Here is a 144179-nt window from a genome sequence, read left to right on the forward strand (position 1 = left end):
AGGGATGCACGTAGATCACGCATATCTCCAGCATCCATTGGTACTCACCATCACTTCTCTCCTCTTCCAGCTTTCTCCTCCTGTCCTTTCTCACCAATGTTGCTCAGGTAACCCCCTCATTACCCTTTACCCATGTGACAGCCTCCTTTCCCATCCTAAACTCTGCTTGAACCAATTCAGCCCACCCCAAGGAAGACATTCCTGGGTGCTGAGAGATGGCACCCCCTAGCCAGAGACACAGATAGCCCAGATTGTTCCACCTGGATGCCTTCTTGTGCTGGAAATGAAAGCTGTTGGTGGAACCCTACAATTATGAAGCTGGGAATCCTAAAGGAGCAGGGAGGCTTGGCAAGCTGTCTCTACAGCAAAGTGTGGGGCAGAGGCCCAAATGGGCTACCGCGACTGTCTAGAAGCGAGGCGGGATTGCAGGGATCAGCAGAAAACTCATCAGGCCTGAAAAGGCCTATAGGAAATGAGGAGACTGGGGAGACCATGTCCCTCTCCAAGCCAACCTGGGGGGACTGAGCCCCAGGGAGAGAATGACAAGGCACAGGGTTGAGGAGGGGAGGAAGCAAGGCTCCGGGCCTGTGGCAGGGAGGAGAGGAAGGAGGGAGCCCCAGGACTCCCTGAACATGCAGATGGCAGCTCTGGGATGAGCCTGTGTTCAGGAACATTCCTTCCCTGATGCCCCGTGCACTTACCTATAAAACACATCTCACCAACAGGTGAGGGCCTCCAGGGAGTTAGGGCTCCAGCCCACTCTGAAACTCAGCAAGCCTTGCTGCAGCACCCAACAGCCCCAGTCCCCTCTTGCTGCTAATGCTGAGTCCCCTTCTCCCACCAGTGCTGCAAGGGTCCTTCCAGATCCAACTTGCCTGTCCCTAACCATGAAGACTTCTCTGCTTGCCCCCCTGGAGATGCCCACTCCTTCCCCAAGGTCATTATGTCCCAATGCCCAGTGCAGTGAGGTCGACAGAGCTGCTCTCAGGTCCACCCTCCTTGCTCATTGTATGCCATGTCACCATGCCCTGCTTGTTTCTGTGTTCTGTCCAGTCCTCTCTCAGTGCCCTGGTGTCCGGGGCACAGAGGGTGCTTCCTCCCTGCTCATTGAATCAGACTAAAGGCAGCAGGGGTTTTTGGATTAAGGTAATGTAAGGAACAGAGGGTAGCAACCAGGTGGGGCTGAGGTCAGGCAGGGAGACTGTGGATGGTTGGATCTAGTGGACCCAGACAGGCAGACCTAACACTATCTTAACTTGATGGCATCATCTAGCAGCGATAATGCTTATTTCTGGGTCATTGTAAGAATTAAATCTGATATCCTGCCAGTCAGAAGGCAAAGCAGTTAATAAGCACTCAACACATTTGTTTCTTGTAGCTCCTCCTAAATCAAAGGAATGCTTTTCTGGCAATAAGGCATAGACAGCCCATCCTTTGGGAGCCTTCTGACAAGGAGGCTCTTGGAAGCTTCTGCCCATTTTCCTTTGCCAGTGCACTCAGGAAAGGAAAGGGAGACTGTCCTTCAGTGCCTTGGTGTGGGCTGAGACACTGAGACCCCCTGGGAAACACCTATGGGTCAGGTCAGTTATAGGGAAAGGGCCAGCCCCACTAGCTGCTCATGCCTGCTCTACCCAGAGCCTGGGTCAGGTCTGTGGCGTCAGCTCTGGGAGGAAACCAACAATGACAGTTGTCTCCTATAGGACAGTGTCCTGCCTCTCTTGCCCCTCCCATGCTTTCCCCTGCCCTGGACGCAGCACAGAGCCTGGCCCCCAAATGTGTCTCCCCACAACTTACACACTCCTAGGGGCAACAGGACAGCATGTACGAAGTTGGACCTGATGAGGAAAATTCAGGTGTGGACGGCCCAGCTCTGTCTCTGCACAGTCCCCAGCTCCAGGCCCTTCCCCTCCCATTCCTGGAATTGCACCACCTCCCCACTTTCTGACAGCCATCCTTCACTTCCTGGGCAGCTTTGACTCCCCCTGTGTGCCAGGGAGGTGGCCCCCTCTCTCTGGCCTCACACGCAGCTCTGGGGCTCAGAAGCCAGGTGTGAATATGGGAGAAAGCCACATGCAAGTGTAGTGGTCACACAGCACTTCCTATGAACTTGGGGTTGTCCCTGGCTCCAGCTGGTAGTGAAAGGTGCCCAACTGCCCTCCTTGGGCATGTCCATGTGCCCTCCTTGCCATTCCCTCTCCTGGCACCTTTTTGGGTCTCTGCTCCAGTGAGGCCTTATTTGCCAGGTAGCAGAACTGTGATGGGAGAGGAAGCAGGAAGCTATTTCTACCAGGTACCCCCTTCCCACTTCCCCTCTAACCCCACAAAGCGAGGGTAGGTCTCTCCACTCCAAAGATGGTCTGTTCTCCCCGCACCAGCTTCCTGCTTCCCTGTACCCCTACAACCTAGTGTAGCAGAGCCAGGGTCACCTGGTTGGCAGGAGAGGACCCTACAGCACACAGATGCCCAGACTGGCCCTCTCACTCCCGAAGCCCCACTAAATAACTGCACCCCCTGCTCTTCCCCCACTACGCACCCACTTGCTTGCTGGAGCAGCCTAAGTTCTGTTTACATGCACCCCAGGCTGTGACCCTACAGATCCAGTCCCAAACAGGAATTCTTTCTCTTAAAAAAAAAAAAAAAAAAAAAAAACTTATGATCATCCTAGCCTCTTTCAACTGCACTCAGACTGGTCAGGAGGCTGGGCTGGAATGGACAATCTAAGATATAGAGTCAGAAGATCTAGCCTGAAAGGCAGGCCACCCTTTCTATATGAGAGGCTTCTTTTCTGTAAGTGGAGATGATAAGAATGCCCCTCACTCTGGGGGGGTTAGGAGAAGAACATGCCATCACGGAGGGCAAAGCTTGCAGAGAGGGCCCTGCGCAGATGGGAACTAAAGTTGCAGACTCAGCCCAGGTCCTGGGGGTCCAGGAGGGCAGTGAGCCAGTGGGGCACAGAGAGGACTGGGCCACCAGGTAAAAGGAGCTATGCAGTCCCTGAGGACAGGGATGTTTTGGGAAGAGATTCCAGATGGGAGGGGATGCTGGAAATACCCGCAAGGCAGGCCAGGCTTCAGTGTTTCTAGTTGCAGGAAATTGGCTGTGCCTGTGCTGAGACCACCTGGAGAGCGGGATCTGCAGCTGTTTCTTTCAGGTCTCCTGCCCCAGCCACGCAGGAAGGAGTGGTCCATGCTCTCAGTCTTCCTGTCCCCACTGGTGCCCTACCTAATTGTTCAAGGCCACAGCACACCAGGGCTGCCGCGTCACACGTCATCTAGGAGAACGGTGTCTGGAGGTGCGCAGTGCTTGCCTGTGCTGTGTCTGCCCTCCCTGGGCTCTGCTTTGGGGGAAAATTGTCGATCACAACACTCAGATTGTTGTGATCGGACTAGACGGAACTCACGAAGGCAGGGCTCATGACCATTCTTGACTGTTTTAATCCCAGCACCTCACCCAGGGCCTGGAGCACAAGAGTTGCTCAATAACTATTCCCCGAGGAGGACAGCAGATAGGTGGATGAAACAGTGCAATTTCTTAGTCTGCTGGACAACTCACCTTCTCATTCCCAGGAAATTTCCCCAGCCCAGGGCCACCCGAGAGTCCTCCAGGACCCAGAAGGAAGAACGAGGGCCTGAAGCCTCAAAGACTTGCAGTCACCTCTGGGTCTACTCCTTTGTGACTCTGTGATTTTGGTCCCCATCTAAGATGACATATGCAAAGTGCCCGGCTATGCCTGGCCCTTAGGTGGTAATCCTGGGCTGTGCTCTAGGAGGGAGGGGCAAGGGGCCGGGGTGCAGACTCTACCTGCTGTAAAGGCAAATGAATGATCCTTTGATTAAAAGGCAGTCTACAGAGCGACACAGGCACAGACAGAAACCCAGGGAAAGGCAGAGAGGAGCGAAAACTGGAGGCTTCCTTTCCGCCCTGCCGTCAAGAGCAAGGGACCATCGTCAGGGCTTCTCTGGAGAGAGTCAGAGCCTGGGCCACCCCCTTCCACCTTGTGTTCCCGTGTCGTGTCAGGTCCTACTCCTCCCATTTCTTTGCCCCTGAAGTGCTGACGGGGGGAGAGGGTGGATCCCAACCCTCCCCCTGCCCACTCTAGCTGTCAATCTGCTGTCTGGTAGAAAGACGTGAAGCCTTGTGACAACTGTGGGCAACTTTCCCCTGCCCCGCCTCCCGCCCCTGCCCTGCCCTCTTCCCCTCTGCTCCCTGTCAATGCTCTTCTCACTCTGCTCTGGGTCTTGCTCCCTCCCTCTCTCCCTCCCTCCCTTCCTTCTTCTTTCCTCTGTTTCCCTGTGTCATCTCTTCCAATCCTCACAGCTGATAAGCCTGTATACCCTGATAAGATTCCTAATCATGGGTTATGCTTTTAAGCGTCCACCCAGGTCAAGATCTTTCACAGACTTTGAGCATGGTATGTGTGCAATGGGGATGGGTTGGGTTCCTGGGGCTTCTATCCCCCTTGGGGACCTGACGCCTTCCCCAGAAGGTAGTCACTGGGCCATTGGTCCCCCTAAGTTAGACTAGGGGTCTGTTTTGCCTACCTTCCAGAATCAGGGTGCTCTTGGAAACAGGAGCCTCTCCCAGGGTTCAGCGCTACTTTTAGGTTCGGGAGAAGATCAAAGTCCATAATTAACTGTTCAGGGCAAGTTAAGTGCTCCAAACTTTGGTGCTAAAAATACTGTATTTAGCATGCAAATTATGCCCTGACAGCTCCCCAGAGCCTGAGCCCGTGGGTGCCAGCCCCTTGTTTGTCATCACCACGGTTATTCTCAAGGTGGTAAGAATATTCCTCCCTCTATGGGTGGATTTACGCTTCATTTGTAGAAAGCAAAGTTTCTGTTGTCAGGGCAGTGCCAAGCTGTGGCCCAGAAGGCTTGGAGCTAGGGACCGGCCTGGAGGCTGAGAGGAGGGAGAACTGTCCAGGCCGCGGTGGTCAGGGCCTTCCCTGCTTCCCCCAGCCTGACCCAGAGGAAGGCGATCCTGACATGCGACAGAAGACAGGGCTAGGGACACAGGCAGACACAGGCAATGCCAGCGCTTCCAAGGCCACCTTTTCCACAGAGCCTTCTCCACCCTGGTGGGTGAGAGGGCAAAGGATGGATCATTCAGTGGAAGCAGGAGCTGCCACAGGGGAGGTGAGCAGTGGCAGTGACCTGGCTTCCTTGGGTTAGACCCTGCAGACACAGGGGTCTCACTACCCCAGAACGCCAAGAACGGAGGTGGCGCTGCTCCTTTCTACCCAGGGGTCCTGGAAGGTGACTCTTGTCAAAGTTTTATTAGTTTGGTGCATGGATAGTGATGTTACAGAGTCTGGGGCCCGGGACTCTCCCAAGCTGCAGCTTCCCCTCCTCCCTCAGGGCAGGGCCAGGCAAGGCCAAATGGTTTTCAGCAGCCTCTTAGCCATGGGCTCCTCTAAGGCAGAGGCAGTGGAAGGGAAGGGAAACAGGAGAGAGAAAAGGCCAGAAGGAATAGAAAAGGAAAGTGGTTTTGCATCAGACTGTGGCCAAAGCAGTCCCTCAAAGAACCTTTGATGTCTCCCAGCCCAGGCCCAGATAGAGTTCCAAGGCCTGACCTCCCCGCCAGACCCCAGGCTGGCCAGCATGTGCTGTGAGAAGGAATGCATTGCAGGGCCATCTGAAGGTGGCAGGGTGAGCTAGGGCAAGGAGTTCCTCTCCCCACAGACCCTCCTGGGCCCTTCAAGATGAGGGTTCCTCTTCTCAGATCAGGTGGAAACTACCTGGGGAGCTGTAACAGGGTGAGGTGGGTCAGGACCCACCTGGGAAGTAGAGGTCCCCATCAGGGTGCGGGAGGGAGCTGAGGATTTTGGCTTGGGAATCTCTGGGGACCATCCTGCAGTCTGGTATTTACATGGGTCTCCCAGCACTGAAGTTGCCTGGCTCCTCAGCAAGAGAGGTTGCTTCCCTCCTGTGGGCCTTGCAGGATGTGAACTGTCCATCTCTCCCCACCGCCTGCTCCAGGTCAAGCCCCACAAACAGAAAACTCAGCCTCTGGGCCCTGACTCTGGCCCCAGCAACCCCAGAGCCCCAGAAGAAGGTCAAGGAAGGCGGCTGCATCTTTGGTGCCAAGGATAGGGGGCCTGGAGGTGAGAGGGTGGACTCTGTGAGCTGCCCCTGAGCTGGGGGGTCCAGCCCCAGGGCTGGTACCATGCCCAGCTCACTAGCACTGCCCTGGCAGAGTGAGGGTGTGTGGGCAGTGAGGGGCACGGAGCCAAGCGAACACTGCAGGACCTGCCAAAGTGAAGAGGAGGCTGATCCACCTGGGCCTTCCTGCCCGCGGTTCACAGGGGTGAGGCCGGCCGGCCTGGGCAGGGAGGCGGGAAGCAGGCTGCTGTGCGGGCAGGCAGCAGAGTCAGCAGTGGAGGATCTTCAGGAAGGCCTTGCGGAACTCAATATTGAAGGTGGTGTAGATGATGGGGTTCACGGCGCTGTTGACGTAGCCCAGCCACGTGAAGGCGCTGTACAGGACAGGCGGGATGTTGCAGTCACAGTGTATGTTCAGGATGTGTGTGATGAAGAAGGGCAGCCAGCAGATGATGAACACGCCTGGGGGAGAGGGCACAGTCAGGCTGGGACCCAGGACCGGGGAGCATGACTGAGAACACCCACACTCAGTGTGCCCGGGCTCGTGTGCCAAGACAGCAGGCTGTAGCCACGGGAGCACTGCAGGAGGAGTCCAGGTCTTGGATCCTAGACCTGTTTCTCACACCCATTTGCAGTGAAGGATCCCTTCAGCTCCCTCAGCCTCACTTTCCTCATTCATCCCTTTCCCACCTCTTAGGAAAGTGTTCCTGGTTTAAAAATAAATCCAAAAGGTGACCATTCTGACCCAGGTCAGCCAGTAGAAATGGAAATATCTACTCCACTGCCAGGTCATCTTGGAGGGCTATAGATCCATGCCACTTAGTTGTCACAGCATCCTCAGGAGTTACGGAAGATAAAGGCTCATAGCGGCTCTGCAATATGGCCCAAGGCCACTGACTCTTGAGCAGCAAAGCTGAAAGCTGAACTCTAGTCTATCCAGGTCCCCAAATGGCCAGGCTCTTGCTCCAGCTTTCCCTCAATTTCCTCAGCCTTGGCGGGTACACCCTTGCTAGTCCCTGCCTTGAACCATGCCTTCTCACCCAGGCTGGCACCTACCTGCTCTGCTCACCTAACTCAGGTACGCTTTTTCCAGGACCTCTTGTGTAGGCGTGACATTCAGCCTGGAAGCAGTGTGTACATGGAATGCCCTGCATCTTGGAGACTGAGTGGTGTCTGGGAAGAGTAGGGCCACAGAGCCAAGCCCCTATGGACTGCCTGGCTCCAATCCCAGGCTACCACATCCCAGTCCCATGATGATGAGTGGTCCCATGGGACCAAGTGCTCTCATTCATAAAGGAAGGGAGGTAACAGCTGCCCCACTCATGCTCCAGGATCATCAGGCAGTCAAAGGGGATTCAAGTGCTACCTGGAAGACAGAGTTACAGGTGTCCCTCCTTCTCCCAGCCACCCATATTAGTCTGCCCTTTTTACTATGTGGACCTCTATTGTGGACAGGGCCGCTTTTCACTTAGATTGGGGACCACCCCTCAATATCCCTTTTATTTTTCACAGCCCAGTCCCACGGAGTCTTACTTGAGTGCCAGTGGGCTGAATTTCTCAGTTCCTCAACAAGATCAATAGTAATAAAAACATAATAATGACACTTACATGTGCATAGCGCTTCGCAGTTTAGAAAATGCTTTCACCAACTGATTGTCACAACAACCCTGAGAAGTAAGCTACTCTACAGATGGGGAGACTGGAGAGAGAAAGTGACTTTCCTGGACACACAGGCACATGAGGTTCTGGTGGCAGCATGATAGACTGGTCAAGTTCCCAGACTCTGGAGTCAGACTGTCTGAGTTCAAACCATAGGTCCTCTTGGTCAGGTTATATGACCACTCTAAACCTCCGTTTGCCATCTGTAAAGTGAGCACAGTTACAGAATCTACCTAATAGAGCTGTCTGTAGGTCAATGGGCTGGGCCTGCACCTGAGGAAATGCTAGCCCCGTGACCCTGCAGCCACGGTTAGGAAGGACGTGGTAAGGAATGGGATCTTTCGCAGACTGAGCTGTGGCCAGCAGCCAGGGCCGACTCACCGAGAACAATGGCGAGCATCTGAGTGGCTTTCTTCTCCTTCTGCTGGGAGAGCTTCCTACGGCTTATGGTCTTGAGGGAGGTCCGGGTTTTGCCATTGGGCATGGTCTGGATCTCAAAGAACTTGGCAATCCTGGGGTGGTTTCTGGCATGCCCATTCTTCTCTGGTTTGGCGGGGCTGTCAGTAGTGCTGTGGAGACCGTGGTGGGACGGGTCGGGGAGAGTCAGCTGGTGGTGGCTGGGCGGGATGGGGCTGTACCGGGTCCTCTCGGGTGGGCTGGTGCTAGAGAGCATCTCCATCTCCAGCTCCTGGGCTCGCCGGGCAGCCTCCTGCACCAGAGGCAGAGGGCTCTGGGTAAAGCCAGGCCAGTTCCCAGGCATCAGCCACCCATCTCACTGGCCCCTCCCTTCCCCCTCTGAAGACTCCTGCAAACACCACAGGGTCACCCTGCCAGGGAGGCAAGAGTGTCACTGAGACATGGGACCCAAGACCCATGGCAGGCCCTGCAGAATTGCCCCTGTCCTTTTCCCCATGGCAATCCTCATGCAGCCTCAATACCCCACCTGTGTTCTGCTGGGACTGAGGACCAGGGACTTGTCTCTCATGGCCTGAGCAACACTTACTGTCAGCAAAGTGCCAGGTGCCACAGTGACTGCTGGGGTAAAGAGCTGATGATGTTCGGCCCTGCCTCCAGAAACTCATGTTCGGACTGCAAAGAGGACACCCACCCCCATTCTCCCTACCAGGATCGAACAAGTGCTCCTGCTTCATGGATATCTGCACCTGCATACACACATGGCCTCCATATTCTCCTGGATAGACTGATCTAGATCCCAAAGGGCTGACCCCTGAGGCCCCACTTCTTCCCCGTTGGGGTGACCTAGAGGTCCCTGGCATGGATCCACTCATGGCTTCCTGGGTTCTTCCGTAGGTTCTCCTGTTTGAGGCCTTGGAGGTGTTGGTCTGAACTTCTGAAGTGCAGCCTCGCTATGTCCCCAGGTGGCATAACTGGGTTGCTGCCTTGGCCCTGACCCTGAGTCTCTGTTTTGGCACCTGCAGCATAAACAGTTTCGTAGAGTCCTGCCCTTGCAGTGCAGATGAAGGCAGGATGCCTGACCTGGATTTTGTAAGTGGCCCTCTGTGGGTTCCCTGGCTCTGTTCTCCATCACCCCGGGGGATGGAATGCCTGCTACTTGCATCCTGGTATAGCTACCACTTGGCAGAGGCTGGGGTCTGCTGGGCTTCTGCACCTGAAGACTCTATGGACACAGAGTGCTCCACCATCAGGCCCCACAGCTGCTCTGCTCCGTCCTTCACCCGAACCTGCCTGTCCATAAAGCACCTCATGTCAGTGGAAAGAACACAGGTGTGGAGTTCAAAGTCTAAAGTCTGGGCTGAGTGTCACCAACTCTTGAGACTTGGGTGAGTCGCCTAATCTCTCTGAGCCTGTCTCCTCTTCTGTAAACTGAAGATCGATTCGATCAAAAAGACTTACCTCCCAGGGTCGTGGTGAGGATTTGATGAGATAATAGGGATATGGCAGATGTTTGAGAAATGGGAATAGCCATTATTATCATTTTTATTTTGTTGGTACGGCCAACCATTTTCTTTTACACATCCATGCCTTGCAGAATCGAGGTGTCTCACTCCATGCCTGCTTAGAGGTGTGCATCGTGAGTCTGCCCTCAGCTGAGGCAATGTGGGGGTTTCTGGGGGTGCTTCTCCCATTGGCCAGCTTCTGAGGTCTCAGAACCATGGCCAGTGGGCAGAAAGACCTGGTTGTGCGTCCCTGGCCTGAGCACTTACCACTCTCCGCCTGTTCACTGGGAAACTCCCATTAGACTTCATGATAACGGTGCAGAGTTTCATGTCCTCGGGGTGAGTGCAGTTGCCCTGTGGAGTGAGCCAGCACATGGGTCACACAAGGTGGTGGGGATGGAGGCAGACACCCAAAGTGCAGCAGTCCATGGAACTCAGACTGGGCAGAAGGGCTCAGAGATCAGGAGGGTGGGGGCCAGAGGAGGCAGCTGGGGTAAGGGGGAAGGCTGGAATGAGACAAGAAGTGGTGGGTAGGATGAGGGACACAGGACCCTGATTTTTAAGGGGCACCTGCTAAGGGTCTGGCACTGTTTTAGGCACACTCACATCCCTTCTCACATGGAATCCTCAAGACCACCCTGTGAGGCTGGTATTTTGATTCCCATTTAACAGATGAGAAGACAGGCTCAGAGAAGTTAAGCAACTTGCCTAAGGTCACTCAGCGAAAAAAGTGGCAGTGGCAGGATCTGAACCTGATGTGTCTAACCCAAGAGCTCTTGTTCCTTCCGTGCCCACACACTGTCTTCCCTGGGAAGGATTGAGTGAAGGGGAGGATTCACAAGATCGGGGGAAAACGAAAGAGGAGCAAAGGAGAGACGTAGTCAGGAGAGGAAGTCAGGAGGAGGGATGTGTGCCTGGAAGGGAGGACCGAGCGTACGGAAGGTAAACAAAAGAGGATGGAGGAGTCAGAGGGAGCTAAAGGGAGACAGGGAAACCAGAAGAGCGGAAGAGAGGAGCCCAGGCGGGTACCAAGCAAGAGTTGCCACCTTCAGTCGCAAAGATCTCCAAGCAAAGACTTCTCCCTGTTGTTGAGCGCCATGGACCCCGCCTCCCTCTCCTGCAGAATCAAGTCGCTCCACTGAGGTCATGCCTTTGCAATCTGCCTTTGCCCAGCTACTGGGAGCTCTTTTAGCCTGGACCTAACCCTTGCTGAGGCATCCCAAGTTCCCACCCGAGCATAGGATGAGCCCTCTTGGTAATGGTTAGGCGGGGACACTTGGAGTAGTGGGGAGGGGTCTTGAGACCTTTAGTGGGGCCCTCAGGTGGGCCCTGAAAGCTCGGCTGCTGCGCTTGGTGTTGACTCGCTTGCGGCGTCTGCGGAGGACAATGTAGATCTTGATGTAGACCAGCAGGGTGACGATGAAGGGCACGTAGAAGGAGACGATGGAGGAGTAGACCACGAAGGCCGGGTTGGCGATGATGCACTCATTCTGGTCTGCGGGAGGGAGAGCCCGGGTGGGCAGGAAGTCAGCGGACCCACTGGACCACAATTCCACGAGAGCACATTTATGCCCTTCCAGGAACGAGTAGTGATTTTACAGAGAATATGAATGCAAGTAGATGTTTAAGGCTTCCTGGTCATCTTTTTTTTTGAGATGGAGTGTCACTCTTGTGGCCCAGGCTGGAGTGCAATGGCATGATCTCGGCTCACCACAAACTCCGCCTCCCGTGTTCAAGTGATTCTCCTGCCTCAGCCTCCCAAGTAGCTGGGATTACAGGTGGGCGCCACTATGCCCGGCTAATTTTGTATTTTTAGAAGAAACGGAGTGTCTCCATGTTGGCCAGGCTGGTCTTGAACTCCTAACCTCAGGGGACCCACCCGCCTCAGCCTCCCGAAGTGCTGGGATTACAGGCGTGAACCACCATGCCCGGTCCTGGTCATCTTAGATATACATAAACGCAGAGCAGAAACCAGAGTATTAAAAACATGATTATGAGCAAAAAGCTAAGCTATGATTGTGGACTACTCCCAGGTCTTTTCATTACTATTCCCTCATTACTTGGTCATTAGTTTTGCCATGTCTAGGCATAACAATTGAAGCTGGAGTATCCAGAAGGAATGACACAAGAAAACTTTCAAAAGAGTAAACCATCATTTTAATCTGACCTGTGTACTGGGAGAGGTCTGCCACCTTTTAATTTTTGCAGCAAGATAACTTGACTCTGTTTGTTGAACTCACTTTGTTCCTATGTGTTTCATATGTTTGCATGCCCTTCCAGGTCTACCAGATGCCCGTCCTCCATCTCAGGGCCTTCTCACATTAATCTGAGTGGGAATCTAAGCGCTATTCCCACTTAGAATTCCTGTGATGCTTACAATAGATATTGTACCACACGTTTTCAAGGCTTCACTGTATCCTGCGTTGTTACGATCTCTAGAGGTGCATACTTGCAATTGCTCTTGTCTCTCTGATCAGCACAAGTTCCACGCTGGTGGAGGCTTTGTGTTCCCTCTGGCTGAGACACTCCTGACTCTGCCTCCCACAGAAATGGGCATGTGGTCAGCTCGCCTTCTACTCGTTTCTAGCTTTCCTGCTCCAGGTGGCTCAGGCCTGGCCTGGGTTTAGCGGGCCCCTAAGGCTGCAGCTTCATTATGAAAATACCATCGTCACAGGCAGAGAGAAGCGCAGGAGCCTCCCCCATCCCATGTGCGTGTGCACATACACACACACACACAGTTTGTGAAGCATGTCTTGCCTCTTCAACTTAATAACCAAAGTTGAAAATTGCCAGACATCTCCGTGAACCATTATCCCCAATCCTCACCCAACTCCATCATCTCCCAGGCCACCGTTTCCTCTCTGTCAACCTAGAACAACTCTTGAGTTGGGCTTGGCCCAGGACACACAGCCTGGTCTCAGTCCAGGATGGCGATAGGTCCCTATTGGGCCTCCACCCGGCTCTGTGCCAGGGACGCAGCTCCCTCAGGGACCCTCAAGGGAGCGGGGGCCCAGGGCCAGCTGAGTCTCAGACAAACAAAAGCAGGATGTACCTGTGTTGTTGAGTCCGAAGAGGAGTGGGCAGGAGATGGTGAAGGACAGGACCCAGACGATGGCAATCATGACGGTGACCCGGCGCTTGGAGCTGTAGCGTGTATTGTACAACATGGGCATGGCCACAGCTGTGTACCTGCAAGGGCGAGGGACCCTGAATCTGGGGACCCTGAATCCCCTGAGGTCAGGCATAGGGACCCTCACTCCATAATATGCACACACCAGAGGCAACCTCACTCCTTGGGGCTAAACAGTTGACCCATGTCTATGAAGCTTGCCTGAGATGCTAACTCACCCCTCCCTCCTGTTCCCACACTCTCACAGTGAGACAGTTGGCAAAGCCCAAACACTTCAGGACTAACCAGCCCCACTTGGATTTCAGGCTCTTTGAAGGACCATGGCCTGGATCTCTGCAGCTTTGAAACTGCACCCACTGCACTGTGCTGAGCCCATGGAAGGCGGAAGTGTTTGTTGATAAATTGGTAGCCCGGCCCCTCAGAGCAAGGTTTAAGCCCCAGTTAGCAGGAAATAACAATGGCATTGTTTACAATCCTTTATCATATTTCTTTACCCAGCACTTCTCATTCGTTAAATTATTTCATCTTCCAAGAATGCTGTGAGGGAGGTAGGGCCATATCTTTGCAAATTATCGAAAGGTTCCAAGGATGCAGCTTAGCAAGGTGTACGTGGCCTGGGACCCTTGGCCATGTGCCCCATTCTGGACATAAAATGCATAACCAGATACTTCAGCTCCAGGGGGCAGTTGTCATCATTGTAGGTTTCTAGAAAATGAAACTGGGAGCTCTGAGACTGCCCATAATCTGCCCAAGGTCACATGAGTAAGATGTGATAGAGCTAGGGCTTCCATCAGAATCACAAACTTTCCCTTTTGTACCAGTCACTGTCTGAGTGTGCTGGCAGCATCACTGTCCATAGATGGTTTCTCTTAGGGAGCATATACTCTCCTAGCTAAACATACACACGTGCACACTCATACACACAAACACATGGACCCATATGCACACAACCAGCTGCACAGCATCACAGACACCAGACACAGCCTGACTTTGAGAAGAACTGGGGCAGCTGGAATGGTGAGTGGCCAGGGCCACCTCTCCCACCCTGGCTGGGCTCACCTGTCGATGCTGATGGCACACAAGTTCAGGATGCTCGCCGTGCACATCATGACGTCCAGAGTGACGAAGATGTCACAGTGAATCCTGCTGAATTTCCACTCGCCCACCACCTGGGGACAAGGCAACATAATGGGTGGATAGCAGGAAGGGGAGATTAGCTTAGGTCCTATAGTCTGGTCCTCCGGGAGCCGATGAGGCTGTGGGCTCAGGAGGCAGCTGCAAGTCTTGCAGGCATCCAGCTGGGGTATGGGGGTGGGGGGTGATGCCCATGGGTATCTGAGGCCCTTGCCCCTGGGTTATCTTCTCCCAGATACATAAGGACACTTAATGCTAATTACTGTGCTAGAAGAAAGACAGCCAGCTTATACGGAGGGCCTCAACTTTGAACCTTAATCTGTGTAACCTTTTTTATCCCTATGTGTTTTTTTAGATTCTGTATTGTGTATCTGGCATCCATTCATCACGGAGACAATTGTATTGACTATATTTTTCTATGTACACTGTTCCTGATATTCTGGCACTTTGGAGCCTCACAGACCCAGAGAGAGACTTCCCGTCCCAGAGCTAGTTAATTCCTGAAGACAGAAAATGACTGACTTGGAAGGATGCCTCTGAAATGCAAGCCAGCCACCCCGTTTCTCTAATTCACACACACCGAGTCAATATTTCCTCTGTCTCAAATTATCCCAGGTACCAGAGAGACAACGAGAGATCACCTACAGCCCAAAGCCTGCCAGGATGATTGAGGCTTGCTGACCCTAGGTTGCTTAGTCTGCCCTGCCTTGCATTTCCTGTCGGAGCCTCAACAGGGCTGTAGCCTGGGCTTTCCCTCGCCCCGGCTTCTGCCTCCTGACCCAAGCCTGCTGCTTCCCCCTGCACCCCACATGACAGGCCAAGTCTCTGGTTTCTAGGGATATTGTACATCACTATAAACTCTTCCCAATGGCACTGGCCTCCTTGTGTTATCACTCAGCTCTACCTTTGTAAATTAGATTCCAGATAACCTTTTAGAATGCCTGTGAGGAAACTGATAATGAGGAAACCAAGCCTCTGAAAAGTGCAGTGATTTCCCCAAGGCCTGTGGGCTCAGTTCCTGGTCCTGCTCTGGCCCAGGCTCTCAGTGAGCCAGGCAAGCCCTTCAGTGGTTAGCCCAGTGCTTGGCAGAGTCAGGGCCCCAAAATTATCTGTTAAGAATAATGGTGAAGAGGAAGACTCCCCATGAAACAGAGAAGAAATTTCTGCTCCGTATACCCAAAGAATGAAAGAAGACAGATCGCGCTCCAGGAACGCCCCAGTGGGCTGGGGAGGGGTTGTTGTGATGAGCTGTCCTTGGTAGGAAGGGAAATGAGTGGTCTAGCTCCTGGCAGGAGCATGTTTCTCATACACACATGCACACAGGAGCACACACACACGCACACACACTAACACACATACACACATTACCCCATACCACCCATTCACACAAAGGCACACATTCACACTACACTTCAGGCTGTCCCTAGCACTCTGGAAGCTTGGAGCAGCCCCAATTCCCTGAGGATGGAGTCAGGACAGGGAGAGGCACCTTTGGCTTCTACCAATAGGAGCAGAGAGGAGCGGGAAAGCCCCCTCCCACCACCTGGAGTAGGGCAGACTACGTGTCACTGTGCAGCTCAGCGGCAGGGCTAATTATAACCTTGCTCATTCTGATCACTGCCCTCTCTTCTGCTCCTAGGCATCCAACCAAACACTGGCATTTAAGCTCAATGATGGGCAATGCAGCTGCTGTCATCTTGTGTGGCAGAAACAGCAGCTGGCCCCAGAACTCAGGAAGCCTCTCATGTGGCGCTGTCTTCCCAGAGCCTCTCCTGGCTCCCTATGCTGCTGTACTGACCAGGTGGGCAGGAGCTGACAGCTGGATGTCCAGTTTGGGGGTGGAGGCAGAAGGGCACGTAAAGGGCTTTCCTGGCATAAACAGAGTATACCTTTAGGGTACCACTGGGCAGGGAATGCCACTTGGTTTACATCCCATCTTGTAGCCACTCCTAGGACTGATACTTGGGAACTACTTTCATGTCCCTGGGGATCTAGGTTGAGATATCAGGGCCTTCCTCCTTTCTTTCCCTCCTCTCTGCCCTCCTTCTTTCCTACAAACACTTATTGAGCAACTTACTGTGTGCCAGGCTCAATCCTAGACTCCTGGACACAGTTGTAAGCAATTCAGACACAGAACCTGCCTTCATGGACATTTTAAACCTCTTCTTGCACTGGACTGTCTGGAGCCCAGAAGAACAAAGAGATTTCCTCTGTGGTCCCAGGGGCAGCTGCTCTGGAGAGTAGTTAGGGCTGCTGACTCAAAGACTCAAGAAAATGCATTGGCGGCCACTGTCCATAGACATTTACTGTGGGCATTGCACTTTACCTCATGTATTGGTCTTAGAACTCTTACGAGAAGGGCTTGCTCATCCCCATTCATAGGTGAGGGAACAGAAGCCCAGAGAGGCCGTATAACCCAGCCATCCTCATCCACCAAGTGTGCAGCAAAGCTGGAATCCGAAGCATCACATCCCATGCTCTCTACTAAGCTGTCCTGGAAGGCACCATCTAGCTTATCAAAAGAGGAGATAATTATGTGACAAGCGCTTGGTAAGCATGAAGTGTGAAAAGGAAAGATGATTATTTTAAGGGTAGACAAAACTAGGAAGGGTCAGAGAAGAAAACAGAACAAGATCACTTGGTGATTTAGTAGCAGAGGAAGGAGTGACCCCAGGTTCCCGAGTAGAATCCAAGGCTCTTTTCTTCACACCCCCAGGCATCATTCATTAACACTCTTGCTCACAGAAAGCTGAGACCTGCAGTACAGGCCCTGAGTTGGCTCAGCTAAGCCCTAATAGCTATAGTACTACTAAGGAATTACCATGTGTCAGGCACTGTTCCAAACACTTGATGCTCATGTCTTAGGATGCAGACAGTAAGCCTCAGAGGCAATGACATGACCACCTCTCTTCCATACCTCCAGCCAGCTACTCCCTCTCCCTGCTGGGTGGCTTTGCTGAGAATGCAAGTGTGTCCCCCTTCTCCTGGATAATTTTTCCTAAAGCATCACTTCTCCCTGAAAGTCTTCCCTGACACCCCCACGCTGGGCTGCATGCCCCACACCTCCTCCTGTGGGGACTGCTCTACTGTCACCTGCAGCAGACTGCCCTGTAGGGGCCTTGTCAGCCTCTGCAGCCCCCGCAGGTCAGTGCCTCAGCCTGTTGCACAAGGATTGGGGTAAGACATCAAAGTGCTCAGTCAATGCTGACTGAGTGAATGAATAACTCTGAGATCTTTGTTCACCTTCTCAATCTCCTCTTCTCATCTAGAAAATAAACTCACGCAGGAAGCCTCTCCTTAAAGGGTTGTGAGGCCTACATGGAATGGCACATGTGGACATCAGGATCAAAAGGAGTGGAGCTGGGAGTTGAACCTGGTCCTCTCACTCCAAAACCAGCGTGCTTTTTGTACACTGAGCAAAATTATAATGCACACCTAGTCCTAAGCCAGACAGGTGCTGGCATGGCAGGTTATTGGGGGCCTTTTGGCATTGCTGGAAATGGAACAGGAGGGAAACACCTGGCGGACAAAAGCCCGTCTTAGAGAGGGGACAGTGTGTGGTTGTGAGGACGTCAGGGCAGGGTGAGGCACCACCTGGGACGTTCTCTAGGGACAACCAATAGCTGAGATAACATCCATTAAACAGGGCTCGGTGTCCAGCTCAGTTTGATGAGATGCTGTGGGAGAGTCTGAGCTCTGCCCTGTGAGAATGGCTTCTGAACCCTCCTCCCCTGACACACTCAGCTTCACCTTTAAAATAAGGTGAACAAGCATGTTTAAAGAATTTGTTTGAAAGACTTACAGATTCCTGGGAACCCACTATAGCCCGTGTATGGATTTGTCCCTACTCTAGTGTCTGGGTAGGGACAGGGGGTCTGGAAGCCAACAGAAGTCATGCACAGAGCCGTGGGCAGAACACACCTCCCTCTGGGAAGAGGGTACCTATTTGCCTGGGGTGAAAAGAGGGACTCTCTCCTTTATCTTTATTTCATGGGGAGGGGTGAAGAGGAAGGAGAGAGTCCTCTCTATGTGGAGCAGTGCTGGATGTCTATTGCCATCTTTATCTTCATCATCATCGCCATGGCTGACATTTACACAGTGCTCACTGTGAGTCACGCAGCATGCTAATCACTTTTCATACATTAACTCATTTGACCCTCAACAATGCTATGAGGTACAATACTATTATTATCTGCATTTTATAGATAAGGAAACTGAGGTGCAGAGTGGTTGTTTGCTCTACCATTTTTCCCTATGGTGTGAGATCTAACACCCTCCTTTGGAAGAGGGAAGAAGAAGGGCATCAAGCATAGGAATTAGGAGGCATGGACAGAGTCTAGGAGCCCTCATAATCAGGGATCCAGGGGGAACTGGACTCCTGGCCTGTGTCGCCTGAATATTTTTATATCATTTTATATTTGCGTTTCCTTTTGATTCTTCCTTAATATCCAATCAGGTCGTTTTGGCAGTTGCAGCCTGCGTTGGCTGTAGTAAAGGAAGCCAAGGGGTGAGGGATCAGAACTCCCCTGGGGCCAGGTGATGGTAACAACAGTAAGCACAGGAGGTCCTTGGGGGTCCCAGGGCAGGGAGGTGCTTCACTTTCCACCAGCCGCGCCTCCTCGCCTGAGCTTCCTCCTCTAGATGTTGCCTCTGTTTAAACCTACAAAGCTTTTGCATTTTCTTTCAACAACCCCTTCCCTCTCAGGCAGGGATGGCCTCAGAGGCACTGGTCAACCAGCTCAGGGTAGGAAGGTAATTGTTCAGTGGGCAGAGCACTGGCACTTTCCTAAATGCCTGGTCAGCTCCCCATGCACCCAGACTCCCAGGCTGCTTCAGCCCTGGACAAGCCACCCCAGAAACCCAGACAGAGAAAGAGGCAGGATCGGCTTGTGTCCACTGATGTCCCCTAGATGCTCCTACATCTGCTTGCTGGCTCTGAAGGTGTCTCCCTGGAGAAGAATCCCTGTTTTGGGATTTCTCCATCAGCATTTCTCCCTGTGACCTGGGTAAAGAAAGGCAACTTCTTCTCCAAAGCCTCTGTTTTTCCTTTTCTTTCTTTTTTTTTTTTTTTTTTCCTGAGATAGAGTCTTGTTCCGTCCCCAGGCTGGAGTGCAGTGGTGCCATCTTGGCTCACTTCAACCTCTGTCTCCTAGAGTCAAGCAATTCTCCTGCTTCAGCCTCCCGAGTAGCTGGGATTACAGACACGTGCCACTACACGCAGCTAATTTTTGTATTTTTAGTAGAGACGAGGTTTCACTATGTTGGCCAGGCTGGTCTCAAACTCCTGACCTCATGATCCGCCCTCCTCGGCTTCCCAAAGTGCTGGGATTACAGGAGTGAGCCACCACACCTGGCCTGTTCCCTATTTTGTAAAGTGAGAAGAGTAGCATGGACTCCAAGGGTTACCAAGAGTATTCACTGGGTATGGGTCAGCAATGCACGAGGCACAGTGGTTAGACTATGCTGCCTACTCTCCATTTTGAGGTACAGAGCTGGGCAAGCAAGGAGTGACTACACAGTTCTTCCTAACGAGAGGGCTACAGCACAGTCCTCGGCCGCCTCTACCTGGAGGTCCTGGACAGGGCCCCAGGATAAGCTGCAGGCAGGAGAGGGGATATGGAGAGCATAGAGCAGCGGCCCCATTTCTGAAGTAGGGAGATGGAAATGAAGATTTCAGGGGTCTGGGAGCATAAACATGACCCTCCTCGGGGATCCTCATCAGTTATTCCTATTTCCAATATGATCTAAGGAACTAACTCTGAGGCCAGGGTTCCAGCTCGGACTTGCCAGCCTGTGATGCTTCAGCAGTCACTTACGTTCTCTGATCACCTGGTTTATCATCTGCAAAATGGTGGCAATAATGAGCTGCTGTGAGGATTATGTAGGGAAATGCTATATTTAAAGTTCTTAGCATGAGGCCCAGCACTTAGTAAGCACTTCACAAATGGTAGTCGTGATTATTAAGGAGACAGTCTACCCATTTCGTAAGGAGAAAAGGTAAGCCCAGAGTGAAGGAAGAAACCACCTGGGGAAGCACCAGGCAACTTATTGGCAAAAGCCAATGTGGGGCTAGAGTTTAAGCTCCAGTGCTGGAGAAAGCGCTGGAGAAAGCGGAGGGCCCACCTACCTCCAGGTAGACAACCCAGGGCATGACCAGTGTGGCCACGAGGAGGTCGGCCACCGCGAGGCTGACGATCAGGTAGTTGGTGGTGGTCTGCAGCGCCTTCTCGCGGGACACGGCCATGCACACCAGCACGTTGCCGAAGACGATGACGATGATGAGCAGGGTGAGCAGAGTGGCGTAGTAATTGTAGTGGGGTCTGTCCGCCTTCCCGTCCGACCCGTTGAAGGGTCGGCTCCAGTTCTGCCGCTCCAGATCGTCATCATACCAGGACAGATTCAATGGATCCATCAGGGCAGCGGAGCCACTGGGCGGCCAGGCTCTGGCCAGGAAAAATGGACACAGGGCGTCAGTGGGAGGGCCTCTTGCAGAGGTCTCCAGGGAGAAGACCAACTCCTGGCACTTAATAATAAGAATTCTCCAACTCGGGATTTTAAAGTTTACAGCTAAGAATTCTCTTAAAATGTTGGGCTTTCTGCCACTCTTGGCTAGCAAGTTTTTACAGCTGGTAGGACAAATGAGCAAATAACAATTTTCTTAAAAATATAATAAGATGCGCTTGAACAGAGCTGATCCATCATTCATTTGTTCATTCAACAAACACTTCTTAAGCACGACACATGCACCACACACTTCAGTTAACTAGGCTTTCCACCTTCCAGTCATTGAAATGGAAATGGGCATTCATTCATTCTTGATTCCATAAATATTTATTAAGCATTGTTCTATATAGTTCTAGAAGTACAGACAGGAACAAAATACACATGGTTCTGCAGCTCACATTCTAGAAGAAACAACAGCCAGTTAATCAAGCAACTACATCTACAGGTAATAGGGAGTGGGAAATGGAACAGGGAGAGAAATACATAACCTAGTTCAGGTATTCAGGGAAGGCTTTCTAAAGGAAGTGATGTTCAACAGACAGACACCTAAAGGATGTGTAGGAATTAGCCAGATAAAGAATCGGGAGCCCAGGGAACGTCTAGACATTGGAAACGGTGTATGCAAAGCACAGAGGTAGAGAGCAGGTGGAGGACCTGAAAGAGAGTCAGGATAGCTGGCGCAGAGGGACTTGGCAAGGGTTGAGTCTGGGGAGGGTGCAATAGGCAAGATCATAGAGGGCCTTAAAAGTCAGGCTAGGAGTTTATACTTGATCCTAGGGGCAGCAGGAACCACATGATCAGATTTGCCTTTCAAATAGATGATTCTGACAGCATTGTGGAGAATGGAGAGGAGGGCCCAGAGTGGAAGTGGGACACCAGCTGAGAGGCTGTAGCAGGAGTCCAGGTAAGAGATGACGAGGTTTGGCAGGATGCATGCAGTGACAGCCCTGTGGAATGGGTGTCTCCTCCCATGGAAAGGAAAAGATTTCCTGAAGTAGGTATCAACTGGGATGAGGTAGAAGGAGGACTTAGCCTGGTAAATGAGAGGGTTGGGGGGGATGTTCCAGACATACAATATGACATGATCCCAGATCATCAAACAATTCTGTTTGGCCAAAAATGTGGGGAATGACAGTGACATTGAGGAAAACTAAACTGCAGGGACATATATAGGCCAGATTGGGCCTTGTCAGCTGGAGAGTTTCTGAGAGGTTGAGCCCAGAGGCATGACCCTACTGGACTGGTGTTCTAGAAAGATGTATGGTATAGAAGAGAGCTCAGAAGGGAGTGAGTTGTGGCTGTAATTCAGGTAAGAGATTGTGGTTGTCTGAATGAAGATAAGTGGGAATGAGGATGGAGAGACCTGTTCAGAATCAGGAGCTAAACTGGAAGTCAATTTCATGATCTTTGGTCCTTGGATAGGTGTGGGGCAAAAGTGGGTATGGGACAAGCAGGGAGATAAGGAGTCGAGGATAACGCTAGGATTTCTGCCTGGGGCTCTGGGAGGCTGGCGTGGCATATTCACAGAGGAAAGGGACCAGAGGGGCTCAGGAGCAGACTTGGGAGGCATCAGGAGTTGATGAACTTGACTGAAACATAATGCACAGATAATATAGTTGGCTTTTCAGCTAATAAATGTCTTTCGATTTTACACAATAGAATTAAACTTATCAGCATTCCAAGGCATTCTTTACAAAAGACCATGACTTCCAGGTATTTTTCTACCCCAAATTAAAAACCAATTGATGCCATTTGGGATTAATGTGGTGCCATGTCCAATCAATGAACAGGGCGCACCTCCTGCAGTGGGTCAGAGGGGATGTGGAAAAGGGTCTGCCCAACCTCTACACTCTCAACCCTGTCTGACACACCCACTCTTCCAGCTCTAGCAGAAGAGTATGGATCCTGTCCTACCCACCATCATCTCTCTGGAGCCTCAGGGGAAAGCAAAGTGCCTAATTCCATGTGGGGTGGCATGGAATGCCACCATACAGCAAATCTTCCAGTTCTAAGGTAATGTCGTATTGATGGTGTATTCTGCAAAGCCAACTGGGCTGTCTTCCCATTTGGAGCCCACAGCAGGAGGCCTGCATGTATGCATTGATCAGAGGCCTGGGGCTGCTTCTGACATTCAGTTACTCAATCAGCATCTATTGAACCTGCTGGGCATAAAGCACTGTGCAAAGCAGTGTCAGGGGCCTGAGGGGTGTGAGGCACACTCACAGCCCCCATCTTGATCATCGCTCTCTGCTCCTCCCCCAACTCCCTGCTGCTAATGATAACATCATATACTTGTAAAGGGTTTGATGGTTTGCTAAGGTTTTTGAATATACTGTCTCATTTATCCTCAAAACAACCCTCGGAGGTTGTTTTTGTTTTTTTTTTTGTTTTTTTTTTTGAGATGAAGTCGTGCTCTGTCACCAGGGCTGGAGTGCAGTGGTGCAATCTTGGCTCACTGAAATCACTACCTCCTGGGTTCAAGCGATTCTCCTGCCTCGGCCTCTGGAGTAGCTGGGATTACAGGAGCCTACCACTATGCCTAGCTAATTTTTGTATTTTTAGTAGAGACAGGGTTTCACCATGTTGACCAGAATGGTCTCCATCTCTTGACCTCGTGGTCCACCCATCTCAGCCTCCCAAAGTGCTGGGATTACAGGCGTGAGCCACTGCGCCCGGCCCTCGGTGGCTTTAAATTATTATCCGTCTATGGCCATACCACCTGAAACATGCCTGATCTTGTCTAATTATTACCCCCACTTTACAAATGAGAAAGGGATTTGGAAAACTCTTCCCTTCACTTCCCTTCTCCCTGCTTTCCCAGTCCCTATACATCCTTCAAAGCAAGACTTGCCTAGAATCCTCCTGCCCTAGAATCTGCCCATGTCCTCCTGCCTGAGCCATTGCCCATCCTCCTCAAGGTCCTGCAGCTGTAACACACCCCAGTGCTGCAGGAGACACCCACTTAAGTGTCTCTTTTTTTTCACTGAGGTGTAGACATTGCAAGAGTTACAATCTGTCTGGCTCATTCCTCCTCTCATTCTTGGAATGAACAAATAAAAACCATACTATCTTATTATTTTCCACCTCCTGACTGGTTTACAGGCAGTACATATTCAACAGATGTTTGCTGAACTGAATCAAAGGCTCTGTTAGTGCAACTGGTAAGAAAACTCCTTAGCACTTGAAAGATACCTGCTAACATAAGCTACCAGATTAACAAGTGATGAAAAAGTAGGCACCCCGAGGGTGCCATGGGTGTTGCACATTAGGTGCTGTTACGGTCTCCACTATGCTCTTCCCCCAACCCACAAAATGTATATGTTGACAACCTAACCCCCAGTACCTCAGAATACAGCTGTATTAGGATACAGGGCCTTTAAAGAGGTGATTATGTTAAAATGAGACCCTTAGGGTGGGCCCTAACCCAGTCTGACTGGAGTCCTTATAAGAGAAGCTTTGGACATAAAAGGAGACATCAGGGATGCATGCACAGAAGAGAGACCACGTGGGGATGCAGCGAGAAGGCGGCCATCTGCTAGCCACGGAGAGGGGCCTTAAGCGAAATCAGCCCTGCTGACACCTTGATCTGGGACTTCCCAGCCTCCAGAACTATAAGAAAATCAATTTCTGTTGTTTAATCCACCCAGCCTGTGGGATTTTGTTACAGGTCTCTTGAAGCAGACTTTGAAGAGGAAACCAGCCTGCAGGAAATGTACTAGGGAATGCTCTCAGGATCAAGATGTGCAAAGAAGTGAGGAAGCAGGACAGGCCAGAAAGAGAAGTCACAACAAAGGCCTCAGGCAACCCCACAGGGCACCCTGCAAGTTTCCTAAATGAGAGTAACAGGGTAGGGTCTTTAATCCCCTCTCATAGATGTCATAACTTGTGGCTGTCCCAGGGAGAACAGTGTGGCTTTGAAAAAGGCATCTCTCCTCAGCAGCGGGCAATTGCCGAGAACTGTCAATTGCCAGTAACTGTCAATTGCCAACACTCCCAGTAGTTGGGGATGAGGGCTGTGGTCCTGCAGAGGGATCTGGGTGGCAATACACAGTGTCCACTACAGTGATGTTCAGGAGCATACAAACATGTCTATGGCTGGGGTGTTTGTGAAGAACTTCCTGGAGAAGGGAGGATGTAAAGTGGGATTTAATTTTTTTTTTTTTTGAGACAGTCTCACTCTGTCGCCCAGGCTGGAGTGCAGTGGCACGATCTTGGCTCACTGCAATCTCCACCTCTTGGGTTCAAGTTATCGTCCTGCCTCAGCCTCCTGAGAAGCTGGGACTACAGGCACGTGCCACCACATCCAGCTAATTTTTTTGTATTTTTAGTAAAGATGGAGTTTCACCATGTTGGCCAGGATGATCTTGAACTTTTGACCTTGTGATCCATCTGCCTCAGTCTCCCAAAGTGCTGGGATTTCAGGTGTGAGCCACCATGCCTGGTCGGGATTTAATTTAAAAAATAAAATACAGACAGAGTGTCACTTTGCCACCTAGGCTGGAGGGCAGTGGCACAATCATAGCTCACTGCAGCCTCAGGCTCAACTCCTGGTCTCAAGTGATCCTGCCACCTCAGCCTCCTGAGTAGCTGAACTACAGGCATGTGCCACCATGCCTGGCTAATTTTTTTAAATGTTTTGTAGAGATGGGGTCTCGCTATGTTGCCCAGGCTGGCCTCACACTCCCGGCCTCAAGCAATCCTCCTGCCCTGGCCTCCCAAAGTGCTGGGATTACAGGCATCAGCCAGACCTAGTCTAGGATTTAAAATTATGAGCACAATTTAGATGGCAAATGTGAGCACTGCAGGTCAGGGTTGAGGGTGAGCACTCATTCTCTGGAGTGCTGCAGGGTGAGGGAGAGTCCCTGTACCCAAGTTCTGAGAAAGGCCTCATGCATTTGATTTTCCAATCTATTATTTATTATTGGTTGTTCTTGTTGCCTTTTGTTGGTAATACAAGTGTAGTACATTTACATCGTAGAAAAAAAGGGGAAACATGGCAAATGCATAAGTGCCTGTAAACCCTATAAGTACCTTGGTACAGGGCTATCTTTTATGCCTGGTGTCAGCCCTGCTTTCTATAGTGTCTTCCGTATCCTGTCTACTTGGGCCTGGCATCTCTCACAGGCAGGGGCTGCCTGGCTGGCTCTCACCACATAAATATCAAGCTGAGCAGGAATTTAGACATCAGCAAATCCACTGCCTAGCATGAGAGGTACTCTAGCATGAGAGGTGCTAGTATAACATTTGAGCTGAGGACTAAAAACCTTGGGTTCAAGTCCCAACTCTATCACTTACTAACTTTGGGGCCTCAGCCAGATTATTTGGCTTTCTTGAGCCCAGTTTTCCCACCAGCAAAATAGAGGTAACGATTGTGAGTATTAAGTAAGATGATGTATGGCCGTGCGCCAGACAGGTAAGCCCTCGAGAATGGCAACTTTAAAAATCAAACCAAGCAAAAGAATCAAACAAGCAGTCCTACCACAAGCCAATGGCCCAGCGAGATGAAGTGACTGGTGCTGTTCAAATGCCTCCCACTAGGGTCTGAGGTCCTCCTGGGCTCCTCCCATGACAGCACACTGCCTTTTATGGCCCATCCCGAAAAGTAGGCGTCTGGATGAAGGGAGACAGATTTCAAGATGCAATCACCAACTCCTTGAGAGGAAGTAAAGGAAGAAAAAGACAAAGCCTGTCCCTGGGCCCTGGCTGCAGGACAAACCCAAGTGACCCTTGGGTTGGGGTAGCAGCTGGCCTCGAAGATCCAGCTCTCCCAGACCAGCTGCTAGAGCCAATGACTGTCATACTAATCACCACATATCATAGGCTCTAAGGCAAAATGGAATGAAGATGCACCACTATTTTATGTACTGCTAGGAAAGAAAAAAATGCCACCATACCTCAGTACAGCTCCAAGATGTTGTCCGTTGTAAAATGCATTCTGATTTCAGAGACATTAAATGATGGGGGCAGGGAGATGTGCATCATAGAATGGATAAAATACAGGGCCTTCCCAGCATTCCTCTGCTGGCATTTTCTCAAGGGGCCTGAGAAAACCTGCTGGTCCCCAGGCTTTCCTGCCGTAGCTCCAGCCCATTCCTGCCTTTTGTCCTCTGCCTCTGGGCTGCACAGGTTGTTGGGTTCCAAGGGGCATCCCATGAGAATACACAAGTGAGGAGCTTCTCCATCCTGGCTGGAGCTCATGTTCATGGCAGGGGAGTGAAGAAAGGTTCCCATGCTGCTCCAGGTATGCTGGGCTGGTTATTGCTCCAAAGAACCCAGGTGAGTTCTTTGTCCACTCTGGAACTTGTGGAGGGAAAATGCAAAGCCACACAGCACATGGCACCCTGTATTTGCCACGATGGTCCCAATTTCTTGTTCTTTTTTAAAAAGAGATTGGCTAAATATGTAACCCAAGGTGTGTTATTCTTACATGTGAAATTTTTTTCAGACCAAGAAAGTCATGCATTATATTTAAAAATCTGTCATCAAAACAAGCATTTTGATTTGGGGTTATGAAAAGATGATCAACTTGCTCACCACCCTCCAAATGACATCTCCATCTTTCTCTCAGGTGGCCCCTGTGGCACGCATACAAGCTTACAAAAGCCCCAGATCACAGTCACAAAGAATTTAGTGAACACCAAATACATGTTTGGCACTGTTGTTTCCCAGCTCTTACAGGCTGAGCTACTTGACTCTCTCCTGGGTGGAGGATGAATGATCTAACCCTGCAGATGCCAGGTCTCACTGAAGGGGTGGCTGCCTCTCCTCTAAGGCACCTTTCTGTGTAAGAAAGTGGGGGCAATTGCTGCTTCTCATCCCACCCTCACCAGGCAGATGCTTGCAGACAAGGTTCCATGGATCCTCTGGGGCCTCCTAGGTTTTTCTTTCTCAGCTGACCTGGTGGAAGCCAGAAGTAAGATAAGACTGCATTTGTGTGGTGGCCTGCAAGCTCCCGGTCATCAAAGAGCCAAAGAACATCTGCTCCTCATCTGTCTCCAGGACTCATTGCTCTCCCCTAACTCAGAAGGGCAAAGATCTACAGAAATATCTTTCAAGAGGCATCCATTCTAGTGCTCAGTACCCCTGCCTATCAGTTAGGTTAGATGTTAGTTCTCTGTAACATCTAGCCCAACTCCAGCCTTCTGTAATAGTGGCTCTCTTTAGCAGCTTCAGAGCAGAATGTCCCAACAAGATGTCTAGAACACGTCAAGGTGCATAGAAATATCAGGTCAAGTGGATCGTAGAGCCAGGCATTTCCAACCTCCACAGCCTCTGCCATTCACCCTATGTGCCTTATGAATGCTACTATTTTCTGTGCGCCCTAATTTGGAAATTAGCTAGCTCTCAAGTTGAGAAGTGCTGGAAAAGCCCAGATACCTGGGACTAAGCTGGCCCACCCAGGCTGCCCCAGGCAGGCCACCGTGCTCAGGCCACCCAATTCACTGCTCCCCAGAAGAAGAAGGGACAAGGAGTGGGCAGGCCTTCTGGGGTGTAGATGTGGTATGGAGGGGGCTGCTTTCGCAGTCACACCCAGAAACTGGCAAGCGCCCCAACCTATAAACAGAAACAGCTGCTTTCAAGTGTATTGGAAGAGAATTGTTTAAAGCTCAACAATTTGAGGCTGACACCCAAACCCGACATTTTTCTCTCAATACCCTTGGAGTTCTTAGAAGATGTGGCCACCCTTAGTCCCCAGGCTGATGGAGTGAGATGAAAAGAGTCAATCTGGCTGGACATGGTGACTCATGCCTGTAATCCCAGCACTTTGGGAGGCCAAGGCAGACAAATCAGGAGGTCAAGAGATTGAGACCATCCTGGCCAACACGGTGAAACCCCGTCTCCACTAAAAATACAAAAAAATTAGCTGGGCATGGTGGCATACACCTGTAGTCCCAGCTACTTGGGAAGCAGGAGGATTGCTTGAACCTGGGAGGCAAAGATTGCAGTGAGCTGAGATAGTGTCACTGCACTCCAGCCTGGAGACAGAGCAAGACTCTGTCTCAAAAAAAAAAAAAAAAAAAAAGTTGCTCTGTTAGGACAGTCTGGGATCCAGGAAGAAAGCTGGCAGGTCCAGGGAGAACAGAGAGGATTTTCTCTGATTCTCTTTCTCTCTCTCTCTCCCTCCCTCCCTCTCCCCTACCACACCTCATTTCTATTTCTTCTGGGGGCACAGAGATGGAAAGGTGGGGGACAGAAGCCCCGGATGCAGCATAAACCCAGCAACATGTTTCCTGTGCTTCAGTCTCAGCTTAAAAGTCTTGGTGCTGCCTTCCCTGAAAGTTTGGCACTTGAAGGAATCAAATTGTCTAATTAAAATTTAACAATTCCTTATCAGGCTTGATGGCGGGTGAGACACTGCTGTCTTAAACACATCATTTTTTCCTCTTTTCTGAGATTTGAAGCATTTCAATGAAAAAGTAGAGGGGGAGAAGAAAGCATTTTGCATTTGCATCTCAAAAGCAGCCTATCGGAGTGACTTGAGTTGGATAGGAATTGGGAGTGAGTGGGTAAGAGGCTCCTTTCCAGGACCCTGGTGACGTACGCCACCTGCCCCTGCCCCTGCTCCTCCAGGTGAAGGCCAGACCGTGACTTGGGGTTGGGCCTTCTTTTAGCATCTCTTGCAACTTCAAAAAGGCAGAGTGTAACGGAAGAGGGAGGAAAGGAGGTGCGCCCATTCCTTCCTACACCCAAGAGAAAAGGAGAGAGTTACTGAATAACATCTCATGTACTCTGGCCTAGGAGGCAACCTCAGCAGAGGGCAGAGGAAATGGAGATCTCATTCCCAAAGCCCTAGGCCAGGTGATGCAGATCTTGGGCTGAAGAGGGTGGGAGTGGGTAGATGGACAGGCACAGTCGCTGTCTGGGAGTGCTGGGGCTGGGGTGCTGAGGGTCTGTGGGGAGGAGGAAAAGGAGTGGGAGGAGAAATGGAGAGGACTGTGGGGACAAAGAAGAGCCTGGAGCAATGAAGGATGGCAACCTCCTGTATTCACTGGGAATGACTTTTCCTGCATCCCAGGCCCAGGTGCACAGGGAGGCGGGGTGTGAGGCTGTGAGCCTGGCCCCGGGGCGTGAGGCTGTGGGCCTGGCCCCGGGGCGTGAGGCTGTGGGTCTGGCCTGTGCCAGCAGTCACTCCTGTGGGAAGACATGCGGATTGTTCTCTCCCAGTTAGGGGGAGAAGGTCCTCCCTCCTGAGCCCCTGGACTCCCTCCCCACCCACAGCTCAGCACTGCTGTTAGGGAACAGGTCTGGACTAGAGACCCAGGCTGGGGGGATAACTGTTCATGGTGGCCCAAGGAGTGGCCTGGACTTCCATTTGGGGGTGGCAGAGGTTGCTGTGGAAGACGCTGGGGGAAGCCATACATGAACACCCCCATTTGCCATCCCTTCTCCCCTGGCAGGCGGAGCCTCCCTGGAACCTGGAGTTCTCCAGAGACAGTGAGGGAGCAGAGCCCAGGGCCACGTGGCAGCTCTTGGCTATGTTATCTGCAGGGAACATTGTCTGGGTTTCTTTAGATGGCATGGAACAGCCTGGATAAATCTCTCCACGGGTGCTCTCTGGCTGTGTCTGGCCCTATGCAGCTGGAGCCAGAGAGTGGGTACAATCTCCAGGGCCTTCCGTGGCCCAGCCTGCAGTTGGCCACCCGGGGTCACCTGCTCCAAGCCTCATCCCCTGCTCCCTGGAGTTAAAACTGGCCGGCAGTCCCTGGCCTTACCTCCTACCTCACAGCAAAAATAGAAGCTCTCTTTGGACACTTGCTCAACTTCCTGTCACCAAATCCATAAACTTACTGGCACAGGCAGCCGCATGTACCCTCCTTCAGTCCCAATTCCTTACCCTAAGCTCCTTCCCGCCACCTGGACTCAGCATAGCACACCCTGGCTGGCCTCCTCCTCCTTCTCATCCTTCAGGACTATCTTTCCAGCCCCTTCTCCAAGGAAGCCTTCCTGCCACTCCAGCTCAGGGCCCATCCTCTCACTTAATGCTTTCATAACGCATGTGCTCCTCCGTGACACCCAGCGCAGGTGCAATGAAGTCAGTATTTGTCTAGTGATTTGTTTGGTGTCTGTTCTTCTTACCAAATTGTGTGCAAGGCTCACATGTGTCTTGTCTCTCCTGGTCTTCCCCCTCCCCAGCACAGGTCTGGCAATAGCACATGCTCCACACATTTTTGAGAGACGTCCATGGAGATAGTATCTCACCCAAGTGTGAAGGGGCCAGTTCCTATGTCTTTTTCTGCCCTGCAGTCATTTCTCCTTCCAGATCCTTTCCTTTGTGAGGGGAACAATACCCTCCTCTAAGCTCTCCCCTTGACCCTCTGGGTCCCAGTCACAGTGGTAGCTGGGGTTGGCTGCACAGCTGGTTGGGGCCCATGCAGGGTGTTTCCCAGGTGGGCATCACTGCAGTGCAAAGGCATTATAAGGCATTGGAGAAAGAAGAGGAGGTGCACAGATGAAAGTGAGTGTGGGGATGCGGAGAGGTGTAGAGGGGCCACAGACAACATGCAGTCTGGGGAAAGAAAAGCACAGAGCTGCTGGAGATGGTTTCTGGGCTCCTGGAAGGCCTGGGGTCCCAGGGCTTCAGAGTGTCCAGGTTGGCACCACCCCGTGGGAGGGAAGTCACAGCAGGCCAAGGGAGCCATCCTCCCCGTCAGCACCCGCCAGACTACCAAGCATCCACAGTGAGTGAGCTGAGTGCAGCCAAGACTCAGCTGTTTATGGAGCATGAGGTTGGGGCAGGGGTGTCCCCAGGGAGAGGCTGAAGCATGCACAATTCCTTGCCCAGCTATGGAAAGGGCCCCAGGGTGAGACTCTGTCTAGGGGCAGAGGAGACCACAGCTGAGCATGACCAGGGCCTCCTCTCCTCCAGGGCTCTCATCCCAGGCAACCCCACTCTCTGCTTCTTCCCAAGGTGGCCAGGTGGCCCTGGGTCTGCCCAGGTTTCCCTGGCAGTGTGGAGTCTCTGAGAGGCCCAAGCAGCAGCAGAATTCGAGTCTTCCCAGCCTCACCTCATTGCAGGCCTCCAGGGTCTGCAGTGAGGTGAGGCAGGGTCTGGGAGATGCAGCGAAGGGGTGTCTGCCTGACAACCCCACCCCTGTGGATTTTGATGGCTCCGTAAAAATGTCTCCTCACAAACTGTCAAAGTGTCACAAATTAATTAACTGTTAGCTGGAGTGACTCAGTGTGGGGAGAGGGTTGGGGAGAACGGCTGAGTGATGCTGAGCAGGGTGGTGGTGGTGCTGTTCTCTGCATGTGCTGCCTTTTGATTAAAAATCCTCACTGCTCCAACACTGTGCGAGGGAAGGGGCAGATCACTGGGGCAGCTCACGTGCGTGGCAGAAGACTGGCGAGTGGGAAGCAGGTGGAGGGGTGGGGCCCGGGGCCCCCTCCCTGAGAAGGGAACACAGTGGGGAGAATGAAGCCTCTAGAAATTGCCCAGGAGATCTAAATTCAGAATGGAGCCCACGGGCTGGCACTGTATTCCTCCCCCCACCCCCCATTTTCCCTTCCTCCTCAACTTCCCCCACAAAGAAAAAAAGCTAGGAAGTTGAGCTTGGTTTGCCCCAAGTGCTGTACAGGGTCACCTGAGCCAAGGTCGCATTTAGCTACCAGACTCCAGCCAGCCAGAGCCCAGAGAGGAGGAAGGACTGGGTCTCAGACCAGCCTCCTTGACCTTTACTTTAATTTCAGGAAAGAATTGAGAAAATATGCTCTTGAAAGTCAATTTGGAGACAAATCCTGAACCTTATTGCTCTAGAAGGAGGAAAAACAATCCTGGCTATTTGGCAGAAAATTGCTCTTCTTTATTAAAAGACATTCCTGTTCATAAAAACAGAGATAAGGCCCAGTCCAAATAATAGCACGACCCACGATTGCACTGCTGAAAACCTCTGGAAGCCCATGTCCCCACGTTTCTCATCCTTCGGCTCTGGCAGGCTGGCACCGGGGACCTTTCTTTCCCATTTGGCAAAGGTGATGGGAGGCCCTTCTGCAATGGTGAGGGTGGACAGGTAAGATTGGACTCTAGGACTCCCACACAAACATTGTTTTGGTGTCAAGATTTCAAAGATGACTTAAGGGTGAAACTTCACCACAGGAATGCAATCAGCAAAATCCAGATTGCAGAAAATGCAATAGGACAAACGACACAGTTTCTTCCAAAAATAAATTGTAAAGAAAAAAAAAAGAGATGGAATGGGGGGAGCCTCTAGAATAAAAGAAACTTAAAAGCTGTATTCACCAATTGTGATATGTGGGCCTTATTTGGATCCTGATTCAAAGAAACCATTTTTTTTTTAAATCCCTGACATTTATGGGACATTTGAAAATCTCAGAATTATTGATATTACGGCATTCTGGTGAACTTTTTCAGAGTCCTTATCCTTTAGAGATATACACTGAAATATTTACAGATGAAATTGTACGCTGTCTGGGAATTATATGAAAATAGCATGGGGGTAGGGGCGTAGATGAAAGAAAATTGGCCATAATTTGATCGTGGTTAAAGGTGGGTGACAGATACATTGAGATTCATGATGCTATTATTTTACTTTTGCATATGTTGGAAATTTTCTATAACAAAATGTTTTAAAATATCTAATCTGCTCCTTAACCCTCACCCCAATGCCCATCCCTAAGAAAACAGATGGGTGTAAGCCAGGCTTCAAGGTATCTTTCTGATCAATTCCCTTATTATGAACACCAGCTTCCTTTTCTGCCAGTCTGGCTGCTGGACTATCCCTCTGTTCTGATCACTCCCTTGCCCTGTCCAGGACAGATGGAGCCCTGGGGGACAAGCCTTGGCCACCCTGTCTATGGCCTAGGATCCTTCCTCAAGACATGACAGCTTTGGCCTAATGAGTCATGGCCTCTCTTTTACAGCAGGTGGTGACTCAGCTGGAGGTTGAGGGGATGGAGGTTCGGGGGCAAAGCCCATTTTAACGACAAATAAAGCAGCTACTGAGTGCCTATTGCATGCCAGGCGCTGTGTGAAGTTCCAGGCACCTACTATTTCATTTACTTTCCATAACAGCCCTGTGAGATTAGATATGATCCCCATGATGCAGACCAAGAAACAGGCACGAGGAGGGTAACTCGCCAAGTTCACCCCAGGCGAGTGGGTTGTGAACACCAGTGGATTCGCCTGCAGAACCCAGACTTTTTCTTAACCAGGGGTCGAGTGTGTATCTAGGGTACGAGGAAGTAAGGTTTTCAGAGTCCCGGGTCTGAGGGGCATCTACACAGTTCCTTCATGGGGATGGCCAGGGTGTCAGGCTGGTACCCCCAGAGCCCCCAAAGGAACTTCTCACAGCCCTATATAGAGGGGGGAGTTGAGGTCCAGGCCATACCCAAGTGTCCTCAGAATTCTAAGTGTCTTAGGCAACTTCATGTTTTCCAGAAAATGACACCCCTAGCATCTCTGGGACATGCGGCTGCTCTGACAAGGGAGCGCCAAGGAGCACAGGGCATGCTGGACTCCAGGTGAGGCCGAGGAGTGTGGGCAAGAGCTGGGGTCCCTCACACTCTCTCAGCTCCCGGGGCTGCCTCTGGGTGCATCTGGCAGGCCAGGCTCCTCCCTAATGCTCCCTTTCATTCCATGGGGTGTGCGTCCACCAAGCGTAGCACTAAGCTCTGTGCACCGTGCTCTGCCTGGGCTTCTGCAGCCTCACTCAGAGGAGAGGCAACATGGGTACAGCAAGGAAGACAGCAGAGAGGCAGTCTCCCCTTCCCATCGACAGACTGGAGGGTGCAGACAGAGCCCCCAGCTGTCTCTCCCACTTGACGGAAGCAGGTCAGAACAGCAGTCACAGTGCTGGCCACCGTCCTGAAAACAAGCTGTGTGCCCACTGCTGCTGCATACCACCTCACATCCCGGGACCAACACTGAGGCCTTCCTAAGCAGTGGTGGCCAGAAGACAGAGGAGTCACTTCCTTCTGCCCCTGGAATTGAAGGAGGTGTGTCAATGCCTTCTGTTTTTACTGTTATTTTTTACTCAGACAGACAATAGATAGACCTGGATTCCAGGCCCACTTGCTAGCAGTGTGGCCTTGACAATGAAATTGTTCTGGGCCTCAGTCTTCTCATCTGTAACATGGGGGCAATAACCTCCTTCTCATGGGAGTAGCTGCAACATTGACTTAGAAAATGTGAATAGGCCAGGCACGGTGGCTCACACCTATAATCCCAGGACTCTTTGGGAGGCCAAGGCAGGCAGATTGCCTGAGCTCAGGAGTTTGCAACCAGCCTGGGTGACACAGTGAAACCCTGTCTCTACTAAAATACAAAAATAATTAGCCGGGCATGGCAGTGTGTGCCTGTAGTCCCAGGAGAGGCTGAGACAGGAGAATTGTTTGAACTCAGGAGGCAGAGGTGGCAGTGAGCCAAGATCACACCACTGCACTCCAGCCTGGGTGACAGAGCGAGACTCCATCTAAAAAAATAAAAAAGAAAGAGAAGAAGAAAGAAAGAAAGAAAGAAAGAAAGAAAGAAAGAAAGAAAGAGAGAGAGAGAGAGAGAGAAAGAAAGAAAAGAAAATGTGAATAAAGGGGCCAGTAAGTGGTAGGTGCTCAATAAGTGGCAGCTAATGTCATTACAAGGATGCAACAGCTGCCGGAAAGGAGCTGAGCTGTGTAAGGATCCCAGGCAAAAGATTTAAGCTGGAATGAGGGGCCCAAAGGAAGGAAACTCCTAATTTCTCTGTGGCCCTCAATTTTCTGCATGCTTCAGAGAGATTCCATCCATGCCTACCATGTAGTTCCCACTACCCACCCCTGAACTAAAAGCCTTAAAACATCAGGGCACCTGGCAGGTGACCTTGGTTAAAGTCCTCTCAGGGTGTGTCATGCAGATTTTCAACAACCTTGAGCCTTCCCTCTAGATCTTTGAGAGAAGAAGAAGTCCTACCTGGCCCGTAACCTTCCTGGTAAATCTAAGGATGCAACGGCTATGAGACATCTCTGCCCCTGAGGACAGAGGTAGGACTAGCATGAGATGTGATAGGGCTTGGCAGACTCTATCAGGTGCCATGCAGTCATCAGCACTGTGTTATTATTGTCTAACTGTGTGGATGTCTGACATGCAGAAGGAAAATCCAGTTCCCTTGGATGAGCCACTTCTCTTATTCTCAACTTAATAGTTAATGATTTAATGATGAGAGCTGTCAGACCTAATTTCAGAGAGTGATAGATGAATCAAGTAAAATGATATATTCCAAAGTGTCTTGCAAACTCTAAAGTCCTATAAAAATGTGAATGTAGTGTATTATTATTGTCTCACTCAGGAGCTGTGCAGTCAGTGGTATGTCTTTGCCATGTACACATTCTTTGGTACTCACTTTATTCTGCATCGGTCCTTTCTCTCTGATGCATTTGTGAGGCTTGATGGGCAGAGCTTACCTTAAACCTATGTGTACCCTTAGCATCTTCTAGGAAGGCTACCAGTTTGATAAGTGCTTACTGGATGTTTGTGGTGCTGGAGGAAGCTGACAGTGATGGTGCTGCTTTGAACAGCTCTAAAACAGGGCGAGACTGCCTTCTTCGTGGGGTTATCATGAAGATTGAACAAGACACATGAAGCCACTAGCACAGTCTCCGAATGAGAGAAGGCATTCAATTGTTCCTATTCTATTGGTAGCTAACCTGGAAAAATATAGAATGTTGAATTTTACTTCTGGAAGAAGTCTTAGAGGATATCTAATCTAATCTCTTCATTTTATAAGTTAAAAAACTAAGACCAGGCCTGGACACAGTAGCTCACCCCTGTAATCCCAGCACTTTGAGAGGCTGAGGCAGGTGGATCACTTGAGGTCAGGGGTTTGAGACCAGCCTGGCCAACATGGTGAAACCATGTCTCTACTAAAAATACAAAAATTACCTGGGGTGGTGGTGGATGCCTGTAATCTCAGCTACTCAGGAGGCTGAGGTAGGAGAATGGCACTTTAACTCCGAAGGCAGAGGTTACAGTGAGCCGAGATCATGCCACTCCAACCCGAGCAGCAGAGGGAGGCTCTGTCTCAAAAAAACAAAAAAAACAAAAAAAAAAAGAAAAAGAAAAACAAACAACAACAACACAAAACTAAGACTAAGATCAGGAAAGTGAAATGACTCACTCAAGTTCATACAGCCAGTTGCTTTCAGAACCAGGATTACAATTAAGGTCTCTGGACAGGTCCCCTGCTTTATCCTACGTGGCTCTCTGTCTGACTCCTGGAAAGGGCTCGATCCCGGTCACTACCGTCCTGGTCACTGCATGATCATCATCATCTGCATCTTCAAAGAAACGAACTTAACTAAGGGAAAATAATTCTGGAGCCTCCATGAGTGCCTCTTCTGAGTCTAACTTAACTTGATGCAACTTCCGTGCATGCTCGCCCAGATACCTGTCCTCAGCAGAGACAGGCTCCATTGGCATTCAGGAACAAAGCACGCACAGAAAGTCCCACCTAGCCAGTTCTTTTCCTGGCCATAACCTTTTCTTTTAACCTTTCTTTGCAAGGGCTGTTTTCCAAGCACTCCCTATCTTTCTGTCCTCTGGATATTGGTAAAGGCATGAACCACAGGAATGTGCTCACAGATGATTCCCCGGAAACTTTCAGGGAGAAGCTCAGCACCACAGGTCCTGTTAGGTTTCTCTGCAAAATACTACTTCCTGAAACTATTTCTTTGGGAGGTTTTCGGTCCCATTCTGCCCCTGGAGCCTGGGAAAAGGGCCGTGCCTTTGGATGTTTTGCTCAGCAGCTTGACATGGGCCATGATGAGGATAACGGCAGAGGCGAATAATGCAAATCCCAAGTGCTTCATTAGATATGAAGATGAAAGGGCGTTCCCAGGCTGGAGAGCCATTCAGCCACAGAGGATGATGGGATGCAACCAGGGACCCTGCTCACACCAGCACCTCTTTGGATAACAAATCGAGACATTTTACTCCAGAGATCCACTTATGAGGGGGCGGAAGGGAGAGAAATGGAGAAGGCACCCCATCAGGAACACCCCAGACTAGAACCACCACGCTGATTTCTGATCCTGAGAATTCCAGAGGCAAAATATATACATTTCGGTCTTGGGGCTCCTGGGACACAGATGAGCTAAGTTTGCTGAGCCTGTCACGGCAAACAACATAATGTTGCTAATCAAACTTCCTGTGCGCCCACCCAATTTGATAAATCAGCCTTTTGATGCACTAAGTGAAGATGAATTAACAGTAATGAGGCTGTGACAGCTCCCTGAGGCACAGGCTGATGGAGAGAGCTTTGATGGCTGTGGCAAGAAGGAGGAGAAGCTCTTCTCAGGGATCAGTTCAAGCTGCCAAGTTTGTGCAAATAACCCTCCCATGGATGCCGAGGTCATCTGAGTACCAGATGTTTGCTGTCTTCCTACAATGAGCCACAGGCCATAAGCCCCAACTTATGGGCAGACCATAACATGGAATCAATCCATTCTGTTATGTGGGAAATGGAGGCTGGCAATGGCAGCTTGCTAAAATCTTTTCCCTTTGCAAGGCTGCCTACTACACAGCTACTCTCCAACAGCCCAGCCACAGAGACTCGGTACTGGCTAGCTAACCCCTTTCGTGCCCAGGGACTACAAACTGTAGCCTATGGCCCACATGTAGCTTGCATGTAGGATTTCTTGGGCTCATATAGCATTGTTGAAAAATTGGAATTTATTGCCAGTATTTACAACTGGATATTTCACGTTAACATACAGATCTCTAGCTTCTTTTACAAGAAGAATAATAAAATCTTGGAAATACTGGGTCAGCATTCTTGCATAGAAACAAGCTGGGGTCAAGTCCAGATAGTCCCCTTTACACAAGGCACACACCGATTGAAGAAGGCAGAGGAGAGCCTGGCTCACGGGGTACAGGCTGTCTCCACACTCCAAGGATGGAAAAAGAAGCTACGCCTCTACCCATGCTCCCCACATCCTCCGCATATTCTCCCCAGTTGCCCTAGTTTGGAAGTGGCAAGACCCCAAAGCTTTGGCAGAAGCCAAGGCAGAGGTCCCTCCCTCCAGTCACTATGTGCAGCTCCACACATGCTCTCAAGCTTATCACAATCCCCAGCCATCCTTACAGCCTTGCACCCAGCTGGTTTCATTCAGTTTGCATTGACTACCAAGTCTCAGAATGTATTTAGGTTTGTGCCCCCTGTTTTATAATAGTAGCAGAGGTAACTGAAATGCTATTATGTTACTGAGCTACAAAAGCTGTGTCTGAATGATGCTCTCAGGTCCTCTCACCTAATCCGCCCCATAAAGGGGTGGCAGCAGGAGGAGGAGCACTCTTGAGGCTGAGGAGACTTGAGGCAACACTGGTGGCTTTTGAGCAAAGTATTGATTTTCTAGACCTCTTCAGCCCTGCCTGGAGATTTCAGCCCTGTCTCTGGAGGCCCCTGTTTCTGAAGAACAAGCTCCTTTAGACTCCTTCCTTCCTGGGACACAGTAAACACTAATCTCTCTTCCTAAAGGTTGCATTTGCTTTAGACTGTCTACGATTGATCATCTAATTACATTTGCAGCCCAGGAAGTGCTAATCTCTTCAGCAACTGGGGTGCGTGCCATAGATTGAAACAAAACATTCCATCTTCCTGGCATGAGACAAATCGAGGTCTGGAGTCTACCGCATGCATCAACTTGATAGGCAGGGCTGCTGGTGACCTGGGAGGAGGCCTGCCTGTTATCTTTGTGCCTTTCTTCTTCTGTGCAGTGCTGGGCTCCCTGAGGGAAGGCTGGTTCTGTCCACCTCTTTTCTTATCTATAAGTCTAACAAATATGCTAGGGTTTGCATGATGGGGGAAGGGAGGATTCTGGTTCCCTCAGGACCAATGCTGATGACAGTGAACAAGTGGACCCAGCTGCCGCTGGTCCCCTCAACTTCTATTTCAGAAAACACCAGCATCTCTGCTAACGGGCTTATTTGTATGCTTGGGTTGTTTGAGAATATGAGCCTCAGTGGTCTCAGCCTCTTGCAGATTTCTTTCTCATCATGGTCTCTATTGCTCATCTGAGGCCACCTCCTCCAAGAAGCCTTCTGTGATCTCTTTTTGGGAAAATTATTTATTTCCCTTCAGTTTCATAGTACACTATTGGTTCTTCTTGGCACTCGTGGTACCAAAATCTGCAAGTCTGTCTCTTTCCTATCCTATGCTCTTTAAGAGCAAGGTTTGTATCTTATTCATCGTTTGCCCCTGGAGTATCCAGTGCATGTTAGCACGGAGTGGCGCTCAGCAGGGACAACTAAATTGAGATGAAAGATACACCTCAGAAACTCTCCAGTGACCCCCAGGTTTGGGCACACTGGATTAACCATTGCTCTCCAATCACTGTTTTGGGAAAGGTTGCTGACAGATGCGAACGGCACACAGTATGTTCCCTGCCAGGACGCTGTGCTCTGTCTGTCCTCCTAGCCCACGAGGGGAGCTGTCGGCTCACCAGGCAATTAGTCCGCTCCCAAACCTGTGTACACCAGTTGTTCTTGAAATTGTCATTAGTGTAACTCACTATTTAATTAACAATGAAATATGGATACCAAGTCAAAATACTGATCCATGAAAACTAAGTGGAATGCATCGGGAAAAACTTTGATAAAGAAAAATTGCCAAAAACAGAAAAATATAACTAACTAGCTATCTGTGAATGAGATAACCGAAAATTCTTAAAATCTAAGAGTCTACACTATATCATTTTGTAAGTTTAAGTCTTTGCTCTGCTTAAAAAAATAAAACTTAAAAAATCTGGAAGTTGTAAGCAAAATATTATGGATCCACTTAAACAAATAGGGTGAGGCAGGACTCCAGTCAATGAATTTGGTTTTTTGTTGTTGTTGCTGTTTGTGTTTTTGTTTTTCTTTGTCGCTCTACGGCCCAGGCTGGCGTGCAGTGGTACAATTTCAGCTCACTGCAACCTCCATCTCCCAGGCTCAAGCAATTCTACTGCCTCATCCTCCAGAGTAGCTGAGATTACAGGCACACACTACCACACTGGCTAATTTTTATGTGTTTTGGTAGAGACAGGGCTTCACCATGTTGGCCAGGCTGGTCTCGAACTCCTGACCTCCAGTGATCTGCATGCCTCAACCTCCCAAAGTGCTGGGATTACAGGTGTGAGTCACTGTGCCTGGCCAGTGAATTTGTACCCAAAATTGACCCAGGATATGAACAGAATGTTTGGTAAATGAACGTACATGAATGCTCTAAGGTAAAATGAAGTGATTGAAGTATCATTTTTAAAATGAATTCCCTGTTGAAGGAACATTTTAAATTAGTCAATCCACCATACTGAATAAGTGGGCTTCTGCTGTACTAATTGGTCAGCATATCAGCTTTTTCTGTCTATGTTCAGTCTCTAATAGGGCTGTATGTGTTTGGAGGAAATGACATGCCTTATACCTCCATAGCCTGAATGACTGTCCTTTACACTCCATGGACCATCTATAAATGGTGGCTGATGATGACGCTGATTGCTCCTTTATTCACCACACATTTGCTGAGCCCCTATTATATGAAGTACTGATTAGGGACTGGGGGTACAATGTTGAACAAGAGAGGCAAGCTCCATTGTCCTCACAGAGGCCACCATCTGGATAGAGGTACTAGCTCAACAGCTGGGGCTCTGATGTGAGCACGAGCTGGACGGGGTAAGCAGGAAAAAGGATGCACATTTTGCAGAAGGGGGTAATGTGGCTAATGTCACACACTACACAGATGAACTTCCTGCCACTTTGGTAGCTGCATGGGGTCTTTCACTGCACGGGACAGATTTTTGGCAGAAGCAGAGGCTCTGGGAGGCTAGCAGAACTAAGAAAGTGGAAAAATATTAAAACAAGACGGAAAAACTCAGTGCTGCACATTGCGTCACAGTGTGAAAATAGCGCCACATTCTGAAAATACCTGACCAGTTCTCTTCAAAAATCTCAAGGTCGTGAAAGACAAGGAAAGACTGAGGAGCTGTCACAGATTGCAGGAGACTCAGATGTGACAACTAAACCATGTGGGATCCTAGATTCGATCCTGGGCCAGGAAAAGGACATTAGTGGAAAAACTGGCAAAATGCAAATAAATCTGTCATTTAGTTAATAATATTGAGCCAATGTTATTTTCTTAGTTTTGATCATTACCCTATGGTTATATAAAATGTTCATATTAGGGGAAGCTGAGGGAAAGGTATACGGGAACTCTCTGCACTACTTTTGCTCTATTCTGCAAGTCTAAAATTATCTCAAATGAAAAACAGGCATTCACACAGGCACCTCCGATACCCAAGTATCTGTGTGAAGGGGCTGTCCAGGCCTTCCTGAGGCATCGTATCCTCCTCCCACCTGCAGACAAGGATGTAGGAACTTTTTCCAGGCAAACGGGAGGGTTCCCTTCTCCTTCATCCTTGGATGGAGCAAATGTCAAGTATCTATCCCATATGGTGCTGGCTGCAGATGTAAGGGGCAGGAGGCAGAGAAGCAGAAAAGGAGGGAGAGGGGAATTAGTACCTGTCAACCGATCCATTTTGCATAGCCGTCATTTTAAGCACCTACTGTGTCCCAGGCACAGCAACACTCCTTATACATGTGCTCTCCATGAGTCCTCATCATGTCTCCATTTTTCAGGAGACTCAGGCTCAGAGAACTTCAAAAATTTATCCACAGTCCTCGCTGCGGGGTGGCAGAGATAGGACTCTAACAAGCTCAGCCTGTCTCCAGAGCCAGTGCTGGCTACAGAGATGCTGGGAGTGGCTTGGCTTTGGAGGCACTTTCCAGCCACTGTTCTGGAGCATTTCCAGGGGCCTGGGTCTGTGAGTTCCCTGTTTCCCTGGCCCAGGAAGTTTTTCTCTGTGTCTGACCTGCAATTGTCCCCTTGCTTCCTGCCAGGCCTCAGTGGCATGTCTCATTCCTCCTGGGACACATGGACTCCACTTCATGCATAGAGAGGGGCTTCAGCTTCCTCTTCCTACTTGCCCCTTTCCAGAAGCCCTGACGATGGATCTGATGCAGTCAGCCCCACCTCCATGGATCCCACCCTGGTTCCCAAGGCACCCTGTTCATCCAAGCTCCTTAGAGTCACGTCTGCTGAAAAGACCAGTTTCTTTCCCTGGGCACTGAGAGTCAGACACAGGGTTGCTGCCAGAACTGTAGAAAACATAGCAGCCATAGTAACAGTAGCTCCTGTTCATTGACTCTTTGCAGTGTACTGGACACTGTTTTGCAAACTGTATACACCTTTGTTCTAATTCTGAAAGCAACCTTAAAAGGTAAACATTGCTAACCCTTTTATCACAGATAATGCCAGTGAGGCCAAGGGAGTTTCTTTAATAACCTACATCAGCTAGTAAGTGGCAGTGAGAATGGAAGCCTGGGTTTGTCTAGTTGCAAAATCCCTATTTCCACTGTGGCAATAAGGCCCTCCTACTAACATACCGCAAATGAAAGATGGGATCTTTGGAAATAGTTTGCCCATATTACTGCTAAGCCTCATAACAATCCTGTAAAGCCAATCCCATGTCCCCATTTTACAAAACACGTTGATGCGAGTAGTCATGAAAATGAGAAACAGAGAGAAGCCCTATAAGAGCACCATTTAGGAACTCAGTGTTGGTGGCGAGTGAGGACGATGCCATCACCGATGGTAAGGCATATTCTCTGTGTTTCCAAAGTTGGAGGCGGGGAGTCTTCAAGGAACCATCCATGCCATTGCCAGAGGATCTGATGGCCGATATGACAGAATTCTTAATTGGCCACTGGGGGCTTCATCTGCAGTCTTGACTCCTAAGCAAATACTCTCCGGACAAGAAGAGGGCTGCACAAATGCTGAGCAACCATGGAGATGTGTAGATGCCCTCAGCGAACTTGGGATCCTCTAACATATCACAGCCACTGGAAGTCCAAACCTGCCTCGCTTCTGCTCCAGCCTCCAAAGATAGCAGCCCCACCCCTCCCCGGGCCTACAGTGAAGTCGGGAGGCCTGCTGGGCTGCACAGCCATACGCTGCTCCATCGTGCCCGTGTCTGTCCCTGCTGCTGCTGCACTGGAATTGCTCAGCCTCCATGACGTTGTTTTTTCAATCATAAAATCCTCTCCCCACCCCTGCACCTTTCCTGGGTGAGCTTTCTTGGGTTTTTAATTGAATTTGCAGTTTCTGGCACATCCGTGTTGCACAGAATGCTTGATATGGGTGGATGGAAATGGCTGTGAGAACCAAGACAAGGAAATTTTGACATGATTCAAGGCTTCCATACCACGCTCTGAAGAAAAAAAAGAGGAAGAAAGAAAGAAAAGAAGGTGCTACTTGTTCCAGCACCTGCGGCGGATACGAGCCAACCAGCAAATTCACTACTCACCTTGTCTATGAACGAACAAACACACACGGGTTCGGTGGGCAACAGAGAAGGCAGGCGGAGCTATGGGGTGTCAGTGGTCCATGAAGCAAGACAGACAGACAAGGGTCACGGTGTGCAGGGACAGAATTCTGACCCGCAGTCAGCATTGGCTTCTGGCCCCTGCTCTGCCTCACATTTCCAACCACGTGACCTCAAGCAAGTGGCTTCCCTTTTCCGGCCCTGGGTATCCTTTTATAATAAACATGTGTGGCCACACCCGAAGATATACAAGACTTCCTCCCACCAGTCCTAAGATTCTAATCTGCCATGATGCAATCTCCAGCCCTGTCCAAGTTGAGCGGCCAGTAGCCAAAGGAGGGAACTCAGGGTGCCTAGGCCCTTCCTGCTTGTCAGTCTGGGGACAACTGTCTACTGTGGTTAAAGCAGGTGTCTGCAGCCATGATGGAGGTAAGATCCCGCAAACGGATCCTGAGGTGGCTCTAGAGATGGGTCTGGCAGCAGAGAACGTAATCAGAGGACCTTCAGGCTAGCAAGTCATCATCACTCTGTGAGAGGGAACCAAGAAACAGGGAGTTAATGAGTCACCAGAGATAATGAGCTCCGAGGCAGGAAGATGCAAGAGTCTAATGATGCTCTTTTCCTGTCCTGATGAGATCTCTGGTTCATAGGCCAGTAGAGCTCCCAAGCCCAGAGGGTAGCCCAGAGCAATGGGTAAGGGACTCTGGCTTCAACCTGGGGTAGCGGCTCCTTGGAAGGAACCAGCAGGCAAATGTGATTCCAGCACCCCAGCCCAGCCCAGTGCACAGTGGCTGAAAACCACGCCCCAAGCTCCGGGGGAACTCCCTGGCTATACTTGGAAACACAGAGACTCCTGGCTCCCTGTCAGAGCTGCTCCCCACTCTAAAAAGCCCAGGAGTCACTGCCACAATATTTTTCCTTCTGAAGGAGGTGGCATCTCAGTAATTGCAACGTGGTGCTCCCTTGACAGCAGCATTAATCACCTGTCTCCATCTCAGCCCCAGTCACGAGAGAGAAACAGGAGGAAGACAGAGTCAGAGAGCCTGGTGTTGTTCACTGTCCTCATCCAAGGGCATGGGTACAGCAGTCTGTTCTGTCTGTTCCTCAGGCTCATTGTCACTTCCCAGAGGGGCCTGCACTCAGGCCTTATTCAGGTTCCCTAGAGTGGGAAGGATTGATAAGGAGACAGGTAGCTCTCCCTGGCCACCTCTGCAGAAGCTGCATCACACTGGGCCTGCTCAGAGAAGACCAGGCCCACAGGCCCAGGCAGGATAGAGGAGATGGGAGGGGTCGGCAGGGGGCCAAATCCAAGAGCCTCTTCCCACCCCTACCTTTAGCCTCCCTTCCTGACCATTCCACACATGCCCACCAAGTTCACCTCCCAAAGCCATGGTTTCAAGCTCATGTCATCGCCTTACTCAAAATATCTTCTATGACTTTCCTGAAGGGGATAGTCTGGATTCTTAGCTCTATGCCTTTGATCTTCCCACATTACCTGCTGGCCCCTCCTGTGGACAGACTAGACTACAGCTGGAGTTGATCTAGTCTCTGACTTTCATACCCCCTTGCTTTGCCTCATCCTCCTTTGAATGCTGTCATTTCTCCACCTGCTTCCCCATTCCCAGCTGTCTAAATCCACCGATTCTTCAAGGGGTAAAGCTCACCTCCTAGAGGAGCCTTCCTGGAACCCTCTGAGCTCATCAAGACCTCTTCCTGCTGTGCTCCCATAGAGTCTGACATGGGAGGCTCTGCCAAGGTGACATTGTAAAGGTGAGGGATGTCCCAGACCCCTGGGGGAGGAGGGAACCTGAGATGCCCTAGGAAGTTGGGCAAGTGAGACAGGAAGGGCTTGGCATTCATGATGCTTGGACATGGCAAGCACCTGTGCTACACAAATGAGCTGGGAACTGCAGATGTCCTTCCAACAGGAACAGACCATGTGAGCTAAGGGCAGGCTTGGAAAAGCATGATGCTGCTTCCCCGAGCACATGCTACAGTAGGTACATAGCAAAACTTCTGAATGAAGTTTCTGCTGGGCTAGCAGAATGACGGCCATAACATGGAGCTGTTACCACCACGATGGTGCCAGCCATGGAAGGACTGTCGGGCAGATAAGCCACGATTTTAAGCTGGAGTGATAGTTGAAGAGAGTGCAGAAAAGGAGTGAATACTTACCAAGTGGATATACTCAGACAAGCCAGATGGGTCTTCCAAGAATTGGAGCCAGAGAGACTACCAGAGAAATGAAAATTCACCCCAAAGTCAGAGCAAAATGACTGGAAACCAAGAAAGGAATCTGGGGGCGGTGTTTAGTGAGCAGAGGCTCCTCCTGGTTGGGGGTAGAACTGATTGCTCCCTGAGCTATCGTTCAGACTCGCACCAGCCCTGCGGTTGCACTCGTCTCGCTGTGCAGTTCATGTATCTTCCATTTTGTATGCACTTACTCCCCACATCCAGCACTGCACCTGCCACCCTCCATGAATGCAATGCTCACAAGTGAAGCAGTGGGAGGTGGCTGGCAAACTGGAGAGAATGGGACCCTTAGTCTATTGTTGCCATTTGAGAATGTGCCAGAACTTCCAATATTTCAAAAGAAGACAGACATTGGAACTTTTATTTGAAATCTCCTTATCATGAAATGCCGGCAACTAACTCATCACACTAGCTGAGCCAAAGCACTTCCAGCTTGCGTCCTCTACTCACACCACCTGAAACACCAATGCCAAACAAGAAGCCAGAGTTAACAACATTGTTGTGCTTTTTGAAGGCCAAAAAACAGCCCTCTGACCAAGCAGGGCAGGATTACTACTTCCTTTTTAAGAATTGAAGCAGCAGGCCCAGAGAGCCTTCTCTATTTGCCCAAGATTACTCAGCTAGTTAGTAGCAAAGGCTGGATCAGAATTCACATCTCAACATTCTGCCTCACAGGCTCTTCCCCCGAACCCCACATCGTCTCCAGGCCCTAACAGACAGCAGAGTCAAAGCAGTTAATAAAATAGTCCGAGACCTATGGTGTTGGCTAGGTGATCGTGGTTCCCTTAGCCGAGAAATAGGTAGGCAGTCTACTACATTCTTACTTAATCTCTTTAAGTAGAGGTGTGTTCTATATCAAGTGATCAGAAGTCTAACTGTAATCACCAAAACAGAGAGTTATGGCCCTTGATTAATTCCCAGATTTGAGCCCATTGACAAATGCAGAACCCCTGAATGAAGGAGAGACTGGGTCCTCTTGAGGAAGAACCCTGCCAAAAACTTACACTGTTATAATATTTCTCCCAGCTTTCCTCAAAGGGACCTCTGGCTTTACCAGGGTAACTGTGCATTGGGAAAATAAAATAATCAGACTTTTGGAGGATTACTAGTTAGGTGAGGGCTCTGACCAGGCCCTAATTACACTGATTCCAGGAGACCCAGAACATCACTGTGGCCCGCAGTCAGAGGAGGGGCTTTTGGAGGTCAGGCAATCGATGGAGAGTTAGCTCAGTTCCTTCTCACAGTGGGTCCAGTGGGTCTCCGAACCCATCCTGCAGTTACCTCCCTGGTTCCAGAACACATAATTGAAATGGACATATTCAGCAACTTACAGAATCGCCACTGCACGGGACTGGCTAGATTCTTTTAATCTGTTAAGAAAATGTATGCAAAACTTGGAAAAAAGGCAGCAAGCCCACCTCAGGCTTTGACTCTGCAGGAGAATCCATTTTATTTGTTTACTATTTACCATCCACAAGGGGCCTAATCCTGTACGATAGATGCTAACAGGTAGAAAAGTTGGTAACATATGAGTGATTACTGTCCAGTAGAGAAGATAGTCCAAAACCTTATGATTTTATTGCCCTGTGAGACATTAGTAAGTTTTGAATCTAGTTTAGCAATCTTATTCTAGATTTCTTCCACATATATATGTATATATAATGTATATATACATAAATTTTTTTCTGCATCTTCTTTTATTTTTTATGTATTTATTTATTTTGAGATGGAGTTTTGCTCTGTCACCCAGGCTGGAATGCAGTGGTGCAATCTTCACTCACTGCAACCTCTGCTAGTGGGTTCAAGTGATTCTCCTCCCTCAGCCTCCCAAGTAACTGGGATTATAGGCACATCCAGCTGAATTTTGTGTTTTTAGGAGAGACAGGGTTTTACTGTGTTGGCCAGGCTGGTCTCAAACTGCTGACCTTAAGGGATCTGCCCACCTCAGCCTCCCAAAGTGCTGGGATTACAGGCCTGTATCCTCTCTTAAACCCACCTTTGTCATTCTGCTAGTTGTCTCATTAATGAGTTAAATAAATCTTTGACATGCAATTGTTTGAGAAACAGATTGTTAACCTTTTGAAAAATATTACTTTAACAGTGTACATGACTCAAAAAATAAACATTCACAGGAAAATTCAGTAGTTGGGATGGATTAGGAGGCTGAGTGAATTCCACTGTCCCATTTCTTCTCACCTCCTCTGGCCCCCTCCAGCCCAACACATTCAACTCACACCCAGCTCGCCTGCCAGCAGCCCGAGAGGCCTGCAGGACAGCCTGCAGGCTTCCTCTTTGAATGGGGATCTGTGCTTTAAGTTCAGCTGTTGTGGTTGTAGTACTTACTGCTCACAAAGTAAGAGGTGGCTGACCCCAAACTATATTGGGACACAGGCCTGTTTCAGGTAATTGAGAGCATGACAACCGCTCCAGGAGTCAGAGATAAAAGCCAGGAGAAAGGGCAATGTTGTCTGGCAGCCTAGGGACCAGTGGATCCTTTATGTACATAACTTGAAAAATAAATACACAAGAAAAGCTGCAACTGTGAAGCTGTGGCTTCCAGAAGATGGAATAAGCTAGTCTGAGGTCTAGTCCTTGCTCTCCATGCTGAGGAGCAAGGGCCAGGGCCACTGCTGTGTGTGTGTGTGCGCGTGTGTGTGTGCGCGCACGCGTGTGCACATGCGTGTGTGCGTGCATGAGTGCGTGCGTATTCATGTGTGCACACTGGGGGACAGGGGATGAGACACTGCTGATTCAGGTCCACTATCAGCTCCCCAGAGTCCTTCTCAAACCACACATCTTCTGGAAATCTTCCCCAACCACTGACCACTGGATATCCCAGTAGTATGGTCCTTCTCTGAACCAGCCCTCATTTTTTTTTTTCTGAGACAAGGTCTTGCTTTGTCATCCAGGATGGAGAGCAGTGGTGTAATTTTGGCTCACTGCAACCTCCGCCTCCTGGGTTCAAGCAATTATCCTGCCTCAGCCTCTCGAGTAGCTGGGATTACAGGTGCCTGCCACCACACCCAGCTGATTTTTGTATTTTTCTAGTAGAGACAGGGTTTTGCCATGTTGGCCAGGCTGGTCTGGAACTCCTGACCTCAAGTGATCCACCATCTTGGCCTCCCAAAGTGCTGCGATTACAGGCATGAGCCACCCTGACTGGCCACTGGCTCTTTTTGTCTATAGTACTTCACACCATACTTTATATTATGCTGTTTATTTTATTAGGAGTTAAAAGGCCTATGTTTTAGTCCTGGGGTTCTGCATCTTGTTAGCTGAGTGACTTTGGCCAAGTCACTTAATCTCCATCTCCCTCTCTAAGCCACAGTTTTATCACCATCAAATGAGTACGTAGGAAAGTTTCCTGCTTTCTCTACTCCATGGGGCACTAAACATCATGTCCTAGGTTCACATCCTGGCTCCAAACATACAATATCAACAACAAAAAATACTGAGGAACCTACTTAACTGCTTTTGCTCATTTTATCCATCTAGGAAGTGGGGATGATAACAGCATCTACCCCATTGTGGTAGGTGTACAGATTGGGTTGTTGCAAAGATTAAATGAGACAATGTATGTTGAGTGAGGATACTGATAAGCACTCAGTCCATGTTAACTATTTTAACTGAAAATGCTTTGAAGTAGTAAGATGCCTATCAAATGAGTAGTTTTATAATTATGATTGCCTGTTTTCTTGTATCTTTCTCTGTCTTGGATTTGTTAGTCATGCCTCCTTGGGTAGATTTCAAGGTCATAAAATAATTTGACAACTATTTATTGAATACTTTTGAAATACTGGCAATGAAGATACCAAAATAAACAAGACAGAGTTATTATCTTCCAGGAGACCACAGTACAGGGAGAGAAACAAGTCCACAGGTGATTAACATGTTCCATGAAGGAGATGCCGGCACATGGAAGGGGTCATCCTTCCAAGCTGGACTCTCCAAAGCCAGGGCTGGGTCACATGATTTCTTAAAAGTCCCCTTCTCATCCCCCTACATGTTTATACTCTACTCCTAGGACAGGGTTTTGTATGTAATAGAAGGTCAGTGTATATTTGTCAAATAATCGTGTAGAATTGAGCAACCGTTCTTACTACCTAGGTTACTCAGAGTCCCTTTGGTTGGGGGAGGATGGAATATTAGGAAGGAAACTAATATTAATAGAGAAACTGACACATCCCAAATACTAGGAAAGACATTTTATACATGGACCAATGGTGTGCTGGAGCTGGTGTGGATCACTCTTCCCCACTCTACATTTAAAGAAGGGAGGTTGGTGGCTTCCAGTTAGCTACGGTTTGACTCTTTACACAATAAAATCAGTAGATGTTTCAAATAAGAGCATTAGTATTTTTGGAGAGCTGGTTGTTAAAATATTTACCAGCACACACTGTATGGACCTCTTGTAATAATCTAGTTACAGGTGAAGGATTCACACTTGAACCCAGGAGGTGGAGGTTGCAGTGAGCCAAGATCACGCCACTGCACTCTAGCCTGCGCAATACAGCGAGACTCTGTCTTGGAAAAAAAATTTTTTTTTTTCCTAATTCATAATATATATGAATTAGGATTCAGAATTCAGAGAGGTTAATTTGCTCCAGGTCACACAGACCATAGATGGCAGACTTGGGTCTTAAACTCATCTGTTTCCAAAGCCCTGGCTTTTCCCTCTGTAACTTGTGACCCATCTATCTCCCTTTGTGTCCCAGTGGGCTTGATCAGAAAGAGATTAGTGCATTGTCTGTACTTTGTCCTGGCTGAAGGGGAGAACAGAAAAGCTTCACTCTCTACTCAGTCTCCTTGTAGAGCTCCTTGGACCAGGCACACCTATGTTCACTGCAGCATTATTTACAATAGCAGAAGTGGAAGCAACCTAAGTGTCTACTAATGGATGAGTAGATAGAGAAAATGTGGTATCCATATAAAATGGAATATTATTCAGCCTTAAGAAGAAGGAAATCCTAATGGAATCAGACAGAGAGCCAAGAAGTAAACCTATGCATCTATAGTCAATCAATTTTCAACAAAGGGGCCAAGAACACACAGCAAGAAATGGGCAGCCTCTTCAATGAGTGGTGTTGGGAAAACTGGCTATCCACATGCAGAGGAATGAAATTGTTCCCTTATCTCACCCCTTATGCAAGAATCAACTCAAAATAAAGACATAAATGTAACACTTGAAAAGGTAAAACTACTAGAAGAAAATAGAAGGGAAAAGCTGTAAGTTGTTGATCTGGAAATGATTTCTTGCATGTGACCCCAAAACACAGTCCCTAAACAAAAGAAAAATCAACAGATTGAATTACTAAAATGTTTCAAACTAAAATGTTTCTGCGAAGTAAAGGAAACAATAAATTGAGAGAAAATATTTGCAAATCATACATCAGATGAGGAGCTCATAGACAAAACATTAGGAACTCAAACTACTCAATACCAAGATTAAAAAAAAAATGACCCTGTTTAAGAATGTGCAAAGGACCTGAATAGGCATTTCTCAAAAAAAAAAAAAAAGACATGCAGAAGATCAACATATATATATTTTTAAATGTTCAACATCACTATTCATCAGGGAAATGCAAATTAGAACCACAATAAGATATCACCTCACACTGGATAGAATGGCTATTATCAAAAATATGAAAGACAACAAATGGTGCCAAGGATGTGGAGAAAAGGGAACACTTACAAACTGCAGGTGGGAATAGAAATTAACCCAGCCATTTTGGAGAATAGTATGCAGGTTCTTCAAAAACTAAAAATAGAATTACCATACAATCCAGCAATCTCACATCTGGGTGTATCTCCGAAGGAGCTGAGATCAGTATGCCGAAGAGACACCAGTACACCCATGTTTATGGTGGCGTTATTCACAATAGCCAAGATTTGGAAACAACCTAAGTGCCCATCAACAGATGAACAGATTAAAAAAACAACGTGGCATATATATCCACCATGGAATACAATTCAGCCTTTAAAAAGAATGAAATTCTGTCATTTATGACAAGTTGGATAAATCTAGGGGACATTACACTAAATGAAATAAGCCAAGCACAGAAAGACAAATACTGTATGATCTTGCTTATATGTGGAATCTAAAAATTCAAACTCATAGAAGTAGAAAGTAAAATGGGGGTTACCAGAGCCTATTGGCAGAGTAAGGTTTGACTAAGTTTTAATTAGACAACAGGAATAATTCTGGTGATCCATTGCATAGCAAGGTGACTATAGTTAGTAATGACAAGTTGTCTATTTCCAAATTGCTGAAAGAATGAATTTTGAATGTTCTCAGCATAAAAAAATGATAAGTATGTGAGGTGATGGGTATGTTAATTAGCCTTATTTGCTCATTCCACAATATGTACATGTATTGAAGCATCACATTGTACCCTATAAATACATTCAATTATTATTTTTCAATAAAAATGCAATTTTTAAAAAAAAGAAGAAAATCCTGTCACATGCTACAACATGGATGAGCTTGAAGACAGGATGCTAAGGGAAATAAGACAGGCAGAAAAAGACAAATACTGCATGATTCCCCTTATATGAGGCATCTTAAAGAAATCAGATTCATAGAGGCAGAAGGTAAAATGGTGCTGGCCAGAGGCTGTGGAGAGAGTAAAATGGAGAATTTGTGTTGAATGGGTATAGAACTTCAGTGGTGCAAGATGAGAAAGTTCTGGAGATCTATTTTACAATAATGTAAATATTCTTAACATTATCGAACTGTACACATAAAAATGATTAAGATGGTAAATTTCACATTATGTTATTTTGTATTTTGTTTTTTACCACAATAAGAGAAAAGAAATTGTGGTCCCCAGTGGAATTCACATTCACACACCTAACCTGCAGCAAAAAGCAACGAACGGACCCCTGGGCTCACCGTGGGCCTCCATGTGCAGCATCTGAGAGGCGGCTACCACCACAGGAGCCGCCAGGCTGAGAGACTGACATCGGGAGGCCCAAGCAGCTCCAGAGGGAATGGAAGAGGCAGATGAGAGTACGCAGGTAGCTGCTGGGAAGACAGGCCTGCATTTGAATCCTGACTATGCCACTTCCCTAGACAAGTTACTCAACCTCTGTGAGGTGCCATGGCCACATCAGATGGTCTCTCTCCCTCCAGTGGGTCTGGGTGGTTAAAGAATATATGCCTAGTACAGAGTGCCACTTTACTCAATAAATATCCACTCATTCAATTACAGAAAGCTGCAAGTAAATAACAAGAAGGGACGATCTCAGCAATAAAAAGAGACCCTGTTCTCTTGTTTAATGCTTCTTTGTGGACTGTACAGTTCTATTTCTGGGCAGGGCCCTCGAGGATGAATCTACAAAGATTATAGTACTTCTGCTTCTACCGAGTTGAAAGAGTGCGATAGAACCGGCCTAACTGGCTCCAAGGCCTCCTGCCACCTCTGCCCCCAGAACCCGAACTCAAGAATCCCCTTTCCGCTGCCTCTCCACCCCAACGCCATCGCCGCTATTTGCATGTAAATGAAAAAGGAAGAAAGGGAAGCCTGGGACCCTGTTGACTACGAATAAAAATGTGTCTAATTTCTCCAACTTCTGCCAGAGCTGCCCCTGAGCTCTGTCTGCACAGCAAAATCCAGACCTCAGAAGTATCTAATTTGGAAATTATGGGCTGTCCGAGTGGCAGCTTTCCAAGCTGTTAGCTTGATGCTTGTCCTGGTCCCTCTGCAGGTAGCAGTTCCAATCAGTGATGGGTTCTACCACCTTAGCCCTGCTCATTAGAGCCAGAGCCAATTATGTCCTAGCCCTGGAAGCTGAATCTAACAGCAGCCTCTGGTTCCAAGAGCTGTTCCCCAGAGGTGGGAGAGAGCAGGCCAGCAGCAGCCTGGGCTGTGGAGGGGCATGGAAGACCTGTGCCCTCCTGGGCTAGGGAAGCCAGACTGTTGAAAAAGGATTAAAAGGACAGAACAAGACTTTCTTAGCTCCCCTCGGGCTCCCAGCTAGCTGGTGACACAGCTGAGACCTGCAATTAGAAAAACAACTGCCCGAGGCAACAGCTCTGCTGGTTAAATGGTGCCTAACCTGGGTATTTAGCCATTTTTATATATATTAACACACACATCCCTGTAATACACAGTGTATGGGTTTTTTTTTTTTAATTTTAAAATGATTTTCCAGGTCTCACCTTTTGAGAAATGCTGTTAACAGTAATTTCCTCATTTCGTGCTTTGATTTTCTTTTTTACTGCATATGTATTCTCTGACCCACATGGGTGCCAGGTGTGGGCCTACAAATATCACCAGAAAAAAATGAGAGAAAAGGTTGTGTTTACTCCTTCTCAAAACACAGCCCTTTATGGTTTCTTTTTTTTTTTTTTTTTAGAAAAAACATAGTGATAGTTTATTTCTTTGTTTAATGCAATGGTGAATTATTTTTTACCTTTGCTATAATTGGTCAGAGGCCACAGGATCACGCTGGCACTGGCCTGTGGATTGACTCCTTCCTTCAAATGCATCAGCTAAGATTAAAGCACTAATTTATTTGAAAGGCTATGTATCAGTTTTGATCTGGGGGAAAAAAATACTGCTTCACCACAACTTATTCTGTGTGTACACCACCACAAACAACCTTTGATTAGTGTGTGTGTGTGTTTGTGTGTGTGTACATTTGCATATGAATTAAGATTTATTGAATGCCCACTATTTTGGCACTACGGACTATACTTCTATATTTAAAAACAGTCTCCAACTTGCCCAAGTTCTAAAATTTTGGAATATATTCATTCCTTTATTTGTACATACTCTTTACAAATGTTCAGGATCTGTTATGCACTAACCGCCAAGGGCAGGATTTTATGTGAGGTCCTTATTGACCTCACATGCTGAGGGCAGTGATGGGGCTGGGGGAAATAAGAGGCAAGCCATCACATACATTGTGATATATATAGTAGTGAAAGTGAAGAAGATGAACCTAGCATATGCATAAAATATGATCTAGGGCAGCATGGAAATATTGTATCAGACAGATCTAGGCTCAAATACCAGCTTCAGTTCTCACCACCTGTGTGGCCTTGATTAACAATTTACTTCATATATCTGAGTCTCAGTTTACTCATCTGTAAAACGGAAATAACAATTTCTATCTTTTATGGTTGTCACAAAGATTAAAGTGGATGCATATAGTCAGTATTTAAAAGTGGTAGATATTATCCACTTGGGTAAATTTAATGCTATTGTGGACAAGAAAGCATCCGCTTCAGGCCAGGCATGGTGGCACCTGCCTGTAATCCCAACTACTCGGGAGGCTGAGGCAGGAGAATCACTTGAACCTGGGAGGCGGAGGTTGCAGTGAGCCGAGATGGCACCACTGCACTCCAGTCTGGTGACAGAGCAAGACTCTGTCTCAAAAAAAAAGCATCTGCCTGAAAAATAAACGGCTTAATAGAGTATGTGTTTTAAAGCAAGATTTGTCACCCTCAAATGCAGCTGTGGATGGATGAAGGCTGAAAAGTGTGGGTGTTGTTGGTTATAGTCTGTAAGGGACTTCACCCAATCCAATACCATCATTTTAGAATAAAAAATCAGAGGACAAGAAAAGTTAACTATACCCAAGCCACCAATTAGGATGATAGAACTGAGACTAGAACCTAAGACTCCGAACTCTAGAGACCTCCATAAAGACCCATCTGAGTCCATTTTTCTTAGAAAGAAAGCCGAGCAGTGAGAACTAAAAAATGTGGATATCATGGCGGTAGAGAATAGGAGAGGCTGGGAAGGGGAGGGGGAGATGGAGAGAGGTTGGTTAATAGAGAGAAAAATTCAGTTAGACAGAATAAGAAGATCTAGCATTAATAGTACAGCACGGTGACTAGAGTTAGCAATAACATTGCATCATTCAAAACAGATAAGAGAAGATTTGGAATATTCTCAACATAAAGGAAAGATAAATGAGGTGACATATCCCAATCGCCCTCATTTGATCATTACACATTGCATGCACATCAAACTGTCACATGTACCTCAAAATATGTACGGCTATTATGTATGGTTTTTAAATCCCCCCTCAAAAAAACAAAACAAAGAAAAGAATGAAAGCCCAGCAAATTAGCAGATGTCAAATCTTCAGAGAAAGTGGGCAGTGGGGCCCAAGGAATAGTGCTGTGGGTGTGGGAAGAAATCTACCAAATTCCAGCTCTACTGTTCATTTCTTTGCTTTTTGTGTCCATTCCATTATATTTTCCTGGATCTCTCCTGGCAGACAGAAACTCAGAGGCTATGATTAGAGCCACTATCAAATTGACTGTCTTCAGACAAGCTGCTCGACCATTATTCCAGTTCCCCCGGCAGGGCTGCTCCAGGGCCGAAGCTGCCAGCAGACCCTGCCCTCTCCCGGCTGGCATGGGTGCCCTGCCCTCCCCAGCTACCCCCATCCCCAGTGGTACTTGTGAGCTGCCACAGGCTGATGGAACAGGGACTGGGCAGGACAGGGAGAGAGGACTAGAGGACACTCAGGTGGGCGGACTTTCCTGGGTCGCAGAGAAACTGGGTTCTGCCCCAAGCTGGACTGGGGTGATCTTGATCTAGGGAGACACCCGAGCTGCCAGCCTCCAAAAGCATCCTGGGGTCAGAGGCTTAACCTATTGAGAGATCCCCAGCTTCTTTTCTAGACAGAAGAATGTTCAGAGGCACTGCTCGGGGGGCCCTCTGCCCTAGCCCCTCCTTGCTGCCAGGCTTTGGAGCAGCCACCCTCCCTGGCCTTTGGGAGCCTGGCTGCTCAGAAGACACATGGAAACTGCTGGCCACATATGCCCCTGCCCCTGCCCTTTGCTCCTCTCCTCCTACCAAGACCACAAACTCCTGTGCCTGTGATGTTACCATGGAGACAGGGTGTGGGGAAATGCTGCAGAGGGCAGGCAGCTGCCCAGGGATGAAGACGAAATGAAACCCAGAGGAGCTGGGAGGCTCCAGTATCCTGTGTGCTCAGGGAGGTAGTGCAGGCCCCATGCCAAGTCCTAGGTGGAGCCTCCAAGGCCTCAAGTCCCAAAGCTGGCCTGAGAACAGCTCCTTGGAAATCCCCTGCACCTCCGTCTCTGATACCTTCCCTCACCTATCACAGTGAGGGAATTAAGTTTTTTCTCCAGACTTACTCAAGTCATTCAACAAGGAATTACTAAGCTGTGGACCAGGTCATCAGACACCAGCACCCAGACTGGCAAGCCCAGGAGGGCAGGCCCTGCTGGTAGATGCTACAGACAGCACCCAATGTTGCCACCTGGGTGCTAAGACAGGCCTATTGGAAGATGAATCTGCAGGGCCAGAAGATCTTCATTTACAGGGGCCCAGAACACCTTGCTAACATCACCACAATCCCCTACATCCTTGAAGACTGGCCAGCTGGGCAAACTTGACAATGGGGCTCCCAAAGGGTCTAGGGTTTGTTTCAGAGAGTGAGTCCCTGCTAGTTCTAAGAGGTCCTTGATCTTCTTCTCTATGGAGAGTACAGGTCCCAGGCCTCCCCTCCACCACCCCCAGCAAAGCTGAACTCAGTGGCAGGAGTCAGGAAGCCTCCTTACCCCTGCCTCCACCCCACACATCTGGAAGCAGCAGTAAAATGACTTCTGGAAACACACCCCAGACACAGTCAAGCCCTGTCCAGATGCAGGGGTTACTATTGTTACTATTACCTGATGGAGATCAGGGATCCCCAAGGCAGACCGAAGTGAATGAGAGAACATTGCTTTGTGTGAGGCACGGAGAGAGTTAAAGACTTGGATTTTAGTCCTGACTCTGTCCCCAAGAGATCCTGGGTAATTCACTTGGCCTACTAGAGTTCAGTGTGCTCATCTGTGAAATTAGAGCATTAGTCTGAGATCCTGATGTATAGAAGGCATTTAATAAATGCTTGTAGAATGAACACTGAGTAAACAACTTCAAATCCCTGAGTTCCTTGTGACTATATAAAGCACTTAATATGCACACCCAGCCACCCTCATGGGGAGCAATCCTTGAGTTTCTTATGACTATAAAAGGCATTTAACATGCACACCCAATCACCACCCTCACAGGGCCTGCACCGAAGTGCCCCAGGAATCTAGGTTCCCATTGGCCTTCCCTTGCTGGAATATTCAAGGGACCCTCTTCCTTCCCCTCTCTTCCTCCAAACTCTCTTTACTTTTCCCCCTTACCAACCTTTGTGCCAGCAGGTCAATGAATCCCTTTTAATCCTGAACTCCCATTTGTACTAATTGCTTTCTTTCTTGTCCTCATTTGCCTTCTAACTCAGGAGATGAGGCCACAATTAGATAAGTGGGCAGCTATTCCCAAACAGGTGACTAGGAAGGAAACAGTCCTACCCTGGAGGAAACAAAAGATGTCTATAGGGACCAGGAGCCACCAAGGCAGGAAGCTCCCTTACAGGAGATTACTTACTTACTTATTAACTTACTAGCCCTGCCCCCCGATTCCCCCACACCCACCAATTCATGTTCACCCAGAAGCTCCGAATGTGACCTCATTTGGAAGTGGGTCTTTGCAGATCTTACTAGTTAAGGATGAGATAGGTTCATACTGGATTAGAGTGGACCCTAAATCAATGCCTGGTGCACCCTGTAAGAAGCAGAGATGGGACAGAGAGCCATGGAGGAGAGACAGTCATGTGAAGACGGAGGCAGTGACTGGGGTGATGCTGCCACATGCCAAGAAGCACCAGGAGCCATGGGAAGCTGGGAGCTGGAAGAGACAAGACAGGCTTCTCCCCTGGAGCCTTCAGAGGGAGCATGGTCACGCAGGAGCAGGTATCATGTTCCTGCTGGCACCTTGATCTCAGACTTCCAGCCTCCAGAACTGTAAGATCGTGAGTCTCTGTTGTTTTAAGCCACCTGGTCTATGGGACTTAGTTACAGCAGCCACAGAAACCGATAGATTCCCCAATTTTATGTGGCCTGGTCATGCAGTGTTTGGTTGTGGCTGTGAGCGCTGCAGAGCATTCAAGGAGCATTTGTACGTCACATGATACACTGAGCACCAACTTGCCTACAATCTGCTTCCCTGTGAGAAAACGGGAATGTTGGTGGTGCTGTAGCCCCATCACATAAAGTGAACCCCTCAAAATACATAAGCACAAGCCTGGTCCTACTTTTACATTTCACTTATCTGTTTCCCAGGCAGTAGAGGATAGCTGAGTAATAAGGCTCACCAAATCGGCAATTTTAAACCCAGAAATGAGAAGAAAGGACAAGACGATGATTTTGGAGCTGGTTAAACTGGGGAAACTTTTAATATGGCTACCTGCAGCCACAGTGTGGTGCACACCATCTGTGGCCATCGGGCACAGGGTTTGGTGTGGTAGGAAGTGGGCCGTGTCAGTGGTGGGTCCCAGATCTGGGACTGGTCTGCTGCTCAGCAGCCATGAGACCCTGACATGCTGGTTACCTCTCCAAGTACAATTTTCTCGTTCATGTGTAGAGTTAGTGTATGTCCCTTTCTTTACAGCCTTGACACTCTGGAATGTCTCCAGTCTAAATCACTTTCTGGAGGAGCATTCCAGCCTGGCTTAATAACGTAGAGGATGAGCAGGGATGAGCAGAAGATGCTGCATGCTGCTGTGTTATTAACGATGTGTGTGCATGTTTGTGGGGGCCGGGGGCTCAACGACAGCCCCACTCTGAGCAGTGCAGTCCTGGGTGGGCACCAGGAGCTAGAGAGGCAAGGACTCCATTCCAGCCTTTGAGGAATTTACCATCTAGGGAAGGAAACAGACTAGTAAATAAGCAATGACAACATAATTCAATACTGTATGCTAGAGAAATATAGAAGAGAGGGGCCTGGCCCAGGCAGGTAAAAGAGTGTAGGAAGGAAAATCAGAGAAAGTCCCCTGGAAGAGGTGATACCTGTGCTCCATTTTAAAAGCTGAGTAGGAGTTAACCTTATAGGTTAAGGGCTGGAGCATCCCGGCAGGGAAAACAACATGTTAAAAGGTTACCTGTGGCACAACAGGTGCCGAGGAACAACAGATATCCACAGATCCATTTTCTTTCCTATTCCCTGTACCCTCCACCCCTTTCATCTCTCTCATGCACATCTCTATACCCACTTGCCACCTTTCTCTTTTTCTCTTTCTCTTTTCTGTTTCTCTTCACCTTTCTTCTCTTTTTCTTCCATTCTGTGTAGTATGGAGAGGAATGGGATCAATGAGCCACTGAGGGAGCGGAAGAGAAAAGCAGGATGAGAAGAGCTACCCTGGAGGGGTGTACTGTGTGGCAGCAGCAGCAGCTCCCCTCCCAGCCTCAACTGAGGGCACCACTTCCACGGCAGCCCTTCCAGCAGAGTGCTCAGCCCCACATCCCCATGCCTCGCTACCACCTCCCCGACCCTCTCATAAAGACTCTCTTCCTTTGAGGTACCCGCCAACCACCCACGCCCACTCTATTTCTCTTTGTCACTGTCATCCATACAGTCCTGGTCACTTCCCCTCCATCACTGCCTTTGGCACCTAGGTCACCGTCTTCCAGCCCAAGTTGTGCTGTGGACTTGGGTGAAATCAGCTTCCAACAGCTTGGCCTCGTGATGCCTGGCCTCCTGCTCCTGAAGCACACCGTCCACTTTAGTAACCTGCTCCCATGATCACATCCTGAGCACTGACAGCCAGTAGTGTTCCTCTCTGAGGTTAGAAATTTAGTTACTCCACGGTGTGGCCACAGTTGCCTTTGCATCCCAGCTGCTCAATAATTCCAAGTATAGAAGTTTTCTGACTCCATCAACACCATCACTCCACCGTTTCTACCAGCCTATCTTCCCTTTCCTTTCAACCTGGCTTAGGTTTCTGGCCCAGTACGCATACACTGTTACCGATGTCCTTAATTCCCTTGCTTCATTGTCTTTAAATAATCCTTGGCTTCTCTCTTCCCCTAGTCCTCCATAGCCCATCAATCACTGAGTTCTGGTGAATTTAAGATATCTTTCCAGATCTTTCAAGTCTTTCTACCTCCGCAGGCTGCCAGCATTTGTTTGAACAACTGCAAACTCTCTTAGGTACTCTGCTTCCAGTCTTGCATCCTCTATAATCAGTTCCCCCACATAGCAGACTCTGTGATTTTTTTTTTTTTTTTTTTTTTTTTTTTTTTTTGAGACAGAGTCTCACTCCATCACCCAGGCTGGAGTGCAGTGGCATGATCTTGGCTCACTGCACCCTCTGCTTCCTGGGTTCAAGTAATTCCCATGCCTCAGCCTCCTGAGTAACTGGCATTACAGGCATGAGCCACCACATCTGGCTAATTTTTGTATTTTTGGTAGAGATGAGTTGTTGCCATCTTGGCCAGGCTGGTCTTGAACTCCTGGCCTCAAGTGATCTGCCTGCCTCAGCCTCAAAGTGCTGGAATTACAGGCATGAGACACCATGCCTGGTCAGATTATTTTTATGCAAATTGAATCATTGGAATTATTCCAGTTATTCCTGTGCTTAAAACCCAATCCTTGAAGATGGCTTCTTGTTTCCCTCAGGATGGAATCCAGTCTCCTTCATAAGATTTCAAGGTTCATAGTCTGGTCCCTGCCTATGGCCTTCTCCACTTCAAATTCCTTTTTATTTTTTGAGACTGAGGCTCACACTGTCACCCGGGCTGGAGTGCAGTGACATAATCTCAGCTCATTACAACCTCCACCTCCCAGGTTCAAGCAATTCTCCTACCTCAGCCTCCCGAGTAGCTGGGATTACAGGTACCTGCCACCACGCCCAACTATTTTTTTGTATTTTTAGGAGAGATGGGGTTTCACTATGTTGGCCAGTCAGGTCTCAAACACCTTACCTCGTGATCTACCCACCTCGACCTCCTGAAGTGCTGTGATTACAGGTGTGAGCCACCGCGCCAGGCCCAAATTCCATTCTTTAGTCACCGAGTTTCTTCAAAACTCCATGCTCTAAACTGAGCAAGTTGTACAGGGAAAACCCTGGGCAGAAGTGAGCTCTAGTTCAGCTCTCCTGCTTCCCTGCTGTGTAACATTGGGTCCTTCTAAGTATAACACTCTATGAGGCAATTCATACTTGATCTAATGTCCTCATCTGCAATAGTGTCTTTCTTCCCTCCAGAAGAAAGAATATAAAATTTGGAACACAGATTGAAAAGAGTCCTGTGGACATTTCTATGCCCACTGATAATTATGATAAGGATAATGACAGTGAATATTTGCTGAGAGCTTACCATGCGTCAGGTACTGAGACAAGCACTTTATGTGCATGACTCATTTACTTTGCGCAAAACCCAGTCAGCTAAGTACATGGTCATCCTGTTTTATGAAAGGATAAACAACTGCATCTCAAAGGGATTATAGTAATTTGGTAGAGATTACTCTACCAGACTCATACTCTACCATCACTCATGACTGACAGAACAAAGATCTGATCCTGCATTGGTCTGGCTTCTGAGTGCTCTGAACCACTTGGTTAAACTCAATAACTAGAGGGGCAAGGGATGCATAGCCCACTTCTTAAAAGTGCTTTGGGGAAAGACAGGTTCAAACTGTTACTGCTTTTGTAGGATCTTGGGTAGAATCATGCCTATCTGTACCTTGTAAACTAAGGATTAGCCCAATTGCCCAAACTCTAAACAGAAATTACCCAGAGTGCTAAAGACATCCTTCAATAACCATTCTTTTCTGTCTTCAGAACCCCAGGCTGACCTGAACAAACACGCTTGTGTATGTTTCCTGTACATCCCCCCCAAAATACGTTTTTCTCCATGTGTGTGTCTGACTGAAGTAGGATCCAACCATTCAATATTCCCCAACTTCCATGCCCTGTGACAATTGTGAAATATTTCCATCCAACCTATAATGTCATCACAGCTGAGGGTAGTCAGACAGTGCAGATTAAGGATGAAAGAGAGAAGGCATGAAGCACGTTGCTGACCTATGAGATACCTCTAGTGGGGGATGCCTCAGACACTGCCACTCTCGTTGAGCTGCATGCACATAAAGTAGAGAGAGAGTGTCGCTATGGGGAAGTAAGCTGTCTCTCACCTACCCATCACTTATCCACTCACCCACTCTTTCACTTAACAATTTAAGTAACTACCAAGTGCCCAGCACCATTTTAGTTTATAATCAAGTTCAGAGAAGCATGAGCTCACAGTCTGGTGGAGAAGATAAGAAATGCACAATTAAGAGATTAGCATTAAGCATTAAGTTGGCTCCTCACAGAAGACTGGCCATGAGGGAGATTTTGTGTCATTAGTCACAATGTGATTCTAGAGTGATCCCAGACCATCAGCTATACATATTACTAAAGAAATTGTGTATGAAAACATGGATCCACCATGATTGTGGGCAGGGGGGCTGACATCCTCTGCCTGGGATCCTGGAAGCTGCTTGTCAACACACTTCTCTTGTTGACTCTGCCATAAATGAGTGAAAGAGTTTTTTGGAGCTCAGAGTCCAAAAAGGGATGAACCAAGAAAGATGACCCAGGAACAGAATACCTACAGTGCCTTCTGAAATCTTCTACCATAGGGATTCATAGACCAAGAAAAAGGCCAACAAGAGAGATTAGCTTTATGGATTGGAGAATCTCTCAGGGACAGAAGCTATTATGTTCCATCCTCCTTTCTCAGGCAGGACCATACTTCACCCAAAGACATGATAGCATTTGCCCCTGCCATTAATGACTCCAGAAGCTGCAGAACACATATTTCTGCCAGTTTTGGGGATCTGCTCATGTGAAGTTCTTTGACCCTCTCAGTCTGGGAAAGGAAAATAAGTCACTTTATCCTTGTACACCAGTACATTCTCTTTATTTTTTGTTTTTAACAAAAAGTGGCCTGTGCCAAAGTGCAACATACCATGTGACACTGCCAATCAGGAGGGCTCTGATCATGAGGTAGCAGACAAAGGGTCCAGGAAATCAGAAAGAAAAATTAGGCCATGAAAAGCCATCACCAGGATAACTGATGCCTCTTCCTAGCGCATGTGGGGTAAGATGGAAATGAATGCAGCTGCACCTAAATCAAAGGCATGACAAGCAATTCAAACCCCTATCTCATTCAAGATGAGCAAGAGCTGCTGACAGGTGAAAGCCAAAGAATTTTGGTGCAGATAAATGGAGAGTGGAAGAAAGAAATATACACCGGAATTTTGTGAACATTTTAGAAACATAATTTCAGAAATGTAAAATCAGGTGCTGAATTACTGCAAAAGGACAATAGCTCAAAGTGTTGTTTCTTACTTAAGCATCTTAATAATAACAATAACAATCATTATAGTTAACACTTAAAGAGTGCTCACATTTCCCGGGGACTCTTTCAAATGACTTGTCTCTATTACCTTAATTAATTACTGTGACCAAATTAGGTTGGTATTAACATCCACTTACAGGTGAGAACCCCCAGGTGATAGAGGTTAATTAACTTGCTCACGGTCACATAGCTAGTAAGTGTTAGAGTCAGGATCCAAATTCTGAGAGTGTAATTCCAGAGCCCACAGTTTTAACTACCGTATGGTGTTGTTTTTAAAGGGTCGAAATAAGTGACTAAATGTTGACATATGTCATTCATAAAACTCATGGTTAGGCTCAACAATAGAGGAGTCTTCTCACTTATAATGAGGTGAACATGATTATTACAGTCCCCTTATTTGTGCCTGAGATAACTGATGCACAGGTTAAGTGCCCTGCCCAGGGACATCCAGGGCTTGACTGCCTCTGTCTACCAGAAAAGCACTGATCAGCTCATTTTTTAAAGGCAGCTCTCATGAGCCACTCCTGTGTCTGTGCAGGATCCCAGGCCATCCCGCCCTCAGCTTTCTGTAAAATGCAGAAGCTTAGTCTTGGAGATATAACAAGTTTTTCTTTAATGGTAATAAGAAAGCAACTCCAAAGACCTAAGTGTTGGCAGAAGTCTGGCTTTCATCCTTTAGACAGTTCAGTTTACCTCAAAGAGATGTGGGGCAGTAGTAGGTGATGTCATCATATTCCAGACAAATCAATCATCACAGCTTGACAAATCATCCATCCACACCTCCTCCCAGCTCTTCCCCAGGTTGGAAGGTTTAGTTGACCCTGCCTCCCTCCTGCTCCTGCCTCCCTCCCTGCTGCTCCCACTGCTTGATGACGTTTATGCCCGTTACATTTCACCCAAAGGGGCCCAGATCCAGGTGCAAAACACTCCATCACTGATTCTCAAATCCCGAGGAGTTATTTCATTCATCCTTCTCCATTTGCTGTCTCCCTCCTTACTTTCCTGGTATCATACACAAAGCTTACTGCCCTTTCAGTTCACTAAAGAAGAACGTTCTTATCCCTATTCTCCTCCTTTTCTTGTTCTTTATGCCACTTACATATCAGAGAGGGCTATTGCTTTAGCCTTAAACAGTCTCGCTTTGAATCTCTGTCTCACACGTGAAACATGTGACCTTGTGCAAGCCGCTTACCTTCTAAACCCATGCTTCTTCCTCCGCAAAATGAGATAATAAGGGTTCCTCTGAGGCAGAAGGATCATTGGAAGCCAGGAGCTCAAGACCAGATTGGACAAGCAAGACCCTATATCTACAAAAAACTTTTTTAAAACTTAGCTGGACATGGTGGCATGCACCTGTACTCCCAGCTGCTCGGGAGGCTGAAGCAGGAGAATGACTTGAGCCCAGAAGTTCGAGGCTGCAGTGAGCTATGATTGCACCACTGCACTTCAGCCTGGGTAATAGAGCAAGACCTCTCTCTAAAAAATGAAAATAAATAAATAATGTAAAAAACAAGGGTTTCTATTTCACAGAGTTGTTGTGGGATTGGGAGTTTAAATGAGGAACCCTATGTCAAATATTGAGCATAGTGCCCTGCACTCAGTAAATGCACAATAAATGCTGGCTGTTACGATGATGAGGCCAGCAAAGGAGGGACTGGTGAACAGGACCATTTCCCATTCTAGGGAAGCCTGGTACTAAGCCACTTTCCCAGATCAAGAGTTCCTGGGAGTTGTTAGTGATGGTGCTGCCTGGGGTAGCAGGTAGGAGAGAAGGAAATGACATAGCATGTAACAAAAATAATTTCGTTTCTAATGTCTTTCTCCTGCTGGGCCACTTAGAACCCAAACAATAACAACCAGGAGGGGGTGGAAATGAGAAGGGCAGGCACATTCTGAAGGAGACCAATAACAAATGAACAGGCCCCAGGACTCACTATGGCTCCCAGACATCTGCAGGGGATTATCGCTGGGGCCACAGCTGCAGTTCTGTGCTGGGCAGCAGCTTCCTGGAAGGCAGGACTGCCGAGGCTGTCTGCAGGCCTGTTGATGGGGCTCCTGGGAGCCAGGTCTGCCTGACTCCCCTTACCGTCTTCTGTCTGGAAGCAAGCTGACATTACTTAGAAGCCTCCAGGGGAAACCAAAGGTCCTCCCTCCTTCCCCTCCCTATCCCTGCAGACAGCACAGAATTTCCTCGTCTCCTCCTGGAAAAAGTAAAAATCCTTACAGGTGCCAACAGGTTATGACAAAATTGCCCAAACTACACTAAGCTGATGCCTGTATTCAGTGCACATTTAACATCAGCCTCTTTTGAGGCCTCCTAAGTGTCTACTTCTCCTCTGCCCCCACCTCTGTGCACTGCCCCATACTCTCCCAAATGCCTCTAGCAGCTTCCAGGCCTCTGAGTTTGAAACACTGCAGCAGCACAGTTTCTTCTACCCAGGGGAGCGGGGAGTCCCCAGACCCGAATGCGTCATCCCTGACTCCTCCCTATACACTGGAGCCACCAGGGGCCTTGACTTCTCCGCGGTGAAACACTCCCGTGTATCCTAGGGAGAGAAGACTGTGCCTTCCAAGGGCATTCCGGCTGCCAAGGCTATTGATTTAACCCATTTACCTGATTAAGGTGACAGAAAAAAGAAAAGAAAAATATGTAATTCTGAGGGCAAATTTCTCTCCTTTCTCTGAACCCAAATCAAAGCAAACCACGTGGTTGAGTCTTATAGTTTTATTACTTCTCCATCCCCATGTACTGACACTATAATCAAGCTATTTTCCAAGCCTATGCATTTGGATAATATGATTCTATTGTTAAAAAATAAGAAAGTTTTGTATCCATTGAAGTACAGAAGAAAGAAATCTTCAATTACATTGGTGATGGGAACAGGTGAGAGGCAAAATTATATTAATATTAGATCCCAACTCCATTAGAGTAATTTAAAAGGCTGGAGATATCATTAGTCTACTGCTCAAATTGGTAAATAAGCAATATGTACGTCCTTAGTGGCTCCATGGTATATCCTGGAGAGCAGAAGGGCTTATACCTAACCCCAAGGTCCTCCCAGGGCCACAAGACGCCTTACTGGAGGTGAGAGGAGGGAGAATGGTGCTGAGGTTCAGCTAAGTAAGAGGCTACCTACAAAGGAGAGTGCCTGCTGAGAAGTTGAATCAACCTGTGTCCTTTTTGCTGACCATGGTTTCCAAGTGTTTCCTGTATGCAGGATGCTCCTCTGCTAAGCAGAGTAACTGGTAGGATAGAGAAGCTTCGGTTGTGGAGTCCAATCCTGGTGTCCAGAAACTAGAAAGCTTACACATTCCTATTTAGGATAACTTAATAAAAGAAAAAACAGCTTCCCTGTTTGGAGTTAGGGGCATCTGGCATGATCTCTGAGGAGCCCAAGAAGATAACTTAAGGATCTAAAGTCCTGTAAACTATGTCCCAGGGAAACGCAAATGACTGGGATGCTGTTCTAAGCTATTTTCAAGACCTTAACTCTTAGGTAACTGTGACCTGCTGATACACAACCTGATTCTAGGAGATATTGTAAATATGGTTTAGGGTTCTGGCATCATAAAATCTCAGCTTGATTACCCTCTCTTCCTATGTGTTGAAACACCGTACCTTCACAGCTGGAGATTCACAAGTATTAAGCCACAAAGAAAGGAGAAGTGGTGGGTGCCAGCACAGGGTTGGCTCAAGGAAGTCTCATCATATCTGTCTCTCTTGGGCAATGTGCTCATATGTGTGCATGTGTGCAAGCACGTGTATGCAAACACACACACACACACACACAGTGCTATCTTCACAGTCACACTTTTTCCTTAATACCAAAATGTAACTTTTACTTTAAGCAGAGATGGAAACCATTCTCTCCAGGCAGAGTCCCCATGTCTTTCCCCTTATACTTGTTTACCCAGAGAATGGTGACCATAAACCAGTCCGGCTCAGCAAGACAATCTCAGGAATATATGAGGCCATATTTCTAATGAGACCCTAAGCTCCCCTTTGCTTCCCATGGTGTAAAAGAAAGAGGCTGGCGTGGTGGCTCATGCCTATAATCCCAGCACATTAGGAGGCCAAGGTGAGTGGATCATGAGGTCAGAAGTTCAAGACCAGTCTGGCCAACATGGTGAAACCCCATCTCTATTAAAAATACAAAAATTAGTTGGATGTGGTGGTGGGTGCCTGTAATCCCAGCTACTCAGAGGCTGAGGCAGGAGAATTGTTTGAACTCCGTAGGCAGAGGTTGCAGTGAGCCTATATTTTGCCATTGCACTCCAGACTGGGTGACAGGGGAGGAGTCCATCAGGAAAGAAAGAAAAAGAGAGAGAGGAAAGAAAGAAAGAAAAATAAAGAAAGAGAGAGAGAGAAAGGAAGGAAGAAAGGAAGGAAGGAGAAAGAAAGAAGGAAAGAAAGAAAGAAAGAAAGAAAGAGGGAGGGAAATATTTAAAGGAAGGAAGGAAGGACAGAAGGGTTTCTCTCAATTTCAGGTTCTCCTGTATCATTCTCAAGATAATTGCATATTCTAGACAGAAATAATCCACCCTTGCAGGTGAAGGTAAAAGACTGACTAGTCCACAAGCATCATTACTGGACTTCTCACCCCCTACAAGCTTCCTAGCTTGTGGAGCACAAAAACCAAATCAATACTGTCAATATGTCGCTGCCAGCAGGGCATGAGTGGCTACCAGCCTTGGGGAGCATGACATGCTACTAGGCTGAACTAATCACTCCTTGGCATTTCAGGAGCACTTAGGTTAACAGATCACAGCACATCCATAATGGAAGACAATAACTCACCCGGGGGGAGGGCAGGAGGGAAACACTGAGTTGGCCCCCATAGAGGGACAGTTAGTATTTACATAAGTCAACCTGAAGCCATATTGGTGATTCCTTAAAGGGGCCAAAAATTTTAGAAAGAAGAAAAGCCCAGGAAAACCCTGGGGGAGAGGAGATTGGATTGCATTCTTAATTGAACAAAGGTATTTAATCAAGGGGATGGTCTTTCTACCAAAAGTCTCACACATGAAGAATTTAACAGGTATAACTGCAGGAGACAAAGGGAGAGATTAAATACCTTAATTTTATAAAGTTCAAATGTATGAAATTTAGAAATATTTTAGATATCAGCGAATGGTTCCCAAAGTATATGATTCTTTTAACTCTTAAAAACACATTTTTATATCTTCAAGGGATTTTCTCTGCTAGAATATCTGCTATCAATTTTATGTAAAATAAACTTGCTTTCCACTTTCAAAAGAAAATAAATGTATACAGACCTTCTAAGGAGTCTCAACTTTTTGAGAGGTAATTTGCTAATTCAGTGTGCATATGAATCATCCAGAAACATAGTTAAAATATAAATTTCCTGGGCCTCAGCTTGAGATTTTCATTCAGCAGTTTTTCAAGGAAGAAGCAAAAATACACATTTTTAACCAGCTTCTCAGAGAATTCATTAAAAAGAAAAAAAAAAGCCCTTAGAGAAACGCTACTTGGACTTGTACAACAAATCAGAACCTCTCCATTTTCTAGACACCTCAGGCTGTGCAGGGAAGGTAGAAGGAATGCTCTTTAAGAGACCAAGGCTGGGACTACCCTGGCCCTCATTTGGCTCTAGGTCTAAGCCTCCCAAACCACCTCCCTGTCAGACGTCTGCATTCAGAGATGGCATCAAAACCCCCTGCAAACAAATAATCCAGGAATTTTGAACACTAAGGAGGGAAGTCCAAGGCAGGGGCTGGAACCCAGGGAACCAGCTTGCTGATTTTCTTGAAACTGGTCACGCTGACCACAGTCTCCCTATCTGCCCACCCTCATCAAACAGCTGCACGGGGGAAAGATGATAAGTATGATTTCTTTTTCAAGTGGTCCTAATGCTGCAGGATGAATCAGGGATAAGCATGCATATTTGCATTTGAAGCGGGGTGGAAGTGGGGAAGAATCGTTGAATATCTAGTTCCCTAAGGAGGAGCAAGGATTAGCCTAAAAGGCTTGTAGCCTGGCCAAAATTCAGAAATGCAGAAGGATCTGGAGTGGGATCCACAAAGTGCCTTGCACCTCACACCCTCACCCAACCTCAGGACCCCCAGAATAAAAAGTAGTGGGATGCCAAGTGGGGCAAAAGCGACTTGCTCAGACAGCTTCCCTGTGGCTGAGAGCAAGCGCCTGTCCCCACAGACCTGCAGTGCTGTGACTTGTGTTCATGGTGAAGCCTGTTGTGTAGACGCACACGCACCCTCTTACCTCTGCTCTTCAAGAGGAAGCGCTCAAGGGCTGCCGCCTCAGACAGGGACAGGGACGCGCTCTGTCTGGAGCTTAGACCTGCCTCCTGTCTTCGCACACCTCCCTAGAGGGGCTCTTGTTCCATCCGAAAGCCTTGCGGTAACCGTCCGCTACTGCCCCCACCGTCGCCCGCACTCCTGGTTCGAAACGGGTCTGGCACCCAAGCCTCCCTTCCCGACTAGGTGTCAACCCAAGAGAAGGCGAAGGAGAATGAAAGTTCAGGACCAAGGACAGCGGCGACCTCGGGAGGGAGAGAATCGAGCCAGAATTCGCCTCTCCCTCCCTCATCCTTAGCTTCTGCCTTAGAAACTGAAAAGCGTCAGGTCACACCAATACGGAGTTGCCAAAACCAGTCCTGCCTCCGAGGCGGTCGGAACTCTGGCCGTGAGCCCAGGGTCTCGCGCTTGGGTGTCAGGGGAAGAGCCCTCCCGAGATCGTGGGGAGCGGCCGCCCTCCGATGCCGCTGCTGGGCTGTGCTGCCCGGGGCGCCCCGCGGGGAGGCTGCCCGAGCTGCGCCTGCTCGTGCCCGGGGCGAGGATTCCCTTCTGGGCGGCGAGGAGGCCACTGAGAGGGAGGGAGAGGAGACGACAGCCGCGGGCTCCGGACGCCCCCCGCCGCCGCCCGACGGAGAGCGGGTGCAGAGCCACATCCCAGGCGGGCGCTCCCGAGCAGGCGGCCCGGAGTGGCCGCACAAACTTCTGTCCCGGCTGCGCCGCCCGTGGAGCTCCCTCCTCCTCACCCCGTGACCCCGAGTCGCCCGCCGCTCCATCCGACCAGAGCTTACCTTCAAGCCATAGGGCGCCCCGGGGCAGAGACGGCACCGGCTGCTCGAGGCTTCCAGCTCCCGCCGCATCCACGCTCGGCCGCCCCTCCGGCAGCCGTCCAGGGCCGCCACTCTCCTCGGCGGGTCCCTGGCTCCCGGCCCCGCCGCGCCGTTCAGAGCCCCGGCGGGCAGCCGCTCGGCCGGCTCTGGCCCGCGGGGAGCAGTGGACCGGCCGCGGCGGGGCGGGGCGGGGCGGGGCCGGGCGCGGGGCGGGAGAGAGCGCGGGGACGGCGCGGGGGCGGCGCGGTGCGCGCAGGAGGCTGCCGGCTCGGCACTGAAGCTGGACAGCTCCGCGGCGCCGGAGCGCGGGGAACGCGGGAGGGAGGCTTCCCGGGCCCCGCCCCTGAGACAGGCCCCACCCCCGCCCCCCACCGAACGAGCTGCACCTCCTGGGCGCTCCCCGGCCTGAGGGGATAGGAGGGGGTTGGGGATTCCGCCATCCCTTGCTTTGAGGCGGGAACCCAACCTTCCACTGCCCACTGCGCTCCCACACACACCCGAAGTAACACGCTGTGAATGCGGGCTGGGTCCTCACGGTCTGCTTGCCAGTCCTCTCCTTTGAGGACTCAGAAGCCAAGGGTTGCAGGAGGCACCACCCATCCAGCAAGTCAGACAAGGAGAGGAGGTGTTCGGAGAGGTCCGGATCCGTTTTCTGATTTCAGGTCTTGGAATCTCTGTAGTCAGTTCCGTTGCTGAACTCATCCAAAGGAAAAGGCCTGCTTGGAGTTGACCTGAGATGGAAATGGAAAAGGAGGCCTCAGGGGTTCCAGCGCACCTTTGACTCCAAACTGAGGTGTGTAAGGCAGGGAGTGGGGAGGAAGAAAGAGATGGAGCGGTGAAAAGTGTTCCGCTGCAACGCTGCCCAGGGTCATTTGGGCTGCAGAGGAACCTCATTCTTCACCCCTTTTCTTCCTCTCTCCTTTTCTTTCTTTCTTCCTTCTGCGGCAATTAGTTACCAACTGTCCTCACTCTGCCAGACTCTATGTCAGATTCAGAAGTCACAGACAGAAATAAAACCAGGCCCCTGATCCCACGCCCTGCCAATCCAGAGAAGAGACCCCCCAGGGAAATAAATGAGGCTTAAACAGGTACTGTGAAGCACAAAAAAGCAAGACTTCACAGAACTCAGCATTGAAGGAGCAACACCAGCTCCCAAGGGGAGAAGGTGGCACAGCACTCCAAGTAGAGGGAACAGCAGGGGGTCAGTCCTCCATGGCTGGAGTGGAGCCACCCTGGGCCACAAGGATTAACTTCATATCAGCATTTCCTCCGGTGACACACACAATTATAGAAAGTGAGGGCTGGAGAGGACCTTAGCATTCATCTAATGTGTCCTCACCTCAGAAGGGAGAACTGAGTCCCAGAGAAATGGCATGCTCTTGCGAATCCCACAGGGTCTAGCACTGAAGCAGTCTCCCTCTCCAGAGGCACAAAACAGCCTCTCTCTCAAACACAGCCACCTCTGGAGGCACTGGGGCAGGGGAAGCTGTGGGCTCCCTGCCTCACCCTACCCTGGCTCTTCCTTGCTCCTGTCCCTGGATCTTGCTGATCTGGACTGGCCTCCATTTGCCTGCAGGCTCTGTGGAGAGATATGACAACAGGAGTCCTAGAATGTTGCCATATTTGCCTTTAAGGGATCAAACATTACAGATATGGTTGAAATTCCAGTGTTACCCTCATATACCCTTGGGCCATTCTTTCCTAGGTTTAATTCACTTAAGGAGATACTTGGTACCCCCCAACTCAGCACCTCTACATAGGTTCAGGAATGGGTCAGACTAGCCAGAGCACCTGGAGTGGTGTCCTGCCTTGGTCACCTACTCTTTGTGTGGCCTTTCCTAAATTAATTGATCTGACTAAGCCTCAGTTTCTCCATTTTTAAGTTGGGGCTACAAATAATCTCTCTGGGCTGTACTGAGGAAAATAGATGAGGACATGTTAAACAATGGTAATATGGGCCATCCCTGCCTGTTCTGGGGTAGGGAGGGAGACTTGCTCATCAGGAGGCAGGAGCAGGAAGAAGATGAGCTCCATGAGGCACACCCACCCAAGGACACTGTAGCTTCACACTGCCTTTTATACTCCAATCTTACACGGCTGAGTGGATTTCATGCTGGCTGTGAGTGAGACGGATGGATCTTTTAGTTTTCAATTAGCAAACGTCTCACTCTTTAAACAAGCGGCACAGCAAACAGATGCACTGTGTGATTGATGACAGGGAACATCTGCGGCCAAGCAGTGGCTGCACCAAAGGTTCCCAGCTTCCTGGACTAGCAGGACCCTCTGGAGGTCATTTGTTGCCTCCCCCTGCCTCTAGGCAGAAGTGTGCCCAGTCCAAGTAGGCCAGGTGGGGGCAGGGTATCCCTTTGCCTTACAGCTTTCCTGAGAAAGGATATACAACAGCCTCTTGGAATTCCTTACCTGTATGCTCCAGAGCCTCCTTGGAGTCAGGAAGTTCTACCTGACGTACTTCCTAAATCTTTATTTCTACCTTTTCATTGTTGAAAATTGTAAGGAAATGGGTAGTCATGGGTATTAGGGGTCCTCTTAGTCCATCTGGGATGCTATTAATATAGCAAAATACCATAAACTGTGTGGCTTACAAACAGCATTTATTTCTCACAGTTCTGGAGGCTGGGAAGTTCAACATCAAGGTGCTAGCAGAGCTGGTGTCTGGTGAGAGCTAGCTTTCTGTTTCATAGATGGCACTTTCTCACTGTGTTTGCACATGGTAGAAGGGGTGAGTGAGTGCCCTTGGGCCTCTTTTACAAGGGCACTCATCCATCCCATTAATGAAGGTTCTGTCCTCATTACCTCATCACTGTCCAAAGGCTTCACTTTCTAATTTTATAATCTTGGGGCTTAGGATTTCAAATATAAATTTGGGGGGACAAAGACATTCAGGCAGGACTAGGAGATGGGTTAGGGACAGATGAGGGTTGTGTTGGCTTACTGTAATAAGGAAACAGGAGAAAGCCAACAGAGAATAAGGGTGAACTAGAACTTCCTCTCGTGCTCCAAGAACTGCTGGCTGCAGCTTGGAAAGGGGGGTCCCTTGCTGATCTCCTTCCAACTCTGATGTCCCCCCAGAGAGAACAGACTATCATAGACCCATTCTAAAAATCATCCCACAGAAAACAAAGGAAATGCCCTCATCTGAAAAGTGGGGAAGGCAGAGCAGAGTCATGTCAGTAGCAACACTGGAGTCACACATAACTTTGTTTCCACCTAAACTCCACAATCTTGGGAAATTCTGAATGGCTCTGGGGCTCAGTGTTCTGGATTGTGAAATGGGAATAGAGAGCCACATCACAGTGCTATCATGAAGATTAAGTGGGAACAACAACCCACACATATTGATTCTCCGTGGATCCTCCCCCCTTACAGAAAACTTCAAATAGAGAAGTGACGCAGGAAATACAGACACTTTCTACATGGTGTTACAGTTCTCCATTTCTTAACCCACTTTGCAGATGAAAACTAAGCCCCCATCTTCAAGCTCTGGGAATTTCTCTTTTCTCATCATCTTCTTTTGTCTTTGTTCTCCTGCCATTTGCAAATGACTTGGGGAGCAGTAGAGCAGCAATCCATCTGGGTCAAAGGAAGTATGGGGGAAAAAGAAAATGAATTCATTCTTTTCATACTTTATTATATCCCTCAAATGCAGAAAACCTTAGAGAGGTGTGGAATTCTTGGATATTGTTGTTGAGGGATCCACAGCCCCATGCAGAATAATCTAGGGCAGGGACTGAAGGTAGTGGAAATGGTAGACTCCAGAGAAGGGTGGGCAAGGAGAGAATCTTCTGAGAAGGACAGAGTTCAGGGCACTGTCCAACCAAGACAGGAGAGCAGAGAGTTTCCTGAGGTTTTTGACATCTGCATGTATAATCACTCTTAAAGAATGATTTCCTCACTGGTAGACTCTAATGGGTCTTTCCACCTCAGTTTGAAATGGACATTTGTTCTTGCTGGCTCCTATTTTGAAAGAGTAGAGAATACAGGGGTGACTCACTTTAAAAAATTCTATTATACAGTTCTTCAGAGTTACAGAACAGATAACTCAGAGTGCAGTCATTCATATTAGAAATGTAATTGGTAGTAAGAGGTCATAAAAATATACACCTCATTTGCACACCTATGTTCACAGCAGCATTATGCACAATAGCCAAAGGTGGAAACAAGCCATGTGTTCATCAACATTGATAAACAGGATGTGGTATTTACATGCAAAGGAATATTACTAGGCCTTAGGAAAGGAGAGAATTTCTCACATCTGCTACCACATGGAACCTTTGAAGACACTGTGCCAAGTGAAATAAGCCAGTTACGAAAGGACATATACTGTATTATTCCACTTATGTGAGGTACCTAGAGACAATCTACAGAGACAGAGAGTGAATTAGTGGTGGCCAGAGGCTAGAGGCAGGAAAAAATAAGGATGTATTTCATGGCTAGAGGTATTCAGTATGAGAAAATGAAGAAAGTTCTAAAGTGGAGTGGTGGTGATGCTTACACAGCAATGTGAATATACTGACTGGATCCAAGATGACCGAATAGGAACAGCTCCGAAGTGCAGTTCCCAGCAAAAACAACGCAGAGGGTGAGTGCCCACTGCATTTCCAAACAAATTTTCACTGCCCACAGACCAGGAGATTCCTGGGCCGAAAGTGCCACGAGTTTTCAGCACAGCTGGTGCTGGGGTGGCACACAGAAACTCACACAATCTGTGTGGCCATTTCAACTGGCATCTGGAACGCCTGGGAGACAGAGCTGCCCATTCAACTGAAAGGGAGAGGGCTGAGACAGGGAGCCAGGCAACCTGGCTCAGCAGATACCACTCACACAAAACGAGCAATCTGAAACGCTCTGGATTGAAAGTTTTGCAGCAAGTGCAGCGGGATGGTCCAGCTCGCTGGGGGGAAGGGCAACCACCATTACCTAGGCAGTCCACCACTACTGAGGCAGTTCACACAGCAGCTGGGCAGAGCCCGCAGCAGCTCAGCAACACCTCTGCTGGCAGACTGTGACTAGACTATGCCCTTCAGGGCAGGGCATCTATGAAAAAAGGCAGCAGCACGACAGAAACTTATAAATAAAGCCAACCTTTCTAGGACAGAGCACCTGGGAAAAGAGGCAGTTATGAGTTCCTTTGTAGCAGACTTAAAAGTACCTGGCTAGCAGTTCTACATGGAACAACGGAGCTCCCAGCACAGCACTTGAGTTCCTATAAGGGACAGACTGTCTCCTCAAGCAGCTCCCTGACCCCCATATACCCAAAGAGACACCTCATAAAGGAGAGCTCAGGCTGACATCCAGCAGGTACCCTTCTGGGACGAACATAACAGAGGAAGAAACCAGCAGCAACCCTTACTGTTCTGCAGCCCCTGCGGGTGATCCCCAGGCAAGCAGGGTCTGGAGTGGACCTCCAGCAGTCCTGCAGCAGAGGGGCCTGACTGTTAGAACAAAAACTAAGAAACAGAAAGAAATAACTTCATCAGCAACAAAAAGGACATCCACTCAGAGACCCCATCTGAAAGTCACCAACTACAAAGATCACAGGTAGATAAATCCACAAAGATGGGAAGAAACCAGTGCAAAAAGGACAAAAACACCAAAAACCAGAATGCCTCTCCTCCTCCTAAGGATCACAACTTCTCACCAGCTAGGGATCAAAGATGGATGGAGAATGAATCTGATGAATTGACAGAAATAGGCTTCAGAAGGTGGATAATAACAGCTTCTCAGAGCCAAAAGAATATGTGCTAACCCAATGCAAAGAAACTAAATACCTAGAAAAAAAGGTTAGATGAGATGCTAACTAGAATAAACAGCTTAGAGAACAATATAAAAGACTTGATGGAGCTGAAAAACACAGCACAAGAACTTCGCGAAGCATACACAAGTTTCAATAGCTGAATTGACCAAGCAGAAGAAAGAATATCAGAGATTGAAGAACAACTCAATGAAATAAAACGAGAAGGCAAGAATAGAGAAAAAAGAGTGAAAAGAAATGAACAAAGTATCCAAGAAATATGGGATTATGTGAAAAGACCTAATCTACATTTGATAGGTGTACCTGAATGTGATGGAGAGAATGAATCCAAACTGGAAAACACTACAGGATATTATCCAGGAGAACTTCCCCAACCTAGCAAGTCAGGCCACCATTCAAGTCCAGGAAATACAGAGAACACCACAAAGATATTCCTCAAGAAGAGCAACCCCAAGGCACATAATTGTCAGATTCACCAGGGTTGAAATGAAGGAAAAAATGCTAAGGGCAGCCAGAGACAAAGGTTGGGTTACCCACAAAGGGAAGCCCATCAGACTCACAGCGGATCTCTCTGCAGAAACCCTACAAGCCAGAAGAGAGTGGGGGCCAATATTCAACATCCTTAAAGAAAAGAACTTTCAACCCAGAATTTCATATCCAGCCAAACTAAGCTTCATAAGCAAAGGAGAAAGAAAATCCTTTATGGACAAGCAATTGCTGAGAGATTTCGTCACCACCAGGCCTGCTTTACAAGAGCTCTTGAAAGAAACACTAAACAAGGAAAGGAACAAACGGTACCAGCCACTCCAAAAACACCAAATGGTAAAGACCATCGACACAATGAAAAAAATGTGTCAATGGGCAAAACATCCAGGTAGCATCAAAATGGCAGGATCAAATTCACACATTAACAATATTAACCTTAAATGTAAATGGGCTAAGTGCCCCAATCAAAAGACACAGACTGGCAAATTGGGTAAAAAGTCAAGACCCATCAGAGTGCTGTATTCGGGAAACCCATCTCACATGCAAATACACACATAGACTCAAAATAAAGAGATGGAGGAAGATTTATCAAGCAAATGGAGAGCAAAGAAAAGGAGGAGTTGCAATCCTAGTCTCTGATAAAATGGACTTTAAACGAACAAAGATCAAAAGAGACAAAGAAGGGCATTACATAACGGGAAAAGGATCAATACATCAAGAAGAGCTAGTGACCCTAAATATATATGCACCCAATACAGGAACACCCAGGTACATAAAGCAAGTTCTTGATGACCTACAAAGAGACTTAGGCTCCCACACAATAATAGTGGGATACTTTAACACTCCACTGTCAATATTAGACAGATCAATGAGACAGAAAATTAACAAGGATATCCAGGACTTGAACTCAGATCTGGACCAAGCAGACCTGATAGACATCTACAGAAATCTCCACCCCAAATCCACAGAATATACATTCTTCTCAGCACTGCAATGCACCTACTCTAAAATTGACCACATAATTATAAGTAAATCACTCCTCAGCATATGCAAAAGAACAGAAATCATAACAAATAGTCTCTCAGACCACAGTACAATCAAATTAGAACTCAGAATTAAGAAACTAACTCAGAACTGCACAACTTCATGGAAACTGAACAACTGGCTCCTGAATGTCAACTGGATAAACAATGAAATGAAAGCAGAAATAAAGATGTTATTTGAAACCAATGAGAACAAAGACACAACATACCAGAATCTCTGGGACACATTTAAAGCAGTGTCTAGAGGAAAATTTATAGCAATAAACCCCCATATGAGAAGTGAGAAAAGATGTAAAATCGACACCCTATCATCAAAATTAAAAGAGCTAGAGGAGCAAGATCAAAAAATCTCAAAAGCTAGCAGAAGACAAGAAATAACTAAGATGAGAGCAGAACTGAAGGAGATAGAAACACAAACAAATCCTTCAAAGAATCAATAAATCCAGGAGCTGGTTTTTTGAAAAGATCAACAAAATAGACTGCTAGCCAGATTAATAAAAAAGAAAAGGGAGAAGAATCAAATAGATGCAATAAAAAATGATAAAGGGGATATCACCACTGATTCCACAGAAATACAGACTACAATCAGAGATTACTACAAACAACTCTATGCACATAAACCAGTAAACCTTGAAGAAATGGATAAATTCCTGGACACTTTCACCCTCTGCAGACTAACCCAGGAAGAAGTCAAAACCTTGAATAGACCAATAACAAGGGCTGAAGTGAGGCAGCAATTAATAGCCTACCAACCAAAAAAAGCCCAGGTCCAGAGAGGTTCAGAGCTGAATTCTACCAGACGTACAAAGAGGAGCTGGTACCATTCCTTCTGAAACTATTCCAAACAATACAAAAAGATGGAATCCTTCCCAAATCATTTTATGAGACCAACATCATTCTGATACCAAAACCTGACAGAGACTCAACAAGAAAAGAAAACTTTAGGCCAATATCCATGATGAACATAGATGCAAAAATCTTCAATAAAATACTGGCAAACCAATTGCAACAGCATGTCAGAAAGCTTATCCATCACGATCAAGTAGGCTTCATCCCAGGGATGCAAGGCTGGTTCAACATATGCAAGTCTATAAACGTAATTCACAACATAAACAGAACCAAAGACAAAAACCACATGATTATCTCAATAGATGCAAAGAAGGCCTTTGACAAAATTCAACAGCCCTTTATGCTAAAAACTCTGAATAAACTAGGTATCAACAGAACGTATCTCAAAATAATAAAAGCTATTTACGACAAACCCACAGCCAATATCCTACTGAATGGGCAAAAACTGGAAGCATTCTCTTTGAAATCTGGCACTAGACAAGGATGCACTGTCTCACCACAGCTATTCAATATAGCATTGGAAGTTCTATCCAGAGCAATCAGACAAGAAAAAAAAATAAAGGGTATTCAATTAGGAAAGGAGGAAGTCAAATTGTCTCTATTTGCAGATGACATGGTAGTATATTTAGAAGACCCTATCATCTCAGCCCAAAATCTCCTGAAACTGATAAGCAACTTCAGCAAAGTCTCAGGATACAAAATCAATGTGCAAAAATCACAAGCATTCCTATATACCAATAACAGACTTAAAGAGAGCCAAATCAAGAATGAACTGCCATTCACAATTGCTACAAAGAGAATAAAATATCTAGGAACACAACTAACAAAGGATGTAAAGGACCTCTTCAAGGAGAACTACAAACCACTGCTCAAGGAAATAAGAGAGGACACAAAGAGATGGAGAAACATTCCATGCTCATGGTTAGGAAGAATCAATATTGTGAAAACTGTCATACTGTCCAAAGTAATTTATAGATTCAATGCTATCCCCATCAAGCTGCCAATGACCTTCTTCACAGAACTGGAAAAAAACACCTTAAACTTCATATGGAACCAAAAGAGAGCCTGCATAGCCAAGTCAATTCTAAGCAAAAAGAACAAAGTTAGAGGCATCATGCTACCTCACTTCAAACTATACTACAAGGCTGCAGTAATCAAAACAGCATGGTACTGGTACTAAAACAGAGATATAGACCAGAGGCCTCAGAGGCAACACCACACATCTACAACCATCTGATCTTTGACAAACCTGATGAAAGCAATGGGAAAGGATTCCCTGTTTAATAAACGGTGTTGGGAAAACTGGCTAGCAGTGTGCAGAAAGCAGAAACTGGACCCCTTCCTGACACCTTACACTAAAATTAACTCCAGATGGATTAAAGATCTAAACATAAGACCTAACACCATAAAAACTCTAGAAGAAAACGTAGGCAATACCATTCAGGACATAGGCATAGGCAAGGACTTTATGACTAAAACACCAAAAGCAATGGCAACAAAAGCCAAAATAGACAAATGGGATCTAATTAAACTCCAGAGCTTCTACACAGCAAAAGAAACAATCATTAGAGTTAACCAACAACCAACAGAATGGGAAAAAATTTTTGCAATCTACCTATTTGACAAAGGACTTATATCCAGAATACAAAGAGCTAAAACAGATTTGCAAGAAAAAAACAAACAAACCCATTCAAATGTGGGCAAAGGATATGAACAGACACGTTTCAAAAGAAGACATATATGAGGCCAACAAACATATGAAAAAATGCTCAACATCACTGGTCATTAGAGGAATGCAAATCAAAACTACATTGAGATACCATCTCACGCCAGTTAGAGTGGCAATCATTAAAAAATCCGGAGACAACAGATGCTGGAGAGGATGTGGAGAAATAGGAACACTTTTACATTGTTGGTGGGAGTGTAAATTAGTTCAACCATTGTGGAAGACAGTGTGGCAATTCTTCAAGGACTTAGAAATAGAAATTCCATTTGACCCAGCAATCCCATTACTAGGTATCTATCAAAGGATTGTAAATCATTCTATTATAAAGACACATGCACACGTGTCTTCATTGCAGCACTGTTTACAATAGCAAAGACTTGGAACCAACCTAAATACCCATCGATGATATACTGGACAGGGAAAATGTGGCACATATACACCATGGAATACTATGCAGCCATAAAAAACGATGAGTTCGTGTCCTTTGTAGGGACATGGATGAACGTGGAAACTATCATTCTCAGCAAACTGATGCAAGAACAGAAAATCAAACACCACATGTTCTCACTCATAGGCGGGTGTTGAACAATGAGAACACATGGACACAGGGAGGGGAGCATCATACACTGAGGTCTGTTAGAGGGGACTAGGGAAGGGACAGTGGGGGGTGGGGAATTGGGGAGGGATAACATGGGGACTAATGCCAGATATAGGTGATAGGGACGGAGGCAGCAAACCACATTGCCATGTATGTACCTATGCAACAGTCCTGCATGTTCTTCACATGTACCCCAGAACCTAAAGTGCAATAAGAAAGTTTTATATATAAAGTTTTATATATATATATATATATATGTGTGTGTGTAAAACAATGTGAATGTACTTAATGCTAGTGAACTAGGCACTTAAAATGCATGGTGGCTCACTGTAATCCCAGCACTTTGGGAGGCCAAGGCAGGCAGATCATCTGAGGTCAGGAGTTTGAGACCAGCCTGGCCAACATGGTGAAAGCCCGTCTTTACCAAAAATTTACAAAAAATAGCCAGGCATGGTGGTGGGCCTGTAATCCCAGCTACTTAGGAGGCTTAGGCAGGAGAATCACTAACTGGGAGGTCGAGGTTGCAGTGAACCTAGACTGTGCCATTGCACTCCAGCCTGGCAACAAGAGTGAAATTCGATAGCAAAAAAAAATAGTAAATTATATGTCATATATCTTATTGCCACAATACAAAAAATATATCTTGTGTTTCAATGGTTGCTGCAGTTGCCAATCTGTGTAAAAACAAAATAAAACATCTTGTAAAGTACCAAGTAAATAGGTGGGAAAGCAACTGAGGTTAGAAAACAATCTATATATAACTTCTGAAGTTGTATTTAGGTAAGTACAATCTACTGCCTTGAAGTTCTTTGGCCCTTTCTGTAGATGATACAGCACTTTCTTGTCTGTGATCTTATTGGCCTTCCAATAGCCTTGTGATTTCAAGAATGTTGTTAATTTTGGGTGAGCATTGGGAGGGTTATGAGGATGAGAGCAGGCAATGAAACCAGGATGATAGATTTCAGGTAGTCTGCAAATGCAAGGACCATTCAACCACTCAGGTTCTGAATGAAGTCGTGCAATTTAAAGAAAGCTCTCAATGGAGAAGAAAAACTCAGTCTCAGTTTCTTTTTTTATTGAGGGTGAATGAATAAGGAGCAGAGGTATTTTTAGTCTATAACCAGCAGCATTTGGGGTTCTCCTGCTCACACTTGACCCTCTGCCTGTGTTTCTCATCTCTGAGGACCAACCCTCCAACAGCTCATACCCCCTCTTCCTCCAACACAATCAGGGTAGCAGTCAGGGAACATGGATTAAGAAACAAACAATTCTGACCGTTTAAGCAGAAAAGGAATTCATGGAAAATATTGTAGTAGGTCACAGAATCACAGAGATTAGAGAACCAGACTTATAAAACAGGCAGAAACAATAAAGCTAGCTACTGTTAGACTTTTAACCAAAATCAAGCTGGAGTAGCAGTCCAATGAGAACTCAGCTATCATAGCTAAATACAGGGCACCAGATGGCATCTCTACCTATACTGGCATAAGACACTGGAATCCCTCTGGCACCCTGCTATGCTGCTCCTGGAAAACTGAAAGTTGTGGCTACTGGTACTACCTGTAGGATAGATTCTCCAGTGTCCTTGCTTCTCTGAGTCACTAGCTCCTCAGTCAAAATCTAAGGCAGCTGCCACTCATTGGTTGAGCTGGGCTATGAGCTGCACCTTTTGGTGGGGTAAGGGCCCTGCCTGCCACCAAAACCCATGCAGGGATTCCACAGTATAGGAAGGGGACAGAGGTGGTGCAGCCAAACAACAGTTCACCATATCATAGATCCAAAGAAAAAAATAAAGCCGATTCCTGCCTATTCTACTTTCTGAATGCTACACAGATCCACCCACTCTCTTCACCCCCACTGCCACCACTCCAGTCCAGTCATTACCCTGTCCAATGCAGATGATTATGAAGCCTTCTGCTGCTGTCCTTACTCCAGCCTATGTTCCACACTGCAAAACATTGCTGTCTCATAAACATAAATCTGATAATGTCACCCTACTTACTCCCTTTCAAAGTCTTTCTTGTTGCCTTTGAGATAAATTCTAATCATGCTAATGCCACATCCACCCTTGCCTCTCTCCAGCCTCATTGCTTGTACTTTCCCCTCTGAATGAGTGAATTGATGAATGAATCAATGAGGTTTGGAAAGGGTGGCAGGGATGACCTACTCCAGAGTTTCCCACATGTCAATCTTTGGATTGGATGCAATAAAAATCCCTGGGAAACTAAAAGAAAAATACAGATATGGGGCCCCAATGCCAGAACTGTTACATTATCATTTAGGGGGTTGGGGTTAGACTTCTGTATTTCTAAAAAGCTAACCAGTGATTCTGAGCACCAGGCAGTGGGAGAAGCACTGAAATAATCCCTACCCATCATTTTGCACATGTGGGAGTCGAAGCCCAGAGAGGTTAAATACTCAATGCACATGAATCAAGTTTGGTGTTGTAATGAAGTAAAAACTTCTAGCAAAGTTAATCTGACACATTTACTGCTATACATAATCATTATTGTGCTACATGGTTATTAGGCATAAAGTGGGTAAGCTATTCAGAGGGAGGACTATTATTACAGTTATGGAAACCAAGTATTTGGGGGGTCATACCAAGGGGGAAGGAAAGGAGCCATTGAGAAAGGTTGGGGTGTTGCACTAAGACCTCATAGAGCCCCCCAGTTCTGTCATCTGCACTTGGACAGAGCTGATGACAGGTGGGTCTGCCCATGGAGCTGAAGAGTCAGGTGTGAGCCGGGTTGCTGGGAGATGGGTGAAGGCAAGCCCTCAGTCAAGATAGGGGAAAGACAAGACAGCGTCCAGCCCCTTCATCCAGTGAGGGAGGGACTGGAATGGGTGGAAAATCCTGCAAGGAGGGAGGAAAAATCACTGCAGAACTTGAGTCCTTCTCCTGCAGGAACAAAGTGAGGGGTGAGATTTAAAGGAACCCCTTTCTCTGCCTACTGTGAGCAGAAGCATCTTCTTCACACTTTGGGAATCACCCGTTGTCTTCTGGGTACTTGTTCCAGGTCCATCTCTAGACACATGATACCGTTGTCTGAAATGCCTGACATCCCTCTTGCCTGCATCCATATGTCTGTTTCCTGCTGGTTTTTCAAGGCCCAGGTCACATAGTTCAGTTCCATGAGGGCTTTCCTCATTTCCCATATCCCGATCTTAATAAAGACCTGTAACTCTTTGTAACATTGATTACATTGTCATTTGTATTCCTGTCTTGCTTCTCAACTAAAGCATGAGATCATATGACTCACCTGTGTCCCTCCATGCCACCAGCACAGAACCTGACACAGGGCAGACTCTCAACAAAAAGGAAACCTCCTCAGTTAGATAGTCCCAATTAATAATTTGGCTTAGTGAGCAAATGTCAGGGTGGGAATTTAAGGGTAATTTTTCTACCTGCACGTGAGCTGGTTAATAGAGATTGCTTTCCAGGCTCTAGGGGTGTGAAAGTTTTGATGGAGGGAGGGATGGGGAGAAGACATCCTTTTGCTCAGCATCTGGATAGATGGGGACTGGAGGTGGGCCCAACTGCAGGGGTTTTTGAAAGTAGATAGATAGATGATGCCAGGTATCTTGTGAATATGAGAAAGAAGAGGAAGAGAAAGGAGGTGGGAAGTAGCAGAAGAATGGTGGAAGGTGGAGAGAGGGAAGAGACCAAAGGCATAACTGGCCATCTTTGTACTTCAACATACTCATACTTTGGACACCACCCCTTCTCATTTTCAGATATAAGTTAGAAAGGGGCCAGCCCACAGGTCACCCCAGCGCTGACTGCACTCTTGGTCTGTTTGAATTAGAGGGAAGAAGCACAGAAGTCCCAGAGTGGAAACCTCTTTGACCATGTTCCCAGGCTTCCCTCAGAGCCAGGGACTGACTCTTCCATTTGATTCACCCTCCCCTAGATCTACTTGTAAAAGTTTTTGTGGTAATTACATGTGATCCTGCCCATGGGAGCACCTTGAGAAAGACTGCCTGGACCCTAGGAAGTGCTCTGTAATTGGGGTTTGCTATTTTTAATGATGTGCCTAACCTCTCAGGCAGGTGACTTAGTAAGAGTTGTGAGGTAAGCCCACCTGTTTCCATGGGCATGCCTTTCACCCTTGTGACTCTCACAGGGGGCACCTGAAGCTCTCCAGCTAGGGGGAAGGCCATCCCTCCTCATCCCTCCCCACCCTTCCCAGCTTCCAGCAGTATTCAGCAAGCCTTCTCAGAGAGGTCGTCTGATCTCTTTGCCACTCAGGTTGGAAAACTGAGAAGTACCTGGGTTTTCCCAAGTCCTTCAGATAACCCTGTAATCACCTATAGGCAATTTCATTTGCCTAAATCATGACAGTCCTAAGTACAGTTTAGAACAAATTGCTGCTCAGCCAGACAGCTGGGGAAAGCCACTCTGCATCAGGGGCAGCTGCAGTGATACATTCCCATCATGCCAGGTGAGGTGGGCAGAGGGAGTTCTGAGCATGGCTGCTCCCTCTTGGGCTCTGCAGGGCCAGCTCTAGCTGACATTCCTAGCTCAAGTCCCATCCTCTTCCACTTGGACTATTGCAATTGCCTCCTCACTGCTCTTTCTGTCTCTAAACTTACCCGATTGATCCAGCTTGGGCCTAGCCTCCAGAGAGGGCCATGCACATGTAGCCATGATCACATTGTGCATTTCTTTAAACGCTTCAAGCCCTGCCCATTGGCCACACAGTGAATTGTGCTCCTCTGTCTGCTCCCAGCCTGCCACAGCCTGCCTTCATCCACCCACATCTCCAGCTGCATCTCTCATCATGTTTTACCTCCCACTTTACAGCAATGCCTGATCTTACCATGGATACTCGCATTCATGTTTTCTTCTACCATCCCCTCTGGCTGGGATGTTATTCCCTCCTGACTTAGCCTGACTCTCACTCATCTTTCTGGAGGGCCTCAGGCCTCCTCTTCCCTAGAAAGTTTCAGATGGGGTCCCCCAGAGCCCCTCAGGCACACTGTCTAATCACACTTCACATTATAATGAAATTATTGGAAAAGACTTTGTTATCCATCTTTAGTTTCTCAGTGCCTCACATGGTGCTAGAAACAGAGATCACTTAATAAATGTTGAGCAGCTGCTGCACACCAACAGCAACCAAGCTGAGAATCAAATCAAGAACTCAAGTCCTTTCACAATAGTTGCAAAAAAAAAAATAAAAAAGCAATACTTAAGAACATACCCAATCAAGGACATGAAAGACCTCTATAAGGAAAACAAGCTACAAACCAGAGCTGAAAGAAATCATAGACAACACAAACAAATGGAAGTACATCCCATGTTCATGGATTGGTGAGATCAATATTGTAAAAATGACCATACTGCCAAAAGCAATCTACAGATTCAATGCAATTCCTATCAAAATACCATCATCATTCTTCACAGAATTAGAAAAAAAAATCCTAAAATTCATATAGAACCAAAAAATAGCCTGCATAGCCAAAGCACGACTAAGCAAAAGCAAAAACAAAAACAAAACAAATCTGGGGGAATCACATTACCTGACTTCAAACTATACTATTAGGCCACAGTCACCAAAACAGCATGGTGCTGGTTAAAAATAGGCACTAGACCAATGGAACAGAATAGAGAACCCAGAAGTAAAGCCAAATACTTACAGCCAACTGATCTTTGGCAAAGCAAACAAAAACAAAAAGTGGGGAAAGGACACTCTATACAACAGATGGTGCTGGGATCATTGGCAAGCCACATGCAGAAGAATGAAACTGGATCCTCATCTTTCACCTTAAATGAAAATCAATTCAAGATGGATCAAAGACTTACATATAAGGCCTGAAACCATAAAGATTCTAGAAGATAATGTTGGGAAAACCTTTCTAGACATTGGCTTAGGCAAAGAGTTTATGACCAAGAACCCAGAAGCGAATGCAACAAAAACAAAGATAAATAGGCAGAACTTAATTAAACTAAAAATCTTCTGCAAAAGGAATCATCAGCAGAATTAACAGACAATGCACAGAGTGGGAGAAAATCTTCACAATCTGTACATCTGACAAATGACTAATATTCAGAAGCTACAAAGAACTCAAACAAATAAATCAGCAAGAAAAAACACAAACAAACACATCAAAAAGTGGGCCAAGGACATGAATAGACAATTCTCAAAAGAAGATATACAAGGCTGGGCGCGGTGGCTCACGCCTGTAATCCCAGCACTTTGGGAGGCCGAGGCGGGTGGATCACGAGGTCAAGAGATCGAGACCATCCTGGTCAACATGGTGAAATCCCGTCTCTACTAAAAATACAAAAAATTAGCTGGGCAAGGTGGTGCGTGCCTGTAATCACAGCTACTCAGGAGGCTGAGGCAGGAGAATTGCCTGAACCTGGGAGGCGGAGGTTGAGGTAAGCAGAGATCGCACCATTGCACTCCAGCCTGAGTAACAAGAGCGAAACTCCGTCTCAAAAAAAAAAAAAAAAGAAGATATACAAATGACCAATAAGCATATGGAAAAATGCTCAACATCACTAATTATCAGGGAACTGCAAATCAAAACCACAATGTGATGCCATCACATTCCTGCAAGAATAACAATAATAAAAAAATGAAACAGATGGCATGGATGTGGTGAAAGGGAAACACTTTTACACTATTAGTGGGAATGTAAATTAGTACAACCACTATGAAAAACAGTGTGGAGATTTCTTAAAGAACTAAAAGTAGATCTACCATTTGATCCAGCAATCCCACTACTAGGAATCTATCCAGAGGAAAAGTAGTCATTATACAAAAAAAGACATTTGCACATGCATGTTTATAGCAGCACAATTTGCAATTGCAAAAATATGGAACTAACCCAAATGCTCATCAATCGACGAATGGATAAAGCAAATGTGGTGTGTGTGTGTATATATATATATACACACACACCATGGAATACTACTCAGCCAGCCATAAAAGGAAACAAAATAATGGCATTCTCAGAAACCTGGATGGAATTGAAGACTATTATTCTAAGTGAAGTAACTCAGAAATGGAAAACCAAACATTGAATATTCTCACATATATATGGGAGCTAAGCTATGAGGACGCGAAAGCATAAGAATTGTACATTGGACTTTGGGGACTTGAGGGAAAGGATGGGAGTTAACGAGGGATAAAAGACTACACATTGTGTACAGTGTACACTGTTTGGGTGATGAGTACACCAAAATCAGCACCAAAGAACTTATTCATGTAACCAAACACCACCTATTCCCTAAAAATCTATTGAAATTTTTTTTTAAATAAAAGAATAAATGTTGAGTTGAATCTATCTGTTGAGAACTCTGTTGCCCAGGCATTCAGACATCAACTTCTGCCTTCCAAGTTGGCCCACCATCCATGCCCACACCTCCCAACCCCTAGGGTATGCACCCTCAACATCACATGACCCGTACTGCTGGCTGCCTTCTCTTCCTGGCTGTCTGCCAGCCATGGAGTATAGATTTGCAAAACTCAAGCCAGGAAATGTAAGTGCCAGCTGAACAGTGCTCAAATTCTAGATTCAAGACCACTGCCAGGGAGGAAACCCCTGTGCTGGACATCTCAGATTTGTCCTTCCAGGTTTCCTTTCTGCCCTTCACCCTGCTTACATCCTGGGAGCTGACCTATGTGGACTGCAGCAAGGCTCTCTCGCACTCTGCCTTCCTGAGCGTTGAGTTGGACCACAGGAAGCAAATCAGAGGAAGAGAGGAGAATAAAGGCAGTGTCAGTCTCCAGATCACTCCTGTGGAATAGGGGAGCCTGCAACTGTAGGCCACAGGTCACAGTTCCTGTACGCCTCTCTCTCTCCCTCTCCTTCCTCCCTCCTGGTAACTGCTCCCTTTCTGGCCCCTTCAGGTCCTTCAAGTTGTAATGGAACTCCACTGTCACCAGTCCTAGAAGGCCACATTATTCCTTCTGCTTTTCCTACATCCTGCCTACACATTTGTAGTGGGTTTTTTAGTTAGTTAGTTTGTTTTTTGAGATGAAATCTCACTCTGTAGCCCAGGCTGGAGTGCCATGGTGTGATCTTGGCTCATCGCAACCTCCACCTCTCGGGTTCAAGTGATTCTTTTGCCTCAGCCTCCCGAGTAGCTGGGATTACAGGTGCTTGTGACCAAAACCAGCTAATTTTTGTATTTTTAGTAGAGTTGGGGTTTCACCATGTTGGCCAAGCTGATCTCGAACTCCTGACCTCAGGTTATCCACCTGTCTTGGCCTCCCAAAGTGCTGGGATTACAGGTGTGAGCCACCGCGCCTGGCCATAGTCTTTTTTTCCCCCTAAACTCTTCTCAGTTGATTCTAAGATTTGCATATGCCTTGCATATGATTTTCATATGTCTTACATATAATTTTCATGTGTCCTGCTGGGACCCTGATTGGTAGAGCACTAAATAAAAAAAATCCAGGTATCAGGGTAGAGACTGCTGAGGGTAAAGTGAAGTAAATAAAACCAGTCATCATTACGAATGAAGGTCAAGACCCTACGGAAGTTGGGATGCTCTCAAGAGGAGCATGCAGAGGCCTGCTCAGTGCTCAGGCCTTGCCCTATGACAGCTTCCAATGTGGACGGAGATAGGACACAAACCTGGTGCATAGCTGCACAGTCCCATGCTGCCTCCAATGTGAAACTGCTTCTCTCATCATTGATAGCCCAGGGCAGCCAATCCATGAGGTGGTCTGACTGAAAAGTTCTTTCTCAATGGAAGCAACTATGATTAGCTGGACCATTTAGGTTTTATCTGTCAGAAATCTAAACTATGAGATTCTTTAAAGAGAATTATTCGGTTGGCATTGGGAGCAGAAACTAATGCAAAGAGAGGTCAGGAGAAGGCAAGAGCTGTAAGCAATTGTGAGTAAATGATGTTTATGAGTAAACCAAAATTATAAATAAGCCAAAGACATGAGTAGGGTGAAGGCAATGGCCCATAGCCTGTAGAGTAGATGGTCACAAAGAAGCAGACACGTAGAACAGAAAACACTTTTGTGAAGATGAAAATTGCAGAGGGTGACAATTGACCCTAATCCCTGGAGCTGTTAAAACTTTGCCCAATCTTCCAGTTCTGGTCTCCAAAAAGTCCACCAGGATTTTAGTTTCTGTTCTTCTTGCAAGGCCTGATTGCTAAACTCTCCCTGGCACCCTTGACACCTGGCCATGTGGTTGAGGATTCTAATTACCTTATTTCCATGTTCTCCCTTCAATACTCCTTCCCTTACTCCAAGCACACACACATACATACTTACTCAAGATGATCAAGAAAGCCTCCAGTCCTTTGCATCAAAAGAGCCTAAAATCACCCTAAACTGAAATCCAGTTCTGAACAGCGGTTTCCTTCCTTCTCCTTAAGACTCGGATCCACCCCTGGTGCCCAGATCTGGTGCTCTGAGCTGAGTTTCCTGACTTGCTAATGTTACCCACTAAGGGCTCTTTCTAGATCTCTTTCATCTCCATCCACTCAAAGTCAGGACCTGGAAGGGGTACATGAGATAGCAGGACACTGGAACTCAAGAGGAATATGCAGTGCTCTACTAAACCCGGCAGAAGGAGACTTAAACCAAAAGTAGATCAAGACTTGGAAGTCAACTGACAACTGCTTTCCTGAATACCTCCCCTTCGCACCACTGAGGTGTCCTCTCCCTGGCTTCTCCAGCTCCATGGCTCTTCTCATTGCCTCCAAGATGGTCAGTGCCCTCCAGACTCTCAGCATAGGCCACTGTGAACCTTCCCACCTTTCTTCTTTGGTATAGAGAGTTTCCCTTTTCCTCTTAGATCAATAAAGAAGTTGGTATTTTGAAACTTTAGAAAACTAAAGGAAAACCAAACACAGCCTAAATGGAAAATAGTGAAAAGGCCAAGCAAGACACATTCTGTTTGTCTAGTACACATTCTTTATCCCAGAGTTCCTGAAGCCTCAGCTCAGGCCACCTTGCCTGGCTCACGTTGGCTGGTATAGATTTGGATTTGTATCCAGGTGGGGCCTGACCCAGGGATTCTTGATTTTTGCTCGAATTGGCTTATTTGCCCCTCTCTTCCATGGGCCTCCCTCCACACCTGGCTGGACTGCTCTCCAGCACATCAGTCACTCTAGCCACTCTCGGTCCTGACTCCTGGACGTTCTACCTCTCCATGTATTCCCTGGGATCTAGGCTAGTGTCTCACAGCCTTTACCCACCAGGGAGGTTTCTAAGACTGAGAAACACACATCTGGCTCTGACATAAGCCTAAACATACTGACTGCCATTGTGAAAGAAGGAAGCTGGCCCTTCCCCACAATTTACTCTCCTGCAGGCTCCGTGGTTTACACATCAGCAGATATTACTCTGTTGAAGCCTCACAATGCTTCAGATTTCACAGATGGTGAGATAAGCTCTGGGAGCTGCTGGAAGAGGAAGAACCAGGATCCAGGGCTGGTTCCTGCAAACTCTGAGCCTGGTGCTTTGCCATTCATGTTTTCACAGAGCATCTAAGTTAGGAATGGCAAAGTGGTTTCAACTGACATGTCAGTTCTGATTGACTTAGTGGCTGCCTGCAGTGCTGTGGTGGGAAAGAGTATGAGGCCACATCTGTGCTCAGTGGGAGAGACCATGATAAACTAGAAGTGTCTGGCAGGGGTAAATAGCTGGAGGGAGTGACAGGCCATATATGTGCCATATACTTGCCACTGTTGGGCCAAGCCATTATTGTGGCAGCCACACAGCCTTAGAGGCAGGCACCACTGTCCCCCAAACCTCTGCTTTCTATCAGTCTCCCACCACATGGAGGAGCATACCTCGGCTCATCCAGGGTTCTAGTCTCAGTTCCGCTACTTTATAGCTGCATGACCTTAGGCAAGTTACTTAACCTCTTTGAGCCTCAGCTGTTTGTCAGTAATATATAGCTAAGTATAATACTTACCTCAAAGAGTTTCAGTAAAAATGCATTGACATAAAGCTTGTAGATCACATGACACAATGCCATGCACAGCGTACACATCTGACAAAGATCAGTTGTTCTTGTTGTTGTTGTTGTTGTTGTTGTTAGCCATCATTCTGTCAAAGCCTGTAGCCCACACTATTGCATGCACCAGCTTCTTGTTTCTATGACCTGCCAAGGCAAAAAAACACCCAATCTTCTCAACTGGCCCATACTCTCCTTCCCATGCCATGGGATGTCTGACAGCCCACATGGCATCTGTGTTTGCCCTGAAATCCAATTACGCTCTACTCAACTGTCAAACACTTTAAATCCTCCTCCCCTTGGGCTCCCCTCTTGTTAATGTGATTATATGTCTGGATTGTTTCATTAAGCTCTTTTTCATAGAGTAGCTGGTAAATACCTGGTAGAACATGGAAGCTAATTATCATCTTAATTGGAGATGAACTGGTAAATAATATGTGTTAATTATCAGAGAAAACCCTATAAAGGTTAATGAGAAATCAAAACTCATAAGCAAAGGTTCTTGGGTTTCTGGATAGGTAATTCCCAAGCCTTGACAGCAACAGAGGTCAGGTGGCCATGGTCAGGCGCCTACTGGGCCTTCCTTTGCATGGGCCAGAAAATTAGAGCCACTGTTCTTTCTGATTCAGGAGAAGGTGATTCATGGACTCCGTATTTTCTTTGGACATTTATTTATTTTATAAAGCATTTGTCCCTTTTATATTGCAGTTTTCCTTCCAGCTTTGTTGAGGTATACATTAAGTATTTCTTAAAGGCCTTGTACTTTTCTGGTGCGTTAGGGTGCTGTTCTCTCCATGCGATGAGAGTACTAGGCACTAACTTTACAACCCATGTCATTAAATCCATCACCAGTGTGCTCTCCTGGCCTTGGATTTCCTCTTTCCAGAACGACCTGGGACCTCTCTCTCTAGAACGATCTCATGGGCTTAACTCTCCTCTCCCACTGCCTTGGACTTCCTCCCTCACAATGCAAGAGCCCACAGTGTCCTTTAGAATCAACTCTGTGGTAAACAAACATTCATGTTCCCTCAGCCTCTTCACCCAAGTGGCCTCCTTTCTTCTTAGTTAACTGAAACTTGGCACTTCCCTACAGATATTGTCTCTCCTCTGGGCTTCTCAATTAGTAAACACTCTTTCTTCCACAACCCAAAAAAGTCTCATCAGGAGCTCATGGTCTAGGGGCATAGAGACAAGTACTCAAACTTTTACAACCCACGTTATTGGAGCTGCACAGAGGGTAGAAAAGGTACAGACAGGAGGGCCCAAAACCCAAACTTGGGCATCAGAGAAGCATCCCGATAGAAAGTGACATCAAACTTGATGAGCAAAAGTGGACAGAACTTAGACAAGCAAAGGAGGGGAGAAAGTTTTAACTATCTGGAAAAAGCATCATATTTTAAAGGCACAAATCCCATCAAATTACTCCCTTGCTTAAAACCTTCAATTTTTCCCCATTTTTTAAATCCATGCATCTGCAGGAGGGAACATTATTATCCACCATTTTATCCCCACTAGGCTCACAGTAGGAATTTGATAAATATTTGGCAATACAAAAAGTTAACATACAAAATACAAAAAGAATTAACAAGACATTCATAGGTGAAACATTAAAAGTACAAAACAATGTAATTGGCTAAATTCCCTAGAAAACTATTATTTCTTCTTATAACAAAATCAGCATTTGTGTAATGCCTGGAACAGTGTCAGTTGCATAGTTGGTGCTTAATAAATGTTTGTTGAACACATGTAGCATTTGGTAATTAAGGCACTTAAATAATATTCTGTAATCCTGCATTCTGTTATTCAATGTCTCTGGAAAAAAAAAACTGATGTTCTTAAAGGGTAAGTAAATTTCACAAGAGCACTCAAGTAGTAGTGGATCTTATGGCATCTGGTGGCAACATCTATGCTCTTTTCAAGGAGCACGTAGAGTCTAGATGCACGTAAACTGTAGCAGCAGGAAGCCTTCGCACAGGTGAAACTTGATCTGGGTCATGATGGATCAGTAGCATTGGGATAGACCGAAAGTGCAGGAAAGCAGGAATTCCCAGTGATAGGACCAGCATGAACACAGGAATGGGAAGAGGGACAACACATGTCTTTCAAGGGACAGAAAGAACTTTGGTCCACTTTAAGCAGAGGGTCTACATCACTGCAGAAGTTCCTTATTCAAAAATCAATTGAATTCAAAGTACTGAATTGAAATAACACTCTTTCTCCCTAATAATTGAACAGCATCAAATTGACTCCGATTACAGGTATCCATGGCAAAAAGGAAACATGTTAACTCATACAAGGATTGTTATCAGAAAGGAGAAAGTTCACCAGCTTCTCTCCTTCCACTCCAAGGCTCTGCAAGATAGTGGTGCACATTTATCACACTGGGTGTGTGTGCTCAGGTCCTAAAGTGAGCCACACACTAGTAGGACCAGAAGAAGATGTCTATTTCCCTAGACAAAGTTGTGTGAACCCACTGAAATTTATTGACACCCAGAAGGCCTTGAACAGACCTTAGTGTAGTGTTATAAGCTTATCTGCTTGCAAATCCTAATAGGTTAAGAAGCTTCTAAGATAAAACTAGAGAACCAAGAAGGTGGTGGAACAAGAATTAAAGATCTCCATGAGAAGCTGGGGCCACCTGGGGCTCAGCAACTGGTGCACGTGGCTGGGAATGGTAGCAGGTAGGGGAGGGGAGTGGACACTTTCTGAATAAGCATGCAGAGTTCGTTGTAGCTTATAAATGTTTAAATTGATATTCTATGTCAGTTGCATTTACGCTAGCTTCTTCTCAATTTTGAATAATTTCTTTATGCTTAATAGGAAAACTAAGACTTTCCTGGCACTAAATTTTTTACACTTACATTTCAGTGATTTCATATTTTATAACTTTCACTTCCCTGTTACCCAAGCAGCACTTGCAGACAGATAAAGTAAGGTATAAACTACAGTAGAGTAGAAAGGAAAGAATGAAATTCACCTGCAATCTCAGCCCCCAGAGATAAGTATAGTTAACTGGGTATATATTTTTCCAGAATCTTTGCATAATTTTTAAAATAAAAATAAGATCATACTGTGCATACAATTTTATTTATTAATTTATATATTTTAGAGACAGTGGTTCCCTCTGTCACACAGGCTGGAATGCAGTGTCCTGATCATAGCTCACTGCAGCCTCAAACCCCGGGCTCAAGCAATCCTCCTGCTTCAGTCTCCCAAGTAGCTGGCACTGCAAGCTAGCTGCCACCCTAGCTAATGTTTTTGGTTTTTGTAGAGACAGATTCTCTCTATATTACCCAGGCCAGCCTCAAACTCCTGGCCTCAAGCCTTCCAAAGTGCCGGGATTACAGCCATGAGCCACCTCTTTCTGGCCAAACTGAACATCTTCGGTTTTTTTTAACTTGTCACTCTCTGTCTGCGTCTGTGCTTTTGTACGTCCCCATCCCACTTCCTGGAGCACTCTCTGCTGCCTGAGCACCCTTACCTATGCATCTTTTAGATCTCAACAGAGACATCACTTCCTCAGATGAGTCTCCTCTGACATCCACCTTCACCACAGACTGCGTCCTCGGCCCCTCTCATGTCACCACCATTATCTGCTCTTCATTCAGTTAGGGCAGGAACCAGCCTGCATTGTAGCATCTGTTGGCCTTTTTCCTTCACTAAGCTTTAATGTCCACAAGGCTGGAAACCATGTCTGCCGTGGTCAGTGTACCTGGAACAGTACCCGACACATAGTAGGTACTCCATGAACATCTGTTGAACAATCAGTAAGTACATTCCTGACTGTAAAACTGCTTTTCCCTGGAAAAGGCTTGCCTTCACAATTTACCTCTACTCCCACAGTGTGTGAGGGTGCACGGTTTCTCGATGTCTTGGATAGTCTTGCAAAAAATTCTGAGAAGACGTTCTTTCTTTCCATGGGGCTTTATTTAAGGAGCATCGACTGGAATGATGTGCAGTGGGTTATTCAGGAGTCTCAACGCAGTGGGGTATAAACACGAACATCAATTTTTTCCAGTCACTGCTTTCTGCTGTGTTCTGTCGAATCCCTTTTCCCCATCGCTTGATATTTCAGCCAGAAAGTGAATAAATATTCCTGTCACTTTCAGTTACTAAAAACTCAGCTCAGTCCATTTAAAACTCCAAATTCATATCTGATTCAAAGCTCTTCCTCCCATCAATGACCCAAAACTCAGGAAGACTGTGGCTTTAGGGACTCGGAGGTGGGGGAGCAGCATGGTCTCCTCCTTCACTTCTCCTCCTCCTCCTCTTCTTCTCCTCCTCCTCCTTCCTCTGGGTCTAGTGGTTCTAGACTTGGGGGCAGGAAGGAATGATGGGGAGGCAGGAGGCATCTCAGCATGAGGGTCTGTGGTGGTGAGGAGGCATCTCTGATCTCAGCCTGGTTCCCCCTGGCTCTGTGGGAGGTTAGTGGACCCTGCTGAGTGGCAGTCTCCACAAGGAGGGTGGGGTCTTTTTCTGGAGCAATGTTCAACTCACCCCAGGTCTCCTCTCCTACAAGGACCCACTTGAAAAGGAGGCGGTAATGCCCCCCTTCCATCTGGGCTGTGCCCCACTTGGAGTGGTGCCTTCCTGACTTATTCTGGCAACCAGCTGGGCAGCCCACAGCTCCTGCCCTTCCATTCCATGCCCCCTTGCGTGGAACCACAGGCAATGCTGTGGACTTCCTCTGTGTTCTCCAAGGGCTGCTGAGACCTGGGGTGGGGTAACCCCAGTGCTTTCTTCCCAGACTGTCTGCAGCGGCTTCTCCCTCCACTGGCATGAGCCATCACCACAGGCCTCTGAGAAAATCTCTAGATCAGAGTGCCAGTGCAGTGGTCTCTGTGATCATGTGTGTCTTCCCATGGGGAGTTAAGGGAATTACCCCCACCACCAACACTGTAAAGTTGCAGCTCTGGTGCCATCTCCCCATACCCTTCCCCAGTCCTCACTTGATATCTGCAAGAGCGAGGAGCAGAAGGCAGGATGGAGTGTGGCTTGAAGCAGGCAGGTCGGTTCTGCAACTTGTGGTTTACAAACCACATTGCCAGGACATGTTAGCCCTGCTCCTGGGCAGCTCTCTTCAGAATGCAGGCTTCTTCAGTGCCTCTTCTCCTCTGCTTTGGTTTGGGCCTCAGCCGCAATTCTGGGGCACCAGAAAAATTCCCTTCATTATTTTGCTGCAGATGTAACAGTCATGATCCTCAACAGTATGGTTATGATAATTGCAGAAATAGATTGCACATGGCTATTTCTTGTAGCAGCACCAGATAAAAGCTAAGGGCAAGACTAGGCAATTTGGAATAAAAGGAAAATAGTCACATAAAGCAAGAGAGACAGAGCCTAGAGCCCTGCAGTGTGGGAATGAGGGAGGGTACAGAGTGGACAACGAGTTGAGTAGGCATTCGTGTGCCTCTGGGGCCTGGAGGGTCAAGAGACCTCTCTGTCCGATTTTGTCCACTGTCAGGGGCAATTGGATATCTCTTGCAAAGCAGGGAGGAAGAGAGGGGCCCCACTGAAACTCTCTCTCCCTGCCTCAGTCCTCCAAATGTCACATCTATTTGAGCTGGTGCTCAAATCAAAGCTCCTCCCTCCTCACTGTCACAGGCCAGAAAAATCCATATATTCATTTCCCAGAGTCTGGGCTATCATAGATGATTGGATAGGTGCAGAGGTGCCTGTGGATTGGGAGAGGAATGGCCAGGGATTGTTTCCAGAACCCAGTATCCATGAGAAAAAGCAGCTTGGATGGGATCTCAATGAATCAATCACAGTGTGAGGCCCTCCTAGCTCCCTGGCATGGTACGTTGAAATAAGATCCTCACTACTGCAATTACAGTCAGCGTTGGGAGCCTTGGGATTCATTAGTTTTGACTTCAGCAGCATTGATTTCTTGTTTAGTAATTAGCTTACCAGAGCCCCTGAGGGCATAGTCTCTTCATTTGCATAATTAAGACATAAATCTTGAGCCTGGATAGTAGCCAGGGCACTGGGGACTGGACACAAGGGCAGCAGGTGGTTGACAGCTTGTATTCCCAGTACCACATTCTCACCAGCTGATCTCATTGGCCTTTGTGACTTCAATGGGCTCAGAACTTCTTAGATACATATTTTTGAAGCCTCATGCCAAGGAAATCAATCCACTTAAACTAGATTTAGAGAAAGGCTGTGATGGTTTTTAAATACACCCATAATTCCTTTGACTCGTGTTTCTTCATCAGGCGGAATCTAATTTCCTTTCCTTTCAATGCGGGCCAGAGTCAGTACCATGCTTCTAATGACCAGAATATGGCGGAAGTGATGGGGTATGATTTCAGAGTTCAAAAGGCATCACTGCTTCTCTCTCTCTTTCTCTCTCTCTCTCACACACACACACACACACACACACACACACACACACACACACATCACTTGTTCTAAGGAAGCTGACTGCCATGTTGTGATGATACTCAAGCAGCCTGTGGAGAGCCCACATTGGGGAAACTGAGGCCTTCTATTGAGGGTCAGCACCAACTTGCCAGTCACATGAGTGAGACCCCTTGAAAACAGATCCTCCAGCTCCAGCCAAGCATTCAGATGACTGGCAGACCTGGCTGACATCTTGATTACCACCTCAAGAGAGACCCCACATCAGAAACACCCAGCTAAGCCACTCTCAAATTCCTGACACACAAAAACTGTGAGGATAATAAATGTTTATTGTTTTAAGCCAGCAAGTTTTAAGGTAATTTGTTACAGACAATCAGTAACAAACCCAGAGGGCATTCTCATTCCAAAGCTGCTTCTTCAAGGAAGAAATAATCCGATATCAAGACCAAGACACCTAAAACTGTTCATATTCTTGACCAAGCAATTTCTGTTGTAATAATCTGTCTTATAAAATATATTTAAAATGTAAACACACACACAGATGTGTAAAATGCTTGTATAAATGTGTTCATTGCAGCATCCTCTGTAATAGTAAAAACAGAAAGCAATTAACATTTTCATTAATAGAGCTCAATTAAATAAATTATGGAGAAAATGGAATAATTCTGTATAAGCATTAAAAAATTGAATTAATAATAAAAAATAAAATTCCTGCATGCCAAGTTCAGATGGTTTAACAAGTGGGTTTACTGGCAATTTATGAAAGAAATACTCAAATATTCATACAAACAGTCATGAGGAATTCAAAAACTGAAAGAACAACTGAAGCAACAACTTTGATTCCAAAACCTGATAGAAATATTGGAAAAAAGAGAAAGTATAAGAAAATTTGACCTATAAACATAGGTGCAAAAATTTTTCAAAAAATTTTTTAGAAACTAACATAGTCATAAATAAATTGAGTTTAATGCAGAAATACAAGGCTGATTCAGCCTTAGAAAATAATCAAAGTGTTTTGCCTTACTAATAGGATAAGGAAAAAAATATAATTATCACAATACATGTAGAAAAATCATCTCATAAAATACAACATTCATTTATAATTTTAAGGAATAATCTCTTAGCTGAATAGAAATAGAGAGGGTGCTCTCTTAATGTGTTGAAGAATATATAAAAATAGATACAAAACAGAGACATCTGACTTAATAACAGCAGTCCAGCATTTTGCTAGAGATTATCTCCAATGCATTAAGGCAATAAAAATAAATAAAAAGCGCAAAGATTGTAAATGAAGAAGTAAAAATATCACCATTGACTGACAACATTATTGTGCACCTAGAAAATCAAGAAGAATTTTTAATTAAACTATTAGCATTAATGAGACATTAGTAAGTTTGCTGGTTATCAAATTAATATATTTAAAAACAATGATATTTATGTATATCAGCCACTAACAGAAAATAACATTTATAAAAGGCACCCTTCATAAGAGCAACAAAAAAAGAGCAATACCTGGGAATCCAGCTATCTTCCATCAAGCTAGACACTAAAGGGTTTTGCAAAAATGTAAGACGATGTCAGCACCCTCTGTGTGTTAAATCTTTAAATCGCCATTGGGAGAATTAACATCTTTACAATAGTGAATCTTCTAATCTGTAAGTGGGATATATAGCTCCACTTATTACGTTTTTTTAATGTCCTTCAATGAATTACAGTGCTTTCCTTGTAGAAGTCTTCCTCTTAGATATTTTCTTGATATTTTCTGATGCTACATGGAATATTTTTAAAAGTACTCAAGATTCAATACAACTGATAACTTTTACTGCTTATTAAAGAACATTCTTAAGTGAAATTGGCATTTTTTAAACTGTGACACATTGTGGTGAATAATATGATGACTGCTAGGACAGTCTGGTATCACTACCTTGATTCATGCTAAGGCACCAGCAGTTTTTGCCACCGTTGCTTTTACACCATCAGTGCAACTGTCAACTTGGTGAAAAGAGTAAACAATGTCTTATAAAAAGTTTTCATCTTAGGGATCCCTAGAGGTAGCAGACATACTTTGGAAACCACTGCTGCAGAAAAATGGATGCCCATGTGGACCAGGAAACGCCCATAAGAATATTTGCAGAGCATTGCTTATAGTAGCCATCAACTGGAAATAACCTGAAAGTTCTTCAACTATAGAATTGATAAATGAACTCTTCTTACCAATAAGAATAAATGAATAAACTGTACTCACCAATGGAATAATATATAGCAATAAAAATAAAATTGCTGACCAGGTATGGTGACTCATGCCAGTAATCCCAGTGCTTTGGGAGGCTAAGGTGGAAGGGTCGCCTGAGCACAGGAGTTCAAGACCATCCTGGGCAACATAGCAAGATCCTGTCTCTGCAGAAATTTTTAAAAATTAGTTGGGCACAGTGGTGTGTACCTGTAGTCACAGCTGTTCAGGAGGCTGAAGTGGGAGGCTGGCTTGAGCCCAGGAGTTTGAGGTCTCATTGAGCTATGATTGCATCACTGCACTCCAGCCTGGGTGACAGACTGAGACCCTGACTTAGAAGAAAAAATGGTAATTGCTAAGGGCTATATGAAACAATATGCAGTAATACCACAAGCAAGATGTCCATGCTAGTGGCACCTGGAGGGCACATCTGAGGCCTCAGGTGTTCCTAGGGATTATGGAGAGAGAGAACGGGCTTTATTCTCCTTAGATCCAGACAGGAGTCAAGTTTCCAGCAACAGAGGACCAGATTTTTATTTCCTTGAGCCTGGAGAAAAGACAAAGATTTTTATGGCTTTCAGAGAGATAAGGTGAGCTTAGCCAGCAGAAAGTTGTGGCTCTGCTTAGAGATGGGCTGTAGTTGCCTGTATTATTTGACTCTAAAAAGGAGAACTTGTCTAATCCTGTCTAATCCTGGACCATCAGAAGATGGTCCAGGAGGATAAGTGCACTGGTGGAATTTCACCAAGGACTTTTTGTTAGTATACTTAGGTGTGAAAAAATATCCCCTCAACTTTTAACAGAAGTTAATGAATTATCTGTTCAATCATCTCTGGTTCAAATAGGCAGAACTCATTGAGTGTTCCACTATTTGTCAATTTAACACCATCAGTAGAAACCCCACTAACCTGCCTTCTGTGAGGATGAAGGAATCACAAACCCTGAAAAAGCAAAGCAATATTACACATCTTTTAAGGACACTCTGGGAAGGGCTGATAGATGAGACATGTGAGAATATTAATTTTAAAAAGTGATGAGGGCAGTCAAGGAGATACAATGTGAGCACAAAGGAATGTTCAGAAGCTAACAAGAAAACCCTAAATATTTAATAGGTAAAGTAAACTGAGGAACAGGATAGTCACTACTGAGAATCACATTAGAGATTTCAGAAATCAAGGAAAATGCTTCAAGAAACAGAGCTAAGACACAAAAACCAATCAATAAAAGAAAAATATCATTTGCTTGGAAAAAATCCGGGGACTTACTAAGCAAAGAATAGAAGATTCAGAAGGAGATAAGAGGAACGAATGAAGAAGACAATTTCTCCTGAGCCTCAGATAGACTTGATTTTGCAGATTGAAAGGACATTGAAAATTCAAGTCAAGACTGCTGAAAATAGATTCATACCTATAAATAACCTACTGAAATTCATAAAATATAATATTGAAACTTCTCATAGGGTAAAAAAAAAATTCAACAGTTTCCAAAAGGGGTAGGTAGGGAGTAGGAAACATGCATAAAAGAGAATCAGAGTAGTATAAGATTTCTCATCTGCAACACTGCAATTAGAAGGCAGCAGAAATTAGCTGGGTATGGTAACACACGCCTATAGTCCCAATACCCAGGAGGCTGCCTGAGCCTGGGAAGTCGAGGTTGCAGTGAGCCATGATTGCACCACTGCATTTTAGCCTGGGAGACAGAATGAGACCTTGTCTCAAAAAGAAAAAGAAAGAGGAAGGCAGCAGAGTGACAACTGTTGGAGAAACCACCAAGGTTCATCTTGAGGTGAAAGGTAGAGATGTGAAAGTATAAAAATAATGGAAAAATCATTTTAATGTTATAGTGGAAGTTATCAGTGTAATTATGACTGCTAGGAATGGGAACATAATCAACAACAGAATCAGAAAGCATAATAAAACATCACAATTAACAGGAATGAGAGAATAAGCAGAAATTCAACTAAGCCAAATATAATGAATATTTCCTGTGTTTGCCTTCCCAATATTCATTTCTTCCTTCTTCTGTTAACATTACCCAGATGTTCTTTTTACTCAATAAATACTAATCCAGCACTTGCTATTGGTGCCAGGTGCTGTTCTAAGTTTTTCACAAATATTCACTTTTTAAATCCTCCTAATAGTTCATTTTACTGAAGAGTGACAAAAAGAAGGTAGAAATGGGCACTTGACCCAAGATGAACAAACTGTGAGCCCTTTATTGAATGTTTTGCTAGAATTATTGCTAAAAAGGTACTTTCTTTTCCCTAGGATTCCTAAGCAGATGAAATCTAAGGCTGGAGTTGCTGGTGATCAATCTTTGTTTCCCCACAGGGAGAACTTGTCTGCGTCTGAAGCTACAAGAGAGGAAATCTAAACTTCAGATGTTTCCCTGATTGTATCACTCGAGCCCTTGGGTCCAGCCTTGTCTGGCTCCACCTTTGGACTTTCTGTATTTCAGGCACAAATTCCTGCTTTTGTTTAAAATTTGGGTTCATCATTTGCAACAGCAGTCTTGACTACTAAACTGTCATCTAAGGTAGAGAAAAGTAAAAAGAAGAAAATGACAACAGAAAATAAACTGCAAATGTAAAATACATTTAAAATAGTAATATGAAGTATAATGCACTATATGTGAAAATAATAATATAAAATGTAATGCACTAAATGTGAATGAGCTAAATTTTCCTATTAAAATACAGAAGTTTTAAGATTGAGTTTTAAAATACACTCAGTTAAATTTTGATTGATGAATAAATATACAGAAAATATGATGACAAGAAAATTTGAAATGATTGAAAATAAAATATCAGGCAAATAGAAGCAAAAAGAAAGGCAGACATGGCAACAATAATATCAAATAAAGTAGAATTAAGATCTGGGACAAAAACAGAACAGTTATAATAATAAAAGGTATAGTCCATGAAGAAGATAAAATAATCATTAAGTTACTGGTACAAACAACATAGCAGCCAAATCAGAAAAATTTTTAAATTTCTATAATAGTAAGAAAAACCAACTAAAATAAAGGAATGTTTTAAAATATTTATCTTAAATTTGACAGACCAAGTAGAGAAAAAGTAGCAAGGATGAAAAGGATTTAAATAATATAATCAGTGGATCTGACTTGACAGTTCTATATACACAAAAATACATTATTTTTATATCAATTGAAAATTTGCAAAAATGCATCATGTACTTGGGACAAAGAAAAAGCTTAATAAATTCCCCAAATACTTTATAGCAGACAACATACTCAGAAAATCAACAATTACAAATCTGAAAATTAATAATTTAAAAAACTTCCCCTTCTAAGCCAAACACCTAACAATACAACAACTACTTAAAAGCAAGGAACACATTCGTGTTTACAATTTCAAATACAACTGGTTACTTCCTTAAATAATGATTGCATTTAAGTTATAAATAAACAATACTACATAACGAAAGTTATCCAGCCCAGCTAAATCCATACTCCCAGAAATTTATAGTCTTAAATCTCTCCTTTTACTATTAATTAAAATAAATACTAAATTGGTTAAGTATTAAATTTAAAAAATCAGAATGTGTGATTACAAAATAAACCAAAAGAGACTAGAAAAGATATTTAAAAGGAAAGACAAATGCTCAAGTTAATGTAATGGAAAACAACAATGGAAATTAGAAGAGTAAACAAAGCCCAAAAGCTTGTTTTTAAGAAAAAAAAAGTGAAATAGAATACCTCTCTATAGATTAAGGAAAAAAGAGAGAAAATATATATACATAATATTGAAAATGAGAAGGGGATATAAACACAGATATACTAGATATACAATAATATTACGTGCAATAAATGTGAAACTCTAAGGGAAACGATGATTTTTCTAGTTAAATAATAACTACCAGGCCAGGCACAGTGGCTCATGCCTATAGTCCCAGCACCTGGAGAGGCCAAAGTGGGATGATCACTTAAGCCCAGGAATTTCAGATCAGCCTGGGCAACATAGTGAGATCCTATATTTACAAAAAAAAAAAATTTTTTTAATTAGCCAGGCATGGTGATGTGTGCCTTTAGTCCCAGCTACTCAAGAGGCTGGTGCCAAAGAAGGACTTGAGCCCAGAAGTTTGAGGTTACAAATGAGCCATGATCATGACACTACACTGCAGCCTGGGTGGCAGAGTGAGACCCTGTCTCTAAAATAATAATATTAACTACCAAAATTATCCCATAGAGAGAGATAAAATCTGAACAGACAACTGTATAAGAAATTGGAAAGATAACTAAAGATGTACATTAAAAATGACCCTACAAAATGACCTTACAAAATAAGTTGGTTCTATGGGTTGAATTGTTTCCCACTGTGCCTCCTGCCAAAAAAAAAAAAAAAAAAATTTTATATGTTGAAGTTCTCATCTCCAGTACCTCAGAAGTGACTTTTTTGGAGATATGGCCTCTACACAGTCATCAAGTTAAAGTGAGGTCATTAGAATAAGCTCAAACCCAATGTGACTAGTGTCCTTGTTAAAAGAAATTTGGACACAGAGATAAACTTAGAAGATTGTGTGAAAAGACACAGGGAAAAGACAGCCGTCTACAGCCAATGGGAGATGCTGGGACAAATCTTGTTTTATAACCCTCAGAAGGGACCAACACCTCTGGCCTCTTAAATTTGGACTTAGAGCCTCCAGGGCTGAGACAATAAATTTCTGTTGTTTAAGCTACCCGATTTATGCTACTTTGTTACAGCAGCCCTAGCAAACTCACGTGGCTTGTTTGATGGATGGTTAGAGGTTTGGATAGATACAGAGATACATAATAAAACAAGTATAACAAAATGTTAATGATAGGTAGAATCAAGGTGCTGGGTTTAAGAATGTTCACTGTAAAATTCTTTCAACTCTGCTGTATGTTTTAAATATTTTAAATGTTGGCAGGAAAGGTAAACATTACAAAGTGTTCTTTTAGAACAAAAAAAAAGTCAACTCTTAGAAGCTGTTGCTTCATTCCTAGAAGTTCCATGATTCTATCATTCCACAGAAGAAATCAAATAACTTCAGATGAGCAACCAGCACAATAACAATGGCATTTAACACTCACAGATGCACTCCTACATGTTGACTCAGAGATTACGCTTTGGAGACTCTTTTATAAAAATACAAAAACCGGCCAGGCACGGTGGCTCACGTCTGTAATCCCAGCACTTTGGGAGGTCGAGGCCAGTGGATCGCCTGAGGTCAGGAGTTCGAGACCAGCCTGAACAACATGGTGAAACCCCGTCTTTACTAAAAATACAAAAATCCACTGGGCATGGTGGTGGTCACCTGTAATCCCAGGTACTCGGGAGGTTGAAGCAGGAGAATCACTTGAACCGGGAGGTGGAGGTTGCAGTGAGCCAAAACTGTGCCATTGCACTCCAGCCTGGGCAACAAGGGTGAAACTCTCTCTATATATATATATATGTGTGTGTGTGTGTGTGTGTGTGTGTGTGTGTGTGTATATCAAATATATACTTATGTGTATATTATATAGATATATAAATATATATTATGTATCTTATGTGTATATTATATAGATATATAAATATATATTTATGTATATACTATATAGATTTATATATTATATATTAATCTATATAATATATAAATATATACTTTATATATATTTATTTATATTTATATATAATATATATAAATATATACTTTATATATATATTTATTTATATTTATATATAATATATATAAATATATACTTTATATATATATTTATTTATATTTATATATAATATATATAAATATATACTTTATATATATATTTATTTATATTTATATATAATATATATAAATATACAAAACTATAATATACATATACGTATGTATATATTGTATAGATATATAATATAGATATTATATATTATATAGATATATAATATATATTATATCAATACAATATATACATATTATAAGTATATACAATATGTATATATTATATATATATACTATATATTATATATACAAATTGTATATACTTATGTATATATTATATATCTATATTATATATACTTAAGTATAAATAAGTATACATAAATATATGTATACTTATGTATATATTGTAAATATATGTATACTTATAAATATAAGTATAAATATATACATAAGTATATATTTGCTTATTTCACTATTGTCTGCAATGACCAAAAAGAAAAAGAAAAAACTGGAAACCAAGTGATTATCCATTAGTAGATTGGTTGACTAAATGGTGTTTCATTTGTGAAATACTATCTTGCTGTTGTTTGAATGAGTTAAACCTACTGTATATTGTTTTATCCACACTCTTAGCCACTACCCAATACTGTGTCCCAACAAAACCTATATTAGAAAGAGTATTTCACTTTTGTAATCAAGGACTAATACAGACATAGTTTTAAAAGACGAAATAAACAGGTCAGCCCTCTGCTGAGACTCTTGCTATAGTCCAGTTGCCCTACTCTCCAGGCACATTCCTGTACCCCAGCCATTTAGAAGAGGGAGGCTGGGCACCCAGGACTAGTCAGAACTGCCTTCCCCAAGATCAGACAGCAGAAGCAAGAGAGGACCCTGGGGTCAGGCTGGGAAGGCAAGCAGAAGGGGTAAAATGTCATCCATTCCTCCTGACAGGTGAGCAGTGTGGGAATAAAAATGGAGCTGGGATTTGGGTCCAGTGAGGAAACTAGGATTTGCTCATTGAAAACTCAGGTCATATGGGGCCAGCAGAACAAGGAACAGCAGTGGGTTAACTGAATAAGACTTTGGAGCCAGAATAACTGGGTTTGGAAATTCTGGTTGTTCCACAACCAGTGAGGCTAGGCAGCTGCCTCACCCTATTTTGTCTTTTGTCAAATGGGAATAATGACATTTACCTCCTAGGTGTGCTGAGAAGAGTAACTGCAGTGAGGAATGTAAAGTGCACACTGTAGATGCTCAACAGTAGCTGCCATCATTATTCACATCTGGGAACGTATCCATTCATAGCAGATGCTCAGCAATGGCCACCAGCATCAGCATTATCATGGTGTCTTCCTAGGCTTCCCTGGAGACAAAGAGAGGGAGAAGGTTTCCTCTGCCCTCCTTGCTCCCTGCTCCACAACCCCAGAACCTCCTTCTGTTTCCTCTTTTATTATCTCTGCACACAGCTGAGGAATGCAGCCTTTAAAGAGCTTAAATGGCAGGAAGCCAAGGAAGGAACCACCACAACAGTGTCCTGGTAATAACTGGCCTTAATTCATTAATGCAAATGGTTTGTGTGTGCACCATACCAATGAAGACATCAGGATTTGGGAACCAAGTTTAGTTATCTCTTCCAGGGCTAAGTTTTGATTGGTGTGTGTGTGTGTGTGTGTGTGTGAGAGAGAGAGAGAGACAGGGAAATAGAGACAGAGAGAAACACACCACACACACACAGAAACAGAGACAAAGGTAGAGCCAGAGATAGAAGCAGGGAGAGAATACTGGCTTGTTTTACCCAAGAGTAGAGCGAAAAGGGAGATGGTATCATGAAGTTCAAATGTCATTCACAAAACGCAGAAAGTGATTACCCTCATGTTTATGCAGATCAATCCTGTAAGTATTTAGGTAGAAAAATGCTCTGCTCTGATAACCTGTCTGGCTCAGTCATCCAAGTCTATTGTGTCATCTGAATCTGGCTGGATGAACTAGGCAGCAGGGGTGGCACCGGTGGATTGGTAAATTTACAGAACCTAAAGGTCAGAGAGTTCTTTGTTCATTCCCTCACAGACAGAGTGAGCCATAGCTACCTCCCAGACAGAAAGAAAGCCTCTTTTTAAAAGACCCTTGAAGCCCCTCCCATCCTGCTTGCCACCCTGTCTCTTTCAAAAGAAAAGAAATCTCCCAACTTTCTTGCTTACGTGCTCACAGCTCTCATGGTCAAGAAACTCTTCCCCTGAATTTCCATGGTGATTTTACTGCTGTGTTAAACACTTCTTCCTTGATAGAAGCAGAAAACAGGGAAGTCCCTCTTCTTTGAATAAACTGCCCCTCACAGAACTGCAGGATATCTTTCTGTCTCCCATGAAAAATGTCCCAACCTCATGGAGATATCACAACTCTGCCCTAATCATAAACACGCCTCTCTGTCCTGTCTCTGTCTCTTCTACCACCCTTCAGCCCCACTAGCACAGCAGAGATGACAGAAGAGGTGAAAATAGACAGTTTGCATGCAGGATTAGAACTGGGGTTAATGTCTTCTGTTAACTGGTGCTGAATGCTGACTCTCCTGGTATTCACATGTGCCTTGGTCTTTGAGATTAACCCGATTCTCTTATCTCATCTGGCGTCCTGAACACCCTATTGTCTGCCTGTCGTTTGACTTTTTTTTATAGCCCTCACCTATTTCCTCACCTGTCTATCACCTTTATTTCCTCACCCGTCTATCACCTTGGAGTCTCTGTTAGTAGCCACAGTGGCCCTGGTATGTAGTCGTTGAAAATATCCCTCTCCTAACAGGCTGGCCAGCCTCTTTCAGCTTCACCAATTCCTTCTCATCACTTAACACTAGGAAGCTGAAGTTAGTTTGGTTTTATCTCCCTTGGCAAAATTGTAGCTCCGTGACTACACAATTCAAGGCAGCTGCCCTGGGTTGGCCTTTCCATTCTGTCTATTGCATAACAAGCTCCTTTGTTCCTGCCTGTCGACATTGCTTAAATGTGACAATGCTCCCTTTGTTCTCCTCCTCGCAGCGCATCCGCGTCAGCCGTTCCACACCACACCACCGTGAAAACCAAATCAGCAGGGGCCAGCTGGAAATTGATGAGTGATGCCTCGGAAACTCACAACAGATGCTAAGGAGATGACCATTATTGGCCCCTTCTTGGCTGTCTCAGAATTGCTTTAGGGCCCTGTCACTTTGCCAGTCACACAAGTAATGAGCAGTTAGGTCTCACCTACCTCAGCCAATTTCATGGTCATTTCTGGACCCACTTAAGTTTCCCTAGTGTTATAGATTCCCAAGCAAGACAGTGACCTGAAGAGGTCATGGAGTCCATCTCCAGCTTTCAGGCTGACCAGCTGCCTGTCCACAGTCTAAGGCTACAGTTCCCTTCAACCTTCGTAAAGATCACGGATAAAGGAGATATTTTATTCCCATCTCACAGATGAAAAAAAAATAAGGCTTGGTGAAGACACGAGGCTAGTAAGAGGTGGCACTGGCCAGAAACCCAGATTGGGGGCTCACTTCACTACCTTAGAATGGCCCTGCAGACTTAGGAAAAACAGTTCAAGACCATCTTCTCCTCTGCTTCTCGGCTACCCCTGACCAGGAGCAATAGAGCTTGAAAGAGGGCCTTTGGTTCAAGAAGTAACTGAGTCCCAAGATTTAATTCTGTGAAGTGGGGTTCCTTGTAGATTGAGGGCAGCAAGTGAGCATAACTATTGTGTTGGCAGAAAACCTCAAGATGTTGCAGAGAGCACAGTCCCTGGAAGCCAAAGCTTTCCTCTCAATGAACTAGTATGGGGAAAAGAGAATAGAAGAACTGATAAAATACAAACACACAAGTCTCCAGCCCAAGCTACAGCTGCCCACTGAGGTCTTCTAGGCAGAGAGGCAGCCCAGCAGAGGAGCCTGGAATTGCAGGTGACGATTCCAAGTCTCCCTTGCTCAAGTTGCTGGCTTCCCCCGGATTTGGATCCCACAACTTAGCTGCCTCACTTTATGAGATGAGACTCCCTGAGTTTGGCTGGGAGCAGGTCCCCCTTCTTGAGCTGGAGAATTGGGGGTGGGGAGTGATATACTTTGGATATTTGTCTCTTCCTACCTCCCGATCTCATGTTTAAATATAATCCCAATATTGGAGGTGGGCCTGGTTGGAAGTGTTTGGATCATGGGGATGGATGCCTCATGAATGGCTTGGGCCATCCCTTTGATGATAAGTGAGCTCTCACTTTGAGTTCACATGAGAACTGGTATTTTTAAAGTGTGTGGCACCTCCCTACTATACACACCCACTCTCTCTCACACCCTTTTTGCTTTGGCTTCACCTTCTGCCATGAGTAGAGACTTTCTGAGACCTCCCCAGAAGCGGATGCCAGAACCATGCTTCCTGCACAGCCTACAGCACCATGAGCCAATTAAACCTCTTGTCTTATAAACTGCCCAGTCTCTGGTATTTCTTCACAGCACACAACAACAGCCTAATACAGGGGGTTACCTCCCCGATTTTAACGTCCAACTCCCTAACATGACTGTTGATGTCTCTATGGAACATGCAGGTTTGGGTGTTGGTTAGGCTGGCGGGTTTTTCTTTCCTTTTTTGTTTTCCATTAGCAACAAGAGCTGCTGCCATAGCCAGGCTTGCTCTCATTCATTCTCTCTCTCTCTCTCTCAGCAGTTGGAGAAATGCATGGAAAGAGGGCCTCCAGCCCTTCAGCCACCCCTACCCTCCCACCCACCAAAGCACTGCCTATTCTGCTTGGCAAGAGCATAAAACCAGGCTGACTGGGGCTTGTGCGCTTTAATAAGAGAAGGTAGAGTGGGGAGAAAGGTGGAGACCTGGGCAAAGTAGGGGTGGACAGGAGAGAGAAAGAAGGGGAGAAAGAGGACGGTTGAGGAAAGAGTGGGGGAGGGAAGAAGGAAAATGGAAAAGAGAGAAGGGGGATGCGACGGATAAAGCAAGGAAGGAGTGGAGTGGGAGAAAAGGGCAGATAATAACAAGCTCTCTCTGTGGGAGCGCCATTTGCTTCAGAGCCTGGTTGTGCATGTTTCTGGCCCCAGGCTCAAGCAGGATTGGCTGAAGCTGACAATGGTTTTCCTGGGGGTGACCCAGGCTGAGCAGCAGAAAATAGAAACTGTTCTAATAGTAATGATAACATTAATAAATAAAAGAGACTAATGTCGTCGGTAATTGGGTTGCAAGAAAAGCTTGCTGCAGTGAGAGAGAAGCTATTTCACTGCCCATTTGACTTCAATTGGTGTGAAGTGAGGGCATTTTAAATGCCTTAGGAATGTAGTATTTTTAAGGTAGGAGGAAACTCGGGCATCTTAGGGGTTGTTTAATCCCCTCATTTTATAGAGAAGGCTCAAAGAAACTATTTTCTCAACACCACTCAGCAAGTTAACAGCAGACTCTGACCCAGGGGAATCTTGACTTCCAATTGGAAAAGAAACTTTTCAGAGCTGAGTCTAAGGTCTTTGGAGTTAGCTCCGAGTTCCGATTCAGTTCAGTCCCTCTAGCCCAGCAGGAGAGGCTTGCTCCTTTAGAGTTTCCAGTAAGAGAAGAGTTTTGAGGAATACTGCAATAGAAGAAGGAATGTTTGACTTTTTTCAACATGAGCCTTGGTCAAAACATGCATTCCCCTGAGTATAGCAGGCACATAATCTCTCTTCATGGTGTTGAAGGCATCACAAGGACAAAAACTCTCTAGATTAGCCCAGGATCCCAAAAAACCACAGGTCAGAGGGCATTCTGGATTTTTCAATGAGAAAAAAATATTATAAAGTATTCCACCCCCACAACTGGGACTGGACCCTTTTGCCTAAGTTACATGGTGCTTTACCAAGGTTTTCCTTTTTCCTTTCTCCATCCCAAGTCTATTCTCATCCCTCCCCACCCACCCACTTCACAGTGCACGGCTGCACTGTCTAATATGGTAGACAATCACTAACCTGGCCATTGAAACTTAAATTCATTGAAATTAAATAAAATTTAGAATTCAGTTTCCTGTACTTGAAGAGTGTCGTGTAGCCAGTGACTACCATATTGGACAACACGGTATAGAACATTTCTATTCACAGAAAATAATAATGAATGTTGATGGTATAGGCCCACTTCTGTAGTTTGGTTGTTGTTACGTTTGTCTTAACAGTGTCCACTAAAAATTGCTGCAAGCCCAGGCATTGGCTGGTCTGCAGATCCCTGAACTTGAGGACAGCATTGCTTCACTTTCCTTCCTGAGTGCTCACTGACTGTTTGTTGAGGGCACTTCAGGTGCATGCCCCTGTGAGCGGGTCCTGTGCCTGCCTCTGGAGCAGCAGATGAGTAGGAAGGGGTAACTCCTTGCTGCTTGCTGTGTACTGACTTGCTGGTCTCTTTCTTTCTTCATCTTCATCCCTATGTTTCTCTGCTACTTCTCCACGTCCCTGGTGACTGCAGGCTGAATGGTTTGACCAGCTCTTCGAGCCCCAAGGACCTGCTGGGTGGAGCTCATCATGGAGTTGGGAGATGGGGTTAATCACCAAATTCCAAATTGACTCATCCCTCCTCCCCACTTTTCTAGTTTCCCTCTCCTCACCAAGACCTCAATTTCCAGTCTAATATATATGCTAACAATGAGAGATCAGCCACAGCTACCTGCAAATTGGAATCGCAAGAAGAAAGCCCAGACTCATGTTCCCAGGCAATTATTGGCTTCTCCTAGAAAGAAAGAAAAGGAGAGATAGGGAGGAGGAAAGAGCTTCCTCAAGCACTATTTATTTTGCCAACTGATTGAATGGAAACAAGACTAGTGGAAGATTATACCCACCAATTTCCTCAACCATACAGAATGATCATCTGTCTTTGCTTATTTAGTTCTTGTTCCCAACTAAAACTCCATTTGCTTATACGTCTTATTTGTTCACTCACTTATTCACCTACTCATTTTCCTAACCAAAGATTCTCATTCTTGCCTATCAGAAACACCTGGGGAGTCCTTTTCAAGGCACACGAGCCCCAACAATAGCCCGGACAAACTGAATCTGAGTTCATGAATGATGGGACGGGGGCAGGGAGGGAGGGGCACAGAGAGTGGAAGGAGAATAAGGCCTGGGTTTGTATGTTTTGCCAAACATTCCTGAGTTATTCTGTTGCTCACTCTTGAGAAGGAAGCCCTGCATTCGTTCATTCCTTTTTTCATCACTCATTCAGCAAACATCCCTTGAATGCCAAGGATATGTCAGCTGATGGGTGGACAGGTTCTCAGGCTTGGCTATACAACAGAAATAACTTGAGAACTTTGAATATCTTGATGCCCAGGTCATGCTCCAGAACAATTAATCAGAATCTCTTGAGGGAGGGACCCAGGCACCAGCATTCTTTAAAGTATTTCATGTGATCCCAATATTGCAGCATTGGGATGGAAGAAGTCTACGAAGTCATCATGGGGAGGTTGTCACTTAGCCTCATTGAAGAAATCAATAAAGCTTCCCTATGGATGAACTCAGTCACAGTGAGCATCCTAGCCAGCTACACAGCTTTAGTGTCCCACATCAAGCAGGGATTAGGGCTGGCAAGATGAAGAGGACTGACCCAAAGCAGAGTTGAAAAGGACATAGATCTGGGTGCCATCCAGAGAAGGAAGAAGCCTACCTCAACCCTGCAAGTTGTTCAGAGCACAAACTTGAAGTAGCCTCACCTTATTAACAACATGAAATCTGTTTTGAAGCAAGATGCTCCTATGGTCACAGAGATGTCACCATTTCTAGGGAAGTGGCCATTAAATGGGGGTAGGGGTGTACATCTCTCATTTCATTCCACTATTTTTACTGTTTTGTCAACATCTTTGTCCATGCTTTTTTCAACATTTTTTGAGCACCTACCCTGAGTCAGGCACCTTGCCAGATATTGGAGACCTAGAAATGAAAAAGACTTGATTCCAGGCCGGGCGTGGTGGCTCATGCCTATAATTCCAGCACTTTTGGAGGCCAGGGTGGGTAGATCACTTAAGGTCGGGGGTTCAAGACCAGCCTGGCCAACATGGTGAAAACCCATCTCTACTAAAAATATAAAAATAATCTGGGCATGGTGGCAGGCACCTGTCATCTCAGCTACTTGGGAGAGTGAGGCAGGAGAATCACTTGAACCCAGGAGGTGGAGGTAGCAGTGAGCAGAGATCATGTCATTGCACTCCAGCCTAGGTAACAGAGCAAGACCCTGTCTCAAAAAAAAAAAAGACCTGGTTTCAACCCTCAGTGAGCTCATGGTCTTGGGTAGGATACAAGACCTGGGCGTCTGATCTCAGTTGCTTTAACCATACATTGAGGGCATAATGAAGGAAAATCTCTGAGGTTCTAAAAGGCCCTAACGTCACATGTTTCTGTGACACTCCGACATGGGTTAAATGGAGAGATATCTTTTGCCTCCTAAGCTGACTTTTCTAGGTGGCTGGTGAATAATGCGTTTACTTTCTTGGTGTTGCGAGGCTGGTCTAGTTCTCCACTTCTAGAAATCAAAGTAAATCCAAATCACGTGTCCACAACCAAGAATTTGGTTCTGATGAGAGACATGCATTCCACTGAGCCTGGAGTAGATATGTGGCAAAACCCAGCCCATTCCCTTTCACTCTTCAGGGACCCCCGTCTCCTCTCTGTCTCATCCCAGGCATAGCACCATGTGAGAACTTCTACCTACTGAGGCATTTCCCTGTGCATTTCTACTTACAGAGTGCTTCGTTTGTCTATGTTGTGGTGTTCCAAGCCTAAAGTCTGATCAGTTTGCTTCTGTCTAGCAGCTCTTAGAGATGGCCCCTCCTCAGAAAGTTCTCACAGGCCATTAGGGTTTCTCAACACAGGAAAGGAGCCTTCCAAATTTGGCTTTTCCAGAATAAGAGGGAAAAGTTAGTGGAGTTCATGGTCTATTCTGCATGGCACCAATTCCCTTCTCTTTTACTGTACAATTTCCAAAAACTGCAGAAGGAAGGCTATGCTATGGTGGGGAGGGCAGGAATGTTAGAATAAAGCAAGAACCGGGTTCAGATCCTAGCTTCCTTACTTATAATTAGGCTGAGCCAAAATGACATTGATAATATTTTTCAATTTTCCACACACAAAAGCAGTAATTCCATATGTTTCAACTCCAAATAACTAGATTAATGTACACTCTCTTTGTCTCAGTTTGTTTATTTGTAAAATAGGGGTAAAGTTATGTATCTGCTTAAATTAAGAAGCTCAAATGAGATGAGTAGTAATGTGCCCAGACAGTACCTGAGCATACTGCTTTCATATAAACTGAATAGTCAACATCTATTAAATGCCAGGCCAGTGGTTCAAAAATGGCAGCCAGCACTATTATAATAGGTTTTTTGACAGCATTTTTTGACAGCAACCTGGTCATCCCTCCTTGTTCTAAGCTCAGGTTGCGCCAAAGTCATGTCACATCGCAGTGGAGAAGGATCTGATGTGCCAAAGGACTTGGGTGGCCCAGACACAGGGTCCTGCTGAGCTCTATTCTTCCCCCGTGTGTAGAGCTGGAGCAAGCCATGCCCTGTAAGACCCTCGGCTCTTCCCCTGCTGCAAAGGTAATGGTCACTCTTACTCTAGGGATGTTTTTGAGAATTAAAGGATTACATATATAAAGTACCTGGCACAGAACAGAGTAGGTTCTTCATCAATGCCCTAAAGTCACAAGGGACATGGGGCAGGGACTCTGATAGAAGCAGAGGAGGGGCTTAGAGAGCACAGAGAGGTGGGGGAGCTGAAAGCTAGGAGAAGCTGCCTTACACACACACGAGACACCACCTTGGGGAGAGGTTTGACTTTCGAGACCATGGGAGAAGGGTCCCCTCCCACTAGAAACTGTAGTGGAAAGTGAGAGTGAGAAAGTGAGGAACACAATTACCATACCCACCAGCAACCAGATGCCGGATGCAGCGAAGGCTAGGAGCCTTAATTGGGGATTAGAGGCGGAACTTTATCGACGCACTACTTTGGTGGCCTCATTAAAAGCTGGAAAATTCTCCATGCAGGTTCAGTGACATTTTGTGAAGTGACCTGGAGGCTGGCTAAGCCCTAGGGAGCATCGTGCCCTGGCCAGACACTGTGGTAGCCTGCCCCTTCTCCTGCCCAGCGTGACAGGAGTTTGCTCTTCCCATCTTCACCCTCCCGCAGCACCTGCCCTGAGTGACAGTGTGAAGACAGACTCACAGAAAGACTTGTGCCCATTTGGGGCCAGGTGATGCTGCCAGGCAACCCTGGTGTCTCCATATTTCTTGTCTGCCCAGGGGCCACTGGGGCTGAATTTCCATCATAAGTTTAGTAAAAACCTCTTTAAAACTCAAAACCTAAAGGTTTATCTTGAAAACGCAAGGGAAAATGACCCCTCAGCAATATTTCACACAATGCAGGTGGTAAAATCCATCATCTTTGATTCTCGTGATGATCCTTCAATGAGGCAGAACAGGAGATATTGTTCAGAGTTTGCAGAGGTAGAAATTGAAGCTTGAAGATGGGGAACTTCCAGGGATGAGACCTGAGTCCAGGTCTTCTGATGCTTCTATCAACTGGTCCTCATCTGTTGGCCAGAGCCAGAAGGAGTGACCTTTGTCAGGCCCTGTTGATTAGGTGTCCTGTGGCCTTTACCTCTGGACAGGGCAGTATTTCCTCTGATCCTCCTGGTTTTGGAGATTAATGGATCAGCAAATAACCATGAATTCAGGCATACTTTGTTGAGGGTATCATGGAAGTCACAAAGAAGGACGATTCCTGCTCTTACTTATGGAGTTCATGGCCTAAACAGGGAGGCAATACTGACAGACCTTTATGACGAGTAGCAATAGCATCACATTCAGTTTATTTGAGAGTTTATCCATTGTCAAAGCACATTATTACTTGGTGTTATAATCTCCTCTATAGCTGTCTGCATATAAAACATTTGGCCTTATGTGCCCTGGAAAGCGTAAATGTGAAGCTTTTATTATTACTTGCACTGGACTTATTATTATTATTACTACACACTACTTGAGGGTGAAGCTATGTTTTCTTTATCTTTTTTGCCTCTGCACATTATTTTGTGTGTTTTGAAGGAAATACAGAATTAATGTTTGCAAATGTTGGATGAATGAAGGTCATCTAAACTTCACAAAAAGTCTGTAGAGGGATTTTTTTTTCCTCTAAAGACAAGGAATCTGAGATGCAAGTAGGGAAAGTGACACACAATTAGTGACAGAGCTCCTGGGGCAAGAAGATATCCTATGCCAAATGTAAAAGGAAGACGGGAATTCTGCACTGGGAAGGTCAGGGAAGCCTTCATGAAGGAGGTGTCACTTTTATAGGCTCTTTCATGAATGGGTTTCAGAAAGGCACAGAAGAAAGAGGTATCAGTGAGGGGAACTGCATGAACAAACTCCTGAAGAGGCAGGAATGTACTGCACAGAGAAGGTTCAGGAACAAAGGGTCCAACCAGGTGGGCAGGGACCAGGTCTGGGAGGACCTTGAACATCAAGCTGAAGGTTGAGGCTAGGGCTGGGGCACCACCCAGACCACTTGCCACCTGAGGACACTAACTCTGGGCCTATGTCCATCCAGTGTGGGGGCTCTGTGTTGGTGCTAGTGAGTGTCAGATCTGGAAAGCATGGGAGCACTTTCACCCAGGACAGGACAGGGCCATGTGCTGGGCAGTGTGAGTCATTTGTCAGCACCAGGAAAAGGTGAGCAATCTGCCCAGACTCTAATGAGAAAGATTGGAGCCCACAAGCACATGTTTATTACTGAAGGTGCCACATTAATTATGGACTCTAAAAGGGGAGGGGGAGGTCATGGGCTCACGCTGGGAAGCAGAAGACTGCCATCCATCTGGAAGAAGTGGCTAGAGTGAGGTGCATGCTATTCTAAGCTTGGCCTCCAGGGCTCATGCGCAGCACCCTGAGAAATATCCACACAGCTCGTATTCATTCATTTGCTCAGCAAATATTCCTTAAACACCAACTAGGCACAAGGTCCCTGTGTAAAGGCCTGGGCTTGGTGCCCTGGAGGACCTCAGAATCCAGCTACTGTTGGAGACAGATGCACAATCAGATATTTGGGATAAAATCTGCTGGGATAGAGTCAAAATGTGGGCACCTAGCCTAGTCTGGTGGTGACCCAGATGGGTAGGAGTTAGCTACAGCATCCTTGTAAGGCACTTAAGGGGCTGATTCTTTAGCCTGCCAGTAATGAGAGCCACTGAAAGAATGGAGAGGGAAGTCACATGATCAGATACACTCTATTTCACTGCACATCACCACTGGCCACCCCTGCCTCCTGATGGGGTCTTCTCTCTTCTCTCCTTCCACCTTGCCTATCCTGAACTCCATCTCTTCAAGGACAAGAGCTACCCTATGGTACTTCTGGAATTGGTTTGTCCATGGCTGGGCATATGTTTGAAGGCAGGACAACCACAGGTGGGACTCATAGTACATGGACTAAGTGCTCATTTTGTTGCCTCCACCCAAGCCCAAAGGGCTACTGAGGCTCCCCTTGGCCTAAGGCATAAGGCAGCTATGCCAGATCAAGAGCCATTATGGGACCTTAGAATCAGAATGAGGGGACTGGAGCCTCCTAGAGACCACCTGGTGAGAAAAAGCTTAACAGCAGTCAGCAGGACTCTGAAAGACCCAAGGTGCCCCCCACAGGAGCTCTGTCATTCTGATTAACCTCTAGGCCTCAGCAAGCTTTCCTCTCTCTACCTGGTCCTCTTCTCCACCCTGCCCTCCCTCCTGCCCTCTCTTCTTGTTTCCACTGCCCATCCAGCTGGGCAAGGTTATCATTGTGCTTCCCAAATCCTTGGAAAACAGAGCCCTGATCTAGTGAGAGGAGGGAGCAGGATGAGGGAAGGAAGGAGCCCAGACCAGAATTCAGAAAGCAGGTCTCCAAGGTTCAGTTCAGTGTTGAGTGCACAGCCTGGTGGAATTGTGAATGAACAGATAAATGAACGAATAGAACACTGGATCTCAGCACAGTCACTTTCTAGCTCTGACTTTGGAAGGGTTACTTTACCATCTAGGCTCTTCTGAGTCTTCCACATCTGTGAAATACTGAGTACAAAGTGTCCTGCATAGAATTGCTGAGATGATCTGATGTGGTAGCCATGAGTCTCGCATAACACCTGACACTCAGGAAATATCAGGAGATTCCTAAGAAAACACAACTCTGAGATGTGAAAGTTCTTGTGGAAGGATCATATCCAAAGTGGGAAACTAAATCTACTTGATGGCGAAAGATCCTTTTCACAGCTGTGGACTTTCAGGAAGGTCATTTTTGAGACACTCATTTCCACTGAAATTGAGATTTAAAAAGGCTTAGTGACTTGGCAAAGGTCACACTACTGGTTCTCAAACCTAAGTTTCGTCTCATTCCATCATTCAAAGACATTCAGCAAACATTCATTACATCCTCACCAGATGCCAGGCACACTCAGGATTCTCTCCTACACCTGAGCTGGGTACAGGGCAGCGGCTCCCCAAATGCCCATCATGAAAGATCCTCTTATTCACCCTGCTCATCCCATTGGTGAGGAATAGAGCACTGCCTGGACACATCTACCAATCACCAGGCTTGGAAGGACAGAAGTAATTCTTAGGTACCTGCTTTCTGATTTCTGGCCTGGGGTCCTTCCTTCCCTAATATCTCTGCCTCCTCTAGCTAAGATCAGGGCTCTGTTTCCCAAGGATTTGAGAACAGCAATGATTATACTATCTAGATGGATAGGTGGTGGCAACAAGAGAAGAGGGAGGGAAGGCAGAGTGGATAAGGGGCCCAGACAGAAGGAAGAACGCTTGTTAAGGCCATATTATCTCCCAGGCAGGAGAAGTGTTCAGCAATGCCCTCCAGGAATATTCCAGGAGGTCCAGGTAAGGCTTAAGAAACCCCAGGTATAGAATGATGACAGAGCTCCTCCAGAGGGGTCTCCCAAGGTTGGCAGCAGGGTCCCCTGTCTGCTCTTGGTATTTGGATGTAGAGTTTCTACTTGCACTCCTTTCCATCTGTGGCTCCTCAGGGACTGTGTGGATAGGTGTGAGGCAGAGAAATGGAAGCAAGGGAGGGAGGGAGGAAAGGAGAGACAGTTAGGCCTCCCCTCTAAATCCCATTCAAACTACTGCCTCAGGGCAAACTCGTGTGTGTGTGTGTGTGTGTGTGTGTGTGTGTGTGTGTGTGTGTATGAGTCAGGGTTCTTCAGAGAAACAGAACCAGTAGAATGTGAATATATAAAGATTTCTTATAAGGAATTGACTTACATGATTATGAAGATTGATAAATCCAAAATCTGCAGGGTGGGCCAGCAGGCTGGAGACCCAAGAGAGCTGATGTTCCAGTTCGAGTCCAAAAGCTATCTGACGTAGGCCAGAAAGAGCTGATGTTGCAGATGAAATCTGAGGATAGCCTGCTGGAGAAGTCTCTTTGCTGCTTAGGGAAACCTGGTCTTTCTGTTCTGTCTAGAACTTCAACTGGTTGGACAAGGCCCACCTGCATTATGAAGGACAATCTCTTGACTTGAAGTCCACCAACTTATATGCAAATCTTATCCAAGAACACTGTCACAGAAACACCTAGAATAATGTTTAACCAAATATCTAGCACCCCATGGCCCAGTCAGATTGACACACGAACCATCACTCTGTGTGTGTGTGTGTGTGTGTGTGTGTGTGTGAGATGTTTGGTAGAGGAGTTGAAGGCATAGTGACTCACACATCCAAGCCAGGAAAGGTTCCTGCCATGGAATTTAGTCATGAGAAACCAAATCTCATTGAAAGGTCCTCTTAGCAAGTCTCAGGGGATTATCCTTAGATCTGAGTGTAAGTATGCACCCATAACAGTGTAGACTGTCTCCTAGTGGGGTCCTGTATGTTGGAGTCTTGTGTCATTCTCTGCCCAGGTCTGGATGTCAGGGGATGGATGTGGTCAGATAATGGTCACAGGGAGCCCAGGGCTCTCTCAGTCCTGGCCAAGGAATTGAGCCCCTGTTCCTCACATCTGCACTGACTACCACTTCTCCAGAGCTAATAACATGCCACTGTCCAGAAAAGCTCTCAGTGTCCCATTCGGGACTCTTTTTATGAGATAGCACAAGCACTAAGTGGAAGTACCATGTCAGAATACTCAGTGTCAGGCTGATACACTGATTAGGGGGCCGGCTGTATCACCTAGCCCAAGATGCAAGTGGTGTGTGTTTATCAAGCCAAAAAATGTCACCCAGAACACAGAGCAAACCCTGATATTCTCAAAACAGGCGTTAGCACCTAATTATCTAACGAGAAATGCCACCGTTTGCCTCGCTCATCTGGTCTTGCACCTGATGCTTTTTTACCTAAACTGCACCTCTCCTGCTGGAATTCAATCCCATTTCCTTTTCTCAGTGTCTATTATAGAAATGAGGAATAGCCGGCTGCCCTCCACTCTCCAAGGCCTCTCCTTTCTCCCTAACTAGTGCTGCCACCTGTACCACACTCATATTCCTGTCTTTGCACTGTCTTATCTTCCCCGTCATCTATTTGCCCATTCCTGTGCAGCACCACGCTGGTTTCATTTCTACAGCTTTGAACTCATTTTCGTATATGGCCAAACAAGGTTCCTGTCTTAGTTCTTATTTCTGAAAGTTGTTTTAGCTATTCATGCCCTTCATTCTACCATGGGACTCTTGGAATTGTTTTGTCAGATTTCTGAAATATACTTCTGGTTTCTGATTAGAACTGCATCAAATGTAAAGATTAATTGGAAAGAAAAGACTCTTCACAGTGCAGAGTCTTCATGTTCATAAATATGTTACATCTCTCCACTTGTTTGTTTTCATATAATTTTCTCCAAGGTTTTACACTTTTGTGGTTAGCTTTATTGGTTTGGGTTCTCCAAGAAGCAGCCTCTGAGTCAACGGTTCAAACAGTTTATTGAGAGGTACAAGAAATGTGGGGAGAAGTGATATAGGGGAGGAAGGCAGACAATAAAAGTTGCATTAATAAGCCAGCTTCCCAATGGATGACTGAAGCTTAATCCTGCAGGAACACTCTGAGAAACTGCAATATACATGCTGCAGAATTATTTCAACCAGGGGCAAGGGAGCTGGGATATTTATACCCCAACCTCCATCACTCCTTGATTAAGGGCTGCCCTTGGGAAGATGTTAACTCCCAAGTTCTTCCGTCTGGGGCATGCAGGCAAATAGGTTCCTACCTCCCTGCTGTGAAGATGAAGGAGCTGGTGTTACAAAGAAAAGGTGAGGACAATCAAAGTGGTATCAGCAGGGGATCCACAGCATCTGCCTTAGGCAGCTTGCAGGAGAGATTATCTTTCTCTAGGTGGAAAACTAAGGCAATGGGTGAAAACGACAAGCAGCTCAACAGAGGTAATTGCTTCCTATGTAGTTCAAGCTGCTGTCTGCGGTTGTCAAGGCAGCCATGCTAGCAGTTTTTGAGAAGAAGCTGATGGATAGGTCAAGGATGGGTAGAAGGGATTCCATCCTTAACAAGTTTGGACAAGAGCAGCAATTCACAGCCTTTTTCTGCAGAGGTCTCCTTGTAGAAAAATGCTACTAATCTGAGACCCATACAAATATAATTCCCAGCAGCTCTTTCACCCAAGAAGGGTATCAGAATGCAAGTTATAAACTATAACTTTAGATCCACTGTAATTTATGAGGGTTTTTTGATGCAATAAATCATTTGCAACCTTTATTACTTGGTTGTTTGCCCCCAGCTGTGCACAGCACTCACTCTGACTCCTGACAACACACCAGCTGTCCCAACCACCCCCCAATTGGGAGATTCAGAGCCAGACACTTTCTGAGGGTCTGACCCATGTCACTATTACTGAAGGTGCCACATTAATTGTGGACTCTGAAAGGGGAGGGGGAAGTCATGGGAAGCAGAGGAAGTCACGCTGGGAAGCAGAGGGCTGCCATCCATCTGGAAGAAGTGGCCAGAGTGAGGTGCATGCTACTCCAACCACTCCCTCATTGGGAACTTCAGGGCCAGATGCTTTCTTAGGGCCTGACCTATGTCACTCACTTGAGCAGGTGGACAGGCCAGGGGGCTATGTATGGGACCTGGCTCCCTGGTCCTCTGAGCTCCTCTTCCTCTCTTAGAAAATTGCTGGGCATGCTGAGCAATTTCATATCCATCCATTTGGAGTAAACATCACAATTCATTATTTGAGCCTGAACAATCCAGGTTTCGAGCACAGCAGGCTCCTAGAGGGGCCCGCAGCTGGACAGCACCAGATGGATCCTCTGTATAGAAACACTTTCAGAATATGGTTTCAAAGGGGTGACTTCTCTTTGGGAAGCTGAGACTGAATCAAGAGGCCAGGAGGGAAATCAGTTTCCTGTAAAGGGCAGAAAAAACAAGGTACTCTTGACCCCAATGAATCCATTCCATCAGTTGTCTTCATTCTGTCAATAAACTCCCAGAGCTGCCACCAGTACTCAAAGTGTCTCTTTCTAGATCCCTTCAGTGAAGGCTTTGGAGGCCATGGAGTAAGCAGTCAGAGAAGGACCTAATGGGTACAGCCACCCCCACCCACTTATGGGCAGAGAGGTAGACGCAGACCTTAGCTATCCCTCCTAGACACACATCTGTTCCTTGGTCAAACTGAATCTATTGTTGATAAAAAGATTCCCAGGCCAGGCGCGGTGGCTCATGCCTGTAATCCCAGCACTTTGCGAGGCCGAGGCAGGCGGATCATGATGTCAGGAGATTGAGACCATCCTGGCTAACACGGTGAAACCCCATCTCTACTAAAAATACAAAAAATTAGCCGAGGATGGTGGCACGTGCCTATAGTCACAGCTACTCCGGAGGCAGAGGCAGGAGAATCACTTGAACCCGGGAGGTGGAAGTTGCAGTGAGCCAAGATCACACCACTGCACTCCAGCCTGGGCGAAACAGCAAGACGCCATCAAAAAAAAAAAAAAATCCCATTGTCACAACTGATGCCTTTGCAAATACAATATGCCTGGGGGTCAGAGTAGGTAGGTAAGGTGTGTCAGAACAGACATTGGACTGTCCCTCAAGATTTCTTCAGCAAAACTTCTTCACTCTGAGATTCATTTTGGGGCAGAGATGCCCCATTTAATTCAATTCAATAAATATTGAGCCTCTGCTCCATGCCTGGAGCCAGCCATTATCCAAGACACTAGAATGAAACATCCTCAAAGACGTGACAGTTTAAATGGAGAAATAGAGTTCAGTGCATTGTGTGAGTAGAGTGATCCCTTTCCTCCCTTCTTCCTTCCTTCCTCCCTCCCTTCCCTCCCTCTTTCCTCCTTTCCTTCTTATCTTTCCTCTTTTCTTCCTTCCTTCCCTGCTTCCTCCTTTTTTTCTTCCTTCCTAATATTTCTGTAGTCTATTAGGTACTATCATGTGTCTACTTGCTGAGAACGTAGTGACATGTAAAACAAATTCCTTGCTCTTCTGAAGCTTGGATTCTAGTGGGGAAGCCAGAAAATTAAGAAACTAACATCAATAAAATAACTTACTGTGAAAGAAAGTAAATCAGTTAGAGGGTAATGTGGAGGGGGGGTACTATTTTATATATGGTGGTCAGAGACAGCTTCTCTGAGCAGAAGATTTTTGAGCAGATACCTAAGTAAAGTGAGGGAAGAAATGACAGGAAAATGCAGGGCGAGTTCTAAGCCTAAAAAAAGAGTAAGAGTAAAGGAACCAGCACAGCGGTTTTCAAAATAATGGGATGAGTAAGAGACACAAAGGAAGCTTGAGGTCAGGCTGTCTAATTTAAAAAGTGCAGAGGGAAGCAGGGAAGGGTCAAGAAGAGCTGGCCTCTGAGGGGTGGCCAAGAGGACTGTGCCTGGCTGGGGCTGGAAAGGGAGCTGGCAGGAGGAGGACCCCAAATGCAGGGAGCAGCAACGCCCAGGCCCAGAGGCTGACCATGCAGGGCTCCTTCAGGGCATTTCAAGCACTCTCTTCCTAGGAGCCTGTGCCTGATCCCCAGGGCTGCTAGGGTGGTCTGTGAAGCAGAAGATTCATGAGGAGAGAGAGCATGTCTGGGAATCAGGAGGCTGACTTTCTGGGACATTCCTTTCCCTTCTTACTCTTGGTTTCCCCACCCAGAAATGCAGGATGAGCACTCTTGCCCTCTCTGTGCACTGAACAAGCTGAAGGTCATACAGTCGTTGCCACGTGTAGTGGGAACTCTGGTTCTCAGTAGGCAGAGCCATACCTGCCTTCTCAGCCCCACCCCTGTAGGTGGTCACCGGAACCAGAGGGCCCACTTGCATGTCAGGACATTCTCATCCTCACCTGGTCTCTGATCTTGATAAACATAAGACTCAGATCTGGCTGACTCCTGGCAGGGCTTCCTAGGAACCATTCCTTTGTCTCTAAGTAGGGACACTCTTTGTTGGGACCCAGTGCCCGGCAACACAGTTGTAATGATAATGATATCAGCTAGAATGGTCAACTTCCAGTCTGACTCGAGCAATGTAAAGCTGGCATTTCTTCCTCCTCCTCTTGGAAATTACTTCAGAGCCAAGAGGCAAATGAGAGCCAGGAACACATGCTTCATCTTCACAAAGTAGGAGAGACCTGAAACCTAGAACCACAAGATAAATGGAAGGCCACCAATATAATGAAGGTTAAGTTGGAAGAAGAGCAGAGAAGATGTCCTCACAGTGGAGCTCAGAGAAAACTTTCAAAATACGTTTCTAGAAGATAAGAAGCCCTCCTTAAGATCTAAAACCTATACTCCCTGATTTCAAAACCAAGAACGGAGTAAGTCCATGGGGGTAGTGACAGGAAATATGCTAAATCTAATTCCATGAACAGAGAACATAGGTCAAGATAAAGTGTCATATAGTCAAGCCATATTTGCAAGAAACAGTATCCTTGTGACAGTGTGGCAGAGAGGCTTTGTCTTGTGAATAGCCACACAATTGCTCATGTTTACTGGCTTGAGAGAAGACCCTAAGCTGCTCATCTATAAAACCCGGAGTCCTGACAAGAAATTCTGTTACCCTAGAAGGCACCCCAGCCTGCGCCCAACACAAACCAACTACAGATTGCTGCTTCAGAATGAAACTCCCCTCCTTCAAAGGTGAGTATTTGAAAAACAGACAGCACAGAATCTATACAAAGACAATAAAAAGGATAAAGGAAAGGAGGAAAAAAAATAGAAGATGAAGAGTTAATTGAAAAATATTTTCACTGAACAGAGTAAATTGTGACTAAATATTTCACCATGATTTCAAAAAAAAGGAAGTAATGAGGCAATTACTTCAGTGAAGCAAAAGTGCTGAGCAAACATAAGAGAAACTACTACCTATTATCTAAAGTAGGGAATTAGAGAGAGAATTAGCCGACACTATATAAAGAGAAAGGGGTTTAAGAGTATTATATAAAGTTATAAAGAAAAATGCCAGAAAATTATAAATCTTCCAAATTACACAAACAAGGGAAAGGGGAAAACAGTCCACATAAAGTTTCTGAAAGTGTCAAACAGAAAATATGTCATAAAACAATGACAGAACTAAGACCAAATCTATGTCATCTGAAGGCACATTAATAAGTGAAAATTGCTTACTAAAGAAAAAGACCTCTGACTATATCACAAAGTAAAACCAACTCTGCTGCCTAAAAGAAAGGGATTTTAAAGGGTTACAAATAAAGGAATAGACAGTGGTATAGCAAATACATGCAGGGAAAATGAAACAGGTCATGACCTAAATATCAGAAAGGCTGGATTCGGATGCAAAGCATTAACTGAGACAAAGAATGACACTTTCTAATGCTAAAAGATACAATATTGCATGACCTCACTTATCAGAGAAAAGTATAAGGCTGAGAGTTGAATAGTGGTTACCAGAGGATGGGGAGGAGACGAAGAAGGAGGAGAGATTGGAGAGGAAAGAGGAGATGGTAAGAGATTTGAGAGGAAGAAGGAAGAGATGGTAAGAGATTTGAGAGGAAGAAGGAGGAGATGGTGAGAGATTGAAGAGGAAGGAGGAGGAGATGGTGAGAGATTGGAGAGGAAGGAAGGGGAGATGGTGAGAGATTGGAGAGGAAGGAGGGGGAGATGGTGAGGGATTGGAGAGGAAGGAGGAGATGGTGAGAGATCGGAGAGGAAGAAGGGGGAGATAGTGAGAGATCGGAGAGGAAGGAGGGGGAGATGGTGAGAGATTGGAGAGGAAGGAGGAGATGGTGAGAGATTGGAGAGGAAGGAGGGGGAGATGGTGAGAGATTGGAGAGGAAGGAGGGGGAGATGGTGAGAGATTGGAGAGGAAGGAGGGGGAGATGGTGAGAGATTGGAGAGGAAGGAGGAGATGGTGAGAGATTGGAGAGGAAGGAGGGGGAGATGGTGAGAGATTGGAGAGGAAGGAGGGGGAGATGGTGAGAGATTGGAGAGGAAGGAGGAGATGGTGAGAGATTGGAGAGGAAGGAGGAGATGGTGAGAGATTGGAGAGGAAGGAGGAGATGGTGAGAGATTGGAGAGGAAGGAGGAGATGGTGAGAGATTGGAGAGGAAGGAGGAGATGGTGAGAGATTGGAGAGGAAGGAGGAGATGGTGAGAGATTGGAGAGGAAGGAGGAGATGGTGAGAGATTGGAGAGGAAGGAGGGGGAGATGGTGAGAGATTGGAGAGGAAGGAGGGGGAGATGGTGAGAGATTGGAGAGGAAGGAGGAGATGGTGAGAGATTGGAGAGGAAGGAGGGGGAGATGGTGAGAGATTGGAGAGGAAGGAGGGGGAGATGGTGAGAGATTGGAGAGGAAGGAGGGGGAGATGGTGAGAGATTGGAGAGGAAGGAGGAGATGGTGAGAGATTGGAGAGGAAGGAGGGGGAGATGGTGAGAGATTGGAGAGGAAGGAGGGGGAGATGGTGAGAGATTGGAGAGGAAGGAGGAGCAGATGGTGAGAGATTGGAGAGGAAGGAGGGGGAGATGGTGAGAGATTGAAGAAGAAGGAGGAGCAGATGGTGAGAGATTGGAGAGGTAGGAGGAGGAGATGGCGAGAGATTGGTCAATAAGTGCAAGGCTACAGTCAGATAGGATAAAGAGGTTCCATTAGTCTATTGCATAGTAGGATGATTAAAGTAGAATGTTAGAGTATAATGCTATATTGTATATTTCAAAATAGGTGGAAAAGAGGTTTTAGAATGTTCTAATCACAAAGAAATAAATGATAACTGTTAATGTGATGGATATGTTAAATTCCTGATTTCATCATTACGTGATTTATATATATATGAAAACATCTTGTTATATGCCACAAATATGAACAATTGTTATGTGTCCTTTACAGTTTTAAAAAAGAAACACTACGGAATGAAATTTTAAAAGTTATGACTACTTATACACAAAATAGCCTAATATCAATATTTAGAAAGCAAAAGTAACAGGAGATACAAGGAGAAATAGGCAAACACATATCAGGAGTAAAAAGCTTTCATTCAACTCTCTATAATCAAAGATAAAATGGATGAAAATTAAGTTTATGGAAGAACAAAATAATATAACTTAATGAGTACATATAATTTATATATTTCAAACTCTGAACCCTCAAAACAGAGAAAGACATCTTTATTTGAGATGCAGCCAAAGTAAGAAAGTATAAAATTCATTCTCTGATTCTATTGCACTAAGGCTAGAAATAAATCATTAAGGCAAAAATTAAAAATCCCCACCACTATATGCAGAAAAAAATTTAATGTCTTTTAAAACAACTCTCTTAGGTCCAAAATTCAAATAAAGATGGCAGACTAGCTAGAGCATGCTAATTAAGACAACATGCATAAATCAACTAAAGTCATATCAAGAGGAAATGTTGTTTTACTAAATACTAATAATAATCAAGAGTATATAAAATAAATGAGATAAGCATCCAATTCTAGATGTTATAAAAATAGAAGAACCCTTAGAAAAGCAGAGGTATTTAATAGCTTAGAGCAGAAATTAACATACTGATTTTAAAAGAAAAATATTAGAATAAATCCAAGAGCTGACTTTGAGAAAAATAAAAAATAATCTAATTAATAAAAGAGAGAGAAAGCAAAAATCCACAAAATAAAATGTATGGAGCAGGGAGAAACCACAGGTATAGTGGAAATTAAAACATTAGTTTATTCAACTCTATGTAAATACATTCGAAAATTTGAAAGGAATAAATAACTGTATAAGTCATACAATTTACTAAACTGGCCCTGCAAAAGAGAAAATCTAAACAGATCAATGACAAAAGAATAAACATAAAAAGTTGGCTAATTTCCTCTCATGAAACTACCAGGCCAGAAATTACTACAAATGTAATTTTCTAAGCCTATTTTTAAGAGAAGAAAAAGAAAACTTTTAGCAATTTCTAAACAATCTTTATTTTCTAGAGCACAGAAAAAGAAGGCATTCTACTACATCCGTTTGAATGAAACAAGCCTAACACTGATTTCAAAACCCAGCTGTAGATCAACAACCTTATAAATATCTGTCTTGGTCAGTTCAAGCTGTTACAACAAAAATGCCATGGACTGAGTGGCTGGAACAACAAACATTTATTCCTCACAATTCTGAAGGCTGGCAAGTCCAGGATCAAGGTGCTGGCAGATTAGAGGGCTGGTGAATGGCTAATTCCTTCTCATATCCACACATGGTCCAGAAAGCTGGATTTTATGTACTCTTTTAATAAGGGCATTAATCTCATTTTGAAGACCCACCCTCATGACCTAATCCAACCCAAATTCTCTCTCAAAGGCTCTATCTTCAAATACCATTACACTGGGGAATAGGGTTTTAACATATGAATTTTTAGGGGACACAAACATTCAGCCCATAATATTGCAAAAATCCTAAACAAAATGATAGACCAGCCAAGTAGGATTTTTTCCAGTAATCCAAGAAAGATTCCACATTAGGAAAGCCATTGATACATAGACCCTATTAACAGATATAAGCAGAAAAATGACATGATTCACTATTATCTCCACTGATGCCAAATGATGGATGATAGAATTCAACAATCATTTTTTTCTTTTTTCTTTTTTTTTGCTTTTTTCTTTTTCAGACAAAGTCTCACTCTGCCACTCCATTGCTGGAGCGCAATGGTGTGATCATAGCTCACTGAAGTCTTGAACTCCTGCGCTCAAGGGATGCTCCCACCTCAGCCTCTCAGGTAGCTATGACTAGAGTCTTTTTTTCTTTATACTCACACACACCATATATGCAGTAAAGAGTACAAATCTTAAGTGTACAACTCAATGATTTTTCACATTTATATATGCATATACTTATATATGTGTGTGCATATATATATCATCTAGATATTTCTAGATATCATAAAGAATATTTCAACCTCTCTGGAAGACTCTCAAGAATCTTATAACATAGATTGGGTTTTTTTGGTCCTGTTTGTGAACTTCATATACATATAATCACTCAGCATATGTCTTTTGCCACATTCATTCATCAAAGTCTCATAGTTAAGTAAGAATATACAAATACTCCCTCAACATAATAAAACCTGTCTCTGCAAACCCCAAAGATTAATGAGGAAACATCAGAAACATTTCCATTAATGGCAAGAATATGGAAGATATCTGCTATCTCCATTATTATTTAACACTATTTTAGAAATACTAATTAATGCAATTAGACATAAAAACTATAAACATTGGAAATGAAGAGGTAAAACTATCATGATTTTCATAAGGGAAACAAAAAAAAAATCAACAAGGACAACACCACCACCAAAAACCTGCTACAAGCAGCAAGATAATTCACTAAATTGGCTTGATACGAAATTAGTATACAGAACTCAAAAGCCTTCATGTAAGCAAACGACAGCCCAATTGAAGGCATAATGGGAAAAAAGACACTAGTTATAATGGTAGGCAGCCCAAAAGTGGGGAAGAAATACATATAGAGATGAAATACCTAGCAACAAAAATCAGTGATAAATGTGTGAGATTAATATGAAGAAAACTCTGAAAACATAAAAGATACAAAAAAAAAAGAAAAACCATACCATAGACTTGGCAACTCTCAACATTCAAAAGATACAAATTCTTTTCAATCAGTGAATTTAATGTAAGGTAAGTGCTAGCCAGCTGTTTTGAAGTTTATATGGAAAAATGAACAAACATAAAAGCCAGAATGTTATAGAAAACAGGAGTAATGGGGTGATACTAGCCTTTCTACATAATCATACAATAAACATACAAAAATGAAAGCATTGTGCTATGGTATATGAATAGACTGACTGATCAATGGGACACAGTAAAGGCCGGAAAGAAACCAAAATCACTCAGGAAATTAGCACATTAGAAAGGACGCACCTCAAGTCAGAAAGGATAAATGGGTCGTTTAAAAAATGATGTCGGAAAAATAGGATGGAAATTCGAAAAAGAAATTATGTTTTATTCATATAACACCTATGTAAGAAGAAATGCCAAATGAATAACAGTTTTAAGTACAAAACTGATATCATAATGCCAGAAGAAAACATTTTTTCTTCTCATCTCAAAGTATGAATGGCCTAAGTACCTCAAAAGCCATAAAAGGAAAACTTTCTGAAAATCTCACTAACATGAATGTTTTTAAAGATCTGCATGGCACAAACTTTCATGAGTAAAATAAAAAGACAAATTAAAAACTGAAAAATATTTGCAAATCATGTCACAATTTCTTTAACACATAAAGACTTCATAAATCAGTAAGAAAAGTAAAACCTAACAGCACAATAGACAAAAATGAACAAAATGACATGGAACCATTTATTGAAGGAGAAGGTAAATGGGTTTTAAGCTTAGAGAAAACTGCTGAATTTCACTTACAATAAGAGAACCGCAAAATAAAACTATACTGAAATACCATTTGTCACCTATTAGATTTACAAATACCAAAACATTTGATGACACATTTTATTAGATATTACTAACTTACTCTCCATAAAGCTTATACCAAGTTCTCCAATGATGTGTGATCATGTGTTTTCCTACATACTCATCATTGTTGGTGCAAATGTAAATTGGCATAGCCTCTATGGAACTTAACAATAAGGAACAAAATTTAAAATGCATGTGCTCTTTTGATCTAGAAATTCTACTTCCAGGAATTTGTCCTTATGTATACTCCAGCATGAGTAAAATGATATCCTCTGTTTTTCATTGCACCACTGTTTGTAATAACAAAGAGCTGGACAGTAAGAAACCACTTAAAGAAGCTATCTCATTAAAATTATAGCCAAAAAGTGTCATGTAGTGTTATGAAGAGCATTACCACTTCTGTAATAAAAAGTGGGATGATATATGCCTTTTCTTAAGTATATGCAAACCATCTTGTCACTGCCAGGGAGAAAAACCTACCTTTCTAGAGGACAGTGCTAGAAGGAGACATTTCTCTGTACATATAATTTTGTACTTTCTAAACTTGGAAGAATTTGAAAGCCTTACTTATTCCCTAAGTAGGAAAAAAAAACCCTATTTGAATAAGTATTATAGTTTCTATTGATTAAAGCTTTCTATGTTCCAGCACCCTTCTCCATCATCCCATGTAATCCTGACCAAAAAAGCCAATGAATTATCCTTCTTTCCACAGATGAGGAAATTGAGGCACATAGAGTTGAGGTAACTCATCTAAGATCACAGAGCTAGAGGGCGCCTCAGTCAGGACTGAATCCTTGTGGTCCTATGCAAGAGCCCCAGCAGTTCCCACTCACATGTACTGCTGTGAACCACATTCTATTTGCAGGGTGTCTACAAGGTGGACAGTATATTAATATAGATCAGTCTTGTCCACTCTTAGAGGTCACTCCTTTCAGAGGCACATCCCATAAAGCCCCAAGCATGCCAAACGCTTCCTTTGGTTGGCTCTGGACTTCCTGTGCCCCCTGGAGGCAGGTGCACGGAAGGGAGGGCAGAACAAGGTAGCGCTGTCCTTATCTCCTCCTCCTCAGCCCTCAGAGTCACTTGGTGGTAAATCTCACATTCATAACCTCTTAAGTGCCTCTCACATGTCTCTCTTTCTCTCCCTTCCAATTGCCTCTAACTCAGTTCAGGATGCCATCAAATCATAACTAAAATTTGGCAACAGCCTACTCACTCAATGGGTGGTGGCCAGAATAATGTTTTCCCATTTGTATTATATATTATACATGTAAACATGTTTATTGTAGGAAACCATTTAAATGCCATTATGCAAAAAGAAGATGTCCTTCTAATGCTCTCCCTTGGTATGAAAGAGAATAGGACATGATAAAGGACAAGAACCTTCACACCCTATGCTTTCCTGGCCCATCTCCCACACAATTCCTACCTTCTGAATGTGTAGAATGAAGAATGACATCCAGTTTTGTGGTTGCTTTGAGGCATTTCTCTTCTCTGGACTTCACCCACACTCTCTCCTGTGCTTGGAATGCCCAGTGCCAGTCCACCTGGACAGTTTCTTATGTTGCTCCAGGACTTAGCTCAAGTATCTTTCCCTAGGGAAGCCTTCCCTGACCCTCAGTCTTACTGAAATTGTTCTCCATTTTTACTCTACAGCAGCTAAAGTGAAACTCAGTTCCAAAACAGATCACACATGCTATGGTATTGCTGATTTGTCTGTCTGTGGCCAATAATCTGTGAGCTCCTGAAGAGCAAGGGTTGTGTCTTGGTCATCTTGGTACATCCAGGGTCTGGCATAGTGCCTAGTACTAGTTTGAACTACTGAGTACTTGTTGAACAACTGATTGAATAAAATATATTAAAGACATGTGCCCCTCCCAGTACTGCTCTTTCACCTTCCAGACCAGCTCCATCAAGCCCTGTACTACTTTCCTAAGCAGCTAATGGCAGGTGCACGTCCAAGGACCACATGGAACACTGCTACATTGGTGATGCCCAATGTGTACACTTACTGGTAGTTACACCTTTGTAGTCCCCTCCTGCAGTGACTCACCTCAGCCATATGACTTTCTCTGGCCAGTGAGACACTGGCAACATGCCACAAGCAAAGGCTGGGTGGGTAAGTGCTTGAACACTGGTGCTCATCCTCTTGAAACTCTCCCTCCTGAAAGCCAACTGTCAAGTTGTAAAGAAGCCAGGTGGAAACTAGCACTCTGTGAGAGGTCACAGGGAGAGGGGCCTGAAGGAAGAGAGATCATCCTAGACATTCCACATTCCAGCCTCTATGAATTCATTGAATTCAGCCTCTATGAATCCCAGCCGAATTCATTCTCATGAATGACCTCATCTATATCTTATAGAATGCAGAAGAACCACCTAGCTGAGCCCAACCAACCCATTGAATTGCCATTGTTCACTTAAGGCACTATTTGTTATCATTTTGGGAATGATTCGTTATGCAGAAATAGACAACAGAAACAGGCCAATATGGAAACTCCCATGTGCCTGATTCCTGGCCCTACAATACAGCTTCCCTGGCAAGCTTGGCTGGTCCCTGCAGCTGCCCAATATACCACAAGGCCATTTTCTGGGACCAGGGCTGTCAGCAAAAGGAAGACCCAAGTTAGAGAATTAAGCCCCCAAATCAAAGCACAACCGTAAAATAGAAACACCCAAGAAGAGCCACAGCTGTATACAAATGTGAGTGGCCTTTGTCAGGGAGTAGAAAGGAAAGCCAGGCTCTGATGTTGCCTTTGCCAGGGAGAAGAAAGAAAGGCCAGACTGGGCTCTGATGTTGCCTTCCTCTGACCACCTACAAGCACACCTGGCAGCAAAACTGCATGAAGCTCCAGCCTCTCAGGCCTTTTGATCTTGGAACAAAACAAAATAACATTCCACATCAACCTGCACCCACCTCCATCCAGAAATGTAGGTGGTGTTAGACCAAAGGAGACCCCTGTGCTCTGGCCCCCTTCTGCTGCAGAGTGGAATCCACACTTTTTTCCTTTGTCCAGCCATCCCTCTGTGCCCGGCATTGTGCACAGACCCATGACTGCTGCTTAGGAGCAGCAGGAGATGAACTGCCAACCAAGAGAGTAGACAGTGCTCCTGGGAGCCACCGAGGTGAACCCTGAAAGTTGAGGAGCCCTAAAACAAGGATGCCCTTCTGTTGATTTATATACAGTATCCTCTTGTTCAAGACTAAGCTAGGTTTCTATTTTATACTTTATGGCTCTTGCTTCAGCTATAATTAAATCACTTTGTGAATATAAAATCTTTCTTGTCCAGTAGAAAGGCAGCTCCTTGAGAGCAGAGACTATGCCTACCTTGTTCTACATTGCAACTGTATTGCCCAGCACAGAGCATGGCACACACTGAGTACTTGGTAAGTAGCTGTGGAGTGAATACATGAAATAAACAAATGTCAAGCCCCGTGTCCTGCATGTAGAGTTTCTCATTATGATGCTGATGGTGCTGTCTCACACCTCTGTGCCTTTACATGTGCTGTTCCTGTGCCCAATGTCCCTCTTTCTTTCTGTCCCTCACACAGCCTTCTTACTAGCTCTGGAATGTTGAACTCATTTCATATCTCTTTGATCTTAGTTTGCTCCTCCAGTTTGCTCCACCTGCCTTAGAAAGAGGGGGTAAGGGTGAACTCTGATCATGCCTATAAAGTGCCTGGCTTCAATAATGTTAGTGGGCTTTCTCTAACCTCTAGCAAAGATTCCCATGACCATTTCTTGGTAACATGTTCTCAGCCCCTAGTGCTGTGTAGCCAGAAGTCATGTTTACCGTAAAGTAGTTAGGCAGAGATGGGAACCCATCAGGTGAGCTAGACTCATGCTTCTCAGACTTTATTGTACATACACATTACTTGGGAATCATGTTAAAATGCAGATTCTAATTCAGAAAGTCTGCGGAAGGAAGGGTGCTGAGATTTTGCATTTCTAGCAAGCACTCCAAGGATGGGATCCTGCAGGCCCAGGGAGCACTCTTTGAGGAGCAAGAGGATACAACACTAGTTACAGGACAAGCCAGGAGAGAGGCAGGCGCAGCCATGGAAGCAATCACGGGTAGCAATGCCTGTGGCTCAGGCTGCGTGGGTGACAGTACCCCTGGCTAGTAGGTGGTGGAACCCAATGCTAGTAGCTCTAAAGCCCTGCCCTAGAGGCTGCACAGCTGAACTGCAGAGAACGCCTGGAGCAGGCATTTCATTTCCCAGTTGATGGAAGTAGGAGGAAGCAGGGGAGTTTTCTCCTGGTGAGGTTGCTCTCAGAATTGGTGCCAGAAAGACATATATTCCTAGCTGCAAGCTTCTGAGCCTCTGCCTCTCACCCCTCATGCTAGGAGGCAGTTGAGAAGAACACTAATCATAAAAGGAGGCCACAGGTCACGTGTTATTCTATGAAACAGGAAGTCCTCCCTGGGCAATGTCCCTGACTGGGAGCTGACACTGTAAGAAAGGAAAGGGGAAAACTAGGGCCAGACTTCTCAAATAGCTCAGTGAGGCTTGTTGGAGCCTTCGGTGGCCCATGGCACATTCCTTGCAACGTCCTGGCAGCCCCGGAGGAGAAAAATCAGAGCCCACCCAGGTCAGAAGGGCCCTCCTCTCCTCTGGGCTCAGGAAAGTGGGGAGATAAGTGTTTTACCTGCATTGTCTCAGTGGTTCCCAATCTTCCTGGGGGCTTCTGAGGATTCTTGTTTCATGGCAAAGCCATCTGCAGACCCCTGCACAAGAGCAGCCACAGTGCTTAGCATCTGTTGATTGAAAAACAATGTCATGCTGGATAAAGAAAGTGTGGCACATATACACCAAGGACTACTATGCGGCCATAAAAAAGGATGAGTTCATGTCCTTTGCTGGGACATGGATGAAATGGGAAACCATCATTCTCAGCAAACTGACACAAGAACAGAAAAACAAACACTGCATGTTCTCATTCATAAGTGGGTGTTGAACAACGAGAACACATGGACACAGGGAGGGAAACATCACACACTGGGGCCTTGGAGGGTAGAGGGCTAGGGGAAGAATGGCAGGGGGTGGGAGATTAGGGAGGGATAACACTAGGAGAAATACCTAATGTAGATGATGGGGCAATGGATGCAGCAAACCACCACCATGGCACGGGCATATCTATGTAACAAACCTGCACAATCTACACATGTACCCCAGAACTTAAAGTATAATTTAAAAAAAAGAAAGAAAACAATGTCATGACAAAAGCCATCAGGAATTCTGGAATGCTGTTCACTGAATTCGTTTTTATTATAAGAACCCTGATGGACATATGAAACTGGCTGAACATCTATGACCAGTCGGCATTAATCCAGTGTGCAGGTAATGGACTTAAGTGGCCAGTGGTAATGCAGATCTTCTGCAATCATTCTTTGTCTCCCCTCCCATCTTGGTCTTTGTTCTCTCATTTAATCCTGAATCCTTTATCTCATTGAGTCTTCACAGCAACCCTTGAAAGTAGGTATTGCTACTCTCATTTTACAGACCAGGAAGCTGAAACTCTAATAGCTGAAGTGCCCTGTCCAAGGCCACTTGTCAAGGAAGAACCAGAATCAGGTTTGTAGCCCGGCTCTTTCTGACACCAGCCAACCTCTTTCCACTGTATTCCTGGAGACTTCCTTAGCCGTGGCTTAGCATGGAATCACTCTGGCGCCCTCTGGAGGTCACTCTTCCATCCTGCCCCATGGTTTCCAATAAAGTCCAGTTAATCACAAATTAATACCTATTGCTTTCCTTTTCTTTTTTGTAAGGTCTGGCACCCTGAAGAGACTCCTAAGTAAAATATACCTGACTATTATAAAAATGTGTCCAAGAATGGAGACATGTGCAGGGCCTCTCAGCCCACTCTCACCACCTAGGGAGAAGGGGAGGTGATGGAGGAGGAGGTGACAGGCCCCCTCCACCCCCACCCCATGCCCACCCCCACGCGGCCCCACAGCTGTCTGTCTGTGTCAAATGTTCTAAGCAGAGGTTGGGGGCTTCACTCCCCACACAAAGAGAGTTCAGAGCTGTCAGCACCTTTCCCACGGTACACTAGGTGCTGAGGAACAGGTGATAATTACAGCCCTGTCACCCTCATCACCTCTGAGCTGGATGGGTTTTTTCTAAAAACAAATGTTGTGCTGCCTGGAGATCAAAGTTGGAGCTTCAGTTGAGGAAATACACACATGCAGGCTGCTGCTCTTTTCCATAAAGCACAGGGAATTGGCTTGGAAAACACCTTGGAGATGGCTGGCTTTGCCTCCTGTCACCAGGGGAAAAAGATTGCAAGGGGGAGGAGGAGGCTTCCCAGCCTCTACAGGTGCACCTTCTGCCTCCCAGGGGAAGCGATTCTTCACTCGCCAGCATGGCAGGTCAGAGCTCCATCCCTCTGCCCTTTGGAGAAAAGGGATTTGCATGGCCCTTCACATCTTAGAAGGAATCTTGCATGTTGCACTCACCTGTACCTCTGAAGTCAACTCTCTTCTCCAACTTAAATGCGCCCCAACTCTTTGGATTTTTAACTTAAAAGGACTCCAGGCTCCTCAGTCTTCTCAAGGTCTCCCTGTCCTCAGGACTCACCATCATGTATCTGTCAAAGTCTGTGTTAAAAAGCAGCAATGAGACTAAAATATTCTGGAAATAGGTACTCAGATTTTCACCTTCAGAGTCACACACACTGCTATAAACCAAAACAATCTCCTATACAAACAAATGTAGTTCCACGTAGTATCTACTGTTAATTGAGTATTTTACTATATACGCCAAGCATTGTGATAAGCATTTACGCACATTACCCCATTTAGTCTTCATGCATCCTTATGAGATGGGTATAGAGACTGTGTACATCACCATAACTTTACAGATAAGGAAACTAAACCCTAAAAATGTTAGGAATCTACCGGAGTCTCAGAGCTAATGAAGTATTGAGAGAGCACTGAACTCCATTCCTGTTTGTCTCCAAAAGTCCATGCTCTTAACCACTCCTCTATCTTGTCTACCTCATACAAAGTCATGTAATGTTGTTTCACATAAAACTGTACATATACTCCAATACGGCTCTACTTCATTGCATTTATAATTACATAAGCATGCTCAGAAAGAGATACCAATAAGTCCCTGCAAGTTGTCATACAATCAAAATTTCTATTTTTAAACAAAGACCCTACAGAAATACGGTCCTCTCCCAGTGCAACTTACCTAATCAACTTTATTTACAACTATTTATCATTCTAGAAACCATCATTCAGATAAAAGCAAAGCAATGAATATATGGAAATACATTCGTGGTTTGCCTCAGCAATTCCATCTCTCAGAAAGCTGAGGTTGTGGGTAGGGGAAGGCATCTATTTGGAAGCTAATTCTGCTTTAACAAGGGGCAACTGCTTAGAGAAGGAACAAAGAGAGAAATCCTGAGACATAGTAGCCAGATCACCTCAAAGTTCATGCCAGTCGTGAAGAAAGAGCTGGGTATGGTCTTACCTGTACCTTAGTCTTTACAAAGTCAGATTGCAAAACCTTCAGAGAAAAGATCAGCTGATCCCATGACCTGATACTCTCATGGAAGACAGCCTGGGAGGGATGACTTTCAAAAATAAAATTCTGACAAGACAATTGCAAATGACTCTGATATAGAAGCGTGATTGCACAGGATGAATACACACGAGTGACACAGACTTCTAAGTATAACGTCAGGAAGGCTGAAGTCCAGAATGAGCTGAAGCCAACACTACAAAAAGTCTTCTTGGGTAGAGTCAGAGCAATGAGAACAGAAAGGCTAGATCCACCTCTCCAAGCACCAGCTGTACGACCTAGGGAGATTTTCTTAACCTCTCTGAACCTCACTCAGTTCCCTTGTCCATAAAATGGAAATAATAATTATTATACTGCAGGTTTCTTGTAAGGATTACATGGAATGATGCATTAGAAAAGCAAACAACAGGGTGGGTGTGGTGGCTCACACCTGTAATCCCAGAATTTTGGGACGCTGAACCTGGCGGATCACCTGAGATCAGGAGTTCGAGACCAGCCTGGCCAACATGGTGAATCCCCATCTCTACTAAAAATACAAAAATTAGCTGGGCATGGTGGTGCGTGCTTATAATCCCAGCTACTCAGGAGGCTGAGGCAGGAGAATTGCAGGAACCCAGGAAATGGAAGTTGCAGTGAGCCAAGATGACGCCATTACACTCCAGCCTCTGGGCAACAGAGCAAGCCTCTCTCTCAAAACAAAACAAACAAACAAAAATCTAGTACAGAAGACATTCAAAAATGTAAGTTGTAAACATATGAAAAAAAGTTCATCACGGGTCATTAGAGAAATGCAAATCAAAACCACAATGAGATACCATCTCATACCAGTTAGAATGGCAACAGGAAATAGCAGATGCAGGAGAGGATGTGGAGAAAGAGGAAAGCTTTTACACTGTTGGTGGGAGTGTAAATTAGTTCAACCATTATGGAAGAAAGTGTGGTGATTCATCAAGGATCTAAAACCAGAAATACCATTTGACCCAGCAATCCCATTACTGGGTATATACCCAAAGGATTATAAATCATTCTACTATAAAGACACATGCACATGTATATTTGTTGCAGCACTATTCACAATAGCAAAGACTTGGAACCAACCCAAATGCCCATCAATGATAGACTGGATAAAGAAAATTTGGTACATATACACTCTGGAATACTATGCAGTCATAAAGGGATGAGTTCATATCCTTTCCAGGGACATGGATGAAGCAGGAAACTGTGTTAGTTTGTATTATCAGCAAACTAATACAAGAACAGAAAACCAAATACTGCATGTTTTCACTCATAAGTGGGAGTTGAACAATGAGAACACATGAAAACAGGGAGGGGAAAATCACACACTGGGGCCTGTTGAGAGCTGGGGGACAAGAGGAGGGAGAGCATTAGGACAAATACCTAATGCGTGCAGGGCTTAAAACCTAGATGACTGGTTGATGGGTGCAGCAAACCACCATGGCACATGTGTACCTATAAACAAACCTTGATGTTCTGCACATGTATCCTAGAACTTAAAGTATAATAAATAAACACAAAATAAGTTTTAAATATATATATATACACACACACACACACACACACACACACACATATGTATATATATGTTGTCAGTCCCCTCCTGTCCCCCTAATAGTAATGATTTAAAGTTAACAAAAATCTGCCCTCTTCAGCTCCTATTTTCTTTCTGCCTCTCTGTCAAGGACAGCGATTCTCAGATTAGAACATCTAGAATAAACATTTGTAAGGAGAATTTAAGAATCCAGGTAACACACCAATTGTTAAAATGAGGTCAAGTCTCTTGACCTGAAAGAATTCTATTCAACAGTTTGAGGATATCACACAGGATACGGACCTGCAGTTGGGAACCCTTTAAAAATTGTCATGGATGGAGAAAGAGACAAAAGTTATGATGGGTACATAGCAAACGCTCAATTAAAATTTGTTCAAATGTTGAAAAGGGACTAGAAACAAGCAAATGCCTTGATTTTCCAAAAGAGATGCATTTGCTGGATGCCCATCCCAGGCACCATTCTCACTAAGTAGGTGGTTTGCATGCCCTCGAGAAGAGATGCTGTGATCCAGGGGGACCACCTTGGGTCCACAAAGAGCCCCTTATACCTGACATCTCTCATTTTCTTTTCTAATAGAGTTGTCAGATGAATAGATGAAAAACAGTACCTTTGGGCTCATGATCTCAGAAGGAGAAATGTGACTCAGATGATAATACAATCTGGAGCTTTATAATTGGAAGAATGACCACATCCAAGGAGAATAATCACTGGATCAATTTAATTGAATCAATACTTGGGGTCACCCCTGGAGTCCTAGGCAGGACTCTCATCTCCTCATAGATGAATTGCTTATCAGTTACAAATTGAACAAGGAGGGGCCATTCATGTGTTGAAGAGCAGAGTCCAGAACCTGTACCTGCACCAGGTGAATCCGAGGTCACAAAAGCAGTAACTTTTCTATAACACTGATTTTTCTCCAGATTCCGTAGTCACCTGGGCCAGAAGCATCTTCCTCTCATTCATTCCCTAAACCCATTCACTCACCAAATTCACTGGTTTTATGTAAATATTTTTCAATTATTTCCTCTGCTTTCAATCCCACAACCCCTGCCTTAATATAAGCCCTTGTCATACTAACTAATCATGGTCAGGGGTTGGGAGTCTTGTCAGAAAAAGCCATGTTCAAATCTCAGTTTATGCTTACAGCTTATGCTGGGCAATACCGGGCAAGTTGTTTAACCTGTCGAAATTCTGATTTTCTTGTACATAATGTGGGCATAATAGTTACACCGCCTCAGAAGTTGATACAAGATTTATGAGATAATGCTTGTAAAGTATTTAGCACTGTGCCTGGCATGGGATAAGCACTCAGCAAACATTGATTAATATGACTAGATAGTTGTGATAACCTCTCATCCGGTCTATCTACCTCCAGCCCCACCTGCCCCTGTATTATCTGCCTATCATTAGAGGGAAGATCAAATCCACAATGTTTCTTCCCAGAGCAAACGCCACCACAGGCACACACACATGCACACTCAGCACCCCCAGGATAAAGACCCAACTCTTTGGCCTGGCATACAGGGACCTTCTTGGCTTTTCTAAACTGCAGCAGTAGCTACTGGCTATTTCCATGGCACGGTGTTTATTTCTGATCTCTGAGCTTTTGAGTAAGATTTTCCCTCTGCCTGGCGTGCCCCTGCCCCTCTTGTCCTTCCAGGGACCTCCAACCCATGCATGAAAATCCAGGCAAGTGTCTCCTCCTCTGGGAAGCCCACAGGTCCTCTCAGGCTGCCCATGCTCTACCCCCATTATGGACATCTCAGAGCCTCAGTGCCCTTACCTGCAAAACGGTACTTAAAACATTACCCCAGACGGTGTCATATGAGAATTAAACGAGATTAAAATTCATAGCATTTCTGGAAGATTGGAATTCAATCAGAGTGCTGGGAAAAGCTCAGACTGTTTCACATGACGGATGGTAGGCAGAGCTGGAACTGTTTACACGAAGGGAAGAGAGTGAGGACTTAAAATGTGAGCCCCAGGAGGCAGGCGCCGTGTTCTATTCATTTTTGGATTCCCAAGCAAAGAGTGCTTTGCTCACAAAAGACAACAATTGCTTGCTAAATTAAAGTCTGAAATAGAAAATAAATAGCTATCTCAGGCCCCCTCTCCTTGCAATGCCTGTGGGTGGTGTTTGGCCAGGAGTTAGGCCATCATCACACATCTTCTCTTCCAAGTGAGGAAATCACTTTCTCAATGATTTTCCGTCATTCTGG

At 45.8% G+C, this 144179-nt stretch overlaps 1 protein-coding gene and 1 long non-coding RNA gene across 3 annotated transcripts; both read right to left on the reverse strand.

The window, feature by feature from the left end:
- Positions 1-5246: 5246 nt before the first annotated feature.
- Positions 5247-71618, reverse strand: DRD2 (dopamine receptor D2). 2 transcript variants are annotated; one of them, XM_021671098.2, is made up of 8 exons: positions 71304-71618; positions 20071-20386; positions 13869-13978; positions 12732-12868; positions 10984-11174; positions 9947-10033; positions 8142-8469; positions 5247-6563 (listed from the first exon to the last, which is right to left on the reverse strand). In XM_021671098.2, the coding sequence occupies exons 2-8, from the start codon at positions 20353-20355 to the stop codon at positions 6370-6372; spliced, it is 1332 nt and encodes a 443-aa protein (XP_021526773.1). In that variant the 5' UTR covers positions 20356-20386; positions 71304-71618; the 3' UTR covers positions 5247-6369. The 2 variants fall into 2 exon arrangements, with proteins under 2 accessions (XP_021526773.1, XP_021526774.1); XM_021671099.2 differs by lacking the exon at positions 9947-10033.
- Positions 71619-124295: 52677 nt separating this feature from the next.
- On the reverse strand, positions 124296-139442 carry LOC105729744 (uncharacterized). Its single transcript, XR_001110293.3, has 3 exons — positions 139318-139442; positions 137508-137616; positions 124296-124364 (listed from the first exon to the last, which is right to left on the reverse strand). It is a non-coding gene; the product is annotated as an uncharacterized LOC105729744 (long non-coding RNA).
- Between the last annotated feature and the right edge of the window lie 4737 nt (positions 139443-144179).

This window comes from Aotus nancymaae, unplaced genomic scaffold, assembly GCF_030222135.1.
Source record: "Aotus nancymaae isolate 86718 unplaced genomic scaffold, 86718_ANA_hifiasm-v0.15.2.pri h1tg000012l, whole genome shotgun sequence".
Taxonomy (NCBI): Eukaryota; Metazoa; Chordata; class Mammalia; order Primates; family Aotidae; genus Aotus; species Aotus nancymaae.

Bases quoted from the DNA above. Each gene is read 5' to 3' on its own strand.
- DRD2 (XM_021671098.2), bottom strand. From the start codon at position 20,355: ATGGATCCATTGAATCTGTCCTGGTATGATGACGATCTGGAGCGGCAG. The intron at 13,979-20,070 runs GTAGGTGGGCCC...CCTTGTCCCCAG, and splicing joins CCTGGGTTGTCTACCTGGAG to GTGGTGGGCGAGTGGAAATT. The intron at 10,034-10,983 runs GTCTCAAGACCC...CTCACTCCACAG, and splicing joins ACCTGAGGGCCCCACTAAAG to GGCAACTGCACTCACCCCGA.